This window comes from Plectrocnemia conspersa, unplaced genomic scaffold, assembly GCF_051122295.1.
Source record: "Plectrocnemia conspersa isolate PC_06_02 unplaced genomic scaffold, ASM5112229v1 ptg000002l, whole genome shotgun sequence".
In the NCBI taxonomy this organism is placed as follows: Eukaryota; Metazoa; Arthropoda; class Insecta; order Trichoptera; family Polycentropodidae; genus Plectrocnemia; species Plectrocnemia conspersa.
In genome coordinates this window covers 31,864,124-32,008,302 of record NW_028277166.1, presented here as the reverse complement: position 1 = coordinate 32,008,302, position 144,179 = coordinate 31,864,124, and positions in this window count along the sequence as shown.

The following is a 144,179-nucleotide window of genomic DNA, read 5'->3' as shown; positions in this document are numbered from 1 at the left end:
TAACTTTGCTAAATGAAATCCTACTGAAAAATGTCTAATGCAAAAAGTGTTTGGAATTTTAATTTGCATATAAAAGCAATTTTTAATTATTTTTTTTTAAATAAAAACTGAGTCTTACCATATATTGACCGAGACCTCGAACGAGCTTTTATGCGACTCTGCATACAGTTAACGCTCGTATGAGGTTTCTATTTAAGAAATCGACTTGAATTTTTTAAACAAAACAGAGCTTTTAACTATACTTACGATACTATAAAAAAAAATTAAAAATTAAAAAATAAAAGTATTTTTTTTTCAAAACACGTTTAGTGTGATGAGTCGATCGACCCACCATACATACGCTCATAAGATTTTCAATATAGTTAAGGTCAGTGTGAGCTTATTTATACATATTTGAATTTTAATTTTTGTGACAGTATAGAATTCTTAAGCATCCTGTGTATGTTTGTTAGCAAAATCCATTTTGTCAATTTTTTGCAAAATTGCGACAAGTATTAAAATTCAATCACTTATAACTCAGTAGTGTTGAATTTCGTCAAAAAAGTCTCTATACATGAAATGTTCAGAAGCCTAAAGTTCATCAGAATAAAATATAAAAAATATATATTTTTGCTTGAAAACAAGCGATGTATCAGTTCGATCGTACCCCCATACTAGCCATTTTGAGACTTTCGGAAGAGTTAACGCTCTTAACTGTTTGGTTTCGAAGATAAAAATTTAAATTTTGAGTATCGCATAGAACTAACGTGCAGCCCCTATACGTTATGTTTAAAAAAAATATATAAAATTTTTTTTCAAAATGGCGGCTAATGTAAAAATTCAAAGTGTCATAACTTTGCTAAATGAAATCCTACTGAAAAATGTCTAATGCAAAAAGTGTTTGGAATTTTAATTTGCATATAAAAGCAATTTTTAATTATTTTTTTTTTAATAAAAACCGAGTCTTACCATATATTGACCGAGACCTCGAACGAGCTTTTATGCGACTCTGCATACAGTTAACGCTCGTATGAGGTTTCTATTTAAGAAATCGACTTGAATTTTTTAAACAAAACAGAGCTTTCAACTATACTTACGATACTATAAAAAAAAATTAAAAATTAAAAAATAAAAGTATTTTTTTTTCAAAACACGTTTAGTGTGATGAGTCGATCGACCCACCATACATACGCTCATAAAATTTTCAATATAGTTAAGGTCAGTGTGAGCTTATTTATACATATTTGAATTTTAATTTTTGTGACAGTATAGAATTCTTAAGCATCCTGTGTATGTTTGTTAGCAAAATCCATTTTGTCAATTTTTTGCAAAATTGCGACAAGTATTAAAATTCAATCACTTATAACTCGGTAGTGTTGAATTTCGTCAAAAAAGTCTCTATACATGAAATGTTCAGAAGCCTAAAGTTCATCAGAATAAAATATAAAAAATATATATTTTTGCTTGAAAACAAGCGATGTATCAGTTCGATCGTACCCCCATACTAGCCATTTTGAGACTTTAGGAAGAGTTAACGCTCTTAACTGTTTGGTTTCGAAGATAAAAATTTAAATTTTGAGTATCGCATAGAACTAACGTGCAGCCCCTATACGTTATGTTTAAAAAAAATATATAAAATTTTTTTTCAAAATGGCGGCTAATGTAAAAATTCAAAGTGTCATAACTTTGCTAAATGTAATCCTACTGAAAAATGTCTAATGCAAAAAGTGTTTGGAATTTTAATTTGCATATAAAAGCAATTTTTAATTATTTTTTTTTTAATAAAAACCGAGTCTTACCATATATTGACCGAGACCTCGAACGAGCTTTTATGCGACTCTGCATACAGTTACCGCTCGTATGAGGTTTCTATTTAAGAAATTGACTTGAATTTTTTAAACAAAACAGAGCTTTCAACTATACTTACGATACTATAAAAAAAAATTAAAAATTAAAAAATAAAAGTATTTTTTTTTCAAAACACGTTTAGTGTGATGAGTCGATCGACCCACCATACATACGCTTATAAGATTTTCAATATAGTTAAGGTCAGTGTGAGCTTATTTATACATATTTGAATTTTAATTTTTGTGACAGTATAGAATTCTTAAGCATCCTGTGTATGTTTGTTAGCAAAATCCATTTTGTCAATTTTTTGCAAAATTGCGACAAGTATTAAAATTCAATCACTTATAACTCGGTAGTGTTGAATTTCGTCAAAAAAGTCTCTATACATGAAATGTTCAGAAGCCTAAAGTTCATCAGAATAAAATATAAAAAATATATATTTTTGCTTGAAAACAAGCGATGTATCAGTTCGATCGTACCCCCATACTAGCCATTTTGAGACTTTCGGAAGAGTTAACGCTCTTAACTGTTTGGTTTCGAAGATAAAAATTTAAATTTTGAGTATCGCATAGAACTAACGTGCAGCCCCTATACGTTATGTTTAAAAAAAATATATAAAATTTTTTTTCAAAATGGCGGCTAATGTAAAAATTCAAAGTGTCATAACTTTGCTAAATGAAATCCTACTAAAAAATGTCTAATGCAAAAAGTGTTTGGAATTTTAATTTGCATATAAAAGCAATTTTTAATTATTTTTTTTTAATAAAAACCGAGTCTTACCATATATTGACCGAGACCTCGAACGAGCTTTTATGCGACTCTGCATACAGTTAACGCTCGTATGAGGTTTCTATTTAAGAAATCGACTTGAATTTTTTAATCAAAACAGAGCTTTCAACTATACTTACGATACTATAAAAAAAAATTAAAAATTAAAAAATAAAAGTATTTTTTTTTCAAAACACGTTTAGTGTGATGAGTCGATCGACCCACCATACATACGCTCATAAGATTTTCAATATAGTTAAGGTCAGTGTGAGCTTATTTATACATATTTGAATTTTAATTTTTGTGACAGTATAGAATTCTTAAGCATCCTGTGTATGTTTGTTAGCAAAATCCATTTTGTCAATTTTTTGCAAAATTGCGACAAGTATTAAAATTCAATCACTTATAACTCAGTAGTGTTGAATTTCGTCAAAAAAGTCTCTCTACATGAAATGTTCAGAAGCCTAAAGTTCATCAGAATAAAATATAAAAAATATATATTTTTGCTTGAAAACAAGCGATGTATCAGTTCGATCGTACCCCCATACTAGCCATTTTGAGACTTTCGGAAGAGTTAACGCTCTTAACTGTTTGGTTTCGAAGATAAAAATTTAAATTTTGAGTATCGCATAGAACTAACGTGCAGCCCCTATACGTTATGTTTAAAAAAAATATATAAAATTTTTTTTCAAAATGGCGGCTAATGTAAAAATTCAAAGTGTCATAACTTTGCTAAATGAAATCCTACTGAAAAATGTCTAATGCAAAAAGTGTTTGGAATTTTAATTTGCATATAAAAGCAATTTTTAATTATTTTTTTTTTAATAAAAACCGAGTCTTACCATATATTGACCGAGACCTCGAACGAGCTTTTATGCGACTCTGCATACAGTTAACGCTCGTATGAGGTTGTTATTTAAGAAATCGACTTGAATTTTTTAAACAAAACAGAGCTTTCAACTATACTTACGATACTATAAAAAAAAATTAAAAATTAAAACATAAAAGTATTTTTTTTTCAAAACACGTTTAGTGTGATGAGTCGATCGACCCACCATACATACGCTCATAAGATTTTTAATATAGTTAAGGTCAGTGTGAGCTTATTTATACATATTTGAATTTTAATTTTTGTGACAGTATAGAATTCTTAAGCATCCTGTGTATGTTTGTTAGCAAAATCCATTTTGTCAATTTTTTGCAAAATTGCGACAAGTATTAAAATTCAATCACTTATAACTCAGTAGTGTTGAATTTCGTCAAAAAAGTCTCTATACATGAAATGTTCAAAAGCCTAAACTTCATCGGAATAAAATATAAAAAATATATATTTTTGCTTGAAAACTAGCGATGTATCAGTTCGATCGTACCCCCATACTAGCCATTTTGAGACTTTCGGAAGAGTTAACGCTCTTAACTGTTTGTTTTCGAAGATAAAAATTTAAATTTTGAGTATCGCATAGAACTAACGTGCAGCCCCTATACGTTATGTTTAAAAAAAATATATAAAATTTTTTTTCAAAATGGCGGCTAATGTAAAAATTCAAAGTGTCATAACTATGCTAAATGAAATCCTACTGAAAAATGTCTAATGCAAAAAGTGTTTGGAATTTTAATTTGCATATAAAAGCAATTTTTAATTATTTTTTTTTTAATAAAAACCGAGTCTTACCATATATTGACCGAGACCTCGAACGAGCTTTTATGCGACTCTGCATACAGTTAACGCTCGTATGAGGTTTCTATTTAAGAAATCGACTTGAATTTTTTAAACAAAACAGAGCTTTCAACTATACTTACGATACTATAAAACAAAATTAAAAATTAAAAAATAAAAGTATTTTTTTTTCAAAACACGTTTACTGTGATGAGTCGATCGACCCACTATACATACGCTCATAAGATTTTCAATATAGTTAAGGTCAGTGTGAGCTTATTTATACATATTTAAATTTTAATTTTTGTGACAGTATAGAATTCTTAAGCATCCTGTGTATGTTTGTTAGCAAAATCCATTTTGTCAATTTTTTGCAAAATTGCGACAAGTATTAAAATTCAATCACTTATAACTCAGTAGTGTTGAATTTCGTCAAAAAAGTCTCTATACATGAAATGTTCAGAAGCCTAAAGTTCATCAGAATAAAATATAAAAAATATATATTTTTGCTTGAAAACAAGCGATGTATCAGTTCGATCGTACCCCCATACTAGCCATTTTGAGACTTTCGGAAGAGTTAACGCTCTTAACTGTTTGGTTTCGAAGATAAAAATTTAAATTTTGAGTATCGCATAGAACTAACGTGCAGCCCCTATACGTTATGTTTAAAAAAAATATATAAAATTTTTTTTCAAAATGGCGGCTAATGTAAAAATTCAAAGTTTCATAACTTTGCTAAATAAAATCCTACTGAAAAATGTCTAATGCAAAAAGTGTTTGGAATTTTAATTTGCATATAAAAGCAATTTTTAATTATTTTTTTTTTAATAAAAACCGAGTCTTACCATATATTGACCGAGACCTCGAACGAGCTTTTATGCGACTCTGCATACAGTTAACGCTCGTATGAGGTTTCTATTTAAGAAATCGACTTGAATTTTTTAAACAAAACAGAGCTTTCAACTATACTTACGATACTATAAAAAAAAATTAAAAATTAAAAAATAAAAGTATTTTTTTTTCAAAACACGTTTAGTGTGATGAGTCGATCGACCCACCATACATACGCTCATAAGATTAATAATATAGTTAAGGTCAGTGTGAGCTTATTTATACATATTTGAATTTTAATTTTTGTGACAGTATAGAATTCTTAAGCATCCTGTGTATGTTTGTTAGCAAAATCCATTTTGTCAATTTTTTGCAAAATTGCGACAAGTATTAAAATTCAATCACTTATAACTCAGTAGTGTTAAATTTCGTCAAAAAAGTCTCTATACATGAAATGTTCAGAAGCCTAAAGTTCATCAGAATAAAATATTCAAAATATATATTTTTGCTTGAAAACAAGCGATGTATCAGTTCGATCGTACCCCCATACTAGCCATTTTGAGACTTTCGGAAGAGTTAACGCTCTTAACTGTTTGGTTTCGAAGATAAAAATTTAAATTTTGAGTATCGCATAGAACTAACGTGCAGCCCCTATACGTTATGTTTAAAAAAAATATATAAAATTTTTTTTCAAAATGGCGGCTAATGTAAAAATTCAAAGTGTCATAACTTTGCTAAATAAAATCCTACTGAAAAATGTCTAATGCAAAAAGTGTTTGGAATTTTTTTTTGCATATAAAAGCAATTTTTAATTATTTTTTTTTTAATAAAAACCGAGTCTTACCATATATTGACCGAGACCTCGAACGAGCTTTTATGCGACTCTGCATACAGTTAACGCTCGTATGAGGTTTCTATTTAAGAAATCGACTTGAATTTTTTAAACAAAACAGAGCTTTCAACTATACTTACGATACTATAAAAAAAAATTAAAAATTAAAAAATAAAAGTATTTTTTTTTCAAAACACGTTTAGTGTGATGAGTCGATTGACCTACCATACATACGCTCATAAGATTTTTAATATAGTAAAGGTCAGTGTGAGCTTATTTATACATATTTGAATTTTAATTTTTGTGACAGTATAGAATTCTTAAGCATCCTGTGTATGTTTGTTAGCAAAATCCATTTTGTCAAATTTTTGCAAAATTGCGACAAGTATTAAAATTCAATCACTTATAACTCAGTAGTGTTGAATTTCGTCAAAAAAGTCTCAATACATGAAATGTTCAGAAGCCTAAAGTTCATCAGAATAAAATATAAAAAATATATATTTTTGCTTGAAAACAAGCGATGTATCAGTTCGATCGTACCCCCATACTAGCCATTTTGAGACTTTCGGAAGAGTTAACGCTCTTAACTGTTTGGTTTCGAAGATAAAAATTTAAATTTTGAGTATCGCATAGAACTAACGTGCAGCCCCTATACGTTATGTTTAAAAAAAATATATAAAATTTTTTTTCAAAATGGCGGCTAATGTAAAAATTCAAAGTGTCATAACTTTGCTAAATGAAATCCTACTGAAAAATGTCTAATGCAAAAAGTGTTTGGAATTTTAATTTGCATATAAAAGCAATTTTTAATTATTTTTTTTTTAATAAAAACCGAGTCTTACCATATATTGACCGAGACCTCGAACGAGCTTTTATGCGACTCTGCATACAGTTAACGCTCGTATGAGGTTTCTATTTAAGAAATCGACTTGAATTTTTTAAACAAAACAGAGCTTTCAACTATACTTACGATACTATAAAAAAAAATTAAAAATTAAAAAATAAAAGTATTTTTTTTTCAAAACACGTTTAGTGTGATGAGTCGATCGACCCACCATACATACGCTCATAAGATTTTCAATATAGTTAAGGTCAGTGTGAGCTTATTTATACATATTTGAATTTTAATTTTTGTGACAGTATAGAATTCTTAAGCATCCTGTGTATGTTTGTTAGCAAAATCCATTTTGTCAATTTTTTGCAAAATTGCGACAAGTATTAAAATTCAATCACTTATAACTCGGTAGTGTTGAATTTCGTCAAAAAAGTCTCTATACATGAAATGTTTAGAAGCCTAAAGTTCATCAGAATAAAATATAAAAAATATATATTTTTGCTTGAAAACAAGCGATGTATCAGTTCGATCGTACCCCCATACTAGCCATTTTGAGACTTTCGGAAGAGTTAACGCTCTTAACTGTTTGGTTTCGAAGATAAAAATTTTCATTTTGAGTATCGCATAGAACTAACGTGCAGCCCCTATACGTTATGTTTAAAAAAAATATATAAAATTTTTTTTCAAAATGGCGGCTAATGTAAAAATTCAAAGTGTCATAACTTTGCTAAATGAAATCCTACTGAAAAATGTCTAATGCAAAAAGTGTTTGGAATTTTAATTTGCATATAAAAGCAATTTTTAATTATTTTTTTTTTAATAAAAACCGAGTCTTACCATATATTGACCGAGACCTCGAACGAGCTTTTATGCGACTCTGCATACAGTTAACGCTCGTATGAGGTTTCTATTTAAGAAATCGACTTGAATTTTTTAAACAAAACAGAGCTTTCAACTATACTTACGATACTATAAAAAAAAATTAAAAATTAAAAAATAAAAGTATTTTTTTTTCAAAACACGTTTAGTGTGATGAGTCGATCGACCCACCATACATACGCTCATAAGATTTTCAATATAGTTAAGGTCAGTGTGAGCTTATTTATACATATTTGAATTTTAATTTTTGTGACAGTATAGAATTCTTAAGCATCCTGTGTATGTTTGTTAGCAAAATCCATTTTGTCAATTTTTTGCAAAATTGCGACAAGTATTAAAATTCAATCACTTATAACTCAGTAGTGTTGAATTTCGTCAAAAAAGTCTCTATACATGAAATGTTCAGAAGCCTAAAGTTCATCAGAATAAAATATAAAAAATATATATTTTTGCTTGAAAACAAGCGATGTATCAGTTCGATCGTACCCCCATACTAGCCATTTTGAGACTTTCGGAAGAGTTAACGCTCTTAACTGTTTGGTTTCGAAGATAAAAATTTAAATTTTGAGTATCGCATAGAACTAACGTGCAGCCCCTATACGTTATGTTTAAAAAAAATATATAAATTTTTTTTTCAAAATGGCGGCTAATGTAAAAATTCAAAGTGTCATAACTTTGCTAAATGAAATCCTACTGAAAAATGTCTAATGCAAAAAGTGTTTGGAATTTTAATTTGCATATAAAAGCAATTTTTAATTATTTTTTTTTTAATAAAAACCGAGTCTTACCATATATTGACCGAGACCTCGAACGAGCTTTTATGCGACTCTGCATACAGTTAACGCTCGTATGAGGTTTCTATTTAAGAAATCGACTTGAATTTTTTAAACAAAACAGAGCTTTCAACTATACTTACGATACTATAAAAAAAAATTAAAAATTAAAAAATAAAAGTATTTTTTTTTCAAAACACGTTTAGTGTGATGAGTCGATCGACCCACCATACATACGCTCATAAGATTTTCAATATAGTTAAGGTCAGTGTGAGCTTATTTATACATATTTGAATTTTAATTTTTGTGACAGTATAGAATTCTTAAGCATCCTGTGTATGTTTGTTAGCAAAATCCATTTTGTCAATTTTTTGCAAAATTGCGACAAGTATTAAAATTCAATCACTTATAACTCAGTAGTGTTGAATTTCGTCAAAAAAGTCTCTCTACATGAAATGTTCAGAAGCCTAAAGTTCATCAGAATAAAATATAAAAAATATATATTTTTGCTTGAAAACAAGCGATGTATCAGTTCGATCGTACCCCCATACTAGCCATTTTGAGACTTTCGGAAGAGTTAACGCTCTTAACTGTTTGGTTTCGAAGATAAAAATTTAAATTTTGAGTATCGCATAGAACTAACGTGCAGCCCCTATACGTTATGTTTAAAAAAAATATATAAAATTTTTTTTCAAAATGGCGGCTAATGTAAAAATTCAAAGTGTCATAACTTTGCTAAATGAAATCCTACTGAAAAATGTCTAATGCAAAAAGTGTTTGGAATTTTAATTTGCATATAAAAGCAATTTTTAATTATTTTTTTTTTAATAAAAACCGAGTCTTACCATATATTGACCGAGACCTCGAACGAGCTTTTATGCGACTCTGCATACAGTTAACGCTCGTATGAGGTTGTTATTTAAGAAATCGACTTGAATTTTTTAAACAAAACAGAGCTTTCAACTATACTTACGATACTATAAAAAAAAATTAAAAATTAAAACATAAAAGTATTTTTTTTTCAAAACACGTTTAGTGTGATGAGTCGATCGACCCACCATACATACGCTCATAAGATTTTTAATATAGTTAAGGTCAGTGTGAGCTTATTTATACATATTTGAATTTTAATTTTTGTGACAGTATAGAATTCTTAAGCATCCTGTGTATGTTTGTTAGCAAAATCCATTTTGTCAATTTTTTGCAAAATTGCGACAAGTATTAAAATTCAATCACTTATAACTCAGTAGTGTTGAATTTCGTCAAAAAAGTCTCTATACATGAAATGTTCAAAAGCCTAAACTTCATCGGAATAAAATATAAAAAATATATATTTTTGCTTGAAAACTAGCGATGTATCAGTTCGATCGTACCCCCATACTAGCCATTTTGAGACTTTCGGAAGAGTTAACGCTCTTAACTGTTTGTTTTCGAAGATAAAAATTTAAATTTTGAGTATCGCATAGAACTAACGTGCAGCCCCTATACGTTATGTTTAAAAAAAATATATAAAATTTTTTTTCAAAATGGCGGCTAATGTAAAAATTCAAAGTGTCATAACTATGCTAAATGAAATCCTACTGAAAAATGTCTAATGCAAAAAGTGTTTGGAATTTTAATTTGCATATAAAAGCAATTTTTAATTATTTTTTTTTTAATAAAAACCGAGTCTTACCATATATTGACCGAGACCTCGAACGAGCTTTTATGCGACTCTGCATACAGTTAACGCTCGTATGAGGTTTCTATTTAAGAAATCGACTTGAATTTTTTAAACAAAACAGAGCTTTCAACTATACTTACGATACTATAAAAAAAAATTAAAAATTAAAAAATAAAAGTATTTTTTTTTCAAAACACGTTTAGTTTGATGAGTCGATCGACCCACCATACATACGCTCATAAGATTTTCAATATAGTTAAGGTCAGTGTGAGCTTATTTATACATATTTGAATTTTAATTTTTGTGGCAGTATAGAATTCTTAAGCATCCTGTGTATGTTTGTTAGCAAAATCTATTTTGTCAATTTTTTGCAAAATTGCGACAAGTATTAAAATTCAATCACTTATAACTCAGTAGTGTTGAATTTCGTCAAAAAAGTCTCTATACATGAAATGTTCAGAAGCCTAAAGTTCATCATAATAAAATATAAAAAATATATATTTTTGCTTGAAAACAAGCGATGTATCAGTTCGATCGTACCCCCATACTAGCCATTTTGAGACTTTCGGAAGAGTTAACGCTCTTAACTGTTTGGTTACGAAGATAAAAATTTAAATTTTGAGTATCGCATAGAACTAACGTGCAGCCCCTATACGTTATGTTTAAAAAAAATATATAAAAATTTTTTTCAAAATGGCGGCTAATGTAAAAATTCAAAGTGTCATAACTTTGCTAAATAAAATCCTACTGAAAAATGTCTAATGCAAAAAGTGTTTGGAATTTTAATTTGCATATAAAAGCAATTTTTAATTTTTTTTTTTTTAATAAAAACCGAGTCTTACCATATATTGACCGAGACCTCGAACGAGCTTTTATGCGACTCTGCATACAGTTAACGCTCGTATGAGGTTTCTATTTAAGAAATCGACTTGAATTTTTTAAACAAAACAGAGCTTTTAACTTTACTTACGATACTATAAAAAAAAATTAAAAATTAAAATATAAAAGTATTTTTTTTTCAAAACACGTTTAGTGTGATGAGTCGATCGACCCACCATACATACGCTCATAAGATTTTCAATATAGTTAAAGTCAGTGTGAGCTTATTTATACATATTTGAATTTTAATTTTTGTGACAGTATAGAATTCTTAAGCATCCTGTGTATGTTTGTTAGCAAAATCCATTTTGTCAATTTTTTGCAAAATTGCGACAAGTATTAAAATTCAATCACTTATAACTCAGTAGTGTTGAATTTCGTCAAAAAAGTCTCTATACATGAAATGTTCAGAAGCCTAAAGTTCATCAGAATAAAATATAAAAAATATATATTTTTGCTTGAAAACAAGCGATGTATCAGTTCGATCGTACCCCCATACTAGCCATTTTGAGACTTTCGGAAGAGTTAACGCTCTTAACTGTTTGGTTTCGAAGATAAAAATTTAAATTTTAAGTATCGCATAGAACTAACGTGCAGCCCCTATACGTTATGTTTAAAAAAAATATATAAATTTTTTTTTCAAAATGGCGGCTAATGTAAAAATTCAAAGTGTCATAACTTTGCTAAATAAAATCCTACTGAAAAATGTCTAATGCAAAAAGTGTTTGGAATTTTAATTTGCATATAAAAGCAATTTTTAATTATTTTTTTTTAATAAAAACCGAGTCTTACCATATATTGACCGAGACCTCGAACGAGCTTTTATGCGACTCTGCATACAGTTAACGCTCGTATGAGGTTTCTATTTAAGAAATCGACTTGAATTTTTTAAACAAAACAGAGCTTTCAACTATACTTACGATACTATAAAAAAAAATTAAAAATTAAAAAATAAAAGTATTTTTTTTTCAAAACACGTTTAGTGTGATGAGTCGATCGACCCACCATACATACGCTCATAAGATTTTCAATATAGTAAAGGTCAGTGTGAGCTTATTTATACATATTTGAATTTTAATTTTTGTGACAGTATAGAATTCTTAAGCATCCTGTGTATGTTTGTTAGCAAAATCCATTTTGTCAATTTTTTGCAAAATTGCGACAAGTATTAAAATTCAATCACTTATAACTCAGTAGTGTTAAATTTCGTCAAAAAAGTCTCTATACATGAAATGTTCAGAAGCCTAAAGTTCATCAGAATAAAATATAAAAAATATATATTTTTGCTTGAAAACAAGCGATGTATCAGTTCGATCGTACCCCCATACTAGCCATTTTGAGACTTTCGGAAGAGTTAACGCTCTTAACTGTTTGGTTTCGAAGATAAAAATTTAAATTTTGAGTATCGCATAGAACTAACGTGCAGCCCCTATACGTTATGTTTAAAAAAAATATATAATTTTTTTTTTCAAAATGGCGGCTAATGTAAAAATTCAAAGTGTCATAACTTTGCTAAATGAAATTCTACTATAAAATGTCTAATGCAAAAAGTGTTTGGAATTTTTTTTTGCATATAAAAGCAATTTTTAATTATTTTTTTTTTAATAAAAACCGAGTCTTACCATATATTGACCGAGACCTCGAACGAGCTTTTATGCGACTCTGCATACAGTTAACGCTCGTATGAGGTTTCTATTTAAGAAATCGACTTGAATTTTTTAAACAAAACAGAGCTTTCAACTATACTTACGATACTATAAAAAAAAATTAAAAATTAAAAAATAAAAGTATTTTTTTTTCAAAACACGTTTAGTGTGATGAGTCGATCGACCCACCATACATACGCTCATAAGATTTTCAATATAGTTAAGGTCAGTGTGAGCTTATTTATACATATTTGAATTTTAATTTTTGTGACAGTATAGAATTCTTAAGCATCCTGTGTATGTTTGTTAGCAAAATCCATTTTGTCAATTTTTTGCAAAATTGCGACAAGTATTAAAATTCAATCACTTATAACTCAGTAGTGTTGAATTTCGTCAAAAAAGTCTCTATACATGAAATGTTGAGAAGCCTAAAGTTCATCAGAATAAAATATAAAAAATATATATTTTTGCTTGAAAACAAGCGATGTATCAGTTCGATCGTACCCCCATACTAGCCATTTTGAGACTTTCGGAAGAGTTAACGCTCTTAACTGTTTGGTTTCGAAGATAAAAATTTAAATTTTGAGTATCGCATAGAACTAACGTGCAGCCCCTATACGTTATGTTTAAAAAAAATATATAAAATTTTTTTTCAAAATGGCGGCTAATGTAAAAATTTAAAGTGTCATAACTTTGCTAAATGAAATCCTACTGAAAAATGTCTAATGCAAAAAGTGTTTGGAATTTTAATTTGCATATAAAAGCAATTTTTAATTATTTTTTTTTTAATAAAAACCGAGTCTTACCATATATTGACCGAGACCTCGAACGAGCTTTTATGCGACTCTGCATACAGTTAACGCTCGTATGAGGTTTCTATTTAAGAAATCGACTTTAATTTTTTAAACAAAACAGAGCTTTCAACTATACTTACGATACTATAAAAAAAAATTAAAAATTAAAAAATAAAAGTATTTTTTTTTCAAAACACGTTTAGTGTGATGAGTCGATCGACCCACCATACATACGCTCATAAGATTTTCAATATAGTTAAGGTCAGTGTGAGCTTATTTATACATATTTGAATTTTAATTTTTGTGACAGTATAGAATTCTTAAGCATCCTGTGTATGTTTGTTAGCAAAATCCATTTTGTCAATTTTTTGCAAAATTGCGACAAGTATTAAAATTCAATCACTTATAACTCAGTAGTGTTGAATTTCGTCAAAAAAGTCTCTATACATGAAATGTTCAGAAGCCTAAAGTTCATCAGAATAAAATATAAAAAATATATATTTTTGCTTGAAAACAAGCGATGTATCAGTTCGATCGTACCCCCATACTAGCCATTTTGAGACTTTCGGAAGAGTTAACGCTCTTAACTGTTTGGTTTCGAAGATAAAACTTTAAATTTTGAGTATCGCATAGAACTAACGTGCAGCCCCTATACGTTATGTTTAAAAAAAATATATAAAATTTTTTTTCAAAATGGCGGCTAATGTAAAAATTCAAAGTGTCATAACTTTGCTAAATGAAATCCTACTGAAAAATGTCTAATGCAAAAAGTGTTTGGAATTTTAATTTGCATATAAAAGCAATTTTTAATTATTTTTTTTAATAAAAACCGAGTCTTACCATATATTGACCGAGACCTCGAACGAGCTTTTATGCGACTCTGCATACAGTTAACGCTCGTATGAGGTTTCTATTTAAGAAATCGACTTGAATTTTTTAAACAAAACAGAGCTTTCAACTATACTTACGATACTATAAAAAAAAATTAAAAATTAAAAAATAAAAGTATTTTTTTTTCAAAACACGTTTAGTGTGATGAGTCGATCGACCCACCATACATACGCTCATAAGATTTTCAATATAGTTAAGGTCAGTGTGAGCTTATTTATACATATTTGAATTTTAATTTTTGTGACAGTATAGAATTCTTAAGCATCCTGTGTATGTTTGTTAGCAAAATCCATTTTGTCAATTTTTTGCAAAATTGCGACAAGTATTAAAATTCAATCACTTATAACTCGGTAGTGTTGAATTTCGTCAAAAAAGTCTCTATACATGAAATGTTCAGAAGCCTAAAGTTCATCAGAATAAAATATAAAAAATATATATTTTTGCTTGAAAACAAGCGATGTATCAGTTCGATCGTACCCCCATACTAGCCATTTTGAGACTTTAGGAAGAGTTAACGCTCTTAACTGTTTGGTTTCGAAGATAAAAATTTAAATTTTGAGTATCGCATAGAACTAACGTGCAGCCCCTATACGTTATGTTTAAAAAAAATATATAAAATTTTTTTTCAAAATGGCGGCTAATGTAAAAATTCAAAGTGTCATAACTTTGCTAAATGTAATCCTACTGAAAAATGTCTAATGCAAAAAGTGTTTGGAATTTTAATTTGCATATAAAAGCAATTTTTAATTATTTTTTTTTTAATAAAAACCGAGTCTTACCATATATTGACCGAGACCTCGAACGAGCTTTTATGCGACTCTGCATACAGTTACCGCTCGTATGAGGTTTCTATTTAAGAAATCGACTTGAATTTTTTAAACAAAACAGAGCTTTCAACTATACTTACGATACTATAAAAAAAAATTAAAAATTAAAAAATAAAAGTATTTTTTTTTCAAAACACGTTTAGTGTGATGAGTCGATCGACCCACCATACATACGCTCATAAGATTTTCAATATAGTTAAGGTCAGTGTGAGCTTATTTAAACATATTTGAATTTTAATTTTTGTGACAGTATAGAATTCTTAAGCATCCTGTGTATGTTTGTTAGCAAAATCCATTTTGTCAATTTTTTGCAAAATTGCGACAAGTATTAAAATTCAATCACTTATAACTCGGTAGTGTTGAATTTCGTCAAAAAAGTCTCTATACATGAAATGTTCAGAAGCCTAAAGTTCATCAGAATAAAATATAAAAAATATATATTTTTGCTTAAAAACAAGCGATGTATCAGTTCGATCGTACCCCCATACTAGCCATTTTGAGACTTTCGGAAGAGTTAACGCTCTTAACTGTTTGGTTTCGAAGATAAAAATTTAAATTTTGAGTATCGCATAGAACTAACGTGCAGCCCCTATACGTTATGTTTAAAAAAAATATATAAAATTTTTTTTCAAAATGGCGGCTAATGTAAAAATTCAAAGTGTCATAACTTTGCTAAATGAAATCCTACTAAAAAATGTCTAATGCAAAAAGTGTTTGGAATTTTAATTTGCATATAAAAGCAATTTTTAATTATTTTTTTTTTAATAAAAACCGAGTCTTACCATATATTGACCGAGACCTCGAACGAGCTTTTATGCGACTCTGCATACAGTTAACGCTCGTATGAGGTTTCTATTTAAGAAATCGACTTGAATTTTTTAAACAAAACAGAGCTTTCAACTATACTTACGATACTATAAAAAAAAATTAAAAATTAAAACATAAAAGTATTTTTTTTTCAAAACACGTTTAGTGTGATGAGTCGATCAACCCACCATACATACGCTCATAAGATTTTCAATATAGTTAAGGTCAGTGTGAGCTTATTTATACATATTTGAATTTTAATTTTTGTGACAGTATAGAATTCTTAAGCATCCTGTGTATGTTTGTTAGCAAAATCCATTTTGTCAATTTTTTGCAAAATTGCGACAAGTATTAAAATTCAATCACTTATAACTCGGTAGTGTTGAATTTCGTCAAAAAAGTCTCTATACATGAAATGTTCAGAAGCCTAAAGTTCATCAGAATAAAATATAAAAAATATATATTTTTGCTTAAAAACAAGCGATGTATCAGTTCGATCGTACCCCCATACTAGCCATTTTGAGACTTTCGGAAGAGTTAACGCTCTTAACTGTTTGGTTTCGAAGATAAAAATTTAAATTTTGAGTATCGCATAGAACTAACGTGCAGCCCCTATACGTTATGTTTAAAAAAAATATATAAATTTTTTTTTCAAAATGGCGGCTAATGTAAAAATTCAAAGTGTCATAACTTTGCTAAATGAAATCCTACTGAAAAATGTCTAATGCAAAAAGTGTTTGGAATTTTAATTTGCATATAAAAGCAATTTTTAATTATTTTTTTTTTAATAAAAACCGAGTCTTACCATATATTGACCGAGACCTCGAACGAGCTTTTATGCGACTCTGCATACAGTTAACGCTCGTATGAGGTTTCTATTTAAGAAATCGACTTGAATTTTTTAAACAAAACAGAGCTTTCAACTATACTTACGATACTATAAAAAAAAATTAAAAATTAAAAAATAAAAGTATTTTTTTTTCAAAACACGTTTAGTGTGATGAGTCGATCGACCCACCATACATACGCTCATAAGATTTTCAATATAGTTAAGGTCAGTGTGAGCTTATTTATACATATTTGAATTTTAATTTTTGTGACAGTATAGAATTCTTAAGCATCCTGTGTATGTTTGTTAGCAAAATCCATTTTGTCAATTTTTTGCAAAATTGCGACAAGTATTAAAATTCAATCACTTATAACTCAGTAGTGTTGAATTTCGTCAAAAAAGTCTCTCTACATGAAATGTTCAGAAGCCTAAAGTTCATCAGAATAAAATATAAAAAATATATATTTTTGCTTGAAAACAAGCGATGTATCAGTTCGATCGTACCCCCATACTAGCCATTTTGAGACTTTCGGAAGAGTTAACGCTCTTAACTGTTTGGTTTCGAAGATAAAAATTTAAATTTTGAGTATCGCATAGAACTAACGTGCAGCCCCTATACGTTATGTTTAAAAAAAATATATAAATTTTATTTTCAAAATGGCGGCTAATGTAAAAATTCAAAGTGTCATAACTTTGCTAAATGAAATCCTACTGAAAAATGTCTAATGCAAAAAGTGTTTGGAATTTTAATTTGCATATAAAAGCAATTTTTAATTATTTTTTTTTTAATAAAAACCGAGTCTTACCATATATTGACCGAGACCTCGAACGAGCTTTTATGCGACTCTGCATACAGTTAACGCTCGTATGAGGTTTCTATTCAAGAAATCGACTTGAATTTTTTTAACAAAACAGAGCTTTCAACTATACTTACGATACTATAAAAAAAAATTAAAAATTAAAAAATAAAAGTATTTTTTTTTCAAAACACGTTTAGTGTGATGAGTCGATCGACCCACCATACATACGCTCATAAGATTTTCAATATAGTTAAGGTCAGTGTGAGCTTATTTATACATATTTGATTTTTAATTTTTGTGACAGTATAGAATTCTTAAGCATCATGTGTATGTTTGTTAGCAAAATCCATTTTGTCAATTTTTTGCAAAATTGCGACAAGTATTAAAATTCAATCACTTATAACTCAGTAGTGTTGAATTTCGTTAAAAAAGTCTCTATACATGAAATGTTCAGAAGCCTAAAGTTCATCAGAATAACATATAAAAAATATATATTTTTGCTTGAAAACAAGCGATGTATCAGTTCGATCGTACCCCCATACTAGCCATTTTGAGACTTTCGGAAGAGTTAACGCTCTTAACTGTTTGGTTTCGAAGATAAAAATTTAAATTTTGAGTATCGCATAGAACTAACGTGCAGCCCCTATACGTTATGTTTAAAAAAAATATATAAAATTTTTTTTCAAAATGGCGGCTAATGTAAAAATTCAAAGTGTCATAACTTTGCTAAATGAAATCCTACTGAAAAATGTCTAATGCAAAAAGTGTTTGGAATTTTAATTTGCATATAAAAGCAATTTTTAATTATTTTTTTTTTAATAAAAACCGAGTCTTACCATACATTGACCGAGACCTCGAACGAGCTTTTATGCGACTCTGCATACAGTTAACGCTCGTATAAGGTTTCTATTTAAGAAATCGACTTGAATTTTTTAAACAAAACAGAGCTTTCAACTATACTTACGATACTATAAAAAAAAATTAAAAATTAAAAAATAAAAGTATTTTTTTTTCAAAACACGTTTAGTGTGATGAGTCGATCGACCCACCATACATACGCTCATAAGATTTTCAATATAGTTAAGGTCAGTGTGAGCTTATTTATACATATTTGATTTTTAATTTTTGTGACAGTATAGAATTCTTAAGCATCCTGTGTATGTTTGTTAGCAAAATCCATTTTGTCAATTTTTTGCAAAATTGCGACAAGTATTAAAATTCAATCACTTATAACTCAGTAGTGTTGAATTTCGTCAAAAAAGTCTCTATACATGAAATGTTCAGAAGCCTAAAGTTCATCAGAATAAAATATAAAAAATATATATTTTTGCTTGAAAACAAGCGATGTATCAGTTCGATCGTACCCCCATACTAGCCATTTTGACTCTTTCGGAAGAGTTAACGCTCTTAACTGTTTGGTTTCGAAGATAAAAATTTAAATTTTGAGTATCGCATAGAACTAACGTGCAGCCCCTATACGTTATGTTTAAAAAAAATATATAAAATTTTTTTTCAAAATGGCGGCTAATGTAAAAATTCAAAGTGTCATAACTTTGCTAAATGAAATCCTACTAAAAAATGTCTAATGCAAAAAGTGTTTGGAATTTTAATTTGCATATAAAAGCAATTTTTAATTATTTTTTTTTTAATAAAAACCGAGTCTTACCATATATTGACCGAGACCTCGAACGAGCTTTTATGCGACTCTGCATACAGTTAACGCTCGTATGAGGTTTCTATTTAAGAAATCGACTTGAATTTTTTAAACAAAACAGAGCTTTCAACTATACTTACGATACTATAAAAAAAAATTAAAAATTAAAAAATAAAAGTATTTTTTTTTCAAAACACGTTTAGTGTGATGAGTCGATCGACCCACCATACATACGCTCATAAGATTTTCAATATAGTTAAGGTCAGTGTGAGCTTATTTATACATATTTGAATTTTAATTTTTGTGACAGTATAGAATTCTTAAGCATCCTGTGTATGTTTGTTAGCAAAATCCATTTTGTCAATTTTTTGCAAAATTGCGACAAGTATTAAAATTCAATCACTTATAACTCGGTAGTGTTGAATTTCGTCAAAAAAGTCTCTATACATGAAATGTTCAGAAGCCTAAAGTTCATCAGAATAAAATATAAAAAATATATATTTTTGCTTGAAAACAAGCGATGTATCAGTTCGATCGTACCCCCATACTAGCCATTTTGAGACTTTCGGAAGAGTTAACGCTCTTAACTGTTTGGTTTCGAAGATAAAAATTTAAATTTTGAGTATCGCATAGAACTAACGTGCAGCCCCTATACGTTATGTTTAAAAAAAATATATAAAATTTTTTTTCAAAATGGCGGCTAATGTAAAAATTCAAAGTGTCATAACTTTGCTAAATGAAATCCTACTGAAAAATGTCTAATGTAAAAAGTGTTTGGAATTTTAATTTGCATATAAAAGCAATTTTTAATTATTTTTTTTTTAATAAAAACCGAGTCTTACCATATATTGACCGAGACCTCGAACGAGCTTTTATGCGACTCTGCATACAGTTAACGCTCGTATGAGGTTTCTATTTAAGAAATCGACTTGAATTTTTTAAACAAAACAGAGCTTTCAACTATACTTACGATACTATAAAAAAAAATTAAAAATTAAAAAATAAAAGTATTTTTTTTTCAAAACACGTTTAGTGTGATGAGTCGATCGACCCACCATACATACGCTCATAAGATTTTCAATATAGTTAAGGTCAGTGTGAGCTTATTTATACATATTTGAATTTTAATTTTTGTGACAGTATAGAATTCTTAAGCATCCTGTGTATGTTTGTTAGCAAAATCCATTTTGTCAATTTTTTGCAAAATTGCGACAAGTATTAAAATTCAATCACTTATAACTCGGTAGTGTTGAATTTCGTCAAAAAAGTCTCTATACATGAAATGTTCAGAAGCCTAAATTACATCAGAATAAAATATAAAAAATATATATTTTTGCTTGAAAACAAGCGATGTATCAGTTCGATCGTACCCCCATACTAGCCATTTTGAGACTTTCGGAAGAGTTAACGCTCTTAACTGTTTGGTTTCGAAGATAAAAATTTAAATTTTGAGTATCGCATAGAACTAACGTGCAGCCCCTATACGTTATGTTTAAAAAAAATATATAAATTTTTTTTTCAAAATGGCGGCTAATGTAAAAATTCAAAGTGTCATAACTTTGCTAAATGAAATCCTACTGAAAAATGTCTAATGCAAAAAGTGTTTGGAATTTTAATTTGCATATAAAAGCAATTTTTAATTATTTTTTTTTTAATAAAAACCGAGTCTTACCATATATTGACCGAGACCTCGAACGAGCTTTTATGCGACTCTGCATACAGTTAACGCTCGTATGAGGTTTCTATTTAAGAAATCGACTTGAATTTTTTAAACAAAACAGAGCTTTCAACTATACTTACGATACTATAAAAAAAAATTAAAAATTAAAAAATAAAAGTATTTTTTTTTCAAAACACGTTTAGTGTGATGAGTCGATCGACCCACCATACATACGCTCATAAGATTTTCAATATAGTTAAGGTCAGTGTGAGCTTATTTATACATATTTGAATTTTAATTTTTGTGACAGTATAGAATTCTTAAGCATCCTGTGTATGTTTGTTAGCAAAATCCATTTTGTCAATTTTTTGCAAAATTGCGACAAGTATTAAAATTCAATCACTTATAACTCAGTAGTGTTGAATTTCGTCAAAAAAGTCTCTCTACATGAAATGTTCAGAAGCCTAAAGTTCATCAGAATAAAATATAAAAAATATATATTTTTGCTTGAAAACAAGCGATGTATCAGTTCGATCGTACCCCCATACTAGCCATTTTGAGACTTTCGGAAGAGTTAACGCTCTTAACTGTTTGGTTTCGAAGATAAAAATTTAAATTTTGAGTATCGCATAGAACTAACGTGCAGCCCCTATACGTTATGTTTAAAAAAAATATATAAATTTTATTTTCAAAATGGCGGCTAATGTAAAAATTCAAAGTGTCATAACTTTGCTAAATGAAATCCTACTGAAAAATGTCTAATGCAAAAAGTGTTTGGAATTTTAATTTGCATATAAAAGCAATTTTTAATTATTTTTTTTTTAATAAAAACCGAGTCTTACCATATATTGACCGAGACCTCGAACGAGCTTTTATGCGACTCTGCATACAGTTAACGCTCGTATGAGGTTTCTATTCAAGAAATCGACTTGAATTTTTTTAACAAAACAGAGCTTTCAACTATACTTACGATACTATAAAAAAAAATTAAAAATTAAAAAATAAAAGTATTTTTTTTTCAAAACACGTTTAGTGTGATGAGTCGATCGACCCACCATACATACGCTCATAAGATTTTCAATATAGTTAAGGTCAGTGTGAGCTTATTTATACATATTTGATTTTTAATTTTTGTGACAGTATAGAATTCTTAAGCATCATGTGTATGTTTGTTAGCAAAATCCATTTTGTCAATTTTTTGCAAAATTGCGACAAGTATTAAAATTCAATCACTTATAACTCAGTAGTGTTGAATTTCGTTAAAAAAGTCTCTATACATGAAATGTTCAGAAGCCTAAAGTTCATCAGAATAACATATAAAAAATATATATTTTTGCTTGAAAACAAGCGATGTATCAGTTCGATCGTACCCCCATACTAGCCATTTTGAGACTTTCGGAAGAGTTAACGCTCTTAACTGTTTGGTTTCGAAGATAAAAATTTAAATTTTGAGTATCGCATAGAACTAACGTGCAGCCCCTATACGTTATGTTTAAAAAAAATATATAAAATTTTTTTTCAAAATGGCGGCTAATGTAAAAATTCAAAGTGTCATAACTTTGCTAAATGAAATCCTACTGAAAAATGTCTAATGCAAAAAGTGTTTGGAATTTTAATTTGCATATAAAAGCAATTTTTAATTATTTTTTTTTTAATAAAAACCGAGTCTTACCATACATTGACCGAGACCTCGAACGAGCTTTTATGCGACTCTGCATACAGTTAACGCTCGTATAAGGTTTCTATTTAAGAAATCGACTTGAATTTTTTAAACAAAACAGAGCTTTCAACTATACTTACGATACTATAAAAAAAAATTAAAAATTAAAAAATAAAAGTATTTTTTTTTCAAAACACGTTTAGTGTGATGAGTCGATCGACCCACCATACATACGCTCATAAGATTTTCAATATAGTTAAGGTCAGTGTGAGCTTATTTATACATATTTGAATTTTAATTTTTGTGACAGTATAGAATTCTTAAGCATCCTGTGTATGTTTGTTAGCAAAATCCATTTTGTCAATTTTTTGCAAAATTGCGACAAGTATTAAAATTCAATCACTTATAACTCAGTAGTGTTGAATTTCGTCAAAAAAGTCTCTATACATGAAATGTTCAGAAGCCTAAAGTTCATCAGAATAAAATATAAAAAATATATATTTTTGCTTGAAAACAAGCGATGTATCAGTTCGATCGTACCCCCATACTAGCCATTTTGACTCTTTCGGAAGAGTTAACGCTCTTAACTGTTTGGTTTCGAAGATAAAAATTTAAATTTTGAGTATCGCATAGAACTAACGTGCAGCCCCTATACGTTATGTTTAAAAAAAATATATAAATTTTTTTTTCAAAATGGCGGCTAATGTAAAAATTCAAAGTGTCATAACTTTGCTAAATGAAATCCTACTGAAAAATGTCTAATGCAAAAAGTGTTTGGAATTTTAATTTGCATATAAAAGCAATTTTTAATTATTTTTTTTTTAATAAAAACCGAGTCTTACCATATATTGACCGAGACCTCGAACGAGCTTTTATGCGACTCTGCATACAGTTAACGCTCGTATGAGGTTTCTATTTAAGAAATCGACTTGAATTTTTTAAACAAAACAGAGCTTTCAACTATACTTACGATACTATAAAAAAAAATTAAAAATTAAAAAATAAAAGTATTTTTTTTTCAAAACACGTTTAGTGTGATGAGTCGATCGACCCACCATACATACGCTCATAAGATTTTCAATATAGTTAAGGTCAGTGTGAGCTTATTTATACATATTTGAATTTTAATTTTTGTGACAGTATAGAATTCTTAAGCATCCTGTGTATGTTTGTTAGCAAAATCCATTTTGTCAATTTTTTGCAAAATTGCGACAAGTATTAAAATTTAATCACTTATAACTCAGTAGTGTTGAATTTCGTCAAAAAAGTCTCTATACATGAAATGTTCAGAAGCCTAAAGTTTATCAGAATAAAATATAAAAAATATATATTTTTGCTTGAAAACAAGCGATGTATCAGTTCGATCGTACCCCCATACTAGCCATTTTGAGACTTTCGGAAGAGTTAACGCTCTTAACTGTTTGGTTTCGAAGATAAAAATTTAAATTTTGAGTATCGCATAGAACTAACGTGCAGCCCCTATACGTTATGTTTAAAAAAAATATATAAATTTTATTTTCAAAATGGCGGCTAATGTAAAAATTCAAAGTGTCATAACTTTGCTAAATGAAATCCTACTGAAAAATGTCTAATGCAAAAAGTGTTTGGAATTTTAATTTGCATATAAAAGCAATTTTTAATTTTTTTTTTTTTAATAAAAACCGAGTCTTACCATATATTGACCGAGACCTCGAACGAGCTTTTATGCGACTCTGCATACAGTTAACGCTCGTATGAGGTTTCTATTTAAGAAATCGACTTGAATTTTTTAAACAAAACAGAGCTTTCAACTATACTTACGATACTATAAAAAAAAATTAAAAATTAAAAAATAAAAGTATTTTTTTTTCAAAACACGTTTAGTGTGATGAGTCGATCGACCCACCATACATACGCTCATAAGATTTTCAATATAGTTAAGGTCAGTGTGAGCTTATTTATACATATTTGAATTTTAATTTTTGTGACAGTATAGAATTCTTAAGCATCCTGTGTATGTTTGTTAGCAAAATCCATTTTGTCAATTTTTTGCAAAATTGCGACAAGTATTAAAATTCAATCACTTATAACTCGGTAGTGTTGAATTTCGTCAAAAAAGTCTCTATACATGAAATGTTCAGAAGCCTAAAGTTCATCAGAATAAAATATAAAAAATATATATTTTTGCTTGAAAACAAGAGATGTGTCAGTTCGATCGTACCCCCATACTAGCCATTTTGAGACTTTCGAAAGAGTTAACGCTCTTAACTGCTTGGTTTCGAAGATTAAAATTTAAATTTTGAGTATCGCATAGAACTAACGTGCAGCCCCTATACGTTATGTTTAAAAAAAATATATAAATTTTTTTTTCAAAATGGCGGCTAATGTAAAAATTCAAAGTGTCATTACTTTGCTAAATGAAATCCTACTAAAAAATGTCTAATGCAAAAAGTGTTTGGAATTTTAATTTGCATATAAAAGCAATTTTTAATTATTTTTTTTTTAATAAAAACCGAGTCTTACCATATATTGACCGAGACCTCGAACGAGCTTTTATGCGACTCTGCATACAGTTAACGCTCGTATGAGGTTTCTATTTAAGAAATCGACTTGAATTTTTTAAACAAAACAGAGCTTTCAACTATACTTACGATACTATAAAATAAAATTAAAAATTAAAAAGTAAAAGTATTTTTTTTCAAAACACGTTTAGTGTGATGAGTCGATCGACCCACCATACATACGCTCATAAGATTTTCAATATAGTTAAGGTCAGTGTGAGCTTATTTATACATATTTGAATTTTAATTTTTGTGACAGTATAGAATTCTTAAGCATCCTGTGTATGTTTGTTAGCAAAATCCATTTTGTCAATTTTTTGCAAAATTGCGACAAGTATTAAAATTCAATCACTTATAACTCAGTAGTGTTGAATTTCGTCAAAAAAGTCTCTATACATGAAATGTTCAGAAGCCTAAAGTTCATCAGAATAAAATATAAAAAATATATATTTTTGCTTGAAAACAAGCGATGTATCAGTTCGATCGTACCCCCATACTAGCCATTTTGAGACTTTCGGAAGAGTTAACGCTCTTAACTGTTTGGTTTCGAAGATAAAAATTTAAATTTTGAGTATCGCATAGAACTAACGTGCAGCCCCTATACGTTATGTTTAAAAAAAATATATAAAATTTTTTTTCAAAATGGCGGCTAATGTAAAAATTCAAAGTGTCATAACTTTGCTAAATGAAATCCTACTGAAAAATGTCTAATGCAAAAAGTGTTTGGAATTTTAATTTGCATATAAAAGCAATTTTTAATTATTTTTTTTTTAATAAAAACCGAGTCTTACCATATATTGACCGAGACCTCGAACGAGCTTTTATGCGACTCTGCATACAGTTAACGCTCGTATGAGGTTTCTATTTAAGAAATCGACTTGAATTTTTTAAACAAAACAGAGCTTTCAACTATACTTACGATACTATAAAAATAATTAAAAATTAAAAAATAAAAGTATTTTTTTTTCAAAACACGTTTAGTGTGATGAGTCGATCGACCCACCATACATACGCTCATAAGATTTTCAATATAGTTAAGGTCAGTGTGAGCTTATTTATACATATTTGAATTTTAATTTTTGTGACAGTATAGAATTCTTAAGCATCCTGTGTATGTTTGTTAGCAAAATCCATTTTGTCAATTTTTTGCAAAATTGCGACAAGTATTAAAATTCAATCACTTATAACTCAGTAGTGTTGAATTTCGTCAAAAAAGTCTCTATACATGAAATGTTCAGAAGCCTAAAGTTCATCAGAATAAAATATAAAAAATATATATTTTTGCTTGAAAACAAGCGATGTATCAGTTCGATCGTACCCCCATACTAGCCATTTTGAGACTTTCGGAAGAGTTAACGCTCTTAACTGTTTGGTTTCGAAGATAAAAATTTAAATTTTGAGTATCGCATAGAACTAACGTGCAGCCCCTATACGTTATGTTTAAAAAAAATATATAAATTTTTTTTTCAAAATGGCGGCTAATGTAAAAATTCAAAGTGTCATAACTTTGCTAAATGAAATCCTACTGAAAAATGTCTAATGCAAAAAGTGTTTGGAATTTTAATTTGCATATAAAAGCAATTTTTAATTATTTTTTTTTTAATAAAAACCGAGTCTTACCATATATTGACCGAGACCTCGAACGAGCTTTTATGCGACTCTGCATACAGTTAACGCTCGTATGAGGTTTCTATTTAAGAAATCGACTTGAATTTTTAAACAAAACAGAGCTTTCAACTATACTTACGATACTATAAAAAAAAATTAAAAATTAAAAAATAAAAGTATTTTTTTTTCAAAACACGTTTAGTGTGATGAGTCGATCGACCCACCATACATACGCTCATAAGATTTTCAATATAGTTAAGGTCAGTGTGAGCTTATTTATACATATTTGAATTTTAATTTTTGTGACAGTATAGAATTCTTAAGCATCCTGTGTATGTTTGTTAGCAAAATCCATTTTGTCAATTTTTTGCAAAATTGCGACAAGTATTAAAATTCAATCACTTATAACTCGGTAGTGTTAAATTTCGTCAAAAAAGTCTCTATACATGAAATGTTCAGAAGCCTAAAGTTCATCAGAATAAAATATAAAAAATATATATTTTTGCTTGAAAACAAGCGATGTATCAGTTCGATCGTACCCCCATACTAGCCATTTTGAGACTTTCGGAAGAGTTAACGCTCTTAACTGTTTGGTTTCGAAGATAAAAATTTAAATTTTGAGTATCGCATAGAACTAACGTGCAGCCCCTATACGTTATGTTTAAAAAAAATATATAAAATTTTTTTTCAAAATGGCGGCTAATGTAAAAATTCAAAGTGTCATAACTTTGCTAAATGAAATCCTACTGAAAAATGTCTAATGCAAAAAGTGTTTGGAATTTTAATTTGCATATAAAAGCAATTTTTAATTATTTTTTTTTTAATAAAAACCGAGTCTTACCATATATTGACCGAGACCTCGAACGAGCTTTTATGCGACTCTGCATACAGTTAACGCTCGTATGAGGTTTATATTAAAGAAATCGACTTGAATTTTTAAACAAAACAGAGCTTTCAACTATACTTACGATACTATAAAAAAAAATTAAAAATTAAAAAATAAAAGTATTTTTTTTTCAAAACACGTTTAGTGTGATGAGTCGATCGACCCACCATACATACGCTCATAAGATTTTCAATATAGTTAAGGTCAGTGTGAGCTTATTTATACATATTTGAATTTTAATTTTTGTGACAGTATAGAATTCTTAAGCATCCTGTGTATGTTTGTTAGCAAAATCCATTTTGTCAATTTTTTGCAAAATTGCGACAAGTATTAAAATTCAATCACTTATAACTCGGTAGTGTTGAATTTCGTCAAAAAAGTCTCTATACATGAAATGTTCAGAAGCCTAAAGTTCATCAGAATAAAATATAAAAAATATATATTTTTGCTTGAAAACAAGAGATGTGTCAGTTCGATCGTACCCCCATACTAGCCATTTTGAGACTTTCGAAAGAGTTAACGCTCTTAACTGCTTGGTTTCGAAGATTAAAATTTAAATTTTGAGTATCGCATAGAACTAACGTGCAGCCCCTATACGTTATGTTTAAAAAAAATATATAAATTTTTTTTTCAAAATGGCGGCTAATGTAAAAATTCAAAGTGTCATTACTTTGCTAAATGAAATCCTACTAAAAAATGTCTAATGCAAAAAGTGTTTGGAATTTTAATTTGCATATAAAAGCAATTTTTAATTATTTTTTTTTTAATAAAAACCGAGTCTTACCATATATTGACCGAGACCTCGAACGAGCTTTTATGCGACTCTGCATACAGTTAACGCTCGTATGAGGTTTCTATTTAAGAAATCGACTTGAATTTTTTAAACAAAACAGAGCTTTCAACTATACTTACGATACTATAAAATAAAATTAAAAATTAAAAAGTAAAAGTATTTTTTTTCAAAACACGTTTAGTGTGATGAGTCGATCGACCCACCATACATACGCTCATAAGATTTTCAATATAGTTAAGGTCAGTGTGAGCTTATTTATACATATTTGAATTTTAATTTTTGTGACAGTATAGAATTCTTAAGCATCCTGTGTATGTTTGTTAGCAAAATCCATTTTGTCAATTTTTTGCAAAATTGCGACAAGTATTAAAATTCAATCACTTATAACTCAGTAGTGTTGAATTTCGTCAAAAAAGTCTCTATACATGAAATGTTCAGAAGCCTAAAGTTCATAAGAATAAAATATAAAAAATATATATTTTTGCTTGAAAACAAGCGATGTATCAGTTCGATCGTACCCCCATACTAGCCATTTTGAGACTTTCGGAAGAGTTAACGCTCTTAACTGTTTGGTTTCGAAGATAAAAATTTAAATTTTGAGTATCGCATAGAACTAACGTGCAGCCCCTATACGTTATGTTTAAAAAAAATATATAAAATTTTTTTTCAAAATGGCGGCTAATGTAAAAATTCAAAGTGTCATAACTTTGCTAAATGAAATCCTACTGAAAAATGTCTAATGCAAAAAGTGTTTGGAATTTTAATTTGCATATAAAAGCAATTTTTAATTATTTTTTTTTTAATAAAAACCGAGTCTTACCATATATTGACCGAGACCTCGAACGAGCTTTTATGCGACTCTGCATACAGTTAACGCTCGTATGAGGTTTCTATTTAAGAAATCGACTTGAATTTTTTAAACAAAACAGAGCTTTCAACTATACTTACGATACTATAAAAATAATTAAAAATTAAAAAATAAAAGTATTTTTTTTTCAAAACACGTTTAGTGTGATGAGTCGATCGACCCACCATACATACGCTCATAAGATTTTCAATATAGTTAAGGTCAGTGTGAGCTTATTTATACATATTTGAATTTTAATTTTTGTGACAGTATAGAATTCTTAAGCATCCTGTGTATGTTTGTTAGCAAAATCCATTTTGTCAATTTTTTGCAAAATTGCGACAAGTATTAAAATTCAATCACTTATAACTCAGTAGTGTTGAATTTCGTCAAAAAAGTCTCTATACATGAAATGTTCAGAAGCCTAAAGTTCATCAGAATAAAATATAAAAAATATATATTTTTGCTTGAAAACAAGCGATGTATCAGTTCGATCGTACCCCCATACTAGCCATTTTGAGACTTTCGGAAGAGTTAACGCTCTTAACTGTTTGGTTTCGAAGATAAAAATTTCAATTTTGAGTATCGCATAGAACTAACGTGCAGCCCCTATACGTTATGTTTAAAAAAAAATATATAAAATTTTTTTTCAAAATGGCGGCTAATGTAAAAATTCAAAGTGTCATAACTTTGCTAAATGAAATCCTACTGAAAAATGTCTAATGCAAAAAGTGTTTGGAATTTTAATTTGCATATAAAAGCAATTTTTAATTATTTTTTTTTTAATAAAAACCGAGTCTTACCATATATTGACCGAGACCTCGAACGAGCTTTTATGCGACTCTGCATACAGTTAACGCTCGTATGAGGTTTCTATTTAAGAAATCGACTTGAATTTTTTTAACAAAACAGAGCTTTCAACTATACTTACGATACTATAAAAAAAAATTAAAAATTAAAAAATAAAAGTATTTTTTTTTCAAAACACGTTTAGTGTGATGAGTCGATCGACCCACCATACATACGCTCATAAGATTTTCAATATAGTTAAGGTCAGTGTGAGCTTATTTATACATATTTGATTTTTAATTTTTGTGACAGTATAGAATTCTTAAGCATCCTGTGTATGTTTGTTAGCAAAATCCATTTTGTCAATTTTTTGCAAAATTGCGACAAGTATTAAAATTCAATCACTTATAACTCGGTAGTGTTGAATTTCGTCAAAAAAGTCTCTATACATGAAATGTTCAGAAGCCTAAAGTTCATCAGAATAAAATATAAAAAATATATATTTTTGCTTGAAAACAAGCGATGTATCAGTTCGATCGTACCCCCATACTAGCCATTTTGAGACTTTCGGAAGAGTTAACGCTCTTAACTGTTTGGTTTCGAAGATAAAAATTTAAATTTTGAGTATCGCATAGAACTAACGTGCAGCCCCTATACGTTATGTTTAAAAAAAATATATAAAATTTTTTTTCAAAATGGCGGCTAATGTAAAAATTCAAAGTGTCATAACTTTGCTAAATGAAATCCTACTGAAAAATGTCTAATGCAAAAAGTGTTTGGAATTTTAATTTGCATATAAAAGCAATTTTTAATTATTTTTTTTTTAATAAAAACCGAGTCTTACCATATATTGACCGAGACCTCGAACGAGCTTTTATGCGACTCTGCATACAGTTAACGCTCGTATGAGGTTTATATTAAAGAAATCGACTTGAATTTTTAAACAAAACAGAGCTTTCAACTATACTTACGATACTATAAAAAAAAATTAAAAATTAAAAAATAAAAGTATTTTTTTTTCAAAACACGTTTAGTGTGATGAGTCGATCGACCCACCATACATACGCTCATAAGATTTTCAATATAGTTAAGGTCAGTGTGAGCTTATTTATACATATTTGAATTTTAATTTTTGTGACAGTATAGAATTCTTAAGCATCCTGTGTATGTTTGTTAGCAAAATCCATTTTGTCAATTTTTTGCAAAATTGCGACAAGTATTAAAATTCAATCACTTATAACTCGGTAGTGTTGAATTTCGTCAAAAAAGTCTCTATACATGAAATGTTCAGAAGCCTAAAGTTCATCAGAATAAAATATAAAAAATATATATTTTTGCTTGAAAACAAGCGATGTATCAGTTCGATCGTACCCCCATACTAGCCATTTTGAGACTTTCGGAAGAGTTAACGCTCTTAACTGTTTGGTTTCGAAGATAAAAATTTAAATTTTGAGTATCGCATAGAACTAACGTGCAGCCCCTATACGTTATGTTTAAAAAAAATATATAAAATTTTTTTTCAAAATGGCGGCTAATGTAAAAATTCAAAGTGTCATAACTTTGCTAAATGAAATCCTACTGAAAAATGTCTAATGCAAAAAGTGTTTGGAATTTTAATTTGCATATAAAAGCAATTTTTAATTATTTTTTTTTTAATAAAAACCGAGTCTTACCATATATTGACCGAGACCTCGAACGAGCTTTTATGCGACTCTGCATACAGTTAACGCTCGTATGAGGTTTCTATTTAAGAAATCGACTTGAATTTTTTAAACAAAACAGAGCTTTCAACTATACTTACGATACTATAAAAAAAAATTAAAAATTAAAAAATAAAAGTATTTTTTTTTCAAAACACGTTTAGTGTGATGAGTCGATCGACCCACCATACATACGCTTATAAGATTTTCAATATTGTTAAGGTCAGTGTGAGCTTATTTATACATATTTGAATTTTAATTTTTGTGACAGTATAGAATTCTTAAGCATCCTGTGTATGTTTGTTAGCAAAATCCATTTTGTCAATTTTTTGCAAAATTGCGACAAGTATTAAAATTCAATCACTTATAACTCAGTAGTGTTGAATTTCGTCAAAAAAGTCTCTATACATGAAATGTTCAGAAGCCTAAAGTTCATCAGAATAAAATATAAAAAATATATATTTTTGCTTGAAAACAAGCGATGTATCAGTTCGATCGTACCCCCATACTAGCCATTTTGAGACTTTCGGAAGAGTTAACGCTCTTAACTGTTTGGTTTCGAAGATAAAAATTTAAATTTTGAGTATCGCATAGAACTAACGTGCAGCCCCTATACGTTATGTTTAAAAAAAATATATAAATTTTTTTTTCAAAATGGCATCTAATGTAAAAATTCAAAGTGTCATAACTTTGCTAAATGAAATCCTACTGAAAAATGTCTAATGCAAAAAGTGTTTGGAATTTTAATTTGCATATAAAAGCAATTTTTAATTATTTTTTTTTTAATAAAAACTGAGTCTTACCATATATTGACCGAGACCTCGAACGAGCTTTTATGCGACTCTGCATACAGTTAACGCTCGTATGAGGTTTCTATTTAAGAAATCGACTTGAATTTTTTTAACAAAACAGAGCTTTCAACTATACTTACGATACTATAAAAAAAAATTAAAAATTAAAAAATAAAATTATTTTTTTTTCAAAACACGTTTAGTGTGATGAGTCGATCGACCCACCATACATACGCTCATAAGATTTTCAATATAGTTAAGGTCAGTGTGAGCTTATTTATACATATTTGAATTTTAATTTTTGTGACAGTATAGAATTCTTAAGCATCCTGTGTATGTTTGTTAGCAAAATCCATTTTGTCAATTTTTTGCAAAATTGCGACAAGTATTAAAATTCAATCACTTATAACTCAGTAGTGTTGAATTTCGTCAAAAAAGTCTCTATACATGAAATGTTAAGAAGCCTAAAGTTCATCAGAATAAAATATAAAAAATATATATTTTTGCTTGAAAACAAGCGATGTATCAGTTCGATCGTACCCCCATACTAGCCATTTTGAGACTTTCGGAAGAGTTAACGCTCTTAACTGTTTGGTTTCGAAGATAAAAATTTAAATTTTGAGTATCGCATAGAACTAACGTGCAGCCCCTATACGTTATGTTTAAAAAAAATATATAAAATTTTTTTTCAAAATGGCGGCTAATGTAAAAATTCAAAGTGTCATAACTTTGCTAAATGAAATCCTACTAAAAAATGTCTAATGCAAAAAGTGTTTGGAATTTTAATTTGCATATAAAAGCAATTTTTAATTATTTTTTTTTTTAATAAAAACCGAGTCTTACCATATATTGACCGAGACCTCGAACGAGCTTTTATGCGACTCTGCATACAGTTAACGCTCGTATGAGGTTTCTATTTAAGAAATCGACTTGAATTTTTAAACAAAACAGAGCTTTCAACTATACTTACGATACTATAAAAAAAAATTAAAAATTAAAAAATAAAAGTATTTTTTTTTCAAAACACGTTTAGTGTGATGAGTCGATCGACCCACCATACATACGCTCATAAGATTTTCAATATAGTTAAGGTCAGTGTGAGCTTATTTATACATATTTGAATTTTAATTTTTGTGACAGTATAGAATTCTTAAGCATCCTGTGTATGTTTGTTAGCAAAATCCATTTTGTCAATTTTTTGCAAAATTGCGACAAGTATTAAAATTTAATCACTTATAACTCGGTAGTGTTGAATTTCGTCAAAAAAGTCTCTATACATGAAATGTTCAGAAGCCTAAAGTTCATCAGAATAAAATATAAAAAATATATATTTTTGCTTGAAAACAAGCGATGTATCAGTTCGATCGTACCCCCATACTAGCCATTTTGAGACTTTCGGAAGAGTTAACGCTCTTAACTGTTTGGTTTCGAAGATAAAAATTAAAATTTTGAGTATCGAATAGAACTAACGTGCAGCCCCTATACGTTATGTTTAAAAAAAATATATAAAATTTTTTTTCAAAATGGCGGCTAATGTAAAAATTCAAAGTGTCATAACTTTGCTAAATGAAATCCTACTGAAAAATGTCTAATGCAAAAAGTGTTTGGAATTTTAATTTGCATATAAAAGCAATTTTTAATTATTTTTTTTTTAATAAAAACCGAGTCTTACCATATATTGACCGAGACCTCGAACGAGCTTTTATGCGACTCTGCATACAGTTAACGCTCGTATGAGGTTTCTATTTAAGAAATCGACTTGAATTTTTTAAACAAAACAGAGCTTTCAACTATACTTACGATACTATAAAAAAAAATTAAAAATTAAAAAATAAAAGTATTTTTTTTTCAAAACACGTTTAGTGTGATGAGTCGATCGACCCACCATACATACGCTTATAAGATTTTCAATATTGTTAAGGTCAGTGTGAGCTTATTTATACATATTTGAATTTTAATTTTTGTGACAGTATAGAATTCTTAAGCATCCTGTGTATGTTTGTTAGCAAAATCCATTTTGTCAATTTTTTGCAAAATTGCGACAAGTATTAAAATTCAATCACTTATAACTCAGTAGTGTTGAATTTCGTCAAAAAAGTCTCTATACATGAAATGTTCAGAAGCCTAAAGTTCATCAGAATAAAATATAAAAAATATATATTTTTGCTTGAAAACAAGCGATGTATCAGTTCGATCGTACCCCCATACTAGCCATTTTGAGACTTTCGGAAGAGTTAACGCTCTTAACTGTTTGGTTTCGAAGATAAAAATTTAAATTTTGAGTATCGCATAGAACTAACGTGCAGCCCCTATACGTTATGTTTAAAAAAAATATATAAATTTTTTTTTCAAAATGGCATCTAATGTAAAAATTCAAAGTGTCATAACTTTGCTAAATAAAATCCTACTGAAAAATGTCTAATGCAAAAAGTGTTTGGAATTTTAATTTGCATATAAAAGCAATTTTTAATTATTTTTTTTTTAATAAAAACTGAGTCTTACCATATATTGACCGAGACCTCGAACGAGCTTTTATGCGACTCTGCATACAGTTAACGCTCGTATGAGGTTTCTATTTAAGAAATCGACTTGAATTTTTTTAACAAAACAGAGCTTTCAACTATACTTACGATATCATAAAAAAAAATTAAAAATTAAAAAATAAAATTATTTTTTTTTCAAAACACGTTTAGTGTGATGAGTCGATCGACCCACCATACATACGCTCATAAGATTTTCAATATAGTTAAGGTCAGTGTGAGCTTATTTATACATATTTGAATTTTAATTTTTGTGACAGTATAGAATTCTTAAGCATCCTGTGTATGTTTGTTAGCAAAATCCATTTTGTCAATTTTTTGCAAAATTGCGACAAGTATTAAAATTCAATCACTTATAACTCAGTAGTGTTGAATTTCGTCAAAAAAGTCTCTATACATGAAATGTTAAGAAGCCTAAAGTTCATCAGAATAAAATATAAAAAATATATATTTTTGCTTGAAAACAAGCGATGTATCAGTTCGATCGTACCCCCATACTAGCCATTTTGAGACTTTCGGAAGAGTTAACGCTCTTAACTGTTTGGTTTCGAAGATAAAAATTTAAATTTTGAGTATCGCATAGAACTAACGTGCAGCCCCTATACGTTATGTTTAAAAAAAATATATAAAATTTTTTTTCAAAATGGCGGCTAATGTAAAAATTCAAAGTGTCATTACTTTGCTAAATGAAATCCTACTGAAAAATGTCTAATGCAAAAAGTGTTTGGAATTTTAATTTGCATATAAAAGCAATTTTTAATTATTTTTTTTTTAATAAAAACCGAGTCTTACCATATATTGACCGAGACCTCGAACGAGCTTTTATGCGACTCTGCATACAGTTAACGCTCGTATGAGGTTTCTATTTAAGAAATCGACTTGAATTTTTTAAACAAAACAGAGCTTTCAACTATACTTACGATACTATAAAAAAAAATTAAAAATTAAAAAATAAAAGTATTTTTTTTTCAAAACACGTTTAGTGTGATGAGTCGATCGACCCACCATACATACGCTCATAAGATTTTCAATATAGTTAAGGTCAGTGTAAGCTTATTTATACATATTTGAATTTTAATTTTTGTGACAGTATAGAATTCTTAAGCATCCTGTGTATGTTTGTTAGCAAAATCCATTTTGTCAATTTTTTGCAAAATTGCGACAAGTATTAAAATTCAATCACTTATAACTCAGTAGTGTTGAATTTCGTCAAAAAAGTCTCTATACATGAAATGTTCAGAAGCCTAAAGTTCATCAGAATAAAATATAAAAAATATATATTTTTGCTTGAAAACAAGCGATGTATCAGTTCGATCGTACCCCCATACTAGCCATTTTGAGACTTTCGGAAGAGTTAACGCTCTTAACTGTTTGGTTTCGAAGATAAAAAGTTAAATTTTGAGTATCGCATAGAACTAACGTGCAGCCCCTATACGTTATGTTTAAAAAAAATATATAAAATTTTTTTTTAAAATGGCGGCTAATGTAAAAATTCAAAGTGTCATAACTTTGCTAAATGAAATCCTACTGAAAAATGTCTAATGCAAAAAGTGTTTGGAATTTTAATTTGCATATAAAAGCAATTTTTAATTATTTTTTTTTTAATAAAAACCGAGTCTTACCATATATTGACCGAGACCTCGAACGAGCTTTTATGCGACTCTGCATACAGTTAACGCTCGTATGAGGTTTCTATTTAAGAAATCGACTTGAATTTTTTAAACAAAACAGAGCTTTCAACTATACTTACGATACTATAAAAAAAAATTAAAAATTAAAAAATAAAAGTATTTTTTTTTCAAAACACGTTTAGTGTGATGAGTCGATCGACCCACCATACATACGCTCATAAGATTTTCAATATAGTTAAGGTCAGTGTGAGCTTATTTATACATATTTGAATTTTAATTTTTGTGACAGTATAGAATTCTTAAGCATCCTGTGTATGTTTGTTAGCAAAATCCATTTTGTCAATTTTTTGCAAAATTGCGACAAGTATTAAAATTCAATCACTTATAACTCGGTAGTGTTGAATTTCGTCAAAAAAGTCTCTATACATGAAATGTTCAGAAGCCTAAAGTTCATCAGAATAAAATATAAAAAATATATATTTTTGCTTGAAAACAAGCGATGTATCAGTTCGATCGTACCCCCATACTAGCCATTTTGAGACTTTCGGAAGAGTTAACGCTCTTAACTGTTTGGTTTCGAAGATAAAAATTTAAATTTTGAGTATCGCATAGAACTAACGTGCAGCCCCTATACGTTATGTTTAAAAAAAATATATAAATTTTTTTTTCAAAATGGCGGCTAATGTAAAAATTCAAAGTGTCATAACTTTGCTAAATAAAATCCTACTGAAAAATGTCTAATGCAAAAAGTGTTTGGAATTTTAATTTGCATATAAAAGCAATTTTTAATTATTTTTTTTTTAATAAAAACCGATTCTTACCATATATTGACCGAGACCTCGAACGAGCTTTTATGCGACTCTGCATACAGTTAACGCTCGTATGAGGTTTCTATTTAAGAAATCGACTTGAATTTTTTAAACAAAACAGAGCTTTCAACTATACTTACGATACTATAAAAAAAAATTAAAAATTAAAAAATAAAAGTATTTTTTTTTCAAAACACGTTTAGTGTGATGAGTCGATCGACCCACCATACATACGCTCATAAGATTTTCAATATAGTTAAGGTCAGTGTGAGCTTATTTATACATATTTGAATTTTAATTTTTGTGACAGTATAGAATTCTTAAGCATCCTGTGTATGTTTGTTAGCAAAATCCATTTTGTCAATTTTTTGCAAAATTGCGACAAGTATTAAAATTCAATCACTTATAACTCAGTAGTGTTGAATTTCGTCAAAAAAGTCTCTATACATGAAATGTTCAGAAGCCTAAAGTTCATCAGAATAAAATATAAAAAATATATATTTTTGCTTGAAAACAAGCGATGTATCAGTTCGATCGTACCCCCATACTAGCCATTTTGAGACTTTCGGAAGAGTTAACGCTCTTAACTGTTTGGTTTCAAAGATAAAAATTTAAATTTTGAGTATCGCATAGAACTAACGTGCAGCCCCTATACGTTATGTTTAAAAAAAATATATAAAATTTTTTTTCAAAATGGCGGCTAATGTAAAAATTCAAAGTGTCATAACTTTGCTAAATGAAATCCTACTGAAAAATGTCTAATGCAAAAAGTGTTTGGAATTTTAATTTGCATATAAAAGCAATTTTTAATTATTTTTTTTTTAATAAAAACCGAGTCTTACCATATATTGACCGAGACCTCGAACGAGCTTTTATGCGACTCTGCATACAGTTAACGCTCGTATGAGGTTTCTATTTAAGAAATCGACTTGAATTTTTTAAACAAAACAGAGCTTTCAACTATACTTACGATACTATAAAAAAAAATTAAAAATTAAAAAATAAAAGTATTTTTTTTTCAAAACACGTTTAGTGTGATGAGTCGATCGACCCACCATACATACGCTCATAAGATTTTCAATATAGTTAAGGTCAGTGTGAGCTTATTTATACATATTTGATTTTTAATTTTTGTGACAGTATAGAATTCTTAAGCATCCTGTGTATGTTTGTTAGCAAAATCCATTTTGTCAATTTTTTGCAAAATTGCGACAAGTATTAAAATTCAATCACTTATAACTCGGTAGTGTTAAATTTCGTCAAAAAAGTCTCTATACATAATATGTTCAGAAGCCTAAAGTTCATCAGAATAAAATATAAAAAATATATATTTTTGCTTGAAAACAAGCGATGTATCAGTTCGATCGTACCCCCATACTAGCCATTTTGAGACTTTCGGAAGAGTTAACGCTCTTAACTGTTTGGTTTCGAAGATAAAAATTTAAATTTTGAGTATCGCATAGAACTAACGTGCAGCCCCTATACGTTATGTTTAAAAAAAATATATAAATTTTTTTTTCAAAATGGCGGCTAATGTAAAAATTCAAAGTGTCATAACTTTGCTAAATGAAATCCTACTGAAAAATGTCTAATGCAAAAAGTGTTTGGAATTTTTTTTTGCATATAAAAGCAATTTTTAATTATTTTTTTTTTAATAAAAACCGAGTCTTACCATATATTGACCGAGACCTCGAACGAGCTTTTATGCGACTCTGCATACAGTTAACGCTCGTATGAGGTTTCTATTTAAGAAATCGACTTGAATTTTTTTAACAAAACAGAGCTTTCAACTATACTTACGATACTATAAAAAAAAATTAAAAATTAAAAAATAAAAGTATTTTTTTTTCAAAACACGTTTAGTGTGATGAGTCGATCGACCCACCATACATACGCTCATAAGATTTTCAATATAGTTAAGGTCAGTGTGAGCTTATTTATACATATTTGATTTTTAATTTTTGTGACAGTATAGAATTCTTAAGCATCCTGTGTATGTTTGTTAGCAAAATCCATTTTGTCAATTTTTTGCAAAATTGCGACAAGTATTAAAATTCAATCACTTATAACTCGGTAGTGTTGAATTTCGTCAAAAAAGTCTCTATACATGAAATGTTCAGAAGCCTAAAGTTCATCAGAATAAAATATAAAAAATATATATTTTTGCTTGAAAACAAGCGATGTATCAGTTCGATCGTACCCCCATACTAGCCATTTTGAGACTTTCGGAAGAGTTAACGCTCTTAACTGTTTGGTTTCGAAGATAAAAATTTAAATTTTGAGTATCGCATAGAACTAACGTGCAGCCCCTATACGTTATGTTTAAAAAAAATATATAAAATTTTTTTTCAAAATGGCGGCTAATGTAAAAATTCAAAGTGTCATAACTTTGCTAAATGAAATCCTACTGAAAAATGTCTAATGCAAAAAGTGTTTGGAATTTTTTTTTGCATATAAAAGCAATTTTTAATTATTTTTTTTTTAATAAAAACCGAGTCTTACCATATATTGACCGAGACCTCGAACGAGCTTTTATGCGACTCTGCATACAGTTAACGCTCGTATGAGGTTTCTATTTAAGAAATCGACTTGAATTTTTTTAACAAAACAGAGCTTTCAACTATACTTACGATACTATAAAAAAAAATTAAAAATTAAAAAATAAAAGTATTTTTTTTTCAAAACACGTTTAGTGTGATGAGTCGATCGACCCACCATACATACGCTCATAAGATTTTCAATATAGTTAAGGTCAGTGTGAGCTTATTTATACATATTTGAATTTTAATTTTTGTGACAGTATAGAATTCTTAAGCATCCTGTGTATGTTTGTTAGCAAAATCCATTTTGTCAATTTTTTGCAAAATTGCGACAAGTATTAAAATTCAATCACTTATAACTCAGTAGTGTTGAATTTCGTCAAAAAAGTCTCTATACATGAAATGTTCAGAAGCCTAAAGTTCATCAGAATAAAATATAAAAAATATATATTTTTGCTTGAAAACAAGCGATGTATCAGTTCGATCGTACCCCCATACTAGCCATTTTGAGACTTTCGGAAGAGTTAACGCTCTTAACTGTTTGGTTTCGAAGATAAAAATTTAAATTTTGAGTATCGCATAGAACTAACGTGCAGCCCCTATACGTTATGTTTAAAAAAAATATATAAAATTTTTTTTCAAAATGGCGGCTAATGTAAAAATTCAAAGTGTCATAACTTTGCTAAATGAAATCCTACTGAAAAATGTCTAATGCAAAAAGTGTTTGGAATTTTAATTTGCATATAAAAGCAATTTTTAATTATTTTTTTTTTTAAAAAAACCGAGTCTTACCATATATTGACCGAGACCTCGAACGAGCTTTTATGCGACTCTGCATACAGTTAACGCTCGTATGAGGTTTCTATTTAAGAAATCGACTTGAATTTTTAAACAAAACAGAGCTTTCAACTATACTTACGATACTATAAAAAAAAATTAAAAATTAAAAAATAAAAGTATTTTTTTTTCAAAACACGTTTAGTGTGATGAGTCGATCGACCCACCATACATACGCTCATAAGATTTTCAATATAGTTAAGGTCAGTGTGAGCTTATTTATACATATTTGAATTTTAATTTTTGTGACAGTATAGAATTCTTAAGCATCCTGTGTATGTTTGTTAGCAAAATCCATTTTGTCAATTTTTTGCAAAATTGCGACAAGTATTAAAATTCAATCACTTATAACTCGGTAGTGTTGAATTTCGTCAAAAAAGTCTCTATACATGAAATGTTCAGAAGCCTAAAGTTCATCAGAATAAAATATAAAAAATATATATTTTTGCTTGAAAACAAGCGATGTATCAGTTCGATCGTACCCCCATACTAGCCATTTTGAGACTTTCGGAAGAGTTAACGCTCTTAACTGTTTGGTTTCGAAGATAAAAATTTAAATTTTGAGTATCGCATAGAACTAACGTGCAGCCCCTATACGTTATGTTTAAAAAAAATATATAAAATTTTTTTTCAAAATGGCGGCTAATGTAAAAATTCAAAGTGTCATAACTTTGCTAAATGAAATCCTACTGAAAAATGTCTAATGCAAAAAGTGTTTGGAATTTTTTTTTGCATATAAAAGCAATTTTTAATTATTTTTTTTTTAATAAAAACCGAGTCTTACCATATATTGACCGAGACCTCGAACGAGCTTTTATGCGACTCTGCATACAGTTAACGCTCGTATGTGGTTTCTATTTAAGAAATCGACTTGAATTTTTTTAACAAAACAGAGCTTTCAACTATACTTACGATACTATAAAAAAAAATTAAAAATTAAAAAATAAAAGTATTTTTTTTTCAAAACACGTTTAGTGTGATGAGTCGATCGACCCACCATACATACGCTCATAAGATTTTCAATATAGTTAAGGTCAGTGTGAGCTTATTTATACATATTTGAATTTTAATTTTTGTGACAGTATAGAATTCTTAAGCATCCTGTGTATGTTTGTTAGCAAAATCCATTTTGTCAATTTTTTGCAAAATTGCGACAAGTATTAAAATTCAATCACTTATAACTCAGTAGTGTTGAATTTCGTCAAAAAAGTCTCTATACATGAAATGTTCAGAAGCCTAAAGTTCATCAGAATAAAATATAAAAAATATATATTTTTGCTTGAAAACAAGCGATGTATCAGTTCGATCGTACCCCCATACTAGCCATTTTGAGACTTTCGGAAGAGTTAACGCTCTTAACTGTTTGGTTTCGAAGATAAAAATTTAAATTTTGAGTATCGCATAGAACTAACGTGCAGCCCCTATACGTTATGTTTAAAAAAAATATATAAAATTTTTTTTCAAAATGGCGGCTAATGTAAAAATTCAAAGTGTCATAACTTTGCTAAATGAAATCCTACTGAAAAATGTCTAATGCAAAAAGTGTTTGGAATTTTAATTTGCATATAAAAGCAATTTTTAATTATTTTTTTTTTAATAAAAACCGAGTCTTACCATATATTGACCGAGACCTCGAACGAGCTTTTATGCGACTCTGCATACAGTTAACGCTCGTATGAGGTTTCTATTTAAGAAATCGACTTGAATTTTTTAAACAAAACAGAGCTTTCAACTATACTTACGATACTATAAAAAAAAATTAAAAATTAAAAAATAAAAGTATTTTTTTTTCAAAACACGTTTAGTGTGATGAGTCGATCGACCCACCATACATACGCTCATAAGATTTTCAATATAGTTAAGGTCAGTGTGAGCTTATTTATACATATTTGATTTTTAATTTTTGTGACAGTATAGAATTCTTAAGCATCCTGTGTATGTTTGTTAGCAAAATCCATTTTGTCAATTTTTTGCAAAATTGCGACAAGTATTAAAATTCAATCACTTATAACTCGGTAGTGTTAAATTTCGTCAAAAAAGTCTCTATACATAATATGTTCAGAAGCCTAAAGTTCATCAGAATAAAATATAAAAAATATATATTTTTGCTTGAAAACAAGCGATGTATCAGTTCGATCGTACCCCCATACTAGCCATTTTGAGACTTTCGGAAGAGTTAACGCTCTTAACTGTTTGGTTTCGAAGATAAAAATTTAAATTTTGAGTATCGCATAGAACTAACGTGCAGCCCCTATACGTTATGTTTAAAAAAAATATATAAAATTTTTTTTCAAAATGGCGGCTAATGTAAAAATTCAAAGTGTCATAACTTTGCTAAATGAAATCCTACTGAAAAATGTCTAATGCAAAAAGTGTTTGGAATTTTTTTTTGCATATAAAAGCAATTTTTAATTATTTTTTTTTTAATAAAAACCGAGTCTTACCATATATTGACCGAGACCTCGAACGAGCTTTTATGCGACTCTGCATACAGTTAACGCTCGTATGAGGTTTCTATTTAAGAAATCGACTTGAATTTTTTTAACAAAACAGAGCTTTCAACTATACTTACGATACTATAAAAAAAAATTAAAAATTAAAAAATAAAAGTATTTTTTTTTCAAAACACGTTTAGTGTGATGAGTCGATCGACCCACCATACATACGCTCATAAGATTTTCAATATAGTTAAGGTCAGTGTGAGCTTATTTATACATATTTGATTTTTAATTTTTGTGACAGTATAGAATTCTTAAGCATCCTGTGTATGTTTGTTAGCAAAATCCATTTTGTCAATTTTTTGCAAAATTGCGACAAGTATTAAAATTCAATCACTTATAACTCGGTAGTGTTGAATTTCGTCAAAAAAGTCTCTATACATGAAATGTTCAGAAGCCTAAAGTTCATCAGAATAAAATATAAAAAATATATATTTTTGCTTGAAAACAAGCGATGTATCAGTTCGATCGTACCCCCATACTAGCCATTTTGAGACTTTCGGAAGAGTTAACGCTCTTAACTGTTTGGTTTCGAAGATAAAAATTAAAATTTTGAGTATCGCATAGAACTAACGTGCAGCCCCTATACGTTATGTTTAAAAAAAATATATAAAATTTTTTTTCAAAATGGCGGCTAATGTAAAAATTCAAAGTGTCATAACTTTGCTAAATGAAATCCTACTGAAAAATGTCTAATGCAAAAAGTGTTTGGAATTTTTTTTTGCATATAAAAGCAATTTTTAATTATTTTTTTTTTAATAAAAACCGAGTCTTACCATATATTGACCGAGACCTCGAACGAGCTTTTATGCGACTCTGCATACAGTTAACGCTCGAATGAGGTTTCTATTTAAGAAATCGACTTGAATTTTTTTAACAAAACAGAGCTTTCAACTATACTTACGATACTATAAAAAAAAATTAAAAATTAAAAAATAAAAGTATTTTTTTTTCAAAACACGTTTAGTGTGATGAGTCGATCGACCCACCATACATACGCTCATAAGATTTTCAATATAGTTAAGGTCAGTGTGAGCTTATTTATACATATTTGAATTTTAATTTTTGTGACAGTATAGAATTCTTAAGCATCCTGTGTATGTTTGTTAGCAAAATCCATTTTGTCAATTTTTTGCAAAATTGCGACAAGTATTAAAATTCAATCACTTATAACTCAGTAGTGTTGAATTTCGTCAAAAAAGTCTCTATACATGAAATGTTCAGAAGCCTAAAGTTCATCAGAATAAAATATAAAAAATATATATTTTTGCTTGAAAACAAGCGATGTATCAGTTCGATCGTACCCCCATACTAGCCATTTTGAGACTTTCGGAAGAGTTAACGCTCTTAACTGTTTGGTTTCGAAGATAAAAATTTAAATTTTGAGTATCGCATAGAACTAACGTGCAGCCCCTATACGTTATGTTTAAAAAAAATATATAAAATTTTTTTTCAAAATGGCGGCTAATGTAAAAATTCAAAGTGTCATAACTTTGCTAAATGAAATCCTACTGAAAAATGTCTAATGCAAAAAGTGTTTGGAATTTTAATTTGCATATAAAAGCAATTTTTAATTATTTTTTTTTTTAAAAAAACCGAGTCTTACCATATATTGACCGAGACCTCGAACGAGCTTTTATGCGACTCTGCATACAGTTAACGCTCGTATGAGGTTTCTATTTAAGAAATCGACTTGAATTTTTAAACAAAACAGAGCTTTCAACTATACTTACGATACTATAAAAAAAAATTAAAAATTAAAAAATAAAAGTATTTTTTTTTCAAAACACGTTTAGTGTGATGAGTCGATCGACCCACCATACATACGCTCATAAGATTTTCAATATAGTTAAGGTCAGTGTGAGCTTATTTATACATATTTGAATTTTAATTTTTGTGACAGTATAGAATTCTTAAGCATCCTGTGTATGTTTGTTAGCAAAATCCATTTTGTCAATTTTTTGCAAAATTGCGACAAGTATTAAAATTCAATCACTTATAACTCGGTAGTGTTGAATTTCGTCAAAAAAGTCTCTATACATGAAATGTTCAGAAGCCTAAAGTTCATCAGAATAAAATATAAAAAATATATATTTTTGCTTGAAAACAAGCGATGTATCAGTTCGATCGTACCCCCATACTAGCCATTTTGAGACTTTCGGAAGAGTTAACGCTCTTAACTGTTTGGTTTCGAAGATAAAAATTTAAATTTTGAGTATCGCATAGAACTAACGTGCAGCCCCTATACGTTATGTTTAAAAAAAATATATAAAATTTTTTTTCAAAATGGCGGCTAATGTAAAAATTCAAAGTGTCATAACTTTGCTAAATGAAATCCTACTGAAAAATGTCTAATGCAAAAAGTGTTTGGAATTTTTTTTTGCATATAAAAGCAATTTTTAATTATTTTTTTTTTAATAAAAACCGAGTCTTACCATATATTGACCGAGACCTCGAACGAGCTTTTATGCGACTCTGCATACAGTTAACGCTCGTATGTGGTTTCTATTTAAGAAATCGACTTGAATTTTTTTAACAAAACAGAGCTTTCAACTATACTTACGATACTATAAAAAAAAATTAAAAATTAAAAAATAAAAGTATTTTTTTTTCAAAACACGTTTAGTGTGATGAGTCGATCGACCCACCATACATACGCTCATAAGATTTTCAATATAGTTAAGGTCAGTGTGAGCTTATTTATACATATTTGAATTTTAATTTTTGTGACAGTATAGAATTCTTAAGCATCCTGTGTATGTTTGTTAGCAAAATCCATTTTGTCAATTTTTTGCAAAATTGCGACAAGTATTAAAATTCAATCACTTATAACTCAGTAGTGTTGAATTTCGTCAAAAAAGTCTCTATACATGAAATGTTCAGAAGCCTAAAGTTCATCAGAATAAAATATAAAAAATATATATTTTTGCTTGAAAACAAGCGATGTATCAGTTCGATCGTACCCCCATACTAGCCATTTTGAGACTTTCGGAAGAGTTAACGCTCTTAACTGTTTGGTTTCGAAGATAAAAATTTAAATTTTGAGTATCGCATAGAACTAACGTGCAGCCCCTATACGTTATGTTTAAAAAAAATATATAAAATTTTTTTTCAAAATGGCGGCTAATGTAAAAATTCAAAGTGTCATAACTTTGCTAAATGAAATCCTACTGAAAAATGTCTAATGCAAAAAGTGTTTGGAATTTTAATTTGCATATAAAAGCAATTTTTAATTATTTTTTTTTTAATAAAAACCGAGTCTTACCATATATTGACCGAGACCTCGAACGAGCTTTTATGCGACTCTGCATACAGTTAACGCTCGTATGAGGTTTCTATTTAAGAAATCGACTTGAATTTTTAAACAAAACAGAGCTTTCAACTATACTTACGATACTATAAAAAAAAATTAAAAATTAAAAAATAAAAGTATTTTTTTTTCAAAACACGTTTAGTGTGATGAGTCGATCGACCCACCATACATACGCTCATAAGATTTTCAATATAGTTAAGGTCAGTGTGAGCTTATTTATACATATTTGAATTTTAATTTTTGTGACAGTATAGAATTCTTAAGCATCCTGTGTATGTTTGTTAGCAAAATCCATTTTGTCAATTTTTTGCAAAATTGCGACAAGTATTAAAATTCAATCACTTATAACTCGGTAGTGTTGAATTTCGTCAAAAAAGTCTCTATACATGAAATGTTCAGAAGCCTAAAGTTCATCAGAATAAAATATAAAAAATATATATTTTTGCTTGAAAACAAGCGATGTATCAGTTCGATCGTACCCCCATACTAGCCATTTTGAGACTTTCGGAAGAGTTAACGCTCTTAACTGTTTGGTTTCGAAGATAAAAATTTCAATTTTGAGTATCGCATAGAACTAACGTGCAGCCCCTATACGTTATGTTTAAAAAAAAATATATAAAATTTTTTTTCAAAATGGCGGCTAATGTAAAAATTCAAAGTGTCATAACTTTGCTAAATGAAATCCTACTGAAAAATGTCTAATGCAAAAAGTGTTTGGAATTTTAATTTGCATATAAAAGCAATTTTTAATTATTTTTTTTTTAATAAAAACCGAGTCTTACCATATATTGACCGAGACCTCGAACGAGCTTTTATGCGACTCTGCATACAGTTAACGCTCGTATGAGGTTTCTATTTAAGAAATCGACTTGAATTTTTTAAACAAAACAGAGCTTTCAACTATACTTACGATACTATAAAAAAAAATTAAAAATTAATAAATAAAAGTATTTTTTTTTCAAAACACGTTTAGTGTGATGAGTCGATCGACCCACCATACATACGCTTATAAGATTTCCAATATTGTTAAGGTCAGTGTGAGCTTATTTATACATATTTGAATTTTAATTTTTGTGACAGTATAGAATTCTTAAGCATCCTGTGTATGTTTGTTAGCAAAATATATTTTGTCAATTTTTTGCAAAATTGCGACAAGTATTAAAATTCAATCACTTATAACTCAGTAGTGTTGAATTTCGTCAAAAAAGTCTCTATACATGAAATGTTCAGAAGCCTAAAGTTCATCAGAATAAAATATAAAAAATATATATTTTTGCTTGAAAACAAGCGATGTATCAGTTCGATCGTACCCCCATACTAGCCATTTTGAGACTTTCGGAAGAGTTAACGCTCTTAACTGTTTGGTTTCGAAGATAAAAATTTAAATTTTAAGTATCGCATAGAACTAACGTGCAGCCCCTATACGTTATGTTTAAAAAAAATATATAAAATTTTTTTTCAAAATGGCGGCTAATGTAAAAATTCAAAGTGTCATAACTTTGCTAAATGAAATCCTACTGAAAAATGTCTAATGCAAAAAGTGTTTGGAATTTTAATTTGCATATAAAAGCAATTTTTAATTATTTTTTTTTTAATAAAAACCGAGTCTTACCATATATTGACCGAGACCTCGAACGAGCTTTTATGCGACTCTGCATACAGTTAACGCTCGTATGAGGTTTCTATTTAAGAAATCGACTTGAATTTTTAAACAAAACAGAGCTTTCAACTATACTTACGATACTATAAAAAAAAATTAAAAATTAAAAAATAAAAGTATTTTTTTTTCAAAACACGTTTAGTGTGATGAGTCGATCGACCCACCATACATACGCTCATAAGATTTTCAATATAGTTAAGGTCAGTGTGAGCTTATTTATACATATTTGAATTTTAATTTTTGTGACAGTATAGAATTCTTAAGCATCCTGTGTATGTTTGTTAGCAAAATCCATTTTGTCAATTTTTTGCAAAATTGCGACAAGTATTAAAATTCAATCACTTATAACTCGGTAGTGTTGAATTTCGTCAAAAAAGTCTCTATACATGAAATGTTCAGAAGCCTAAAGTTCATCAGAATAAAATATAAAAAATATATATTTTTGCTTGAAAACAAGCGATGTATCAGTTCGATCGTACCCCCATACTAGCCATTTTGAGACTTTCGGAAGAGTTAACGCTCTTAACTGTTTGGTTTCGAAGATAAAAATTTCAATTTTGAGTATCGCATAGAACTAACGTGCAGCCCCTATACGTTATGTTTAAAAAAAAATATATAAAATTTTTTTTCAAAATGGCGGCTAATGTAAAAATTCAAAGTGTCATAACTTTGCTAAATGAAATCCTACTGAAAAATGTCTAATGCAAAAAGTGTTTGGAATTTTAATTTGCATATAAAAGCAATTTTTAATTATTTTTTTTTTAATAAAAACCGAGTCTTACCATATATTGACCGAGACCTCGAACGAGCTTTTATGCGACTCTGCATACAGTTAACGCTCGTATGAGGTTTCTATTTAAGAAATCGACTTGAATTTTTTAAACAAAACAGAGCTTTCAACTATACTTACGATACTATAAAAAAAAATTAAAAATTAATAAATAAAAGTATTTTTTTTTCAAAACACGTTTAGTGTGATGAGTCGATCGACCCACCATACATACGCTTATAAGATTTCCAATATTGTTAAGGTCAGTGTGAGCTTATTTATACATATTTGAATTTTAATTTTTGTGACAGTATAGAATTCTTAAGCATCCTGTGTATGTTTGTTAGCAAAATATATTTTGTCAATTTTTTGCAAAATTGCGACAAGTATTAAAATTCAATCACTTATAACTCAGTAGTGTTGAATTTCGTCAAAAAAGTCTCTATACATGAAATGTTCAGAAGCCTAAAGTTCATCAGAATAAAATATAAAAAATATATATTTTTGCTTGAAAACAAGCGATGTATCAGTTCGATCGTACCCCCATACTAGCCATTTTGAGACTTTCGGAAGAGTTAACGCTCTTAACTGTTTGGTTTCGAAGATAAAAATTTAAATTTTAAGTATCGCATAGAACTAACGTGCAGCCCCTATACGTTATGTTTAAAAAAAATATATAAAAATTTTTTTCAAAATGGCGGCTAATGTAAAAATTCAAAGTGTCATAACTTTGCTAAATGAAATCCTACTGAAAAATGTCTAATGCAAAAAGTGTTTGGAATTTTAATTTGCATATAAAAGCAATTTTTAATTATTTTTTTTTTAATAAAAACCGAGTCTTACCATATATTGACCGAGACCTCGAACGAGCTTTTATGCGACTCTGCATACAGTTAACGCTCGTATGAGGTTTCTATTTAAGAAATCGACTTGAATTTTTTAAACAAAACAGAGCTTTCAACTATACTTACGATACTATAAAAAAAAATTAAAAATTAAAAAATAAAAGTATTTTTTTTTCAAAACACGTTTAGTGTGATGAGTCGATCGACCCACCATACATACGCTCATAAGATTTTCAATATAGTTAAGGTCAGTGTGAGCTTATTTATACATATTTGAATTTTAATTTTTGTGACAGTATAGAATTCTTAAGCATCCTGTGTATGTTTGTTAGCAAAATCCATTTTGTCAATTTTTTGCAAAATTGCGACAAGTATTAAAATTCAATCACTTATAACTCGGTAGTGTTGAATTTCGTCAAAAAAGTCTCTATACATGAAATGTTCAGAAGCCTAAAGTTCATCAGAATAAAATATAAAAAATATATATTTTTGCTTGAAAACAAGCGATGTATCAGTTCGATCGTACCCCCATACTAGCCATTTTGAGACTTTCGGAAGAGTTAACGCTCTTAACTGTTTGGTTTCGAAGATAAAAATTTAAATTTTGAGTATCGCATAGAACTAACGTGCAGCCCCTATACGTTATGTTTAAAAAAAATATATAAAATTTTTTTTCAAAATGGCGGCTAATGTAAAAATTCAAAGTGTCATAACTTTGCTAAATGAAATCCTACTGAAAAATGTCTAATGCAAAAAGTGTTTGGAATTTTTTTTTGCATATAAAAGCAATTTTTAATTATTTTTTTTTTAATAAAAACCGAGTCTTACCATATATTGACCGAGACCTCGAACGAGCTTTTATGCGACTCTGCATACAGTTAACCCTCGTATGTGGTTTCTATTTAAGAAATCGACTTGAATTTTTTTAACAAAACAGAGCTTTCAACTATACTTACGATACTATAAAAAAAAATTAAAAATTAAAAAATAAAAGTATTTTTTTTTCAAAACACGTTTAGTGTGATGAGTCGATCGACCCACCATACATACGCTCATAAGATTTTCAATATAGTTAAGGTCAGTGTGAGCTTATTTATACATATTTGAATTTTAATTTTTGTGACAGTATAGAATTCTTAAGCATCCTGTGTATGTTTGTTAGCAAAATCCATTTTGTCAATTTTTTGCAAAATTGCGACAAGTATTAAAATTCAATCACTTATAACTCAGTAGTGTTGAATTTCGTCAAAAAAGTCTCTATACATGAAATGTTCAGAAGCCTAAAGTTCATCAGAATAAAATATAAAAAATATATATTTTTGCTTGAAAACAAGCGATGTATCAGTTCGATCGTACCCCCATACTAGCCATTTTGAGACTTTCGGAAGAGTTAACGCTCTTAACTGTTTGGTTTCGAAGATAAAAATTTAAATTTTGAGTATCGCATAGAACTAACGTGCAGCCCCTATACGTTATGTTTAAAAAAAATATATAAAATTTTTTTTCAAAATGGCGGCTAATGTAAAAATTCAAAGTGTCATAACTTTGCTAAATGAAATCCTACTGAAAAATGTCTAATGCAAAAAGTGTTTGGAATTTTTTTTTGCATATAAAAGCAATTTTTAATTATTTTTTTTTTAATAAAAACCGAGTCTTACCATATATTGACCGAGACCTCGAACGAGCTTTTATGCGACTCTGCATACAGTTAACGCTCGTATGTGGTTTCTATTTAAGAAATCGACTTGAATTTTTTTAACAAAACAGAGCTTTCAACTATACTTACGATACTATAAAAAAAAATTAAAAATTAAAAAATAAAAGTATTTTTTTTTCAAAACACGTTTAGTGTGATGAGTCGATCGACCCACCATACATACGCTCATAAGATTTTCAATATAGTTAAGGTCAGTGTGAGCTTATTTATACATATTTGAATTTTAATTTTTGTGACAGTATAGAATTCTTAAGCATCCTGTGTATGTTTGTTAGCAAAATCCATTTTGTCAATTTTTTGCAAAATTGCGACAAGTATTAAAATTCAATCACTTATAACTCAGTAGTGTTGAATTTCGTCAAAAAAGTCTCTATACATGAAATGTTCAGAAGCCTAAAGTTCATCAGAATAAAATATAAAAAATATATATTTTTGCTTGAAAACAAGCGATGTATCAGTTCGATCGTACCCCCATACTAGCCATTTTGAGACTTTCGGAAGAGTTAACGCTCTTAACTGTTTGGTTTCGAAGATAAAAATTTAAATTTTGAGTATCGCATAGAACTAACGTGCAGCCCCTATACGTTATGTTTAAAAAAAATATATAAAATTTTTTTTCAAAATGGCGGCTAATGTAAAAATTCAAAGTGTCATAACTTTGCTAAATGAAATCCTACTGAAAAATGTCTAATGCAAAAAGTGTTTGGAATTTTAATTTGCATATAAAAGCAATTTTTAATTATTTTTTTTTTAATAAAAACCGAGTCTTACCATATATTGACCGAGACCTCGAACGAGCTTTTATGCGACTCTGCATACAGTTAACGCTCGTATGAGGTTTCTATTTAAGAAATCGACTTGAATTTTTAAACAAAACAGAGCTTTCAACTATACTTACGATACTATAAAAAAAAATTAAAAATTAAAAAATAAAAGTATTTTTTTTTCAAAACACGTTTAGTGTGATGAGTCGATCGACCCACCATACATACGCTCATAAGATTTTCAATATAGTTAAGGTCAGTGTGAGCTTATTTATACATATTTGAATTTTAATTTTTGTGACAGTATAGAATTCTTAAGCATCCTGTGTATGTTTGTTAGCAAAATCCATTTTGTCAATTTTTTGCAAAATTGCGACAAGTATTAAAATTCAATCACTTATAACTCGGTAGTGTTGAATTTCGTCAAAAAAGTCTCTATACATGAAATGTTCAGAAGCCTAAAGTTCATCAGAATAAAATATAAAAAATATATATTTTTGCTTGAAAACAAGCGATGTATCAGTTCGATCGTACCCCCATACTAGCCATTTTGAGACTTTCGGAAGAGTTAACGCTCTTAACTGTTTGGTTTCGAAGATAAAAATTTCAATTTTGAGTATCGCATAGAACTAACGTGCAGCCCCTATACGTTATGTTTAAAAAAAAATATATAAAATTTTTTTTCAAAATGGCGGCTAATGTAAAAATTCAAAGTGTCATAACTTTGCTAAATGAAATCCTACTGAAAAATGTCTAATGCAAAAAGTGTTTGGAATTTTAATTTGCATATAAAAGCAATTTTTAATTATTTTTTTTTTAATAAAAACCGAGTCTTACCATATATTGACCGAGACCTCGAACGAGCTTTTATGCGACTCTGCATACAGTTAACGCTCGTATGAGGTTTCTATTTAAGAAATCGACTTGAATTTTTTAAACAAAACAGAGCTTTCAACTATACTTACGATACTATAAAAAAAAATTAAAAATTAATAAATAAAAGTATTTTTTTTTCAAAACACGTTTAGTGTGATGAGTCGATCGACCCACCATACATACGCTTATAAGATTTCCAATATTGTTAAGGTCAGTGTGAGCTTATTTATACATATTTGAATTTTAATTTTTGTGACAGTATAGAATTCTTAAGCATCCTGTGTATGTTTGTTAGCAAAATATATTTTGTCAATTTTTTGCAAAATTGCGACAAGTATTAAAATTCAATCACTTATAACTCAGTAGTGTTGAATTTCGTCAAAAAAGTCTCTATACATGAAATGTTCAGAAGCCTAAAGTTCATCAGAATAAAATATAAAAAATATATATTTTTGCTTGAAAACAAGCGATGTATCAGTTCGATCGTACCCCCATACTAGCCATTTTGAGACTTTCGGAAGAGTTAACGCTCTTAACTGTTTGGTTTCGAAGATAAAAATTTAAATTTTAAGTATCGCATAGAACTAACGTGCAGCCCCTATACGTTATGTTTAAAAAAAATATATAAAAATTTTTTTCAAAATGGCGGCTAATGTAAAAATTCAAAGTGTCATAACTTTGCTAAATGAAATCCTACTGAAAAATGTCTAATGCAAAAAGTGTTTGGAATTTTTTTTTGCATATAAAAGCAATTTTTAATTATTTTTTTTTTAATAAAAACCGAGTCTTACCATATATTGACCGAGACCTCGAACGAGCTTTTATGCGACTCTGCATACAGTTAACGCTCGTATGTGGTTTCTATTTAAGAAATCGACTTGAATTTTTTTAACAAAACAGAGCTTTCAACTATACTTACGATACTATAAAAAAAAATTAAAAATTAAAAAATAAAAGTATTTTTTTTTCAAAACACGTTTAGTGTGATGAGTCGATCGACCCACCATACATACGCTCATAAGATTTTCAATATAGTTAAGGTCAGTGTGAGCTTATTTATACATATTTGAATTTTAATTTTTGTGACAGTATAGAATTCTTAAGCATCCTGTGTATGTTTGTTAGCAAAATCCATTTTGTCAATTTTTTGCAAAATTGCGACAAGTATTAAAATTCAATCACTTATAACTCAGTAGTGTTGAATTTCGTCAAAAAAGTCTCTATACATAAAATGTTCAGAAGCCTAAAGTTCATCAGAATAAAATATAAAAAATATATATTTTTGCTTGAAAACAAGCGATGTATCAGTTCGATCGTACCCCCATACTAGCCATTTTGAGACTTTCGGAAGAGTTAACGCTCTTAACTGTTTGGTTTCGAAGATAAAAATTTAAATTTTGAGTATCGCATAGAACTAACGTGCAGCCCCTATACGTTATGTTTAAAAAAAATATATAAAATTTTTTTTCAAAATGGCGGCTAATGTAAAAATTCAAAGTGTCATAACTTTGCTAAATGAAATCCTACTGAAAAATGTCTAATGCAAAAAGTGTTTGGAATTTTAATTTGCATATAAAAGCAATTTTTAATTATTTTTTTTTTAATAAAAACCGAGTCTTACCATATATTGACCGAGACCTCGAACGAGCTTTTATGCGACTCTGCATACAGTTAACGCTCGTATGAGGTTTCTATTTAAGAAATCGACTTGAATTTTTAAACAAAACAGAGCTTTCAACTATACTTACGATACTATAAAAAAAAATTAAAAATTAAAAAATAAAAGTATTTTTTTTTCAAAACACGTTTAGTGTGATGAGTCGATCGACCCACCATACATACGCTCATAAGATTTTCAATATAGTTAAGGTCAGTGTGAGCTTATTTATACATATTTGAATTTTAATTTTTGTGACAGTATAGAATTCTTAAGCATCCTGTGTATGTTTGTTAGCAAAATCCATTTTGTCAATTTTTTGCAAAATTGCGACAAGTATTAAAATTCAATCACTTATAACTCGGTAGTGTTGAATTTCGTCAAAAAAGTCTCTATACATGAAATGTTCAGAAGCCTAAAGTTCATCAGAATAAAATATAAAAAATATATATTTTTGCTTGAAAACAAGCGATGTATCAGTTCGATCGTACCCCCATACTAGCCATTTTGAGACTTTCGGAAGAGTTAACGCTCTTAACTGTTTGGTTTCGAAGATAAAAATTTCAATTTTGAGTATCGCATAGAACTAACGTGCAGCCCCTATACGTTATGTTTAAAAAAAAATATATAAAATTTTTTTTCAAAATGGCGGCTAATGTAAAAATTCAAAGTGTCATAACTTTGCTAAATGAAATCCTACTGAAAAATGTCTAATGCAAAAAGTGTTTGGAATTTTAATTTGCATATAAAAGCAATTTTTAATTATTTTTTTTTTAATAAAAACCGAGTCTTACCATATATTGACCGAGACCTCGAACGAGCTTTTATGCGACTCTGCATACAGTTAACGCTCGTATGAGGTTTCTATTTAAGAAATCGACTTGAATTTTTTTAACAAAACAGAGCTTTCAACTATACTTACGATACTATAAAAAAAAATTAAAAATTAATAAATAAAAGTATTTTTTTTTCAAAACACGTTTAGTGTGATGAGTCGATCGACCCACCATACATACGCTTATAAGATTTCCAATATTGTTAAGGTCAGTGTGAGCTTATTTATACATATTTGAATTTTAATTTTTGTGACAGTATAGAATTCTTAAGCATCCTGTGTATGTTTGTTAGCAAAATATATTTTGTCAATTTTTTGCAAAATTGCGACAAGTATTAAAATTCAATCACTTATAACTCAGTAGTGTTGAATTTCGTCAAAAAAGTCTCTATACATGAAATGTTCAGAAGCCTAAAGTTCATCAGAATAAAATATAAAAAATATATATTTTTGCTTGAAAACAAGCGATGTATCAGTTCGATCGTACCCCCATACTAGCCATTTTGAGACTTTCGGAAGAGTTAACGCTCTTAACTGTTTGGTTTCGAAGATAAAAATTTAAATTTTAAGTATCGCATAGAACTAACGTGCAGCCCCTATACGTTATGTTTAAAAAAAATATATAAAAATTTTTTTCAAAATGGCGGCTAATGTAAAAATTCAAAGTGTCATAACTTTGCTAAATGAAATCCTACTGAAAAATGTCTAATGCAAAAAGTGTTTGGAATTTTAATTTGCATATAAAAGCAATTTTTAATTATTTTTTTTTTAATAAAAACCGAGTCTTACCATATATTGACCGAGACCTCGAACGAGCTTTTATGCGACTCTGCATACAGTTAACGCTCGTATGAGGTTTCTATTTAAGAAATCGACTTGAATTTTTAAACAAAACAGAGCTTTCAACTATACTTACGATACTATAAAAAAAAATTAAAAATTAAAAAATAAAAGTATTTTTTTTTCAAAACACGTTTAGTGTGATGAGTCGATCGACCCACCATACATACGCTCATAAGATTTTCAATATAGTTAAGGTCAGTGTGAGCTTATTTATACATATTTGAATTTTAATTTTTGTGACAGTATAGAATTCTTAAGCATCCTGTGTATGTTTGTTAGCAAAATCCATTTTGTCAATTTTTTGCAAAATTGCGACAAGTATTAAAATTCAATCACTTATAACTCGGTAGTGTTGAATTTCGTCAAAAAAGTCTCTATACATGAAATGTTCAGAAGCCTAAAGTTCATCAGAATAAAATATAAAAAATATATATTTTTGCTTGAAAACAAGCGATGTATCAGTTCGATCGTACCCCCATACTAGCCATTTTGAGACTTTCGGAAGAGTTAACGCTCTTAACTGTTTGGTTTCGAAGATAAAAATTTCAATTTTGAGTATCGCATAGAACTAACGTGCAGCCCCTATACGTTATGTTTAAAAAAAAATATATAAAATTTTTTTTCAAAATGGCGGCTAATGTAAAAATTCAAAGTGTCATAACTTTGCTAAATGAAATCCTACTGAAAAATGTCTAATGCAAAAAGTGTTTGGAATTTTAATTTGCATATAAAAGCAATTTTTAATTATTTTTTTTTAATAAAAACCGAGTCTTACCATATATTGACCGAGACCTCGAACGAGCTTTTATGCGACTCTGCATACAGTTAACGCTCGTATGAGGTTTCTATTTAAGAAATCGACTTGAATTTTTTTAACAAAACAGAGCTTTCAACTATACTTACGATACTATAAAAAAAAATTAAAAATTAATAAATAAAAGTATTTTTTTTTCAAAACACGTTTAGTGTGATGAGTCGATCGACCCACCATACATACGCTTATAAGATTTCCAATATTGTTAAGGTCAGTGTGAGCTTATTTATACATATTTGAATTTTAATTTTTGTGACAGTATAGAATTCTTAAGCATCCTGTGTATGTTTGTTAGCAAAATATATTTTGTCAATTTTTTGCAAAATTGCGACAAGTATTAAAATTCAATCACTTATAACTCAGTAGTGTTGAATTTCGTCAAAAAAGTCTCTATACATGAAATGTTCAGAAGCCTAAAGTTCATCAGAATAAAATATAAAAAATATATATTTTTGCTTGAAAACAAGCGATGTATCAGTTCGATCGTACCCCCATACTAGCCATTTTGAGACTTTCGGAAGAGTTAACGCTCTTAACTGTTTGGTTTCGAAGATAAAAATTTAAATTTTAAGTATCGCATAGAACTAACGTGCAGCCCCTATACGTTATGTTTAAAAAAAATATATAAAAATTTTTTTCAAAATGGCGGCTAATGTAAAAATTCAAAGTGTCATAACTTTGCTAAATGAAATCCTACTGAAAAATGTCTAATGCAAAAAGTGTTTGGAATTTTAATTTGCATATAAAAGCAATTTTTAATTATTTTTTTTTTAATAAAAACCGAGTCTTACCATATATTGACCGAGACCTCGAACGAGCTTTTATGCGACTCTGCATACAGTTAACGCTCGTATGAGGTTTCTATTTAAGAAATCGACTTGAATTTTTTAAACAAAACAGAGCTTTCAACTATACTTACGATACTATAAAAAAAAATTAAAAATTAAAAAATAAAAGTATTTTTTTTTCAAAACACGTTTAGTGTGATGAGTCGATCGACCCACCATACATACGCTCATAAGATTTTCAATATAGTTAAGGTCAGTGTGAGCTTATTTATACATATTTGAATTTTAATTTTTGTGACAGTATAGAATTCTTAAGCATCCTGTGTATGTTTGTTAGCAAAATCCATTTTGTCAATTTTTTGCAAAATTGCGACAAGTATTAAAATTCAATCACTTATAACTCAGTAGTGTTGAATTTCGTCAAAAAAGTCTCTATACATGAAATGTTCAGAAGCCTAAAGTTCATCAGAATAAAATATAAAAAATATATATTTTTGCTTGAAAACAAGCGATGTATCAGTTCGATCGTACCCCCATACTAGCCATTTTGAGACTTTCGGAAGAGTTAACGCTCTTAACTGTTTGGTTTCGAAGATAAAAATTTAAATTTTGAGTATCGCATAGAACTAACGTGCAGCCCCTATACGTTATGTTTAAAAAAAATATATAAAATTTTTTTTCAAAATGGCGGCTAATGTAAAAATTCAAAGTGTCATAACTTTGCTAAATGAAATCCTACTGAAAAATGTCTAATGCAAAAAGTGTTTGGAATTTTAATTTGCATATAAAAGCAATTTTTAATTATTTTTTTTTTAATAAAAACCGAGTCTTACCATATATTGACCGAGACCTCGAACGAGCTTTTATGCGACTCTGCATACAGTTAACGCTCGTATGAGGTTTATATTAAAGAAATCGACTTGAATTTTTAAACAAAACAGAGCTTTCAACTATACTTACGATACTATAAAAAAAAATTAAAAATTAAAAAATAGAAGTATTTTTTTTTCAAAACACGTTTAGTGTGATGAGTCGATCGACCCACCATACATACGCTCATAAGATTTTCAATATAGTTAAGGTCAGTGTGAGCTTATTTATACATATTTGAATTTTAATTTTTGTGACAGTATAGAATTCTTAAGCATCCTGTGTATGTTTGTTAGCAAAATCCATTTTGTCAATTTTTTGCAAAATTGCGACAAGTATTAAAATTCAATCACTTATAACTCGGTAGTGTTGAATTTCGTCAAAAAAGTCTCTATACATGAAATGTTCAGAAGCCTAAAGTTCATCAGAATAAAATATAAAAAATATATATTTTTGCTTGAAAACAAGCGATGTATCAGTTCGATCGTACCCCCATACTAGCCATTTTGAGACTTTCGGAAGAGTTAACGCTCTTAACTGTTTGGTTTCGAAGATAAAAATTTAAATTTTGAGTATCGCATAGAACTAACGTGCAGCCCCTATACGTTATGTTTAAAAAAAATATATAAATTTTTTTTTCAAAATGGCGGCTAATGTAAAAATTCAAAGTGTCATAACTTTGCTAAATGAAATCCTACTGAAAAATGTCTAATGCAAAAAGTGTTTGGAATTTTAATTTGCATATAAAAGCAATTTTTAATTATTTTTTTTTTAATAAAAACCGAGTCTTACCATATATTGACCGAGACCTCGAACGAGCTTTTATGCGACTCTGCATACAGTTAACGCTCGTATGAGGTTTCTATTTAAGAAACCGACTTGAATTTTTTAAACAAAACAGAGCTTTCAACTATACTTACGATACTATAAAAAAAAATTAAAAATTAAAAAATAAAAGTATTTTTTTTTCAAAACACGTTTAGTGTGATGAGTCGATCGACCCACCATACATACGCTCATAAGATTTTCAATATAGTTAAGGTCAGTGTGAGCTTATTTATACATATTTGAATTTTAATTTTTGTGACAGTATAGAATTCTTAAGCATCCTGTGTATGTTTGTTAGCAAAATCCATTTTGTCAATTTTTTGCAAAATTGCGACAAGTATTAAAATTCAATCACTTATAACTCGGTAGTGTTGAATTTCGTCAAAAAAGTCTCTATACATGAAATGTTCAGAAGCCTAAAGTTCATCAGAATAAAATATAAAAAATATATATTTTTGCTTGAAAACAAGCGATGTATCAGTTCGATCGTACCCCCATACTAGCCATTTTGAGACTTTCGGAAGAGTTAACGCTCTTAACTGTTTGGTTTCGAAGATAAAAATTTCAATTTTGAGTATCGCATAGAACTAACGTGCAGCCCCTATACGTTATGTTTAAAAAAAAATATATAAAATTTTTTTTCAAAATGGCGGCTAATGTAAAAATTCAAAGTGTCATAACTTTGCTAAATGAAATCCTACTGAAAAATGTCTAATGCAAAAAGTGTTTGGAATTTTAATTTGCATATAAAAGCAATTTTTAATTATTTTTTTTTTAATAAAAACCGAGTCTTACCATATATTGACCGAGACCTCGAACGAGCTTTTATGCGACTCTGCATACAGTTAACGCTCGTATGAGGTTTCTATTTAAGAAATCGACTTGAATTTTTTAAACAAAACAGAGCTTTCAACTATACTTACGATACTATAAAAAAAAATTAAAAATTAATAAATAAAAGTATTTTTTTTTCAAAACACGTTTAGTGTGATGAGTCGATCGACCCACCATACATACGCTTATAAGATTTCCAATATTGTTAAGGTCAGTGTGAGCTTATTTATACATATTTGAATTTTAATTTTTGTGACAGTATAGAATTCTTAAGCATCCTGTGTATGTTTGTTAGCAAAATATATTTTGTCAATTTTTTGCAAAATTGCGACAAGTATTAAAATTCAATCACTTATAACTCAGTAGTGTTGAATTTCGTCAAAAAAGTCTCTATACATGAAATGTTCAGAAGCCTAAAGTTCATCAGAATAAAATATAAAAAATATATATTTTTGCTTGAAAACAAGCGATGTATCAGTTCGATCGTACCCCCATACTAGCCATTTTGAGACTTTCGGAAGAGTTAACGCTCTTAACTGTTTGGTTTCGAAGATAAAAATTTAAATTTTAAGTATCGCATAGAACTAACGTGCAGCCCCTATACGTTATGTTTAAAAAAAATATATAAAAATTTTTTTCAAAATGGCGGCTAATGTAAAAATTCAAAGTGTCATAACTTTGCTAAATGAAATCCTACTGAAAAATGTCTAATGCAAAAAGTGTTTGGAATTTTAATTTGCATATAAAAGCAATTTTTAATTATTTTTTTTTTAATAAAAACCGAGTCTTACCATATATTGACCGAGACCTCGAACGAGCTTTTATGCGACTCTGCATACAGTTAACGCTCGTATGAGGTTTCTATTTAAGAAATCGACTTGAATTTTTTAAACAAAACAGAGCTTTCAACTATACTTACGATACTATAAAAAAAAATTAAAAATTAAAAAATAAAAGTATTTTTTTTTCAAAACACGTTTAGTGTGATGAGTCGATCGACCCACCATACATACGCTAATAAGATTTTCAATATAGTTAAGGTCAGTGTGAGCTTATTTATACATATTTGAATTTTAATTTTTGTGACAGTATAGAATTCTTAAGCATCCTGTGTATGTTTGTTAGCAAAATCCATTTTGTCAATTTTTTGCAAAATTGCGACAAGTATTAAAATTCAATCACTTATAACTCAGTAGTGTTGAATTTCGTCAAAAAAGTCTCTATACATGAAATGTTCAGAAGCCTAAAGTTCATCAGAATAAAATATAAAAAATATATATTTTTGCTTGAAAACAAGCGATGTATCAGTTCGATCGTACCCCCATACTAGCCATTTTGAGACTTTCGGAAGAGTTAACGCTCTTAACTGTTTGGTTTCGAAGATAAAAATTTAAATTTTGAGTATCGCATAGAACTAACGTGCAGCCCCTATACGTTATGTTTAAAAAAAATATATAAAATTTTTTTTCAAAATGGCGGCTAATGTAAAAATTCAAAGTGTCATAACTTTGCTAAATGAAATCCTACTGAAAAATGTCTAATGCAAAAAGTGTTTGGAATTTTAATTTGCATATAAAAGCAATTTTTAATTATTTTTTTTTTAATAAAAACCGAGTCTTACCATATATTGACCGAGACCTCGAACGAGCTTTTATGCGACTCTGCATACAGTTAACGCTCGTATGAGGTTTCTATTTAAGAAATCGACTTGAATTTTTTAAACAAAACAGAGCTTTCAACTATACTTACGATACTATAAAAAAAAATTAAAAATTAAAAAATAAAAGTATTTTTTTTTCAAAACACGTTTAGTGTGATGAGTCGATCGACCCACCATACATACGCTCATAAGATTTTCAATATAGTTAAGGTCAGTGTGAGCTTATTTATACATATTTGAATTTTAATTTTTGTGACAGTATAGAATTCTTAAGCATCCTGTGTATGTTTGTTAGCAAAATCCATTTTGTCAATTTTTTGCAAAATTGCGACAAGTATTAAAATTCAATCACTTATAACTCGGTAGTGTTGAATTTCGTCAAAAAAGTCTCTATACATGAAATGTTCAGAAGCCTAAAGTTCATCAGAATAAAATATAAAAAATATATATTTTTGCTTGAAAACAAGCGATGTATCAGTTCGATCGTACCCCCATACTAGCCATTTTGAGACTTTCGGAAGAGTTAACGCTCTTAACTGTTTGGTTTCGAAGATAAAAATTTAAATTTTGAGTATCGCATAGAACTAACGTGCAGCCCCTATACGTTATGTTTAAAAAAAATATATAAAATTTTTTTTCAAAATGGCGGCTAATGTAAAAATTCAAAGTGTCATAACTTTGCTAAATGAAATCCTACTGAAAAATGTCTAATGCAAAAAGTGTTTGGAATTTTAATTTGCATATAAAAGCAATTTTTAATTATTTTTTTTTTAATAAAAACCGAGTCTTACCATATATTGACCGAGACCTCGAACGAGCTTTTATGCGACTCTGCATACAGTTAACGCTCGTATGAGGTTTCTATTTAAGAAATCGACTTGAATTTTTTAAACAAAACAGAGCTTTCAACTATACTTACGATACTATAAAAAAAAATTAAAAATTAATAAATAAAAGTATTTTTTTTTCAAAACACGTTTAGTGTGATGAGTCGATCGACCCACCATACATACGCTTATAAGATTTCCAATATTGTTAAGGTCAGTGTGAGCTTATTTATACATATTTGAATTTTAATTTTTGTGACAGTATAGAATTCTTAAGCATCCTGTGTATGTTTGTTAGCAAAATATATTTTGTCAATTTTTTGCAAAATTGCGACAAGTATTAAAATTCAATCACTTATAACTCAGTAGTGTTGAATTTCGTCAAAAAAGTCTCTATACATGAAATGTTCAGAAGCCTAAAGTTCATCAGAATAAAATATAAAAAATATATATTTTTGCTTGAAAACAAGCGATGTATCAGTTCGATCGTACCCCCATACTAGCCATTTTGAGACTTTCGGAAGAGTTAACGCTCTTAACTGTTTGGTTTCGAAGATAAAAATTTAAATTTTGAGTATCGCATAGAACTAACGTGCAGCCCCTATACGTTATGTTTAAAAAAAATATATAAAATTTTTTTTCAAAATGGCGGCTAATGTAAAAATTCAAAGTGTCATAACTTTGCTAAATGAAATCCTACTGAAAAATGTCTAATGCAAATAGTGTTTGGAATTTTAATTTGCATATAAAAGCAATTTTTAATTATTTTTTTTTTAATAAAAACCGAGTCTTACCATATATTGACCGAGACCTCGAACGAGCTTTTATGCGACTCTGCATACAGTTAACGCTCGTATGAGGTTTCTATTTAAGAAATCGACTTGAATTTTTTTAACAAAACAGAGCTTTCAACTATACTTACGATACTATAAAAAAAAATTAAAAATTAAAAAATAAAAGTATTTTTTTTTCAAAACACGTTTAGTGTGATGAGTCGATCGACCCACCATACATACGCTAATAAGATTTTCAATATAGTTAAGGTCAGTGTGAGCTTATTTATACATATTTGAATTTTAATTTTTGTGACAGTATAGAATTCTTAAGCATCCTGTGTATGTTTGTTAGCAAAATCCATTTTGTCAATTTTTTGCAAAATTGCGACAAGTATTAAAATTCAATCACTTATAACTCAGTAGTGTTGAATTTCGTCAAAAAAGTCTCTATACATGAAATGTTCAGAAGCCTAAAGTTCATCAGAATAAAATATAAAAAATATATATTTTTGCTTGAAAACAAGCGATGTATCAGTTCGATCGTACCCCCATACTAGCCATTTTGAGACTTTCGGAAGAGTTAACGCTCTTAACTGTTTGGTTTCGAAGATAAAAATTTAAATTTTGAGTATCGCATAGAACTAACGTGCAGCCCCTATACGTTATGTTTAAAAAAAATATATAAAATTTTTTTTCAAAATGGCGGCTAATGTAAAAATTCAAAGTGTCATAACTTTGCTAAATGAAATCCTACTGAAAAATGTCTAATGCAAAAAGTGTTTGGAATTTTAATTTGCATATAAAAGCAATTTTTAATTATTTTTTTTTTAATAAAAACCGAGTCTTACCATATATTGACCGAGACCTCGAACGAGCTTTTATGCGACTCTGCATACAGTTAACGCTCGTATGAGGTTTCTATTTAAGAAATCGACTTGAATTTTTTAAACAAAACAGAGCTTTCAACTATACTTACGATACTATAAAAAAAAATTAAAAATTAAAAAATAAAAGTATTTTTTTTTCAAAACACGTTTAGTGTGATGAGTCGATCGACCCACCATACATACGCTCATAAGATTTTCAATATAGTTAAGGTCAGTGTGAGCTTATTTATACATATTTGAATTTTAATTTTTGTGACAGTATAGAATTCTTAAGCATCCTGTGTATGTTTGTTAGCAAAATCCATTTTGTCAATTTTTTGCAAAATTGCGACAAGTATTAAAATTCAATCACTTATAACTCGGTAGTGTTGAATTTCGTCAAAAAAGTCTCTATACATGAAATGTTCAGAAGCCTAAAGTTCATCAGAATAAAATATAAAAAATATATATTTTTGCTTGAAAACAAGCGATGTATCAGTTCGATCGTACCCCCATACTAGCCATTTTGAGACTTTCGGAAGAGTTAACGCTCTTAACTGTTTGGTTTCGAAGATAAAAATTTAAATTTTGAGTATCGCATAGAACTAACGTGCAGCCCCTATACGTTATGTTTAAAAAAAATATATAAAATTTTTTTTCAAAATGGCATCTAATGTAAAAATTCAAAGTGTCATAACTTTGCTAAATGAAATCCTACTGAAAAATGTCTAATGCAAAAAGTGTTTGGAATTTTAATTTGCATATAAAAGCAATTTTTAATTATTTTTTTTTTAATAAAAACCGAGTCTTACCATATATTGACCGAGACCTCGAACGAGCTTTTATGCGACTCTGCATACAGTTAACGCTCGTATGAGGTTTCTATTTAAGAAATCGACTTGAATTTTTTAAACAAAACAGAGCTTTCAACTATACTTACGATACTATAAAAAAAAATTAAAAATTAAAAAATAAAAGTATTTTTTTTTCAAAACACGTTTAGTGTGATGAGTCGATCGACCCACCATACATACGCTTATAAGATTTTCAATATTGTTAAGGTCAGTGTGAGCTTATTTATACATATTTGAATTTTAATTTTTGTGACAGTATAGAATTCTTAAGCATCCTGTGTATGTTTGTTAGCAAAATCCATTTTGTCAATTTTTTGCAAAATTGCGACAAGTATTAAAATTCAATCACTTATAACTCAGTAGTGTTGAATTTCGTCAAAAAAGTCTCTATACATGAAATGTTCAGAAGCCTAAAGTTCATCAGAATAAAATATAAAAAATATATATTTTTGCTTGAAAACAAGCGATGTATCAGTTCGATCGTACCCCCATACTAGCCATTTTGAGACTTTCGGAAGAGTTAACGCTCTTAACTGTTTGGTTTCGAAGATAAAAATTTAAATTTTGAGTATCGCATAGAACTAACGTGCAGCCCCTATACGTTATGTTTAAAAAAAATATATAAAATTTTTTTTCAAAATGGCGGCTAATGTAAAAATTCAAAGTGTCATAACTTTGCTAAATGAAATCCTACTGAAAAATGTCTAATGCAAAAAGTGTTTGGAATTTTAATTTGCATATAAAAGCAATTTTTAATTATTTTTTTTTTAATAAAAACTGAGTCTTACCATATATTGACCGAGACCTCGAACGAGCTTTTATGCGACTCTGCATACAGTTAACGCTCGTATGAGGTTTCTATTTAAGAAATCGACTTGAATTTTTTAAACAAAACAGAGCTTTCAACTATACTTACGATACTATAAAAAAAAATTAAAAATTAAAAAATAAAAGTATTTTTTTTTCAAAACACGTTTAGTGTGATGAGTCGATCGACCCACCATACATACGCTCATAAGATTTTCAATATAGTTAAGGTCAGTGTGAGCTTATTTATACATATTTGAATTTTAATTTTTGTGACAGTATAGAATTCTTAAGCATCCTGTGTATGTTTGTTAGCAAAATCCATTTTGTCAATTTTTTGCAAAATTGCGACAAGTATTAAAATTCAATCACTTATAACTCGGTAGTGTTGAATTTCGTCAAAAAAGTCTCTATACATGAAATGTTCAGAAGCCTAAAGTTCATCAGAATAAAATATAATAAATATATATTTTTGCTTGAAAACAAGCGATGTATCAGTTCGATCGTACCCCCATACTAGCCATTTTGAGACTTTCGGAAGAGTTAACGCTCTTAACTGTTTGGTTTCGAAGATAAAAATTTAAATTTTAAGTATCGCATAGAACTAACGTGCAGCCCCTATACGTTATGTTTAAAAAAAATATATAAAAATTTTTTTCAAAATGGCGGCTAATGTAAAAATTCAAAGTGTCATAACTTTGCTAAATGAAATCCTACTGAAAAATGTCTAATGCAAAAAGTGTTTGGAATTTTAATTTGCATATAAAAGCAATTTTTAATTATTTTTTTTTTAATAAAAACCGAGTCTTACCATATATTGACCGAGACCTCGAACGAGCTTTTATGCGACTCTGCATACAGTTAACGCTCGTATGAGGTTTCTATTTAAGAAATCGACTTGAATTTTTAAACAAAACAGAGCTTTCAACTATACTTACGATACTATAAAAAAAAATTAAAAATTAAAAAATAAAAGTATTTTTTTTTCAAAACACGTTTAGTGTGATGAGTCGATCGACCCACCATACATACGCTCATAAGATTTTCAATATAGTTAAGGTCAGTGTGAGCTTATTTATACATATTTGAATTTTAATTTTTGTGACAGTATAGAATTCTTAAGCATCCTGTGTATGTTTGTTAGCAAAATCCATTTTGTCAATTTTTTGCAAAATTGCGACAAGTATTAAAATTCAATCACTTATAACTCGGTAGTGTTAAATTTCGTCAAAAAAGTCTCTATACATGAAATGTTCAGAAGCCTAAAGTTCATCAGAATAAAATATAAAAAATATATATTTTTGCTTGAAAACAAGCGATGTATCAGTTCGATCGTACCCCCATACTAGCCATTTTGAGACTTTCGGAAGAGTTAACGCTCTTAACTGTTTGGTTTCGAAGATAAAAATTTCAATTTTGAGTATCGCATAGAACTAACGTGCAGCCCCTATACGTTATGTTTAAAAAAAAATATATAAAATTTTTTTTCAAAATGGCGGCTAATGTAAAAATTCAAAGTGTCATAACTTTGCTAAATGAAATCCTACTGAAAAATGTCTAATGCAAAAAGTGTTTGGAATTTTAATTTGCATATAAAAGCAATTTTTAATTATTTTTTTTTTAATAAAAACCGAGTCTTACCATATATTGACCGAGACCTCGAACGAGCTTTTATGCGACTCTGCATACAGTTAACGCTCGTATGAGGTTTCTATTTAAGAAATCGACTTGAATTTTTTAAACAAAACAGAGCTTTCAACTATACTTACGATACTATAAAAAAAAATTAAAAATTAATAAATAAAAGTATTTTTTTTTCAAAACACGTTTAGTGTGATGAGTCGATCGACCCACCATACATACGCTTATAAGATTCCCAATATTGTTAAGGTCAGTGTGAGCTTATTTATACATATTTGAATTTTAATTTTTGTGACAGTATAGAATTCTTAAGCATCCTGTGTATGTTTGTTAGCAAAATATATTTTGTCAATTTTTTGCAAAATTGCGACAAGTATTAAAATTCAATCACTTATAACTCAGTAGTGTTGAATTTCGTCAAAAAAGTCTCTATACATGAAATGTTCAGAAGCCTAAAGTTCATCAGAATAAAATATAAAAAATATATATTTTTGCTTGAAAACAAGCGATGTATCAGTTCGATCGTACCCCCATACTAGCCATTTTGAGACTTTCGGAAGAGTTAACGCTCTTAACTGTTTGGTTTCGAAGATAAAAATTTAAATTTTAAGTATCGCATAGAACTAACGTGCAGCCCCTATACGTTATGTTTAAAAAAACTATATAAAAATTTTTTTCAAAATGGCGGCTAATGTAAAAATTCAAAGTGTCATAACTTTGCTAAATGAAATCCTACTGAAAAATGTCTAATGCAAAAAGTGTTTGGAATTTTAATTTGCATATAAAAGCAATTTTTAATTATTTTTTTTTTAATAAAAACCGAGTCTTACCATATATTGACCGAGACCTCGAACGAGCTTTTATGCGACTCTGCATACAGTTAACGCTCGTATGAGGTTTCTATTTAAGAAATCGACTTGAATTTTTTAAACAAAACAGAGCTTTCAACTATACTTACGATACTATAAAAAAAAATTAAAAATTAAAAAATAAAAGTATTTTTTTTTCAAAACACGTTTAGTGTGATGAGTCGATCGACCCACCATACATACGCTCATAAGATTTTCAATATAGTTAAGGTCAGTGTGAGCTTATTTATACATATTTGAATTTTAATTTTTGTGACAGTATAGAATTCTTAAGCATCCTGTGTATGTTTGTTAGCAAAATCCATTTTGTCAATTTTTTGCAAAATTGCGACAAGTATTAAAATTCAATCACTTATAACTCAGTAGTGTTGAATTTCGTCAAAAAAGTCTCTATACATGAAATGTTCAGAAGCCTAAAGTTCATCAGAATAAAATATAAAAAATATATATTTTTGCTTGAAAACAAGCGATGTATCAGTTCGATCGTACCCCCATACTAGCCATTTTGAGACTTTCGGAAGAGTTAACGCTCTTAACTGTTTGGTTTCGAAGATAAAAATTTAAATTTTGAGTATCGCATAGAACTAACGTGCAGCCCCTATACGTTATGTTTAAAAAAAATATATAAAATTTTTTTTCAAAATGGCATCTAATGTAAAAATTCAAAGTGTCATAACTTTGCTAAATGAAATCCTACTGAAAAATGTCTAATGCAAAAAGTGTTTGGAATTTTAATTTGCATATAAAAGCAATTTTTAATTATTTTTTTTTTAATAAAAACCGAGTCTTACCATATATTGACCGAGACCTCGAACGAGCTTTTATGCGACTCTGCATACAGTTAACGCTCGTATGAGGTTTCTATTTAAGAAATCGACTTGAATTTTTTAAACAAAACAGAGCTTTCAACTATACTTACGATACTATAAAAAAAAATTAAAAATTAAAAAATAAAAGTATTTTTTTTTCAAAACACGTTTAGTGTGATGAGTCGATCGACCCACCATACATACGCTTATAAGATTTTCAATATTGTTAAGGTCAGTGTGAGCTTATTTATACATATTTGAATTTTAATTTTTGTGACAGTATAGAATTCTTAAGCATCCTGTGTATGTTTGTTAGCAAAATCCATTTTGTCAATTTTTTGCAAAATTGCGACAAGTATTAAAATTCAATCACTTATAACTCAGTAGTGTTGAATTTCGTCAAAAAAGTCTCTATACATGAAATGTTCAGAAGCCTAAAGTTCATCAGAATAAAATATAAAAAATATATATTTTTGCTTGAAAACAAGCGATGTATCAGTTCGATCGTACCCCCATACTAGCCATTTTGAGACTTTCGGAAGAGTTAACGCTCTTAACTGTTTGGTTTCGAAGATAAAAATTTAAATTTTGAGTATCGCATAGAACTAACGTGCAGCCCCTATACGTTATGTTTAAAAAAAATATATAAAATTTTTTTTCAAAATGGCGGCTAATGTAAAAATTCAAAGTGTCATAACTTTGCTAAATGAAATCCTACTGAAAAATGTCTAATGCAAAAAGTGTTTGGAATTTTAATTTGCATATAAAAGCAATTTTTAATTATTTTTTTTTTAATAAAAACTGAGTCTTACCATATATTGACCGAGACCTCGAACGAGCTTTTATGCGACTCTGCATACAGTTAACGCTCGTATGAGGTTTCTATTTAAGAAATCGACTTGAATTTTTTAAACAAAACAGAGCTTTCAACTATACTTACGATACTATAAAAAAAAATTAAAAATTAAAAAATAAAAGTATTTTTTTTTCAAAACACGTTTAGTGTGATGAGTCGATCGACCCACCATACATACGCTCATAAGATTTTCAATATAGTTAAGGTCAGTGTGAGCTTATTTATACATATTTGAATTTTAATTTTTGTGACAGTATAGAATTCTTAAGCATCCTGTGTATGTTTGTTAGCAAAATCCATTTTGTCAATTTTTTGCAAAATTGCGACAAGTATTAAAATTCAATCACTTATAACTCGGTAGTGTTGAATTTCGTCAAAAAAGTCTCTATACATGAAATGTTCAGAAGCCTAAAGTTCATCAGAATAAAATATAAAAAATATATATTTTTGCTTGAAAACAAGCGATGTATCAGTTCGATCGTACCCCCATACTAGCCATTTTGAGACTTTCGGAAGAGTTAACGCTCTTAACTGTTTGGTTTCGAAGATAAAAATTTAAATTTTAAGTATCGCATAGAACTAACGTGCAGCCCCTATACGTTATGTTTAAAAAAAATATATAAAAATTTTTTTCAAAATGGCGGCTAATGTAAAAATTCAAAGTGTCATAACTTTGCTAAATGAAATCCTACTGAAAAATGTCTAATGCAAAAAGTGTTTGGAATTTTAATTTGCATATAAAAGCAATTTTTAATTATTTTTTTTTTAATAAAAACCGAGTCTTACCATATATTGACCGAGACCTCGAACGAGCTTTTATGCGACTCTGCATACAGTTAACGCTCGTATGAGGTTTCTATTTAAGAAATCGACTTGAATTTTTAAACAAAACAGAGCTTTCAACTATACTTACGATACTATAAAAAAAAATTAAAAATTAAAAAATAAAAGTATTTTTTTTTCAAAACACGTTTAGTGTGATGAGTCGATCGACCCACCATACATACGCTCATAAGATTTTCAATATAGTTAAGGTCAGTGTGAGCTTATTTATACATATTTGAATTTTAATTTTTGTGACAGTATAGAATTCTTAAGCATCCTGTGTATGTTTGTTAGCAAAATCCATTTTGTCAATTTTTTGCAAAATTGCGACAAGTATTAAAATTCAATCACTTATAACTCGGTAGTGTTAAATTTCGTCAAAAAAGTCTCTATACATGAAATGTTCAGAAGCCTAAAGTTCATCAGAATAAAATATAAAAAATATATATTTTTGCTTGAAAACAAGCGATGTATCAGTTCGATCGTACCCCCATACTAGCCATTTTGAGACTTTCGGAAGAGTTAACGCTCTTAACTGTTTGGTTTCGAAGATAAAAATTTCAATTTTGAGTATCGCATAGAACTAACGTGCAGCCCCTATACGTTATGTTTAAAAAAAAATATATAAAATTTTTTTTCAAAATGGCGGCTAATGTAAAAATTCAAAGTGTCATAACTTTGCTAAATGAAATCCTACTGAAAAATGTCTAATGCAAAAAGTGTTTGGAATTTTAATTTGCATATAAAAGCAATTTTTAATTATTTTTTTTTTAATAAAAACCGAGTCTTACCATATATTGACCGAGACCTCGAACGAGCTTTTATGCGACTCTGCATACAGTTAACGCTCGTATGAGGTTTCTATTTAAGAAATCGACTTGAATTTTTTAAACAAAACAGAGCTTTCAACTATACTTACGATACTATAAAAAAAAATTAAAAATTAATAAATAAAAGTATTTTTTTTTCAAAACACGTTTAGTGTGATGAGTCGATCGACCCACCATACATACGCTTATAAGATTCCCAATATTGTTAAGGTCAGTGTGAGCTTATTTATACATATTTGAATTTTAATTTTTGTGACAGTATAGAATTCTTAAGCATCCTGTGTATGTTTGTTAGCAAAATATATTTTGTCAATTTTTTGCAAAATTGCGACAAGTATTAAAATTCAATCACTTATAACTCAGTAGTGTTGAATTTCGTCAAAAAAGTCTCTATACATGAAATGTTCAGAAGCCTAAAGTTCATCAGAATAAAATATAAAAAATATATATTTTTGCTTGAAAACAAGCGATGTATCAGTTCGATCGTACCCCCATACTAGCCATTTTGAGACTTTCGGAAGAGTTAACGCTCTTAACTGTTTGGTTTCGAAGATAAAAATTTAAATTTTAAGTATCGCATAGAACTAACGTGCAGCCCCTATACGTTATGTTTAAAAAAACTATATAAAAATTTTTTTCAAAATGGCGGCTAATGTAAAAATTCAAAGTGTCATAACTTTGCTAAATGAAATCCTACTGAAAAATGTCTAATGCAAAAAGTGTTTGGAATTTTAATTTGCATATAAAAGCAATTTTTAATTATTTTTTTTTTAATAAAAACCGAGTCTTACCATATATTGACCGAGACCTCGAACGAGCTTTTATGCGACTCTGCATACAGTTAACGCTCGTATGAGGTTTCTATTTAAGAAATCGACTTGAATTTTTTAAACAAAACAGAGCTTTCAACTATACTTACGATACTATAAAAAAAAATTAAAAATTAAAAAATAAAAGTATTTTTTTTTCAAAACACGTTTAGTGTGATGAGTCGATCGACCCACCATACATACGCTCATAAGATTTTCAATATAGTTAAGGTCAGTGTGAGCTTATTTATACATATTTGAATTTTAATTTTTGTGACAGTATAGAATTCTTAAGCATCCTGTGTATGTTTGTTAGCAAAATCCATTTTGTCAATTTTTTGCAAAATTGCGACAAGTATTAAAATTCAATCACTTATAACTCAGTAGTGTTGAATTTCGTCAAAAAAGTCTCTATACATGAAATGTTCAGAAGCCTAAAGTTCATCAGAATAAAATATAAAAAATATATATTTTTGCTTGAAAACAAGCGATGTATCAGTTCGATCGTACCCCCATACTAGCCATTTTGAGACTTTCGGAAGAGTTAACGCTCTTAACTGTTTGGTTTCGAAGATAAAAATTTAAATTTTGAGTATCGCATAGAACTAACGTGCAGCCCCTATACGTTATGTTTAAAAAAAATATATAAAATTTTTTTTCAAAATGGCGGCTAATGTAAAAATTCAAAGTGTCATAACTTTGCTAAATGAAATCCTACTGAAAAATGTCTAATGCAAAAAGTGTTTGGAATTTTAATTTGCATATAAAAGCAATTTTTAATTATTTTTTTTTTAATAAAAACCGAGTCTTACCATATATTGACCGAGACCTCGAACGAGCTTTTATGCGACTCTGCATACAGTTAACGCTCGTATGAGGTTTATATTAAAGAAATCGACTTGAATTTTTAAACAAAACAGAGCTTTCAACTATACTTACGATACTATAAAAAAAAATTAAAAATTAAAAAATAAAAGTATTTTTTTTTCAAAACACGTTTAGTGTGATGAGTCGATCGACCCACCATACATACGCTCATAAGATTTTCAATATAGTTAAGGTCAGTGTGAGCTTATTTATACATATTTGAATTTTAATTTTTGTGACAGTATAGAATTCTTAAGCATCCTGTGTATGTTTGTTAGCAAAATCCATTTTGTCAATTTTTTGCAAAATTGCGACAAGTATTAAAATTCAATCACTTATAACTCGGTAGTGTTGAATTTCGTCAAAAAAGTCTCTATACATGAAATGTTCAGAAGCCTAAAGTTCATCAGAATAAAATATAAAAAATATATATTTTTGCTTGAAAACAAGCGATGTATCAGTTCGATCGTACCCCCATACTAGCCATTTTGAGACTTTCGGAAGAGTTAACGCTCTTAACTGTTTGGTTTCGAAGATAAAAATTTAAATTTTGAGTATCGCATAGAACTAACGTGCAGCCCCTATACGTTATGTTTAAAAAAAATATATAAAATTTTTTTTCAAAATGGCGGCTAATGTAAAAATTCAAAGTGTCATAACTTTGCTAAATGAAATCCTACTGAAAAATGTCTAATGCAAAAAGTGTTTGGAATTTTAATTTGCATATAAAAGCAATTTTTAATTATTTTTTTTTTAATAAAAACCGAGTCTTACCATATATTGACCGAGACCTCGAACGAGCTTTTATGCGACTCTGCATACAGTTAACGCTCGTATGAGGTTTCTATTTAAGAAATCGACTTGAATTTTTTAAACAAAACAGAGCTTTCAACTATACTTACGATACTATAAAACAAAATTAAAAATTAAAAAATAAAAGTATTTTTTTTTCAAAACACGTTTAGTGTGATGAGTCGATCGACCCACCATACATACGCTCATAAGATTTTCAATATAGTTAAGGTCAGTGTGAGCTTATTTATACATATTTGAATTTTAATTTTTGTGACAGTATAGAATTCTTAAGCATCCTGTGTATGTTTGTTAGCAAAATCCATTTTGTCAATTTTTTGCAAAATTGCGACAAGTATTAAAATTCAATCACATATAACTCAGTAGTGTTGAATTTCGTCAAAAAAGTCTCTATACATGAAATGTTCAGAAGCCTAAAGTTCATCAGAATAAAATATAAAAAATATATATTTTTGCTTGAAAACAAGCGATGTATCAGTTCGATCGTACCCCCATACTAGCCATTTTGAGACTTTCGGAAGAGTTAACGCTCTTAACTGTTTGGTTTCGAAGATAAAAATTTAAATTTTGAGTATCGCATATAACTAACGTGCAGCCCCTATACGTTATGTTTAAAAAAAATATATAAAATTTTTTTTCAAAATGGCGGCTAATGTAAAAATTCAAAGTGTCATAACTTTGCTAAATGAAATCCTGTTGAAAAATGTCTAATGCAAAAAGTGTTTGGAATTTTAATTTGCATATAAAAGCAATTTTTAATTATTTTTTTTTTAATAAAAACCGAGTCTTACCATATATTGACCGAGACCTCGAACGAGCTTTTATGCGACTCTGCATACAGTTAACGCTCGTATGAGGTTTCTATTAAAGAAATCGACTTGAATTTTTTTAACAAAACAGAGCTTTCAACTATACTTACGATACTATAAAAAAAAATTAAAAATTAAAAAATAAAAGTATTTTTTTTTCAAAACACGTTTAGTGTGATGAGTCGATCGACCCACCATACATACGCTCATAAGATTTTCAATATAGTTAAGGTCAGTGTGAGCTTATTTATACATATTTGAATTTTAATTTTTGTGACAGTATAGAATTCTTAAGCATCCTGTGTATGTTTGTTAGCAAAATCCATTTTGTCAATTTTTTGCAAAATTGCGACAAGTATTAAAATTCAATCACTTATAACTCAGTAGTGTTGAATTTCGTCAAAGAAGTCTCTATACATGAAATGTTCAGAAGCCTAAAGTTCATCAGAATAAAATATAAAAAATATATATTTTTGCTTGAAAACAAGCGATGTATCAGTTCGATCGTACCCCCATACTAGCCATTTTGAGACTTTCGGAAGAGTTAACGCTCTTAACTGTTTGGTTTCGAAGATAAAAATTTAAATTTTGAGTATCGCATAGAACTAACGTGCAGCCCCTATACGTTATGTTTAAAAAAAATATATAAAATTTTTTTTCAAAATGGCGGCTAATGTAAAAATTCAAAGTGTCATAACTTTGCTAAATGAAATCCTACTAAAAAATGTCTAATGCAAAAAGTGTTTGGAATTTTAATTTGCATATAAAAGCAATTTTTAATTATTTTTTTTTTAATAAAAACCGAGTCTTACCATATATTGACCGAGACCTCGAACGAGCTTTTATGCGACTCTGCATACAGTTAACGCTCGTATGAGGTTTCTATTTAAGAAATCGACTTGAATTTTTAAACAAAACAGAGCTTTCAACTATACTTACGATACTATAAAAAAAAATTAAAAATTAAAAAATAAAAGTATTTTTTTTTCAAAACACGTTTAGTGTGATGAGTCGATCGACCCACCATACATACGCTCATAAGATTTTCAATATAGTTAAGGTCAGTGTGAGCTTATTTATACATATTTGAATTTTAATTTTTGTGACAGTATAGAATTCTTAAGCATCCTGTGTATGTTTGTTAGCAAAATCCATTTTGTCAATTTTTTGCAAAATTGCGACAAGTATTAAAATTTAATCACTTATAACTCGGTAGTGTTGAATTTCGTCAAAAAAGTCTCTATACATGAAATGTTCAGAAGCCTAAAGTTCATCAGAATAAAATATAAAAAATATATATTTTTGCTTGAAAACAAGCGATGTATCAGTTCGATCGTACCCCCATACTAGCCATTTTGAGACTTTCGGAAGAGTTAACGCTCTTAACTGTTTGGTTTCGAAGATAAAAATTAAAATTTTGAGTATCGAATAGAACTAACGTGCAGCCCCTATACGTTATGTTTAAAAAAAATATATAAAATTTTTTTTCAAAATGGCGGCTAATGTAAAAATTCAAAGTGTCATAACTTTGCTAAATGAAATCCTACTGAAAAATGTCTAATGCAAAAAGTGTTTGGAATTTTAATTTGCATATAAAAGCAATTTTTAATTATTTTTTTTTTAATAAAAACCGAGTCTTACCATATATTGACCGAGACCTCGAACGAGCTTTTATGCGACTCTGCATACAGTTAACGCTCGTATGAGGTTTCTATTTAAGAAATCGACTTGAATTTTTTAAACAAAACAGAGCTTTCAACTATACTTACGATACTATAAAAAAAAATTAAAAATTAAAAAATAAAAGTATTTTTTTTTCAAAACACGTTTAGTGTGATGAGTCGATCGACCCACCATACATACGCTTATAAGATTTTCAATATTGTTAAGGTCAGTGTGAGCTTATTTATACATATTTGAATTTTAATTTTTGTGACAGTATAGAATTCTTAAGCATCCTGTGTATGTTTGTTAGCAAAATCCATTTTGTCAATTTTTTGCAAAATTGCGACAAGTATTAAAATTCAATCACTTATAACTCAGTAGTGTTGAATTTCGTCAAAAAAGTCTCTATACATGAAATGTTCAGAAGCCTAAAGTTCACCAGAATAAAATATAAAAAATATATATTTTTGCTTGAAAACAAGCGATGTATCAGTTCGATCGTACCCCCATACTAGCCATTTTGAGACTTTCGGAAGAGTTAACGCTCTTAACTGTTTGGTTTCGAAGATAAAAATTTAAATTTTGAGTATCGCATAGAACTAACGTGCAGCCCCTATACGTTATGTTTAAAAAAAATATATAAATTTTTTTTTCAAAATGGCATCTAATGTAAAAATTCAAAGTGTCATAACTTTGCTAAATGAAATCCTACTGAAAAATGTCTAATGCAAAAAGTGTTTGGAATTTTAATTTGCATATAAAAGCAATTTTTAATTATTTTTTTTTTAATAAAAACTGAGTCTTACCATATATTGACCGAGACCTCGAACGAGCTTTTATGCGACTCTGCATACAGTTAACGCTCGTATGAGGTTTCTATTTAAGAAATCGACTTGAATTTTTTTAACAAAACAGAGCTTTCAACTATACTTACGATACTATAAAAAAAAATTAAAAATTAAAAAATAAAATTATTTTTTTTTCAAAACACGTTTAGTGTGATGAGTCGATCGACCCACCATACATACGCTCATAAGATTTTCAATATAGTTAAGGTCAGTGTGAGCTTATTTATACATATTTGAATTTTAATTTTTGTGACAGTATAGAATTCTTAAGCATCCTGTGTATGTTTGTTAGCAAAATCCATTTTGTCAATTTTTTGCAAAATTGCGACAAGTATTAAAATTCAATCACTTATAACTCAGTAGTGTTGAATTTCGTCAAAAAAGTCTCTATACATGAAATGTTCAGAAGCCTAAAGTTCATCAGAATAAAATATAAAAAATATATATTTTTGCTTGAAAACAAGCGATGTATCAGTTCGATCGTACCCCCATACTAGCCATTTTGAGACTTTCGGAAGAGTTAACGCTCTTAACTGTTTGGTTTCGAAGATAAAAATTTAAATTTTGAGTATCGCATAGAACTAACGTGCAGCCCCTATACGTTATGTTTAAAAAAAATATATAAAATTTTTTTTCAAAATGGCGGCTAATGTAAAAATTCAAAGTGTCATAACTTTGCTAAATGAAATCCTACTGAAAAATGTCTAATGCAAAAAGTGTTTGGAATTTTAATTTGCATATAAAAGCAATTTTTAATTATTTTTTTTTTAATAAAAACCGAGTCTTACCATATATTGACCGAGACCTCGAACGAGCTTTTATGCGACTCTGCATACAGTTAACGCTCGTATGAGGTTTCTATTTAAGAAATCGACTTGAATTTTTTAAACAAAACAGAGCTTTCAACTATACTTACGATACTATAAAAAAAAATTAAAAATTAAAAAATAAAAGTATTTTTTTTTCAAAACACGTTTAGTGTGATGAGTCGATCGACCCACCATACATACGCTCATAAGATTTTCAATATAGTTAAGGTCAGTGTGAGCTTATTTATACATATTTGAATTTTAATTTTTGTGACAGTATAGAATTCTTAAGCATCCTGTGTATGTTTGTTAGCAAAATCCATTTTGTCAATTTTTTGCAAAATTGCGACAAGTATTAAAATTCAATCACTTATAACTCAGTAGTGTTGAATTTCGTCAAAAAAGTCTCTATACATGAAATGTTCAGAAGCCTAAAGTTCATCAGAATAAAATATAAAAAATATATATTTTTGCTTGAAAACAAGCGATGTATCAGTACGATCGTACCCCCATACTAGCCATTTTGAGACTTTCGGAAGAGTTAACGCTCTTAACTGTTTGGTTTCGAAGATAAAAATTTAAATTTTGAGTATCGCATAGAACTAACGTGCAGCCCCTATACGTTATGTTTAAAAAAAATATATAAAAATTTTTTTCAAAATGGCGGCTAATGTAAAAATTCAAAGTGTCATAACTTTGCTAAATATAATCCTACTGAAAAATGTCTAATGCAAAAAGTGTTTGGAATTTTAATTTGCATATAAAAGCAATTTTTAATTTTTTTTTTTTTAATAAAAACCGAGTCTTACCATATATTGACCGAGACCTCGAACGAGCTTTTATGCGACTCTGCATACAGTTAACGCTCGTATGAGGTTTCTATTTAAGAAATCGACTAGAATTTTTTAAACAAAACAGAGCTTTCAACTATACTTACGATACTATAAAAAAAAATTAAAAATTAAAAAATAAAAGTATTTTTTTTTCAAAACACGTTTAGTGTGATGAGTCGATCGACCCACCATACATACGCTCATAAGATTTTCAATATAGTTAAGGTCAGTGTGAGCTTATTTATACATATTTGAATTTTAATTTTTGTGACAGTATAGAATTCTTAAGCATCCTGTGTATGTTTGTTAGCAAAATCCATTTTGTCAATTTTTTGCAAAATTGCGACAAGTATTAAAATTCAATCACTTATAACTCAGTAGTGTTGAATTTCGTCAAAAAAGTCTCTATACATGAAATGTTCAGAAGCCTAAAGTTCATCAGAATAAAATATAAAAAATATATATTTTTGCTTGAAAACAAGCGATGTATCAGTTCGATCGTACCCCCATACTAGCCATTTTGAGACTTTCGGAAGAGTTAACGCTCTTAACTGTTTGGTTTCGAAGATAAAAATTTAAATTTTGAGTATCGCATAGAACTAACGTGCAGCCCCTATACGTTATGTTTAAAAAAAATATATAAAATTTTTTTTCAAAATGGCGGCTAATGTAAAAATTCAAAGTGTCATAACTTTGCTAAATGAAATCCTACTGAAAAATGTCTAATGCAAAAAGTGTTTGGAATTTTAATTTGCATATAAAAGCAATTTTTAATTTTTTTTTTTTTAATAAAAACCGAGTCTTACCATATATTGACCGAGACCTCGAACGAGCTTTTATGCGACTCTGCATACAGTTAACGCTCGTATGAGGTTTCTATTTAAGAAATCGACTTGAATTTTTTTAACAAAACAGAGCTTTCAACTATACTTACGATACTATAAAAAAAAATTAAAAATTAAAAAATAAAATTATTTTTTTTTCAAAACACGTTTAGTGTGATGAGTCGATCGACCCACCATACATACGCTCATAAGATTTTCAATATAGTTAAGGTCAGTGTGAGCTTATTTATACATATTTGAATTTTAATTTTTGTGACAGTATAGAATTCTTAAGCATCCTGTGTATGTTTGTTAGCAAAATCCATTTTGTCAATTTTTTGCAAAATTGCGACAAGTATTAAAATTCAATCACTTATAACTCAGTAGTGTTGAATTTCGTCAAAAAAGTCTCTATACATGAAATGTTCAGAAGCCTAAAGTTCATCAGAATAAAATATAAAAAATATATATTTTTGCTTGAAAACAAGCGATGTATCAGTTCGATCGTACCCCCATACTAGCCATTTTGAGACTTTCGGAAGAGTTAACGCTCTTAACTGTTTGGTTTCGAAGATAAAAATTTAAATTTTGAGTATCGCATAGAACTAACGTGCAGCCCCTATACGTTATGTTTAAAAAAAATATATAAATTTTTTTTTCAAAATGGCGGCTAATGTAAAAATTCAAAGTGTCATAACTTTGCTAAATGAAATCCTACTGAAAAATGTCTAATGCAAAAAGTGTTTGGAATTTTAATTTGCATATAAAAGCAATTTTTAATTATTTTTTTTTTAATAAAAACCGAGTCTTACCATATATTGACCGAGACCTCGAACGAGCTTTTATGCGACTCTGCATACAGTTAACGCTCGTATGAGGTTTCTATTTAAGAAATCGACTTGAATTTTTTAAACAAAACAGAGCTTTCAACTATACTTACGATACTATAAAAAAAAATTAAAAATTAAAAAATAAAAGTATTTTTTTTTCAAAACACGTTTAGTGTGATGAGTCGATCGACCCACCATACATACGCTCATAAGATTTTCAATATAGTTAAGGTCAGTGTGAGCTTATTTATACATATTTGAATTTTAATTTTTGTGACAGTATAGAATTCTTAAGCATCCTGTGTATGTTTGTTAGCAAAATCCATTTTGTCAATTTTTTGCAAAATTGCGACAAGTATTAAAATTCAATCACTTATAACTCAGTAGTGTTGAATTTCGTCAAAAAAGTCTCTATACATGAAATGTTCAGAAGCCTAAAGTTCATCAGAATAAAATATAAAAAATATATATTTTTGCTTGAAAACAAGCGATGTATCAGTACGATCGTACCCCCATACTAGCCATTTTGAGACTTTCGGAAGAGTTAACGCTCTTAACTGTTTGGTTTCGAAGATAAAAATTTAAATTTTGAGTATCGCATAGAACTAACGTGCAGCCCCTATACGTTATGTTTAAAAAAAATATATAAAAATTTTTTTCAAAATGGCGGCTAATGTAAAAATTCAAAGTGTCATAACTTTGCTAAATATAATCCTACTGAAAAATGTCTAATGCAAAAAGTGTTTGGAATTTTAATTTGCATATAAAAGCAATTTTTAATTTTTTTTTTTTTAATAAAAACCGAGTCTTACCATATATTGACCGAGACCTCGAACGAGCTTTTATGCGACTCTGCATACAGTTAACGCTCGTATGAGGTTTCTATTTAAGAAATCGACTAGAATTTTTTAAACAAAACAGAGCTTTCAACTATACTTACGATACTATAAAAAAAAATTAAAAATTAAAAAATAAAAGTATTTTTTTTTCAAAACACGTTTAGTGTGATGAGTCGATCGACCCACCATACATACGCTCATAAGATTTTCAATATAGTTAAGGTCAGTGTGAGCTTATTTATACATATTTGAATTTTAATTTTTGTGACAGTATAGAATTCTTAAGCATCCTGTGTATGTTTGTTAGCAAAATCCATTTTGTCAATTTTTTGCAAAATTGCGACAAGTATTAAAATTTAATCACTTATAACTCGGTAGTGTTGAATTTCGTCAAAAAAGTCTCTATACATGAAATGTTCAGAAGCCTAAAGTTCATCAGAATAAAATATAAAAAATATATATTTTTGCTTGAAAACAAGCGATGTATCAGTTCGATCGTACCCCCATACTAGCCATTTTGAGACTTTCGGAAGAGTTAACGCTCTTAACTGTTTGGTTTCGAAGATAAAAATTAAAATTTTGAGTATCGAATAGAACTAACGTGCAGCCCCTATACGTTATGTTTAAAAAAAATATATAAATTTTTTTTTCAAAATGGCATCTAATGTAAAAATTCAAAGTGTCATAACTTTGCTAAATGAAATCCTACTGAAAAATGTCTAATGCAAAAAGTGTTTGGAATTTTAATTTGCATATAAAAGCAATTTTTAATTATTTTTTTTTTAATAAAAACTGAGTCTTACCATATATTGACCGAGACCTCGAACGAGCTTTTATGCGACTCTGCATACAGTTAACGCTCGTATGAGGTTTCTATTTAAGAAATCGACTTGAATTTTTTTAACAAAACAGAGCTTTCAACTATACTTACGATACTATAAAAAAAAATTAAAAATTAAAAAATAAAATTATTTTTTTTTCAAAACACGTTTAGTGTGATGAGTCGATCGACCCACCATACATACGCTCATAAGATTTTCAATATAGTTAAGGTCAGTGTGAGCTTATTTATACATATTTGAATTTTAATTTTTGTGACAGTATAGAATTCTTAAGCATCCTGTGTATGTTTGTTAGCAAAATCCATTTTGTCAATTTTTTGCAAAATTGCGACAAGTATTAAAATTCAATCACTTATAACTCAGTAGTGTTGAATTTCGTCAAAAAAGTCTCTATACATGAAATGTTCAGAAGCCTAAAGTTCATCAGAATAAAATATAAAAAATATATATTTTTGCTTGAAAACAAGCGATGTATCAGTTCGATCGTACCCCCATACTAGCCATTTTGAGACTTTCGGAAGAGTTAACGCTCTTAACTGTTTGGTTTCGAAGATAAAAATTTAAATTTTGAGTATCGCATAGAACTAACGTGCAGCCCCTATACGTTATGTTTAAAAAAAATATATAAAATTTTTTTTCAAAATGGCGGCTAATGTAAAAATTCAAAGTGTCATAACTTTGCTAAATGAAATCCTACTGAAAAATGTCTAATGCAAAAAGTGTTTGGAATTTTAATTTGCATATAAAAGCAATTTTTAATTATTTTTTTTTTAATAAAAACCGAGTCTTACCATATATTGACCGAGACCTCGAACGAGCTTTTATGCGACTCTGCATACAGTTAACGCTCGTATGAGGTTTCTATTTAAGAAATCGACTTGAATTTTTTAAACAAAACAGAGCTTTCAACTATACTTACGATACTATAAAAAAAAATTAAAAATTAAAAAATAAAAGTATTTTTTTTTCAAAACACGTTTAGTGTGATGAGTCGATCGACCCACCATACATACGCTCATAAGATTTTCAATATAGTTAAGGTCAGTGTGAGCTTATTTATACATATTTGAATTTTAATTTTTGTGACAGTATAGAATTCTTAAGCATCCTGTGTATGTTTGTTAGCAAAATCCATTTTGTCAATTTTTTGCAAAATTGCGACAAGTATTAAAATTCAATCACTTATAACTCAGTAGTGTTGAATTTCGTCAAAAAAGTCTCTATACATGAAATGTTCAGAAGCCTAAAGTTCATCAGAATAAAATATAAAAAATATATATTTTTGCTTGAAAACAAGCGATGTATCAGTACGATCGTACCCCCATACTAGCCATTTTGAGACTTTCGGAAGAGTTAACGCTCTTAACTGTTTGGTTTCGAAGATAAAAATTTAAATTTTGAGTATCGCATAGAACTAACGTGCAGCCCCTATACGTTATGTTTAAAAAAAATATATAAAAATTTTTTTCAAAATGGCGGCTAATGTAAAAATTCAAAGTGTCATAACTTTGCTAAATATAATCCTACTGAAAAATGTCTAATGCAAAAAGTGTTTGGAATTTTAATTTGCATATAAAAGCAATTTTTAATTTTTTTTTTTTTAATAAAAACCGAGTCTTACCATATATTGACCGAGACCTCGAACGAGCTTTTATGCGACTCTGCATACAGTTAACGCTCGTATGAGGTTTCTATTTAAGAAATCGACTAGAATTTTTTAAACAAAACAGAGCTTTCAACTATACTTACGATACTATAAAAAAAAATTAAAAATTAAAAAATAAAAGTATTTTTTTTTCAAAACACGTTTAGTGTGATGAGTCGATCGACCCACCATACATACGCTCATAAGATTTTCAATATAGTTAAGGTCAGTGTGAGCTTATTTATACATATTTGAATTTTAATTTTTGTGACAGTATAGAATTCTTAAGCATCCTGTGTATGTTTGTTAGCAAAATCCATTTTGTCAATTTTTTGCAAAATTGCGACAAGTATTAAAATTCAATCACTTATAACTCAGTAGTGTTGAATTTCGTCAAAAAAGTCTCTATACATGAAATGTTCAGAAGCCTAAAGTTCATCAGAATAAAATATAAAAAATATATATTTTTGCTTGAAAACAAGCGATGTATCAGTTCGATCGTACCCCCATACTAGCCATTTTGAGACTTTCGGAAGAGTTAACGCTCTTAACTGTTTGGTTTCGAAGATAAAAATTTAAATTTTGAGTATCGCATAGAACTAACGTGCAGCCCCTATACGTTATGTTTAAAAAAAATATATAAAATTTTTTTTCAAAATGGCGGCTAATGTAAAAATTCAAAGTGTCATAACTTTGCTAAATGAAATCCTACTGAAAAATGTCTAATGCAAAAAGTGTTTGGAATTTTAATTTGCATATAAAAGCAATTTTTAATTTTTTTTTTTTTAATAAAAACCGAGTCTTACCATATATTGACCGAGACCTCGAACGAGCTTTTATGCGACTCTGCATACAGTTAACGCTCGTATGAGGTTTCTATTTAAGAAATCGACTTGAATTTTTTAAACAAAACAGAGCTTTCAACTATACTTACGATACTATAAAAAAAAATTAAAAATTAAAAAATAAAAGTATTTTTTTTTCAAAACACGTTTAGTGTGATGAGTCGATCGACCCACCATACATACGCTCATAAGATTTTCAATATAGTTAAGGTCAGTGTGAGCTTATTTATACATATTTGAATTTTAATTTTTGTGACAGTATAGAATTCTTAAGCATCCTGTGTATGTTTGTTAGCAAAATCCATTTTGTCAATTTTTTGCAAAATTGCGACAAGTATTAAAATTCAATCACTTATAACTCAGTAGTGTTGAATTTCGTCAAAAAAGTCTCTATACATGAAATGTTCAGAAGCCTAAAGTTCATCAGAATAAAATATAAAAAATATATATTTTTGCTTGAAAACAAGCGATGTATCAGTACGATCGTACCCCCATACTAGCCATTTTGAGACTTTCGGAAGAGTTAACGCTCTTAACTGTTTGGTTTCGAAGATAAAAATTTAAATTTTGAGTATCGCATAGAACTAACGTGCAGCCCCTATACGTTATGTTTAAAAAAAATATATAAAAATTTTTTTCAAAATGGCGGCTAATGTAAAAATTCAAAGTGTCATAACTTTGCTAAATATAATCCTACTGAAAAATGTCTAATGCAAAAAGTGTTTGGAATTTTAATTTGCATATAAAAGCAATTTTTAATTTTTTTTTTTTTAATAAAAACCGAGTCTTACCATATATTGACCGAGACCTCGAACGAGCTTTTATGCGACTCTGCATACAGTTAACGCTCGTATGAGGTTTCTATTTAAGAAATCGACTAGAATTTTTTAAACAAAACAGAGCTTTCAACTATACTTACGATACTATAAAAAAAAATTAAAAATTAAAAAATAAAAGTATTTTTTTTTCAAAACACGTTTAGTGTGATGAGTCGATCGACCCACCATACATACGCTCATAAGATTTTCAATATAGTTAAGGTCAGTGTGAGCTTATTTATACATATTTGAATTTTAATTTTTGTGACAGTATAGAATTCTTAAGCATCCTGTGTATGTTTGTTAGCAAAATCCATTTTGTCAATTTTTTGCAAAATTGCGACAAGTATTAAAATTTAATCACTTATAACTCGGTAGTGTTGAATTTCGTCAAAAAAGTCTCTATACATGAAATGTTCAGAAGCCTAAAGTTCATCAGAATAAAATATAAAAAATATATATTTTTGCTTGAAAACAAGCGATGTATCAGTTCGATCGTACCCCCATACTAGCCATTTTGAGACTTTCGGAAGAGTTAACGCTCTTAACTGTTTGGTTTCGAAGATAAAAATTAAAATTTTGAGTATCGAATAGAACTAACGTGCAGCCCCTATACGTTATGTTTAAAAAAAATATATAAAATTTTTTTTCAAAATGGCGGCTAATGTAAAAATTCAAAGTGTCATAACTTTGCTAAATGAAATCCTACTGAAAAATGTCTAATGCAAAAAGTGTTTGGAATTTTAATTTGCATATAAAAGCAATTTTTAATTATTTTTTTTTTAATAAAAACCGAGTCTTACCATATATTGACCGAGACCTCGAACGAGCTTTTATGCGACTCTGCATACAGTTAACGCTCGTATGAGGTTTCTATTTAAGAAATCGACTTGAATTTTTTAAACAAAACAGAGCTTTCAACTATACTTACGATACTATAAAAAAAAATTAAAAATTAAAAAATAAAAGTATTTTTTTTTCAAAACACGTTTAGTGTGATGAGTCGATCGACCCACCATACATACGCTTATAAGATTTTCAATATTGTTAAGGTCAGTGTGAGCTTATTTATACATATTTGAATTTTAATTTTTGTGACAGTATAGAATTCTTAAGCATCCTGTGTATGTTTGTTAGCAAAATCCATTTTGTCAATTTTTTGCAAAATTGCGACAAGTATTAAAATTCAATCACTTATAACTCAGTAGTGTTGAATTTCGTCAAAAAAGTCTCTATACATGAAATGTTCAGAAGCCTAAAGTTCACCAGAATAAAATATAAAAAATATATATTTTTGCTTGAAAACAAGCGATGTATCAGTTCGATCGTACCCCCATACTAGCCATTTTGAGACTTTCGGAAGAGTTAACGCTCTTAACTGTTTGGTTTCGAAGATAAAAATTTAAATTTTGAGTATCGCATAGAACTAACGTGCAGCCCCTATACGTTATGTTTAAAAAAAATATATAAATTTTTTTTTCAAAATGGCATCTAATGTAAAAATTCAAAGTGTCATAACTTTGCTAAATGAAATCCTACTGAAAAATGTCTAATGCAAAAAGTGTTTGGAATTTTAATTTGCATATAAAAGCAATTTTTAATTATTTTTTTTTTAATAAAAACTGAGTCTTACCATATATTGACCGAGACCTCGAACGAGCTTTTATGCGACTCTGCATACAGTTAACGCTCGTATGAGGTTTCTATTTAAGAAATCGACTTGAATTTTTTTAACAAAACAGAGCTTTCAACTATACTTACGATACTATAAAAAAAAATTAAAAATTAAAAAATAAAATTATTTTTTTTTCAAAACACGTTTAGTGTGATGAGTCGATCGACCCACCATACATACGCTCATAAGATTTTCAATATAGTTAAGGTCAGTGTGAGCTTATTTATACATATTTGAATTTTAATTTTTGTGACAGTATAGAATTCTTAAGCATCCTGTGTATGTTTGTTAGCAAAATCCATTTTGTCAATTTTTTGCAAAATTGCGACAAGTATTAAAATTCAATCACTTATAACTCAGTAGTGTTGAATTTCGTCAAAAAAGTCTCTATACATGAAATGTTCAGAAGCCTAAAGTTCATCAGAATAAAATATAAAAAATATATATTTTTGCTTGAAAACAAGCGATGTATCAGTTCGATCGTACCCCCATACTAGCCATTTTGAGACTTTCGGAAGAGTTAACGCTCTTAACTGTTTGGTTTCGAAGATAAAAATTTAAATTTTGAGTATCGCATAGAACTAACGTGCAGCCCCTATACGTTATGTTTAAAAAAAATATATAAAATTTTTTTTCAAAATGGCGGCTAATGTAAAAATTCAAAGTGTCATAACTTTGCTAAATGAAATCCTACTGAAAAATGTCTAATGCAAAAAGTGTTTGGAATTTTAATTTGCATATAAAAGCAATTTTTAATTTTTTTTTTTTTAATAAAAACCGAGTCTTACCATATATTGACCGAGACCTCGAACGAGCTTTTATGCGACTCTGCATACAGTTAACGCTCGTATGAGGTTTCTATTTAAGAAATCGACTTGAATTTTTTAAACAAAACAGAGCTTTCAACTATACTTACGATACTATAAAAAAAAATTAAAAATTAAAAAATAAAAGTATTTTTTTTTCAAAACACGTTTAGTGTGATGAGTCGATCGACCCACCATACATACGCTCATAAGATTTTCAATATAGTTAAGGTCAGTGTGAGCTTATTTATACATATTTGAATTTTAATTTTTGTGACAGTATAGAATTCTTAAGCATCCTGTGTATGTTTGTTAGCAAAATCCATTTTGTCAATTTTTTGCAAAATTGCGACAAGTATTAAAATTCAATCACTTATAACTCAGTAGTGTTGAATTTCGTCAAAAAAGTCTCTATACATGAAATGTTCAGAAGCCTAAAGTTCATCAGAATAAAATATAAAAAATATATATTTTTGCTTGAAAACAAGCGATGTATCAGTTCGATCGTACCCCCATACTAGCCATTTTGAGACTTTCGGAAGAGTTAACGCTCTTAACTGTTTGGTTTCGAAGATAAAAATTTAAATTTTGAGTATCGCATAGAACTAACGTGCAGCCCCTATACGTTATGTTTAAAAAAAATATATAAAATTTTTTTTCAAAATGGCGGCTAATGTAAAAATTCAAAGTGTCATAACTTTGCTAAATTAAATCCTACTGAAAAATGTCTAATGCAAAAAGTGTTTGGAATTTTAATTTGCATATAAAAACAATTTTTAATTATTTTTTTTTTAATAAAAACCGAGTTTTACCATATATTGACCGAGACCTCGAACGAGCTTTTATGCGACTCTGCATACAGTTAACGCTCGTATGAGGTTTCTATTTAAGAAATCGACTTGATTTTTTTAAACAAAACAGAGCTTTCAACTATACTTACGATACTATAAAAAAAAATTAAAAATTAAAAAATAAAAGTATTTTTTTTTCAAAACACGTTTAGTGTGATGAGTCGATCGACCCACCATACATACGCTCATAAGATTTTCAATATAGTTAAGGTCAGTGTGAGCTTATTTATACATATTTGAATTTTAATTTTTGTGACAGTATAGAATTCTTAAGCATCCTGTGTATGTTTGTTAGCAAAATCCATTTTGTCAATTTTTTGCAAAATTGCGACAAGTATTAAAATTCAATCACTTATAACTCAGTAGTGTTGAATTTCGTCAAAAAAGTCTCTATACATGAAATGTTCAGAAGCCTAAAGTTCATCAGAATAAAATATAAAAAATATATATTTTTGCTTGAAAACAAGCGATGTATCAGTTCGATCGTACCCCCATACTAGCCATTTTGAGACTTTCGGAAGAGTTAACGCTCTTAACTGTTTGGTTTCGAAGATAAAAATTTAAATTTTGAGTATCGCATAGAACTAACGTGCAGCCCCTATACGTTATGTTTAAAAAAAATATATAAAATTTTTTTTCAAAATGGCGGCTAATGTAAAAATTCAAAGTGTCATAACTTTGCTAAATGAAATCCTACTGAAAAATGTCTAATGCAAAAAGTGTTTGGAATTTTAATTTGCATATAAAAGCAATTTTTAATTTTTTTTTTTTTAATAAAAACCGAGTCTTACCATATATTGACCGAGACCTCGAACGAGCTTTTATGCGACTCTGCATACAGTTAACGCTCGTATGAGGTTTCTATTTAAGAAATCGACTTGAATTTTTTAAACAAAACAGAGCTTTCAACTATACTTACGATACTATAAAAAAAAATTAAAAATTAAAAAATAAAAGTATTTTTTTTTCAAAACACGTTTAGTGTGATGAGTCGATCGACCCACCATACATACGCTCATAAGATTTTCAATATAGTTAAGGTCAGTGTGAGCTTATTTATACATATTTGAATTTTAATTTTTGTGACAGTATAGAATTCTTAAGCATCCTGTGTATGTTTGTTAGCAAAATCCATTTTGTCAATTTTTTGCAAAATTGCGACAAGTATTAAAATTCAATCACTTATAACTCAGTAGTGTTGAATTTCGTCAAAAAAGTCTCTATACATGAAATGTTCAGAAGCCTAAAGTTCATCAGAATAAAATATAAAAAATATATATTTTTGCTTGAAAACAAGCGATGTATCAGTTCGATCGTACCCCCATACTAGCCATTTTGAGACTTTCGGAAGAGTTAACGCTCTTAACTGTTTGGTTTCGAAGATAAAAATTTAAATTTTGAGTATCGCATAGAACTAACGTGCAGCCCCTATACGTTATGTTTAAAAAAAATATATAAAATTTTTTTTCAAAATGGCGGCTAATGTAAAAATTCAAAGTGTCATAACTTTGCTAAATTAAATCCTACTGAAAAATGTCTAATGCAAAAAGTGTTTGGAATTTTAATTTGCATATAAAAACAATTTTTAATTATTTTTTTTTTAATAAAAACCGAGTTTTACCATATATTGACCGAGACCTCGAACGAGCTTTTATGCGACTCTGCATACAGTTAACGCTCGTATGAGGTTTCTATTTAAGAAATCGACTTGATTTTTTTAAACAAAACAGAGCTTTCAACTATACTTACGATACTATAAAAAAAAATTAAAAATTAAAAAATAAAAGTATTTTTTTTTCAAAACACGTTTAGTGTGATGAGTCGATCGACCCACCATACATACGCTCATAAGATTTTCAATATAGTTAAGGTCAGTGTGAGCTTATTTATACATATTTGAATTTTAATTTTTGTGACAGTATAGAATTCTTAAGCATCCTGTGTATGTTTGTTAGCAAAATCCATTTTGTCAATTTTTTGCAAAATTGCGACAAGTATTAAAATTCAATCACTTATAACTCAGTAGTGTTGAATTTCGTCAAAAAAGTCTCTATACATGAAATGTTCAGAAGCCTAAAGTTCATCAGAATAAAATATAAAAAATATATATTTTTGCTTGAAAACAAGCGATGTATCAGTTCGATCGTACCCCCATACTAGCCATTTTGAGACTTTCGGAAGAGTTAACGCTCTTAACTGTTTGGTTTCGAAGATAAAAATTTAAATTTTGAGTATCGCATAGAACTAACGTGCAGCCCCTATACGTTATGTTTAAAAAAAATATATAAATTTTATTTTCAAAATGGCGGCTAATGTAAAAATTCAAAGTGTCATAACTTTGCTAAATGAAATCCTACTGAAAAATGTCTAATGCAAAAAGTGTTTGGAATTTTAATTTGCATATAAAAGCAATTTTTAATTTTTTTTTTTTTAATAAAAACCGAGTCTTACCATATATTGACCGAGACCTCGAACGAGCTTTTATGCGACTCTGCATACAGTTAACGCTCGTATGAGGTTTCTATTTAAGAAATCGACTTGAATTTTTTAAACAAAACAGAGCTTTCAACTATACTTACGATACTATAAAAAAAAATTAAAAATTAAAAAATAAAAGTATTTTTTTTTCAAAACACGTTTAGTGTGATGAGTCGATCGACCCACCATACATACGCTTATAAGATTTCCAATATTGTTAAGGTCAGTGTGAGCTTATTTATACATATTTGAATTTTAATTTTTGTGACAGTATAGAATTCTTAAGCATCCTGTGTATGTTTGTTAGCAAAATATATTTTGTCAATTTTTTGCAAAATTGCGACAAGTATTAAAATTCAATCACTTATAACTCAGTAGTGTTGAATTTCGTCAAAAAAGTCTCTATACATGAAATGTTCAGAAGCCTAAAGTTCATCAGAATAAAATATAAAAAATATATATTTTTGCTTGAAAACAAGCGATGTATCAGTTCGATCGTACCCCCATACTAGCCATTTTGAGACTTTCGGAAGAGTTAACGCTCTTAACTGTTTGGTTTCGAAGATAAAAATTTAAATTTTAAGTATCGCATAGAACTAACGTGCAGCCCCTATACGTTATGTTTAAAAAAAATATATAAAATTTTTTTTCAAAATGGCGGCTAATGTAAAAATTCAAAGTGTCATAACTTTGCTAAATGAAATCCTACTGAAAAATGTCTAATGCAAAAAGTGTTTGGAATTTTAATTTGCATATAAAAGCAATTTTTAATTATTTTTTTTTTAATAAAAACCGAGTCTTACCATATATTGACCGAGACCTCGAACGAGCTTTTATGCGACTCTGCATACAGTTAACGCTCGTATGAGGTTTCTATTTAAGAAATCGACTTGAATTTTTTAAACAAAACAGAGCTTTCAACTATACTTACGATACTATAAAAAAAAATTAAAAATTAAAAAATAAAAGTATTTTTTTTTCAAAACACGTTTAGTGTGATGAGTCGATCGACCCACCATACATACGCTCATAAGATTTTCAATATAGTTAAGGTCAGTGTGAGCTTATTTATACATATTTGAATTTTAATTTTTGTGACAGTATAGAATTCTTAAGCATCCTGTGTATGTTTGTTAGCAAAATCCATTTTGTCAATTTTTTGCAAAATTGCGACAAGTATTAAAATTCAATCACTTATAACTCAGTAGTGTTGAAATTCGTCAAAAAAGTCTCTATACATGAAATGTTCAGAAGCCTAAAGTTCATCAGAATAAAATATAAAAAATATATATTTTTGCTTGAAAACAAGCGATGTATCAGTTCGATCGTACCCCCATACTAGCCATTTTGAGACTTTCGGAAGAGTTAACGCTCTTAACTGTTTGGTTTCGAAGATAAAAATTTAAATTTTGAGTATCGCATAGAACTAACGTGCAGCCCCTATACGTTATGTTTAAAAAAAATATATAAAATTTTTTTTCAAAATGGCGGCTAATGTAAAAATTCAAAGTGTCATAACTTTGCTAAATGAAATCCTACTGAAAAATGTCTAATGCAAAAAGTGTTTGGAATTTTAATTTGCATATAAAAGCAATTTTTAATTATTTTTTTTTTAATAAAAACCGAGTCTTACCATATATTGACCGAGACCTCGAACGAGCTTTTATGCGACTCTGCATACAGTTAACGCTCGTATGAGGTTTCTATTTAAGAAATCGACTTGAATTTTTAAACAAAACAGAGCTTTCAACTATACTTACGATACTATAAAAAAAAATTAAAAATTAAAAAATAAAAGTATTTTTTTTTCAAAACACGTTTAGTGTGATGAGTCGATCGACCCACCATACATACGCTCATAAGATTTTCAATATAGTTAAGGTCAGTGTGAGCTTATTTATACATATTTGAATTTTAATTTTTGTGACAGTATAGAATTCTTAAGCATCCTGTGTATGTTTGTTAGCAAAATCCATTTTGTCAATTTTTTGCAAAATTGCGACAAGTATTAAAATTCAATCACTTATAACTCGGTAGTGTTGAATTTCGTCAAAAAAGTCTCTATACATGAAATGTTCAGAAGCCTAAAGTTCATCAGAATAAAATATAAAAAATATATATTTTTGCTTGAAAACAAGCGATGTATCAGTTCGATCGTACCCCCATACTAGCCATTTTGAGACTTTCGGAAGAGTTAACGCTCTTAACTGTTTGGTTTCGAAGATAAAAATTTAAATTTTGAGTATCGCATAGAACTAACGTGCAGCCCCTATACGTTATGTTTAAAAAAAATATATAAAATTTTTTTTCAAAATGGCGGCTAATGTAAAAATTCAAAGTGTCATAACTTTGCTAAATGAAATCCTACTGAAAAATGTCTAATGCAAAAAGTGTTTGGAATTTTAATTTGCATATAAAAGCAATTTTTAATTATTTTTTTTTTAATAAAAACCGAGTCTTACCATATATTGACCGAGACCTCGAACGAGCTTTTATGCGACTCTGCATACAGTTAACGCTCGTATGAGGTTTCTATTTAAGAAATCGACTTGAATTTTTTAAACAAAACAGAGCTTTCAACTATACTTACGATACTATAAAAAAAAATTAAAAATTAAAAAATAAAAGTATTTTTTTTTCAAAACACGTTTAGTGTGATGAGTCGATCGACCCACCATACATACGCTTATAAGATTTTCAATATTGTTAAGGTCAGTGTGAGCTTATTTATACATATTTGAATTTTAATTTTTGTGACAGTATAGAATTCTTAAGCATCCTGTGTATGTTTGTTAGCAAAATCCATTTTGTCAATTTTTTGCAAAATTGCGACAAGTATTAAAATTCAATCACTTATAACTCAGTAGTGTTGAATTTCGTCAAAAAAGTCTCTATACATGAAATGTTCAGAAGCCTAAAGTTCATCAGAATAAAATATAAAAAATATATATTTTTGCTTGAAAACAAGCGATGTATCAGTTCGATCGTACCCCCATACTAGCCATTTTGAGACTTTCGGAAGAGTTAACGCTCTTAACTGTTTGGTTTCGAAGATAAAAATTTAAATTTTGAGTATCGCATAGAACTAACGTGCAGCCCCTATACGTTATGTTTAAAAAAAATATATAAAATTTTTTTTCAAAATGGCGGCTAATGTAAAAATTCAAAGTGTCATAACTTTGCTAAATGAAATCCTACTGAAAAATGTCTAATGCAAAAAGTGTTTGGAATTTTAATTTGCATATAAAAGCAATTTTTAATTATTTTTTTTTTAATAAAAACCGAGTCTTACCATATATTGACCGAGACCTCGAACGAGCTTTTATGCGACTCTGCATACAGTTAACGCTCGTATGAGGTTTCTATTTAAGAAATCGACTTGAATTTTTTAAACAAAACAGAGCTTTCAACTATACTTACGATACTATAAAAAAAAATTAAAAATTAAAAAATAAAAGTATTTTTTTTTCAAAACACGTTTAGTGTGATGAGTCGATCGACCCACCATACATACGCTCATAAGATTTTCAATATAGTTAAGGTCAGTGTGAGCTTATTTATACATATTTGAATTTTAATTTTTGTGACAGTATAGAATTCTTAAGCATCCTGTGTATGTTTGTTAGCAAAATCCATTTTGTCAATTTTTTGCAAAATTGCGACAAGTATTAAAATTCAATCACTTATAACTCGGTAGTGTTGAATTTCGTCAAAAAAGTCTCTATACATGAAATGTTCAGAAGCCTAAAGTTCATCAGAATAAAATATAAAAAATATATATTTTTGCTTGAAAACAAGCGATGTATCAGTTCGATCGTACCCCCATACTAGCCATTTTGAGACTTTCGGAAGAGTTAACGCTCTTAACTGTTTGGTTTCGAAGATAAAAATTTAAATTTTGAGTATCGCATAGAACTAACGTGCAGCCCCTATACGTTATGTTTAAAAAAAATATATAAAATTTTTTTTCAAAATGGCGGCTAATGTAAAAATTCAAAGTGTCATAACTTTGCTAAATGAAATCCTACTGAAAAATGTCTAATGCAAAAAGTGTTTGGAATTTTAATTTGCATATAAAAGCAATTTTTAATTATTTTTTTTTTAATAAAAACCGAGTCTTACCATATATTGACCGAGACCTCGAACGAGCTTTTATGCGACTCTGCATACAGTTAACGCTCGTATGAGGTTTCTATTTAAGAAATCGACTTGAATTTTTTAAACAAAACAGAGCTTTCAACTATACTTACGATACTATAAAAAAAAATTAAAAATTAAAAAATAAAAGTATTTTTTTTTCAAAACACGTTTAGTGTGATGAGTCGATCGACCCACCATACATACGCTTATAAGATTTTCAATATTGTTAAGGTCAGTGTGAGCTTATTTATACATATTTGAATTTTAATTTTTGTGACAGTATAGAATTCTTAAGCATCCTGTGTATGTTTGTTAGCAAAATCCATTTTGTCAATTTTTTGCAAAATTGCGACAAGTATTAAAATTCAATCACTTATAACTCAGTAGTGTTGAATTTCGTCAAAAAAGTCTCTATACATGAAATGTTCAGAAGCCTAAAGTTCATCAGAATAAAATATAAAAAATATATATTTTTGCTTGAAAACAAGCGATGTATCAGTTCGATCGTACCCCCATACTAGCCATTTTGAGACTTTCGGAAGAGTTAACGCTCTTAACTGTTTGGTTTCGAAGATAAAAATTTAAATTTTGAGTATCGCATAGAACTAACGTGCAGCCCCTATACGTTATGTTTAAAAAAAATATATAAAATTTTTTTTCAAAATGGCGGCTAATGTAAAAATTCAAAGTGTCATAACTTTGCTAAATGAAATCCTACTGAAAAATGTCTAATGCAAAAAGTGTTTGGAATTTTAATTTGCATATAAAAGCAATTTTTAATTATTTTTTTTTTAATAAAAACCGAGTCTTACCATATATTGACCGAGACCTCGAACGAGCTTTTATGCGACTCTGCATACAGTTAACGCTCGTATGAGGTTTCTATTTAAGAAATCGACTTGAATTTTTTAAACAAAACAGAGCTTTCAACTATACTTACGATACTATAAAAAAAAATTAAAAATTAAAAAATAAAAGTATTTTTTTTTCAAAACACGTTTAGTGTGATGAGTCGATCGACCCACCATACATACGCTCATAAGATTTTCAATATAGTTAAGGTCAGTGTGAGCTTATTTATACATATTTGAATTTTAATTTTTGTGACAGTATAGAATTCTTAAGCATCCTGTGTATGTTTGTTAGCAAAATCCATTTTGTCAATTTTTTGCAAAATTGCGACAAGTATTAAAATTCAATCACTTATAACTCAGTAGTGTTGAATTTCGTCAAAAAAGTCTCTATACATGAAATGTTCAGAAGCCTAAAGTTCATCAGAATAAAATATAAAAAATATATATTTTTGCTTGAAAACAAGCGATGTATCAGTTCGATCGTACCCCCATACTAGCCATTTTGAGACTTTCGGAAGAGTTAACGCTCTTAACTGTTTGGTTTCGAAGATAAAAATTTAAATTTTGAGTATCGCATAGAACTAACGTGCAGCCCCTATACGTTATGTTTAAAAAAAATATATAAATTTTATTTTCAAAATGGCGGCTAATGTAAAAATTCAAAGTGTCATAACTTTGCTAAATGAAATCCTACTGAAAAATGTCTAATGCAAAAAGTGTTTGGAATTTTAATTTGCATATAAAAGCAATTTTTAATTTTTTTTTTTTTAATAAAAACCGAGTCTTACCATATATTGACCGAGACCTCGAACGAGCTTTTATGCGACTCTGCATACAGTTAACGCTCGTATGAGGTTTCTATTTAAGAAATCGACTTGAATTTTTTAAACAAAACAGAGCTTTCAACTATACTTACGATACTATAAAAAAAAATTAAAAATTAAAAAATAAAAGTATTTTTTTTTCAAAACACGTTTAGTGTGATGAGTCGATCGACCCACCATACATACGCTTATAAGATTTCCAATATTGTTAAGGTCAGTGTGAGCTTATTTATACATATTTGAATTTTAATTTTTGTGACAGTATAGAATTCTTAAGCATCCTGTGTATGTTTGTTAGCAAAATATATTTTGTCAATTTTTTGCAAAATTGCGACAAGTATTAAAATTCAATCACTTATAACTCAGTAGTGTTGAATTTCGTCAAAAAAGTCTCTATACATGAAATGTTCAGAAGCCTAAAGTTCATCAGAATAAAATATAAAAAATATATATTTTTGCTTGAAAACAAGCGATGTATCAGTTCGATCGTACCCCCATACTAGCCATTTTGAGACTTTCGGAAGAGTTAACGCTCTTAACTGTTTGGTTTCGAAGATAAAAATTTAAATTTTAAGTATCGCATAGAACTAACGTGCAGCCCCTATACGTTATGTTTAAAAAAAATATATAAAAATTTTTTTCAAAATGGCGGCTAATGTAAAAATTCAAAGTGTCATAACTTTGCTAAATGAAATCCTACTGAAAAATGTCTAATGCAAAAAGTGTTTGGAATTTTAATTTGCATATAAAAGCAATTTTTAATTATTTTTTTTTTAATAAAAACCGAGTCTTACCATATATTGACCGAGACCTCGAACGAGCTTTTATGCGACTCTGCATACAGTTAACGCTCGTATGAGGTTTCTATTTAAGAAATCGACTTGAATTTTTTAAACAAAACAGAGCTTTCAACTATACTTACGATACTATAAAAAAAAATTAAAAATTAAAAAATAAAAGTATTTTTTTTTCAAAACACGTTTAGTGTGATGAGTCGATCGACCCACCATACATACGCTTATAAGATTTTCAATATTGTTAAGGTCAGTGTGAGCTTATTTATACATATTTGAATTTTAATTTTTGTGACAGTATAGAATTCTTAAGCATCCTGTGTATGTTTGTTAGCAAAATCCATTTTGTCAATTTTTTGCAAAATTGCGACAAGTATTAAAATTCAATCACTTATAACTCAGTAGTGTTGAATTTCGTCAAAAAAGTCTCTATACATGAAATGTTCAGAAGCCTAAAGTTCATCAGAATAAAATATAAAAAATATATATTTTTGCTTGAAAACAAGCGATGTATCAGTTCGATCGTACCCCCATACTAGCCATTTTGAGACTTTCGGAAGAGTTAACGCTCTTAACTGTTTGGTTTCGAAGATAAAAATTTAAATTTTGAGTATCGCATAGAACTAACGTGCAGCCCCTATACGTTATGTTTAAAAAAAATATATAAAATTTTTTTTCAAAATGGCGGCTAATGTAAAAATTCAAAGTGTCATAACTTTGCTAAATGAAATCCTACTGAAAAATGTCTAATGCAAAAAGTGTTTGGAATTTTAATTTGCATATAAAAGCAATTTTTAATTATTTTTTTTTTAATAAAAACCGAGTCTTACCATATATTGACCGAGACCTCGAACGAGCTTTTATGCGACTCTGCATACAGTTAACGCTCGTATGAGGTTTCTATTTAAGAAATCGACTTGAATTTTTTAAACAAAACAGAGCTTTCAACTATACTTACGATACTATAAAAAAAAATTAAAAATTAAAAAATAAAAGTATTTTTTTTTCAAAACACGTTTAGTGTGATGAGTCGATCGACCCACCATACATACGCTCATAAGATTTTCAATATAGTTAAGGTCAGTGTGAGCTTATTTATACATATTTGAATTTTAATTTTTGTGACAGTATAGAATTCTTAAGCATCCTGTGTATGTTTGTTAGCAAAATCCATTTTGTCAATTTTTTGCAAAATTGCGACAAGTATTAAAATTCAATCACTTATAACTCAGTAGTGTTGAATTTCGTCAAAAAAGTCTCTATACATGAAATGTTCAGAAGCCTAAAGTTCATCAGAATAAAATATAAAAAATATATATTTTTGCTTGAAAACAAGCGATGTATCAGTTCGATCGTACCCCCATACTAGCCATTTTGAGACTTTCGGAAGAGTTAACGCTCTTAACTGTTTGGTTTCGAAGATAAAAATTTAAATTTTGAGTATCGCATAGAACTAACGTGCAGCCCCTATACGTTATGTTTAAAAAAAATATATAAATTTTATTTTCAAAATGGCGGCTAATGTAAAAATTCAAAGTGTCATAACTTTGCTAAATGAAATCCTACTGAAAAATGTCTAATGCAAAAAGTGTTTGGAATTTTAATTTGCATATAAAAGCAATTTTTAATTTTTTTTTTTTTAATAAAAACCGAGTCTTACCATATATTGACCGAGACCTCGAACGAGCTTTTATGCGACTCTGCATACAGTTAACGCTCGTATGAGGTTTCTATTTAAGAAATCGACTTGAATTTTTTAAACAAAACAGAGCTTTCAACTATACTTACGATACTATAAAAAAAAATTAAAAATTAAAAAATAAAAGTATTTTTTTTTCAAAACACGTTTAGTGTGATGAGTCGATCGACCCACCATACATACGCTTATAAGATTTCCAATATTGTTAAGGTCAGTGTGAGCTTATTTATACATATTTAAATTTTAATTTTTGTGACAGTATAGAATTCTTAAGCATCCTGTGTATGTTTGTTAGCAAAATATATTTTGTCAATTTTTTGCAAAATTGCGACAAGTATTAAAATTCAATCACTTATAACTCAGTAGTGTTGAATTTCGTCAAAAAAGTCTCTATACATGAAATGTTCAGAAGCCTAAAGTTCATCAGAATAAAATATAAAAAATATATATTTTTGCTTGAAAACAAGCGATGTATCAGTTCGATCGTACCCCCATACTAGCCATTTTGAGACTTTCGGAAGAGTTAACGCTCTTAACTGTTTGGTTTCGAAGATAAAAATTTAAATTTTAAGTATCGCATAGAACTAACGTGCAGCCGCTATACGTTATGTTTAAAAAAAATATATAAAAATTTTTTTCAAAATGGCGGCTAATGTAAAAATTCAAAGTGTCATAACTTTGCTAAATGAAATCCTACTGAAAAATGTCTAATGCAAAAAGTGTTTGGAATTTTAATTTGCATATAAAAGCAATTTTTAATTATTTTTTTTTTAATAAAAACCGAGTCTTACCATATATTGACCGAGACCTCGAACGAGCTTTTATGCGACTCTGCATACAGTTAACGCTCGTATGAGGTTTCTATTTAAGAAATCGACTTGAATTTTTTAAACAAAACAGAGCTTTCAACTATACTTACGATACTATAAAAAAAAATTAAAAATTAAAAAATAAAAGTATTTTTTTTTCAAAACACGTTTAGTGTGATGAGTCGATCGACCCACCATACATACGCTCATAAGATTTTCAGTATAGTTAAGGTCAGTGTGAGCTTATTTATACATATTTGAATTTTAATTTTTGTGACAGTATAGAATTCTTAAGCATCCTGTGTATGTTTGTTAGCAAAATCCATTTTGTCAATTTTTTGCAAAATTGCGACAAGTATTAAAATTCAATCACTTATAACTCAGTAGTGTTGAATTTCGTCAAAAAAGTCTCTATACATGAAATGTTCAGAAGCCTAAAGTTCATCAGAATAAAATATAAAAAATATATATTTTTGCTTGAAAACAAGCGATGTATCAGTTCGATCGTACCCCCATACTAGCCATTTTGAGACTTTCGGAAGAGTTAACGCTCTTAACTGTTTGGTTTCGAAGATAAAAATTTAAATTTTAAGTATCGCATAGAACTAACGTGCAGCCCCTATACGTTATGTTTAAAAAAAATATATAAAATTTTTTTTCAAAATGGCGGCTAATGTAAAAATTCAAAGTGTCATAACTTTGCTAAATGAAATCCTACTGAATAATGTCTAATGCAAAAAGTGTTTGGAATTTTAATTTGCATATAAAAGCAATTTTTAATTATTTTTTTTTTAATAAAAACCGAGTCTTACCATATATTGACCGAGACCTCGAACGAGCTTTTATGCGACTCTGCATACAGTTAACGCTCGTATGAGGTTTCTATTTAAGAAATCGACTTGAATTTTTAAACAAAACAGAGCTTTCAACTATACTTACGATACTATAAAAAAAAATTAAAAATTAAAAAATAAAAGTATTTTTTTTTCAAAACACGTTTAGTGTGATGAGTCGATCGACCCACCATACATACGCTCATAAGATTTTCAATATAGTTAAGGTCAGTGTGAGCTTATTTATACATATTTGAATTTTAATTTTTGTGACAGTATAGAATTCTTAAGCATCCTGTGTATGTTTGTTAGCAAAATCCATTTTGTCAATTTTTTGCAAAATTGCGACAAGTATTAAAATTCAATCACTTATAACTCGGTAGTGTTGAATTTCGTCAAAAAAGTCTCTATACATGAAATGTTCAGAAGCCTAAAGTTCATCAGAATAAAATATAAAAAATATATATTTTTGCTTGAAAACAAGCGATGTATCAGTTCGATCGTACCCCCATACTAGCCATTTTGAGACTTTCGGAAGAGTTAACGCTCTTAACTGTTTGGTTTCGAAGATAAAAATTTAAATTTTGAGTATCGCATAGAACTAACGTGCAGCCCCTATACGTTATGTTTAAAAAAAATATATAAAATTTTTTTTCAAAATGGCGGCTAATGTAAAAATTCAAAGTGTCATAACTTTGCTAAATGAAATCCTACTGAAAAATGTCTAATGCAAAAAGTGTTTGGAATTTTAATTTGCATATAAAAGCAATTTTTAATTTTTTTTTTTTTAATAAAAACCGAGTCTTACCATATATTGACCGAGACCTCGAACGAGCTTTTATGCGACTCTGCATACAGTTAACGCTCGTATGAGGTTTCTATTTAAGAAATCGACTTGAATTTTTTAAACAAAACAGAGCTTTCAACTATACTTACGATACTATAAAAAAAAATTAAAAATTAAAAAATAAAAGTATTTTTTTTTCAAAACACGTTTAGTGTGATGAGTCGATCGACCCACCATACATACGCTTATAAGATTTCCAATATTGTTAAGGTCAGTGTGAGCTTATTTATACATATTTAAATTTTAATTTTTGTGACAGTATAGAATTCTTAAGCATCCTGTGTATGTTTGTTAGCAAAATATATTTTGTCAATTTTTTGCAAAATTGCGACAAGTATTAAAATTCAATCACTTATAACTCAGTAGTGTTGAATTTCGTCAAAAAAGTCTCTATACATGAAATGTTCAGAAGCCTAAAGTTCATCAGAATAAAATATAAAAAATATATATTTTTGCTTGAAAACAAGCGATGTATCAGTTCGATCGTACCCCCATACTAGCCATTTTGAGACTTTCGGAAGAGTTAACGCTCTTAACTGTTTGGTTTCGAAGATAAAAATTTAAATTTTAAGTATCGCATAGAACTAACGTGCAGCCGCTATACGTTATGTTTAAAAAAAATATATAAAAATTTTTTTCAAAATGGCGGCTAATGTAAAAATTCAAAGTGTCATAACTTTGCTAAATGAAATCCTACTGAAAAATGTCTAATGCAAAAAGTGTTTGGAATTTTAATTTGCATATAAAAGCAATTTTTAATTATTTTTTTTTTAATAAAAACCGAGTCTTACCATATATTGACCGAGACCTCGAACGAGCTTTTATGCGACTCTGCATACAGTTAACGCTCGTATGAGGTTTCTATTTAAGAAATCGACTTGAATTTTTTAAACAAAACAGAGCTTTCAACTATACTTACGATACTATAAAAAAAAATTAAAAATTAAAAAATAAAAGTATTTTTTTTTCAAAACACGTTTAGTGTGATGAGTCGATCGACCCACCATACATACGCTCATAAGATTTTCAGTATAGTTAAGGTCAGTGTGAGCTTATTTATACATATTTGAATTTTAATTTTTGTGACAGTATAGAATTCTTAAGCATCCTGTGTATGTTTGTTAGCAAAATCCATTTTGTCAATTTTTTGCAAAATTGCGACAAGTATTAAAATTCAATCACTTATAACTCAGTAGTGTTGAATTTCGTCAAAAAAGTCTCTATACATGAAATGTTCAGAAGCCTAAAGTTCATCAGAATAAAATATAAAAAATATATATTTTTGCTTGAAAACAAGCGATGTATCAGTTCGATCGTACCCCCATACTAGCCATTTTGAGACTTTCGGAAGAGTTAACGCTCTTAACTGTTTGGTTTCGAAGATAAAAATTTAAATTTTAAGTATCGCATAGAACTAACGTGCAGCCCCTATACGTTATGTTTAAAAAAAATATATAAAATTTTTTTTCAAAATGGCGGCTAATGTAAAAATTCAAAGTGTCATAACTTTGCTAAATGAAATCCTACTGAATAATGTCTAATGCAAAAAGTGTTTGGAATTTTAATTTGCATATAAAAGCAATTTTTAATTATTTTTTTTTTAATAAAAACCGAGTCTTACCATATATTGACCGAGACCTCGAACGAGCTTTTATGCGACTCTGCATACAGTTAACGCTCGTATGAGGTTTCTATTTAAGAAATCGACTTGAATTTTTAAACAAAACAGAGCTTTCAACTATACTTACGATACTATAAAAAAAAATTAAAAATTAAAAAATAAAAGTATTTTTTTTTCAAAACACGTTTAGTGTGATGAGTCGATCGACCCACCATACATACGCTCATAAGATTTTCAATATAGTTAAGGTCAGTGTGAGCTTATTTATACATATTTGAATTTTAATTTTTGTGACAGTATAGAATTCTTAAGCATCCTGTGTATGTTTGTTAGCAAAATCCATTTTGTCAATTTTTTGCAAAATTGCGACAAGTATTAAAATTCAATCACTTATAACTCGGTAGTGTTGAATTTCGTCAAAAAAGTCTCTATACATGAAATGTTCAGAAGCCTAAAGTTCATCAGAATAAAATATAAAAAATATATATTTTTGCTTGAAAACAAGCGATGTATCAGTTCGATCGTACCCCCATACTAGCCATTTTGAGACTTTCGGAAGAGTTAACGCTCTTAACTGTTTGGTTTCGAAGATAAAAATTTAAATTTTGAGTATCGCATAGAACTAACGTGCAGCCCCTATACGTTATGTTTAAAAAAAATATATAAAATTTTTTTTCAAAATGGCGGCTAATGTAAAAATTCAAAGTGTCATAACTTTGCTAAATGAAATCCTACTGAAAAATGTCTAATGCAAAAAGTGTTTGGAATTTTAATTTGCATATAAAAGCAATTTTAAATTTTTTTTTTTTTAATAAAAACCGAGTCTTACCATATATTGACCGAGACCTCGAACGAGCTTTTATGCGACTCTGCATACAGTTAACGCTCGTATGAGGTTTCTATTTAAGAAATCGACTTGAATTTTTTAAACAAAACAGAGCTTTCAACTATACTTACGATACTATAAAAAAAAATTAAAAATTAAAAAATAAAAGTATTTTTTTTTCAAAACACGTTTAGTGTGATGAGTCGATCGACCCACCATACATACGCTTATAAGATTTTCAATATTGTTAAGGTCAGTGTGAGCTTATTTATACATATTTGAATTTTAATTTTTGTGACAGTATAGAATTCTTAAGCATCCTGTGTATGTTTGTTAGCAAAATCCATTTTGTCAATTTTTTGCAAAATTGCGACAAGTATTAAAATTCAATCACTTATAACTCAGTAGTGTTGAATTTCGTCAAAAAAGTCTCTATACATGAAATGTTCAGAAGCCTAAAGTTCATCAGAATAAAATATAAAAAATATATATTTTTGCTTGAAAACAAGCGATGTATCAGTTCGATCGTACCCCCATACTAGCCATTTTGAGACTTTCGGAAGAGTTAACGCTCTTAACTGTTTGGTTTCGAAGATAAAAATTTAAATTTTAAGTATCGCATAGAACTAACGTGCAGCCCCTATACGTTATGTTTAAAAAAAATATATAAAAATTTTTTTCAAAATGGCGGCTAATGTAAAAATTCAAAGTGTCATAACTTTGCTAAATGAAATCCTACTGAAAAATGTCTAATGCAAAAAGTGTTTGGAATTTTAATTTGCATATAAAAGCAATTTTTAATTATTTTTTTTTTAATAAAAACCGAGTCTTACCATATATTGACCGAGACCTCGAACGAGCTTTTATGCGACTCTGCATACAGTTAACGCTCGTATGAGGTTTCTATTTAAGAAATCGACTTGAATTTTTTAAACAAAACAGAGCTTTCAACTATACTTACGATACTATAAAAAAAAATTAAAAATTAAAAAATAAAAGTATTTTTTTTTCAAAACACGTTTAGTGTGATGAGTCGATCGACCCACCATACATACGCTCATAAGATTTTCAGTATAGTTAAGGTCAGTGTGAGCTTATTTATACATATTTGAATTTTAATTTTTGTGACAGTATAGAATTCTTAAGCATCCTGTGTATGTTTGTTAGCAAAATCCATTTTGTCAATTTTTTGCAAAATTGCGACAAGTATTAAAATTCAATCACTTATAACTCAGTAGTGTTGAATTTCGTCAAAAAAGTCTCTATACATGAAATGTTCAGAAGCCTAAAGTTCATCAGAATAAAATATAAAAAATATATATTTTTGCTTGAAAACAAGCGATGTATCAGTTCGATCGTACCCCCATACTAGCCATTTTGAGACTTTCGGAAGAGTTAACGCTCTTAACTGTTTGGTTTCGAAGATAAAAATTTAAATTTTAAGTATCGCATAGAACTAACGTGCAGCCCCTATACGTTATGTTTAAAAAAAATATATAAAATTTTTTTTCAAAATGGCGGCTAATGTAAAAATTCAAAGTGTCATAACTTTGCTAAATGAAATCCTACTGAATAATGTCTAATGCAAAAAGTGTTTGGAATTTTAATTTGCATATAAAAGCAATTTTTAATTATTTTTTTTTTAATAAAAACCGAGTCTTACCATATATTGACCGAGACCTCGAACGAGCTTTTATGCGACTCTGCATACAGTTAACGCTCGTATGAGGTTTCTATTTAAGAAATCGACTTGAATTTTTAAACAAAACAGAGCTTTCAACTATACTTACGATACTATAAAAAAAAATTAAAAATTAAAAAATAAAAGTATTTTTTTTTCAAAACACGTTTAGTGTGATGAGTCGATCGACCCACCATACATACGCTCATAAGATTTTCAATATAGTTAAGGTCAGTGTGAGCTTATTTATACATATTTGAATTTTAATTTTTGTGACAGTATAGAATTCTTAAGCATCCTGTGTATGTTTGTTAGCAAAATCCATTTTGTCAATTTTTTGCAAAATTGCGACAAGTATTAAAATTCAATCACTTATAACTCGGTAGTGTTGAATTTCGTCAAAAAAGTCTCTATACATGAAATGTTCAGAAGCCTAAAGTTCATCAGAATAAAATATAAAAAATATATATTTTTGCTTGAAAACAAGCGATGTATCAGTTCGATCGTACCCCCATACTAGCCATTTTGAGACTTTCGGAAGAGTTAACGCTCTTAACTGTTTGGTTTCGAAGATAAAAATTTAAATTTTGAGTATCGCATAGAACTAACGTGCAGCCCCTATACGTTATGTTTAAAAAAAATATATAAAATTTTTTTTCAAAATGGCGGCTAATGTAAAAATTCAAAGTGTCATAACTTTGCTAAATGAAATCCTACTGAAAAATGTCTAATGCAAAAAGTGTTTGGAATTTTAATTTGCATATAAAAGCAATTTTAAATTTTTTTTTTTTTAATAAAAACCGAGTCTTACCATATATTGACCGAGACCTCGAACGAGCTTTTATGCGACTCTGCATACAGTTAACGCTCGTATGAGGTTTCTATTTAAGAAATCGACTTGAATTTTTTAAACAAAACAGAGCTTTCAACTATACTTACGATACTATAAAAAAAAATTAAAAATTAAAAAATAAAAGTATTTTTTTTTCAAAACACGTTTAGTGTGATGAGTCGATCGACCCACCATACATACGCTTATAAGATTTTCAATATTGTTAAGGTCAGTGTGAGCTTATTTATACATATTTGAATTTTAATTTTTGTGACAGTATAGAATTCTTAAGCATCCTGTGTATGTTTGTTAGCAAAATCCATTTTGTCAATTTTTTGCAAAATTGCGACAAGTATTAAAATTCAATCACTTATAACTCAGTAGTGTTGAATTTCGTCAAAAAAGTCTCTATACATGAAATGTTCAGAAGCCTAAAGTTCATCAGAATAAAATATAAAAAATATATATTTTTGCTTGAAAACAAGCGATGTATCAGTTCGATCGTACCCCCATACTAGCCATTTTGAGACTTTCGGAAGAGTTAACGCTCTTAACTGTTTGGTTTCGAAGATAAAAATTTAAATTTTGAGTATCGCATAGAACTAACGTGCAGCCCCTATACGTTATGTTTAAAAAAAATATATAAAATTTTTTTTCAAAATGGCGGCTAATGTAAAAATTCAAAGTGTCATAACTTTGCTAAATGAAATCCTACTGAAAAATGTCTAATGCAAAAAGTGTTTGGAATTTTAATTTGCATATAAAAGCAATTTTTAATTATTTTTTTTTTAATAAAAACCGAGTCTTACCATATATTGACCGAGACCTCGAACGAGCTTTTATGCGACTCTGCATACAGTTAACGCTCGTATGAGGTTTCTATTTAAGAAATCGACTTGAATTTTTTAAACAAAACAGAGCTTTCAACTATACTTACGATACTATAAAAAAAAATTAAAAATTAAAAAATAAAAGTATTTTTTTTTCAAAACACGTTTAGTGTGATGAGTCGATCGACCCACCATACATACGCTCATAAGATTTTCAATATAGTTAAGGTCAGTGTGAGCTTATTTATACATATTTGAATTTTAATTTTTGTGACAGTATAGAATTCTTAAGCATCCTGTGTATGTTTGTTAGCAAAATCCATTTTGTCAATTTTTTGCAAAATTGCGACAAGTATTAAAATTCAATCACTTATAACTCAGTAGTGTTGAATTTCGTCAAAAAAGTCTCTATACATGAAATGTTCAGAAGCCTAAAGTTCATCAGAATAAAATATAAAAAATATATATTTTTGCTTGAAAACAAGCGATGTATCAGTTCGATCGTACCCCCATACTAGCCATTTTGAGACTTTCGGAAGAGTTAACGCTCTTAACTGTTTGGTTTCGAAGATAAAAATTTAAATTTTGAGTATCGCATAGAACTAACGTGCAGCCCCTATACGTTATGTTTAAAAAAAATATATAAAATTTTTTTTCAAAATGGCGGCTAATGTAAAAATTCAAAGTGTCATAACTTTGCTAAATAAAATCCTACTAAAAAATGTCTAATGCAAAAAGTGTTTGGAATTTTAATTTGCATATAAAAGCAATTTTTAATTATTTTTTTTTTAATAAAAACCGAGTCTTACCATATATTGACCGAGACCTCGAACGAGCTTTTATGCGACTCTGCATACAGTTAACGCTCGTATGAGGTTTCTATTTAAGAAATCGACTTGAATTTTTTAAACAAAACAGAGCTTTCAACTATACTTACGATACTATAAAAAAAAATTAAAAATTAAAAAATAAAAGTATTTTTTTTTCAAAACACGTTTAGTGTGATGAGTCGATCGACCCACCATACATACGCTCATAAGATTTTCAATATAGTTAAGGTCAGTGTGAGCTTATTTATACATATTTGAATTTTAATTTTTGTGACAGTATAGAATTCTTAAGCATCCTGTGTATGTTTGTTAGCAAAATCCATTTTGTCAATTTTTTGCAAAATTGCGACAAGTATTAAAATTCAATCACTTATAACTCAGTAGTGTTGAATTTCGTCAAAAAAGTCTCTATACATGAAATGTTCAGAAGCCTAAAGTTCATCAGAATAAAATATAAAAAATATATATTTTTGCTTGAAAACAAGCGATGTATCAGTTCGATCGTACCCCCATACTAGCCATTTTGAGACTTTCGGAAGAGTTAACGCTCTTAACTGTTTGGTTTCGAAGATAAAAATTTAAATTTTGAGTATCGCATAGAACTAACGTGCAGCCCCTATACGTTATGTTTAAAAAAAATATATAAAATTTTTTTTCAAAATGGCGGCTAATGTAAAAATTCAAAGTGTCATAACTTTGCTAAATTAAATCCTACTGAAAAATGTCTAATGCAAAAAGTGTTTGGAATTTTAATTTGCATATAAAAACAATTTTTAATTATTTTTTTTTTAATAAAAACCGAGTTTTACCATATATTGACCGAGACCTCGAACGAGCTTTTATGCGACTCTGCATACAGTTAACGCTCGTATGAGGTTTCTATTTAAGAAATCGACTTGATTTTTTTAAACAAAACAGAGCTTTCAACTATACTTACGATACTATAAAAAAAAATTAAAAATTAAAAAATAAAAGTATTTTTTTTTCAAAACACGTTTAGTGTGATGAGTCGATCGACCCACCATACATACGCTCATAAGATTTTCAATATAGTTAAGGTCAGTGTGAGCTTATTTATACATATTTGAATTTTAATTTTTGTGACAGTATAGAATTCTTAAGCATCCTGTGTATGTTTGTTAGCAAAATCCATTTTGTCAATTTTTTGCAAAATTGCGACAAGTATTAAAATTCAATCACTTATAACTCAGTAGTGTTGAATTTCGTCAAAAAAGTCTCTATACATGAAATGTTCAGAAGCCTAAAGTTCATCAGAATAAAATATAAAAAATATATATTTTTGCTTGAAAACAAGCGATGTATCAGTTCGATCGTACCCCCATACTAGCCATTTTGAGACTTTCGGAAGAGTTAACGCTCTTAACTGTTTGGTTTCGAAGATAAAAATTTAAATTTTGAGTATCGCATAGAACTAACGTGCAGCCCCTATACGTTATGTTTAAAAAAAATATATAAATTTTATTTTCAAAATGGCGGCTAATGTAAAAATTCAAAGTGTCATAACTTTGCTAAATGAAATCCTACTGAAAAATGTCTAATGCAAAAAGTGTTTGGAATTTTAATTTGCATATAAAAGCAATTTTTAATTTTTTTTTTTTTAATAAAAACCGAGTCTTACCATATATTGACCGAGACCTCGAACGAGCTTTTATGCGACTCTGCATACAGTTAACGCTCGTATGAGGTTTCTATTTAAGAAATCGACTTGAATTTTTTAAACAAAACAGAGCTTTCAACTATACTTACGATACTATAAAAAAAAATTAAAAATTAAAAAATAAAAGTATTTTTTTTTCAAAACACGTTTAGTGTGATGAGTCGATCGACCCACCATACATACGCTTATAAGATTTCCAATATTGTTAAGGTCAGTGTGAGCTTATTTATACATATTTGAATTTTAATTTTTGTGACAGTATAGAATTCTTAAGCATCCTGTGTATGTTTGTTAGCAAAATATATTTTGTCAATTTTTTGCAAAATTGCGACAAGTATTAAAATTCAATCACTTATAACTCAGTAGTGTTGAATTTCGTCAAAAAAGTCTCTATACATGAAATGTTCAGAAGCCTAAAGTTCATCAGAATAAAATATAAAAAATATATATTTTTGCTTGAAAACAAGCGATGTATCAGTTCGATCGTACCCCCATACTAGCCATTTTGAGACTTTCGGAAGAGTTAACGCTCTTAACTGTTTGGTTTCGAAGATAAAAATTTAAATTTTAAGTATCGCATAGAACTAACGTGCAGCCCCTATACGTTATGTTTAAAAAAAATATATAAAATTTTTTTTCAAAATGGCGGCTAATGTAAAAATTCAAAGTGTCATAACTTTGCTAAATGAAATCCTACTGAAAAATGTCTAATGCAAAAAGTGTTTGGAATTTTAATTTGCATATAAAAGCAATTTTTAATTATTTTTTTTTTAATAAAAACCGAGTCTTACCATATATTGACCGAGACCTCGAACGAGCTTTTATGCGACTCTGCATACAGTTAACGCTCGTATGAGGTTTCTATTTAAGAAATCGACTTGAATTTTTTAAACAAAACAGAGCTTTCAACTATACTTACGATACTATAAAAAAAAATTAAAAATTAAAAAATAAAAGTATTTTTTTTTCAAAACACGTTTAGTGTGATGAGTCGATCGACCCACCATACATACGCTCATAAGATTTTCAATATAGTTAAGGTCAGTGTGAGCTTATTTATACATATTTGAATTTTAATTTTTGTGACAGTATAGAATTCTTAAGCATCCTGTGTATGTTTGTTAGCAAAATCCATTTTGTCAATTTTTTGCAAAATTGCGACAAGTATTAAAATTCAATCACTTATAACTCAGTAGTGTTGAATTTCGTCAAAAAAGTCACTATACATGAAATGTTCAGAAGCCTAAAGTTCATCAGAATAAAATATAAAAAATATATATTTTTGCTTGAAAACAAGCGATGTATCAGTTCGATCGTACCCCCATACTAGCCATTTTGAGACTTTCGGAAGAGTTAACGCTCTTAACTGTTTGGTTTCGAAGATAAAAATTTAAATTTTGAGTATCGCATAGAACTAACGTGCAGCCCCTATACGTTATGTTTAAAAAAAATATATAAAATTTTTTTTCAAAATGGCGGCTAATGTAAAAATTCAAAGTGTCATAACTTTGCTAAATGAAATCCTACTGAAAAATGTCTAATGCAAAAAGTGTTTGGAATTTTAATTTGCATATAAAAGCAATTTTTAATTATTTTTTTTTTAATAAAAACCGAGTCTTACCATATATTGACCGAGACCTCGAACGAGCTTTTATGCGACTCTGCATACAGTTAACGCTCGTATGAGGTTTCTATTTAAGAAATCGACTTGAATTTTTAAACAAAACAGAGCTTTCAACTATACTTACGATACTATAAAAAAAAATTAAAAATTAAAAAATAAAAGTATTTTTTTTTCAAAACACGTTTAGTGTGATGAGTCGATCGACCCACCATACATACGCTCATAAGATTTTCAATATAGTTAAGGTCAGTGTGAGCTTATTTATACATATTTGAATTTTAATTTTTGTGACAGTATAGAATTCTTAAGCATCCTGTGTATGTTTGTTAGCAAAATCCATTTTGTCAATTTTTTGCAAAATTGCGACAAGTATTAAAATTCAATCACTTATAACTCGGTAGTGTTGAATTTCGTCAAAAAAGTCTCTATACATGAAATGTTCAGAAGCCTAAAGTTCATCAGAATAAAATATAAAAAATATATATTTTTGCTTGAAAACAAGCGATGTATCAGTTCGATCGTACCCCCATACTAGCCATTTTGAGACTTTCGGAAGAGTTAACGCTCTTAACTGTTTGGTTTCGAAGATAAAAATTTAAATTTTGAGTATCGCATAGAACTAACGTGCAGCCCCTATACGTTATGTTTAAAAAAAATATATAAAATTTTTTTTCAAAATGGCGGCTAATGTAAAAATTCAAAGTGTCATAACTTTGCTAAATGAAATCCTACTGAAAAATGTCTAATGCAAAAAGTGTTTGGAATTTTAATTTGCATATAAAAGCAATTTTTAATTATTTTTTTTTTAATAAAAACCGAGTCTTACCATATATTGACCGAGACCTCGAACGAGCTTTTATGCGACTCTGCATACAGTTAACGCTCGTATGAGGTTTCTATTTAAGAAATCGACTTGAATTTTTTAAACAAAACAGAGCTTTCAACTATACTTACGATACTATAAAAAAAAATTAAAAATTAAAAAATAAAAGTATTTTTTTTTCAAAACACGTTTAGTGTGATGAGTCGATCGACCCACCATACATACGCTTATAAGATTTTCAATATTGTTAAGGTCAGTGTGAGCTTATTTATACATATTTGAATTTTAATTTTTGTGACAGTATAGAATTCTTAAGCATCCTGTGTATGTTTGTTAGCAAAATCCATTTTGTCAATTTTTTGCAAAATTGCGACAAGTATTAAAATTCAATCACTTATAACTCAGTAGTGTTGAATTTCGTCAAAAAAGTCTCTATACATGAAATGTTCAGAAGCCTAAAGTTCATCAGAATAAAATATAAAAAATATATATTTTTGCTTGAAAACAAGCGATGTATCAGTTCGATCGTACCCCCATACTAGCCATTTTGAGACTTTCGGAAGAGTTAACGCTCTTAACTGTTTGGTTTCGAAGATAAAAATTTAAATTTTGAGTATCGCATAGAACTAACGTGCAGCCCCTATACGTTATGTTTAAAAAAAATATATAAAATTTTTTTTCAAAATGGCGGCTAATGTAAAAATTCAAAGTGTCATAACTTTGCTAAATGAAATCCTACTGAAAAATGTCTAATGCAAAAAGTGTTTGGAATTTTAATTTGCATATAAAAGCAATTTTTAATTATTTTTTTTTTAATAAAAACCGAGTCTTACCATATATTGACCGAGACCTCGAACGAGCTTTTATGCGACTCTGCATACAGTTAACGCTCGTATGAGGTTTCTATTTAAGAAATCGACTTGAATTTTTTAAACAAAACAGAGCTTTCTACTATACTTACGATACTATAAAAAAAAATTAAAAATTAAAAAATAAAAGTATTTTTTTTTCAAAACACGTTTAGTGTGATGAGTCGATCGACCCACCATACATACGCTCATAAGATTTTCAATATAGTTAAGGTCAGTGTGAGCTTATTTATACATATTTGAATTTTAATTTTTGTGACAGTATAGAATTCTTAAGCATCCTGTGTATGTTTGTTAGCAAAATCCATTTTGTCAATTTTTTGCAAAATTGCGACAAGTATTAAAATTCAATCACTTATAACTCAGTAGTGTTGAATTTCGTCAAAAAAGTCTCTATACATGAAATGTTCAGAAGCCTAAAGTTCATCAGAATAAAATATAAAAAATATATATTTTTGCTTGAAAACAAGCGATGTATCAGTTCGATCGTACCCCCATACTAGCCATTTTGAGACTTTCGGAAGAGTTAACGCTCTTAACTGTTTGGTTTCGAAGATAAAAATTTAAATTTTGAGTATCGCATAGAACTAACGTGCAGCCCCTATACGTTATGTTTAAAAAAAATATATAAATTTTATTTTCAAAATGGCGGCTAATGTAAAAATTCAAAGTGTCATAACTTTGCTAAATAAAATCCTACTGAAAAATGTCTAATGCAAAAAGTGTTTGGAATTTTAATTTGCATATAAAAGCAATTTTTAATTTTTTTTTTTTTAATAAAAACCGAGTCTTACCATATATTGACCGAGACCTCGAACGAGCTTTTATGCGACTCTGCATACAGTTAACGCTCGTATGAGGTTTCTATTTAAGAAATCGACTTGAATTTTTTAAACAAAACAGAGCTTTCAACTATACTTACGATACTATAAAAAAAAATTAAAAATTAAAAAATAAAAGTATTTTTTTTTCAAAACACGTTTAGTGTGATGAGTCGATCGACCCACCATACATACGCTTATAAGATTTCCAATATTGTTAAGGTCAGTGTGAGCTTATTTATATATATTTGAATTTTAATTTTTGTGACAGTATAGAATTCTTAAGCATCCTGTGTATGTTTGTTAGCAAAATATATTTTGTCAATTTTTTGCAAAATTGCGACAAGTATTAAAATTCAATCACTTATAACTCAGTAGTGTTGAATTTCGTCAAAAAAGTCTCTATACATGAAATGTTCAGAAGCCTAAAGTTCATCAGAATAAAATATAAAAAATATATATTTTTGCTTGAAAACAAGCGATGTATCAGTTCGATCGTACCCCCATACTAGCCATTTTGAGACTTTCGGAAGAGTTAACGCTCTTAACTGTTTGGTTTCGAAGATAAAAATTTAAATTTTAAGTATCGCATAGAACTAACGTGCAGCCCCTATACGTTATGTTTAAAAAAAATATATAAAAATTTTTTTCAAAATGGCGGCTAATGTAAAAATTTAAAGTGTCATAACTTTGCTAAATGAAATCCTACTGAAAAATGTCTAATGCAAAAAGTGTTTGGAATTTTAATTTGCATATAAAAGCAATTTTTAATTATTTTTTTTTTAATAAAAACCGAGTCTTACCATATATTGACCGAGACCTCGAACGAGCTTTTATGCGACTCTGCATACAGTTAACGCTCGTATGAGGTTTCTATTTAAGAAATCGACTTGAATTTTTTAAACAAAACAGAGCTTTCAACTATACTTACGATACTATAAAAAAAAATTAAAAATTAAAAAATAAAAGTATTTTTTTTTCAAAACACGTTTAGTGTGATGAGTCGATCGACCCACCATACATACGCTCATAAGATTTTCAGTATAGTTAAGGTCAGTGTGAGCTTATTTATACATATTTGAATTTTAATTTTTGTGACAGTATAGAATTCTTAAGCATCCTGTGTATGTTTGTTAGCAAAATCCATTTTGTCAATTTTTTGCAAAATTGCGACAAGTATTAAAATTCAATCACTTATAACTCAGTAGTGTTGAATTTCGTCAAAAAAGTCTCTATACATGAAATGTTCAGAAGCCTAAAGTTCATCAGAATAAAATATAAAAAATATATATTTTTGCTTGAAAACAAGCGATGTATCAGTTCGATCGTACCCCCATACTAGCCATTTTGAGACTTTCGGAAGAGTTAACGCTCTTAACTGTTTGGTTTCGAAGATAAAAATTTAAATTTTGAGTATCGCATAGAACTAACGTGCAGCCCCTATACGTTATGTTTAAAAAAAATATATAAAATTTTTTTTCAAAATGGCGGCTAATGTAAAAATTCAAAGTGTCATAACTTTGCTAAATGAAATCCTACTGAAAAATGTCTAATGCAAAAAGTGTTTGGAATTTTAATTTGCATATAAAAGCAATTTTTAATTTTTTTTTTTTTAATAAAAACCGAGTCTTACCATATATTGACCGAGACCTCGAACGAGCTTTTATGCGACTCTGCATACAGTTAACGCTCGTATGAGGTTTCTATTTAAGAAATCGACTTGAATTTTTTAAACAAAACAGAGCTTTCAACTATACTTACGATACTATAAAAAAAAATTAAAAATTAAAAAATAAAAGTATTTTTTTTTCAAAACACGTTTAGTGTGATGAGTCGATCGACCCACCATACATACGCTTATAAGATTTTCAATATTGTTAAGGTCAGTGTGAGCTTATTTATACATATTTGAATTTTAATTTTTGTGACAGTATAGAATTCTTAAGCATCCTGTGTATGTTTGTTAGCAAAATCCATTTTGTCAATTTTTTGCAAAATTGCGACAAGTATTAAAATTCAATCACTTATAACTCAGTAGTGTTGAATTTCGTCAAAAAAGTCTCTATACATGAAATGTTCAGAAGCCTAAAGTTCATCAGAATAAAATATAAAAAATATATATTTTTGCTTGAAAACAAGCGATGTATCAGTTCGATCGTACCCCCATACTAGCCATTTTGAGACTTTCGGAAGAGTTAACGCTCTTAACTGTTTGGTTTCGAAGATAAAAATTTAAATTTTGAGTATCGCATAGAACTAACGTGCAGCCCCTATACGTTATGTTTAAAAAAAATATATAAAATTTTTTTTCAAAATGGCGGCTAATGTAAAAATTCAAAGTGTCATAACTTTGCTAAATGAAATCCTACTGAAAAATGTCTAATGCAAAAAGTGTTTGGAATTTTAATTTGCATATAAAAGCAATTTTTAATTATTTTTTTTTTAATAAAAACTGAGTCTTACCATATATTGACCGAGACCTCGAACGAGCTTTTATGCGACTCTGCATACAGTTAACGCTCGTATGAGGTTTCTATTTAAGAAATCGACTTGAATTTTTTAAACAAAACAGAGCTTTCAACTATACTTACGATACTATAAAAAAAAATTAAAAATTAAAAAATAAAAGTATTTTTTTTTCAAAACACGTTTAGTGTGATGAGTCGATCGACCCACCATACATACGCTCATAAGATTTTCAATATAGTTAAGGTCAGTGTGAGCTTATTTATACATATTTGAATTTTAATTTTTGTGACAGTATAGAATTCTTAAGCATCCTGTGTATGTTTGTTAGCAAAATCCATTTTGTCAATTTTTTGCAAAATTGCGACAAGTATTAAAATTCAATCACTTATAACTCAGTAGTGTTGAATTTCGTCAAAAAAGTCTCTATACATGAAATGTTCAGAAGCCTAAAGTTCATCAGAATAAAATATAAAAAATATATATTTTTGCTTGAAAACAAGCGATGTATCAGTTCGATCGTACCCCCATACTAGCCATTTTGAGACTTTCGGAAGAGTTAACGCTCTTAACTGTTTGGTTTTAAAGATAAAAATTTAAATTTTGAGTATCGCATAGAACTAACGTGCAGCCCCTATACGTTATGTTTAAAAAAAATATATAAAATTTTTTTTCAAAATGGCGGCTAATGTAAAAATTCAAAGTGTCATAACTTTGCTAAATATAATCCTACTGAAAAATGTCTAATGCAAAAAGTGTTTGGAATTTTAATTTGCATATAAAAGCAATTTTTAATTATTTTTTTTTAATAAAAACCGAGTCTTACCATATATTGACCGAGACCTCGAACGAGCTTTTATGCGACTCTGCATACAGTTAACGCTCGTATGAGGTTTCTATTTAAGAAATCGACTTGAATTTTTTAAACAAAACAGAGCTTTCAACTATACTTACGATACTATAAAAAAAAATTAAAAATTAAAAAATAAAAGTATTTTTTTTTCAAAACACGTTTAGTGTGATGAGTCGATCGACCCACCATACATACGCTCATAAGATTTTCAATATAGTTAAGGTCAGTGTGAGCTTATTTATACATATTTGAATTTTAATTTTTGTGACAGTATAGAATTCTTAAGCATCCTGTGTATGTTTGTTAGCAAAATCCATTTTGTCAATTTTTTGCAAAATTGCGACAAGTATTAAAATTCAATCACTTATAACTCAGTAGTGTTTAATTTCGTCAAAAAAGTCTCTATACATGAAATGTTCAGAAGCCTAAAGTTCATCAGAATAAAATATAAAAAATATATATTTTTGCTTGAAAACAAGCGATGTATCAGTTCGATCGTACCCCCATACTAGCCATTTTGAGACTTTCGGAAGAGTTAACGCTCTTAACTGTTTGGTTTCGAAGATAAAAATTTAAATTTTGAGTATCGCATAGAACTAACGTGCAGCCCCTATACGTTATGTTTAAAAAAAATATATAAAATTTTTTTTCAAAATGGCGGCTAATGTAAAAATTCAAAGTGTCATAACTTTGCTAAATGAAATCCTACTGAAAAATGTCTAATGCAAAAAGTGTTTGGAATTTTAATTTGCATATAAAAGCAATTTTTAATTATTTTTTTTTTAATAAAAACCGAGTCTTACCATATATTGACCGAGACCTCGAACGAGCTTTTATGCGACTCTGCATACAGTTAACGCTCGTATGAGGTTTCTATTTAAGAAATCGACTTGAATTTTTAAACAAAACAGAGCTTTCAACTATACTTACGATACTATAAAAAAAAATTAAAAATTAAAAAATAAAAGTATTATTTTTTTCAAAACACGTTTAGTGTGATGAGTCGATCGACCCACCATACATACGCTCATAAGATTTTCAATATAGTTAAGGTCAGTGTGAGCTTATTTATACATATTTGAATTTTAATTTTTGTGACAGTATAGAATTCTTAAGCATCCTGTGTATGTTTGTTAGCAAAATCCATTTTGTCAATTTTTTGCAAAATTGCGACAAGTATTAAAATTTAATCACTTATAACTCGGTAGTGTTGAATTTCGTCAAAAAAGTCTCTATACATGAAATGTTCAGAAGCCTAAAGTTCATCAGAATAAAATATAAAAAATATATATTTTTGCTTGAAAACAAGCGATGTATCAGTTCGATCGTACCCCCATACTAGCCATTTTGAGACTTTCGGAAGAGTTAACGCTCTTAACTGTTTGGTTTCGAAGATAAAAATTTAAATTTTGAGTATCGCATAGAACTAACGTGCAGCCCCTATACGTTATGTTTAAAAAAAATATATAAAATTTTTTTTCAAAATGGCGGCTAATGTAAAAATTCAAAGTGTCATAACTTTGCTAAATAAAATCCTACTGAAAAATGTCTAATGCAAAAAGTGTTTGGAGTTTTAATTTGCATATAAAAGCAATTTTTAATTATTTTTTTTTTAATAAAAACCGAGTCTTACCATATATTGACCGAGACCTCGAACGAGCTTTTATGCGACTCTGCATACAGTTAACGCTCGTATGAGGTTTCTATTTAAGAAATCGACTTGAATTTTTAAACAAAACAGAGCTTTCAACTATACTTACGATACTATAAAAAAAAATTAAAAATTAAAAAATAAAAGTATTTTTTTTTCAAAACACGTTTAGTGTGATGAGTCGATCGACCCACCATACATACGCTCATAAGATTTTCAATATAGTTAAGGTCAGTGTGAGCTTATTTATACATATTTGAATTTTAATTTTTGTGACAGTATAGAATTCTTAAGCATCCTGTGTATGTTTGTTAGCAAAATCCATTTTGTCAATTTTTTGCAAAATTGCGACAAGTATTAAAATTTAATCACTTATAACTCGGTAGTGTTGAATTTCGTCAAAAAAGTCTCTATACATGAAATGTTCAGAAGCCTAAAGTTCATCAGAATAAAATATAAAAAATATATATTTTTGCTTGAAAACAAGCGATGTATCAGTTCGATCGTACCCCCATACTAGCCATTTTGAGACTTTCGGAAGAGTTAACGCTCTTAACTGTTTGGTTTCGAAGATAAAAATTTAAATTTTGAGTATCGCATAGAACTAACGTGCAGCCCCTATACGTTATGTTTAAAAAAAATATATAAAATTTTTTTTCAAAATGGCGGCTAATGTAAAAATTCAAAGTGTCATAACTTTGCTAAATGAAATCCTACTGAAAAATGTCTAATGCAAAAAGTGTTTGGAATTTTAATTTGCATATAAAAGCAATTTTTAATTATTTTTTTTTTAATAAAAACCGAGTCTTACCATATATTGACCGAGACCTCGAACGAGCTTTTATGCGACTCTGCATACAGTTAACGCTCGTATGAGGTTTCTATTTAAGAAATCGACTTGAATTTTTTAAACAAAACAGAGCTTTCAACTATACTTACGATACTATAAAAAAAAATTAAAAATTAAAAAATAAAAGTATTTTTTTTTCAAAACACGTTTAGTGTGATGAGTCGATCGACCCACCATACATACGCTTATAAGATTTTCAATATTGTTAAGGTCAGTGTGAGCTTATTTATACATATTTGAATTTTAATTTTTGTGACAGTATAGAATTCTTAAGCATCCTGTGTATGTTTGTTAGCAAAATCCATTTTGTCAATTTTTTGCAAAATTGCGACAAGTATTAAAATTCAATCACTTATAACTCAGTAGTGTTGAATTTCGTCAAAAAAGTCTCTATACATGAAATGTTCAGAAGCCTAAAGTTCATCAGAATAAAATATAAAAAATATATATTTTTGCTTGAAAACAAGCGATGTATCAGTTCGATCGTACCCCCATACTAGCCATTTTGAGACTTTCGGAAGAGTTAACGCTCTTAACTGTTTGGTTTCGAAGATAAAAATTTAAATTTTGAGTATCGCATAGAACTAACGTGCAGCCCCTATACGTTATGTTTAAAAAAAATATATAAAATTTTTTTTCAAAATGGCGGCTAATGTAAAAATTCAAAGTGTCATAACTTTGCTAAATGAAATCCTACTGAAAAATGTCTAATGCAAAAAGTGTTTGGAATTTTAATTTGCATATAAAAGCAATTTTTAATTATTTTTTTTTTAATAAAAACTGAGTCTTACCATATATTGACCGAGACCTCGAACGAGCTTTTATGCGACTCTGCATACAGTTAACGCTCGTATGAGGTTTCTATTTAAGAAATCGACTTGAATTTTTTAAACAAAACAGAGCTTTCAACTATACTTACGATACTATAAAAAAAAATTAAAAATTAAAAAATAAAAGTATTTTTTTTTCAAAACACGTTTAGTGTGATGAGTCGATCGACCCACCATACATACGCTCATAAGATTTTCAATATAGTTAAGGTCAGTGTGAGCTTATTTATACATATTTGAATTTTAATTTTTGTGACAGTATAGAATTCTTAAGCATCCTGTGTATGTTTGTTAGCAAAATCCATTTTGTCAATTTTTTGCAAAATTGCGACAAGTATTAAAATTCAATCACTTATAACTCAGTAGTGTTAAATTTCGTCAAAAAAGTCTCTATACATGAAATGTTCAGAAGCCTAAAGTTCATCAGAATAAAATATAAAAAATATATATTTTTGCTTGAAAACAAGCGATGTATCAGTTCGATCGTACCCCCATACTAGCCATTTTGAGACTTTCGGAAGAGTTAACGCTCTTAACTGTTTGGTTTCAAAGATAAAAATTTAAATTTTGAGTATCGCATAGAACTAACGTGCAGCCCCTATACGTTATGTTTAAAAAAAATATATAAAATTTTTTTTCAAAATGGCGGCTAATGTAAAAATTCAAAGTGTCATAACTTTGCTAAATATAATCCTACTGAAAAATGTCTAATGCAAAAAGTGTTTGGAATTTTAATTTGCATATAAAAGCAATTTTTAATTATTTTTTTTTTAAAAAAACCGAGTCTTACCATATATTGACCGAGACCTCGAACGAGCTTTTATGCGACTCTGCATACAGTTAACGCTCGTATGAGGTTTCTATTTAAGAAATCGACTTGAATTTTTTAAACAAAACAGAGCTTTCAACTATACTTACGATACTATAAAAAAAAATTAAAAATTAAAAAATAAAAGTATTTTTTTTTCAAAACACGTTTAGTGTGATGAGTCGATCGACCCACCATACATACGCTCATAAGATTTTCAATATAGTTAAGGTCAGTGTGAGCTTATTTATACATATTTGAATTTTAATTTTTGTGACAGTATAGAATTCTTAAGCATCCTGTGTATGTTTGTTAGCAAAATCCATTTTGTCAATTTTTTGCAAAATTGCGACAAGTATTAAAATTCAATCACTTATAACTCAGTAGTGTTGAATTTCGTCAAAAAAGTCTCTATACATGAAATGTTCAGAAGCCTAAAGTTCATCAGAATAAAATATAAAAAATATATATTTTTGCTTGAAAACAAGCGATGTATCAGTTCGATCGTACCCCCATACTAGCCATTTTGAGACTTTCGGAAGAGTTAACGCTCTTAACTGTTTGGTTTCGAAGATAAAAATTTAAATTTTGAGTATCGCATAGAACTAACGTGCAGCCCCTATACGTTATGTTTAAAAAAAATATATAAAATTTTTTTTCAAAATGGCGGCTAATGTAAAAATTCAAAGTGTCATAACTTTGCTAAATGAAATCCTACTGAAAAATGTCTAATGCAAAAAGTGTTTGGAATTTTAATTTGCATATAAAAGCAATTTTTAATTATTTTTTTTTAATAAAAACCGAGTCTTACCATATATTGACCGAGACCTCGAACGAGCTTTTATGCGACTCTGCATACAGTTAACGCTCGTATGAGGTTTCTATTTAAGAAATCGACTTGAATTTTTAAACAAAACAGAGCTTTCAACTATACTTACGATACTATAAAAAAAAATTAAAAATTAAAAAATAAAAGTATTATTTTTTTCAAAACACGTTTAGTGTGATGAGTCGATCGACCCACCATACATACGCTCATAAGATTTTCAATATAGTTAAGGTCAGTGTGAGCTTATTTATACATATTTGAATTTTAATTTTTGTGACAGTATAGAATTCTTAAGCATCCTGTGTATGTTTGTTAGCAAAATCCATTTTGTCAATTTTTTGCAAAATTGCGACAAGTATTAAAATTTAATCACTTATAACTCGGTAGTGTTGAATTTCGTCAAAAAAGTCTCTATACATGAAATGTTCAGAAGCCTAAAGTTCATCAGAATAAAATATAAAAAATATATATTTTTGCTTGAAAACAAGCGATGTATCAGTTCGATCGTACCCCCATACTAGCCATTTTGAGACTTTCGGAAGAGTTAACGCTCTTAACTGTTTGGTTTCGAAGATAAAAATTTAAATTTTGAGTATCGCATAGAACTAACGTGCAGCCCCTATACGTTATGTTTAAAAAAAATATATAAAATTTTTTTTCAAAATGGCGGCTAATGTAAAAATTCAAAGTGTCATAACTTTGCTAAATAAAATCCTACTGAAAAATGTCTAATGCAAAAAGTGTTTGGAATTTTAATTTGCATATAAAAGCAATTTTTAATTATTTTTTTTTTAATAAAAACCGAGTCTCACCATATATTGACCGAGACCTCGAACGAGCTTTTATGCGACTCTGCATACAGTTAACGCTCGTATGAGGTTTCTATTTAGGAAATCGACTTGAATTTTTAAACAAAACAGAGCTTTCAACTATACTTACGATACTATAAAAAAAAATTAAAAATTAAAAAATAAAAGTATTTTTTTTTCAAAACACGTTTAGTGTGATGAGTCGATCGACCCACCATACATACGCTCATAAGATTTTCAATATAGTTAAGGTCAGTGTGAGCTTATTTATACATATTTGAATTTTAATTTTTGTGACAGTATAGAATTCTTAAGCATCCTGTGTATGTTTGTTAGCAAAATCCATTTTGTCAATTTTTTGCAAAATTGCGACAAGTATTAAAATTTAATCACTTATAACTCGGTAGTGTTGAATTTCGTCAAAAAAGTCTCTATACATGAAATGTTCAGAAGCCTAAAGTTCATCAGAATAAAATATAAAAAATATATATTTTTGCTTGAAAACAAGCGATGTATCAGTTCGATCGTACCCCCATACTAGCCATTTTGAGACTTTCGGAAGAGTTAACGCTCTTAACTGTTTGGTTTCGAAGATAAAAATTTAAATTTTGAGTATCGCATAGAACTAACGTGCAGCCCCTATACGTTATGTTTAAAAAAAATATATAAAATTTTTTTTCAAAATGGCGGCTAATGTAAAAATTCAAAGTGTCATAACTTTGCTAAATGAAATCCTACTGAAAAATGTCTAATGCAAAAAGTGTTTGGAATTTTAATTTGCATATAAAAGCAATTTTTAATTATTTTTTCTTTAATAAAAACCGAGTCTTACCATATATTGACCGAGACCTCGAACGAGCTTTTATGCGACTCTGCATACAGTTAACGCTCGTATGAGGTTTCTATTTAAGAAATCGACTTGAATTTTTTAAACAAAACAGAGCTTTCAACTATACTTACGATACTATAAAAAAAAATTAAAAATTAAAAAATAAAAGTATTTTTTTTTCAAAACACGTTTAGTGTGATGAGTCGATCGACCCACCATACATACGCTTATAAGATTTTCAATATTGTTAAGGTCAGTGTGAGCTTATTTATACATATTTGAATTTTAATTTTTGTGACAGTATAGAATTCTTAAGCATCCTGTGTATGTTTGTTAGCAAAATCCATTTTGTCAATTTTTTGCAAAATTGCGACAAGTATTAAAATTCAATCACTTATAACTCAGTAGTGTTGAATTTCGTCAAAAAAGTCTCTATACATGAAATGTTCAGAAGCCTAAAGTTCATCAGAATAAAATATAAAAAATATATATTTTTGCTTGAAAACAAGCGATGTATCAGTTCGATCGTACCCCCATACTAGCCATTTTGAGACTTTCGGAAGAGTTAACGCTCTTAACTGTTTGGTTTCGAAGATAAAAATTTAAATTTTGAGTATCGCATAGAACTAACGTGCAGCCCCTATACGTTATGTTTAAAAAAAATATATAAATTTTTTTTTCAAAATGGCATCTAATGTAAAAATTCAAAGTGTCATAACTTTGCTAAATGAAATCCTACTGAAAAATGTCTAATGCAAAAAGTGTTTGGAATTTTAATTTGCATATAAAAGCAATTTTTAATTATTTTTTTTTTAATAAAAACTGAGTCTTACCATATATTGACCGAGACCTCGAACGAGCTTTTATGCGACTCTGCATACAGTTAACGCTCGTATGAGGTTTCTATTTAAGAAATCGACTTGAATTTTTTTAACAAAACAGAGCTTTCAACTATACTTACGATACTATAAAAAAAAATTAAAAATTAAAAAATAAAAGTATTTTTTTTTCAAAACACGTTTAGTGTGATGAGTCGATCGACCCACCATACATACGCTCATAAGATTTTCAATATAGTTAAGGTCAGTGTGAGCTTATTTATACATATTTGAATTTTAATTTTTGTGACAGTATAGAATTCTTAAGCATCCTGTGTATGTTTGTTAGCAAAATCCATTTTGTCAATTTTTTGCAAAATTGCGACAAGTATTAAAATTCAATCACTTATAACTCAGTAGTGTTGAATTTCGTCAAAAAAGTCTCTATACATGAAATGTTCAGAAGCCTAAAGTTCATCAGAATAAAATATAAAAAATATATATTTTTGCTTGAAAACAAGCGATGTATCAGTTCGATCGTACCCCCATACTAGCCATTTTGAGACTTTCGGAAGAGTTAACGCTCTTAACTGTTTGGTTTCGAAGATAAAAATTTAAATTTTGAGTATCGCATAGAACTAACGTGCAGCCCCTATACGTTATGTTTAAAAAAAATATATAAAAATTTTTTTCAAAATGGCGGCTAATGTAAAAATTCAAAGTGTCATAACTTTGCTAAATATAATATTACTGAAAAATGTCTAATGCAAAAAGTGTTTGGAATTTTAATTTGCATATAAAAGCAATTTTTAATTTTTTTTTTTTTAATAAAAACCGAGTCTTACCATATATTGACCGAGACCTCGAACGAGCTTTTATGCGACTCTGCATACAGTTAACGCTCGTATGAGGTTTCTATTTAAGAAATCGACTTGAATTTTTTAAACAAAACAGAGCTTTCAACTATACTTACGATACTATAAAAAAAAATTAAAAATTAAAAAATAAAAGTATTTTTTTTTCAAAACACGTTTAGTGTGATGAGTCGATCGACCCACCATACATACGCTCATAAGATTTTCAATATAGTTAAGGTCAGTGTGAGCTTATTTATACATATTTGAATTTTAATTTTTGTGACAGTATAGAATTCTTAAGCATCCTGTGTATGTTTGTTAGCAAAATCCATTTTGTCAATTTTTTGCAAAATTGCGACAAGTATTAAAATTCAATCACTTATAACTCAGTAGTGTTGAATTTCGTCAAAAAAGTCTCTATACATGAAATGTTCAGAAGCCTAAAGTTCATCAGAATAAAATATAAAAAATATATATTTTTGCTTGAAAACAAGCGATGTATCAGTTCGATCGTACCCCCATACTAGCCATTTTGAGACTTTCGGAAGAGTTAACGCTCTTAACTGTTTGGTTTCGAAGATAAAAATTTAAATTTTGAGTATCGCATAGAACTAACGTGCAGCCCCTATACGTTATGTTTAAAAAAAATATATAAAATTGTTTTTCAAAATGGCGGCTAATGTAAAAATTCAAAGTGTCATAACTTTGCTAAATGAAATCCTACTGAAAAATGTCTAATGCAAAAAGTGTTTGGAATTTTAATTTGCATATAAAAGCAATTTTTAATTTTTTTTTTTTTAATAAAAACCGAGTCTTACCATATATTGACCGAGACCTCGAACGAGCTTTTATGCGACTCTGCATACAGTTAACGCTCGTATGAGGTTTCTATTTAAGAAATCGACTTGAATTTTTTAAACAAAACAGAGCTTTCAACTATACTTACGATACTATAAAAAAAAATTAAAAATTAAAAAATAAAAGTATTTTTTTTTCAAAACACGTTTAGTGTGATGAGTCGATCGACCCACCATACATACGCTCATAAGATTTTCAATATAGTTAAGGTCAGTGTGAGCTTATTTATACATATTTGAATTTTAATTTTTGTGACAGTATAGAATTCTTAAGCATCCTGTGTATGTTTGTTAGCAAAATCCATTTTGTCAATTTTTTGCAAAATTGCGACAAGTATTAAAATTCAATCACTTATAACTCAGTAGTGTTGAATTTCGTCAAAAAAGTCTCTATACATGAAATGTTCAGAAGCCTAAAGTTCATCAGAATAAAATATAAAAAATATATATTTTTGCTTGAAAACAAGCGATGTATCAGTTCGATCGTACCCCCATACTAGCCATTTTGAGACTTTCAGAAGAGTTAACGCTCTTAACTGTTTGGTTTCGAAGATAAAAATTTAAATTTTGAGTATCGCATAGAACTAACGTGCAGCCCCTATACGTTATGTTTAAAAAAAATATATAAAATTTTTTTTCAAAATGGCGGCTAATGTAAAAATTCAAAGTGTCATAACTTTGCTAAATGAAATCCTACTGAAAAATGTCTAATGCAAAAAGTGTTTGGAATTTTAATTTGCATATAAAAGCAATTTTTAATTATTTTTTTTTTAATAAAAACCGAGTCTTACCATATATTGACCGAGACCTCGAACGAGCTTTTATGCGACTCTGCATACAGTTAACGCTCGTATGAGGTTTCTATTTAAGAAATCGACTTGAATTTTTTAAACAAAACAGAGCTTTCAACTATACTTACGATACTATAAAAAAAAATTAAAAATTAAAAAATAAAAGTATTTTTTTTTCAAAACACGTTTAGTGTGATGAGTCGATCGACCCACCATACATACGCTCATAAGATTTTCAATATAGTTAAGGTCAGTGTGAGCTTATTTATACATATTTGAATTTTAATTTTTGTGACAGTATAGAATTCTTAAGCATCCTGTGTATGTTTGTTAGCAAAATCCATTTTGTCAATTTTTTGCAAAATTGCGACAAGTATTAAAATTCAATCACTTATAACTCAGTAGTGTTGAATTTCGTCAAAAAAGTCTCTATACATGAAATGTTCAGAAGCCTAAAGTTCATCAGAATAAAATATAAAAAATATATATTTTTGCTTGAAAACAAGCGATGTATCAGTTCGATCGTACCCCCATACTAGCCATTTTGAGACTTTCGGAAGAGTTAACGCTCTTAACTGTTTGGTTTCAAAGATAAAAATTTAAATTTTGAGTATCGCATAGAACTAACGTGCAGCCCCTATACGTTATGTTTAAAAAAAATATATAAAATTTTTTTTCAAAATGGCGGCTAATGTAAAAATTCAAAGTGTCATAACTTTGCTAAATGAAATCCTACTGAAAAATGTCTAATGCAAAAAGTGTTTGGAATTTTAATTTGCATATAAAAGCAATTTTTAATTATTTTTTTTTTAATAAAAACCGAGTCTTACCATATATTGACCGAGACCTCGAACGAGCTTTTATGCGACTCTGCATACAGTTAACGCTCGTATGAGGTTTCTATTTAAGAAATCGACTTGAATTTTTTAAACAAAACAGAGCTTTCAACTATACTTACGATACTATAAAAAAAAATTAAAAATTAAAAAATAAAAGTATTTTTTTTTCAAAACACGTTTAGTGTGATGAGTCGATCGACCCACCATACATACGCTCATAAGATTTTCAATATAGTTAAGGTCAGTGTGAGCTTATTTATACATATTTGAATTTTAATTTTTGTGACAGTATAGAATTCTTAAGCATCCTGTGTATGTTTGTTAGCAAAATCCATTTTGTCAATTTTTTGCAAAATTGCGACAAGTATTAAAATTCAATCACTTATAACTCAGTAGTGTTGAATTTCGTCAAAAAAGTCTCTATACATGAAATGTTCAGAAGCCTAAAGTTCATCAGAATAAAATATAAAAAATATATATTTTTGCTTGAAAACAAGCGATGTATCAGTTCGATCGTACCCCCATACTAGCCATTTTGAGACTTTCGGAAGAGTTAACGCTCTTAACTGTTTGGTTTCGAAGATAAAAATTTAAATTTTGAGTATCGCATAGAACTAACGTGCAGCCCCTATACTTTATGTTTAAAAAAAATATATAAAATTGTTTTTCAAAATGGCGGCTAATGTAAAAATTCAAAGTGTCATAACTTTGCTAAATGAAATCCTACTGAAAAATGTCTAATGCAAAAAGTGTTTGGAATTTTAATTTGCATATAAAAGCAATTTTTAATTTTTTTTCTTTTAATAAAAACCGAGTCTTACCATATATTGACCGAGACCTCGAACGAGCTTTTATGCGACTCTGCATACAGTTAACGCTCGTATGAGGTTTCTATTTAAGAAATCGACTTGAATTTTTTAAACAAAACAGAGCTTTCAACTATACTTACGATACTATAAAACAAAATTAAAAATTAAAAAATAAAAGTATTTTTTTTTCAAAACACGTTTAGTGTGATGAGTCGATCGACCCACCATACATACGCTCATAAGATTTTCAATATAGTTAAGGTCAGTGTGAGCTTATTTATACATATTTGAATTTTAATTTTTGTGACAGTATAGAATTCTTAAGCATCCTGTGTATGTTTGTTAGCAAAATCCATTTTGTCAATTTTTTGCAAAATTGCGACAAGTATTAAAATTCAATCACTTATAACTCAGTAGTGTTGAATTTCGTCAAAAAAGTCTCTATACATGAAATGTTTAAAAGCCTAAAGTTCATCAGAATAAAATATAAAAAATATATATTTTTGCTTGAAAACAAGCGATGTATCAGTTCGATCGTACCCCCATACTAGCCATTTTGAGACTTTCGGAAGAGTTAACGCTCTTAACTGTTTGGTTTCGAAGATAAAAATTTAAATTTTGAGTATCGCATATAACTAACGTGCAGCCCCTATACGTTATGTTTAAAAAAAATATATAAAATTTTTTTTCAAAATGGCGGCTAATGTAAAAATTCAAAGTGTCATAACTTTGCTAAATGAAATCCTACTGAAAAATGTCTAATGCAAAAAGTGTTTGGAATTTTAATTTGCATATAAAAGCAATTTTTAATTATTTTTTTTTTAATAAAAACCGAGTCTTACCATATATTGACCGAGACCTCGAACGAGCTTTTATGCGACTCTGCATACAGTTAACGCTCGTATGAGGTTTCTATTAAAGAAATCGACTTGAATTTTTTTAACAAAACAGAGCTTTCAACTATACTTACGATACTATAAAAAAAAATTAAAAATTAAAAAATAAAAGTATTTTTTTTTCAAAACACGTTTAGTGTGATGAGTCGATCGACCCACCATACATACGCTCATAAGATTTTCAATATAGTTAAGGTCAGTGTGAGCTTATTTATACATATTTGAATTTTAATTTTTGTGACAGTATAGAATTCTTAAGCATCCTGTGTATGTTTGTTAGCAAAATCCATTTTGTCAATTTTTTGCAAAATTGCGACAAGTATTAAAATTCAATCACTTATAACTCAGTAGTGTTGAATTTCGTCAAAAAAGTCTCTATACATGAAATGTTCAGAAGCCTAAAGTTCATCAGAATAAAATATAAAAAATATATATTTTTGCTTGAAAACAAGCGATGTATCAGTTCGATCGTACCCCCATACTAGCCATTTTGAGACTTTCGGAAGAGTTAACGCTCTTAACTGTTTGGTTTCGAAGATAAAAAGTTAAATTTTGAGTATCGCATAGAACTAACGTGCAGCCCCTATACGTTATGTTTAAAAAAAATATATAAAATTTTTTTTTAAAATGGCGGCTAATGTAAAAATTCAAAGTGTCATAACTTTGCTAAATAAAATCCTACTGAAAAATGTCTAATGCAAAAAGTGTTTGGAATTTTAATTTGCATATAAAAGCAATTTTTAATTATTTTTTTTTTAATAAAAACCGAGTCTTACCATATATTGACCGAGACCTCGAACGAGCTTTTATGCGACTCTGCATACAGTTAACGCTCGTATGAGGTTTCTATTTAAGAAATCGACTTGAATTTTTTAAACAAAACAGAGCTTTCAACTATACTTACGATACTATAAAAAAAAATTAAAAATTAAAAAATAAAAGTATTTTTTTTTCAAAACACGTTTAGTGTGATGAGTCGATCGACCCACCATACATACGCTCATAAGATTTTCAATATAGTTAAGGTCAGTGTGAGCTTATTTATACATATTTGAATTTTAATTTTTGTGACAGTATAGAATTCTTAAGCATCCTGTGTATGTTTGTTAGCAAAATCCATTTTGTCAATTTTTTGCAAAATTGCGACAAGTAATAAAATTCAATCACTTATAACTCAGTAGTGTTGAATTTCGTCAAATAAGTCTCTATACATGAAATGTTCAGAAGCCTAAAGTTCATCAGAATAAAATATAAAAAATATATATTTTTGCTTGAAAACAAGCGATGTATCAGTTCGATCGTACCCCCATACTAGCCATTTTGAGACTTTCGGAAGAGTTAACGCTCTTAACTGTTTGGTTTCGAAGATAAAAATTTAAATTTTGAGTATCGCATAGAACTAACGTGCAGCCCCTATACGTTATGTTTAAAAAAAATATATAAAATTTTTTTTCAAAATGGCGGCTAATGTAAAAATTCAAAGTGTTATAACTTTGCTAAATGAAATCCTACTGAAAAATGTCTAATGCAAAAAGTGTTTGGAATTTTAATTTGCATATAAAAGCAATTTTTAATTTTTTTTTTTTAATAAAAACCGAGTCTTACCATATATTGACCGAGACCTCGAACGAGCTTTTATGCGACTCTGCATACAGTTAACGCTCGTATGAGGTTTCTATTTAAGAAATCGACTTTAATTTTTTAAACAAAACAGAGCTTTCAACTATACTTACGATACTATAAAAAAAAATTAAAAATTAAAAAATAAAAGTATTTTTTTTTCAAAACACGTTTAGTGTGATGAGTCGATCGACCCACCATACATACGCTCATAAGATTTTCAATATAGTTAAGGTCAGTGTGAGCTTATTTATACATATTTGAATTTTAATTTTTGTGACAGTATAGAATTCTTAAGCATCCTGTGTTTGTTTGTTAGCAAAATCCATTTTGTCAATTTTTTGCAAAATTGCGACAAGTAATAAAATTCAATCACTTATAACTCAGTAGTGTTGAATTTCGTCAAAAAAGTCTCTATACATGAAATGTTCAGAAGCCTAAAGTTCATCAGAATAAAATATAAAAAATATATATTTTTGCTTGAAAACAAGCGATGTATCAGTTCGATCGTACCCCCATACTAGCCATTTTGAGACTTTCGGAAGAGTTAACGCTCTTAACTGTTTGGTTTCGAAGATAAAAATTTAAATTTTGAGTATCGCATAGAACTAACGTGCAGCCCCTATACGTTATGTTTAAAAAAAATATATAAAATTTTTTTTCAAAATGGCGGCTAATGTAAAAATTCAAAGTGTTATAACTTTGCTAAATGAAATCCTACTGAAAAATGTCTAATGCAAAAAGTGTTTGGAATTTTAATTTGCATATAAAAGCAATTTTTAATTATTTTTTTTTTAATAAAAACCGAGTCTTACCATATATTGACCGAGACCTCGAACGAGCTTTTATGCGACTCTGCATACAGTTAACGCTCGTATGAGGTTTCTATTTAAGAAATCGACTTGAATTTTTTAAACAAAACAGAGCTTTCAACTATACTTACGATACTATAAAAAAAAATTAAAAATTAAAAAATAAAAGTATTTTTTTTTCAAAACACGTTTAGTGTGATGAGTCGATCGACCCACCATACATACGCTCATAAGATTTTCAATATAGTTAAGGTCAGTGTGAGCTTATTTATACATATTTGAATTTTAATTTTTGTGACAGTATAGAATTCTTAAGCATCCTGTGTATGTTTGTTAGCAAAATCCATTTTGTCAATTTTTTGCAAAATTGCGACAAGTATTAAAATTCAATCACTTATAACTCAGTAGTGTTGAATTTCGTCAAAAAAGTCTCTATACATGAAATGTTCAGAAGCCTAAAGTTCATCAGAATAAAATATAAAAAATATATATTTTTGCTTGAAAACAAGCGATGTATCAGTTCGATCGTACCCCCATACTAGCCATTTTGAGACTTTCGGAAGAGTTAACGCTCTTAACTGTTTGGTTTCGAAGATAAAAATTTAAATTTTGAGTATCGCATAGAACTAACGTGCAGCCCCTATACGTTATGTTTAAAAAAAATATATAAAATTTTTTTTCAAAATGGCGGCTAATGTAAAAATTCAAAGTGTCATAACTTTGCTAAATGAAATCCTACTGAAAAATGTCTAATGCAAATAGTGTTTGGAATTTTAATTTGCATATAAAAGCAATTTTTAATTATTTTTTTTTTAATAAAAACCGAGTCTTACCATATATTGACCGAGACCTCGAACGAGCTTTTATGCGACTCTGCATACAGTTAACGCTCGTATGAGGTTTCTATTTAAGAAATCGACTTGAATTTTTTTAACAAAACAGAGCTTTCAACTATACTTACGATACTATAAAAAAAAATTAAAAATTAAAAAATAAAAGTATTTTTTTTTCAAAACACGTTTAGTGTGATGAGTCGATCGACCCACCATACATACGCTCATAAGATTTTCAATATAGTTAAGGTCAGTGTGAGCTTATTTATACATATTTGAATTTTAATTTTTGTGACAGTATAGAATTCTTAAGCATCCTGTGTATGTTTGTTAGCAAAATCCATTTTGTCAATTTTTTGCAAAATTGCGACAAGTAATAAAATTCAATCACTTATAACTCAGTAGTGTTGAATTTCGTCAAAAAAGTCTCTATACATGAAATGTTCAGAAGCCTAAAGTTCATCAGAATAAAATATAAAAAATATATATTTTTGCTTGAAAACAAGCGATGTATCAGTTCGATCGTACCCCCATACTAGCCATTTTGAGACTTTCGGAAGAGTTAACGCTCTTAACTGTTTGGTTTCGAAGATAAAAATTTAAATTTTGAGTATCGCATAGAACTAACGTGCAGCCCCTATACGTTATGTTTAAAAAAAATATATAAAATTTTTTTTCAAAATGGCGGCTAATGTAAAAATTCAAAGTGTTATAACTTTGCTAAATGAAATCCTACTGAAAAATGTCTAATGCAAAAAGTGTTTTGAATTTTAATTTGCATATAAAAGCAATTTTTAATTATTTTTTTTTTAATAAAAACCGAGTCTTACCATATATTGACCGAGACCTCGAACGAGCTTTTATGCGACTCTGCATACAGTTAACGCTCGTATGAGGTTTCTATTTAAGAAATCGACTTGAATTTTTTAAACAAAACAGAGCTTTCAACTATACTTACAATACTATAAAAAAAAATTAAAAATTAAAAAATAAAAGTATTTTTTTTTCAAAACACGTTTAGTGTGATGAGTCGATCGACCCACCATACATACGCTCATAAAATTTTCAATATAGTTAAGGTCAGTGTGAGCTTATTTATACATATTTGAATTTTAATTTTTGTGACAGTATAGAATTCTTAAGCATCCTGTGTATGTTTGTTAGCAAAATCCATTTTGTCAATTTTTTGCAAAATTGCGACAAGTATTAAAATTCAATCACTTATAACTCAGTAGTGTTAAATTTTGTCAAAAAAGTCTCTATACATGAAATGTTTAGAAGCCTAAAGTTCATCAGAATAAAATATAAAAAATATATATTTTTGCTTGAAAACAAGCGATGTATCAGTTCGATCGTACCCCCATACTAGCCATTTTGAGACTTTCGGAAGAGTTAACGCTCTTAACTGTTTGGTTTCGAAGATAAAAATTTAAATTTTGAGTATCGCATAGAACTAACGTGCAGCCCCTATACGTTATGTTTAAAAAAAATATATAAAATTTTTTTTCAAAATGGCGGCTAATGTAAAAATTCAAAGTGTCATAACTTTGCTAAATGAAATCCTACTGAAAAATGTCTAATGCAAAAAGTGTTTGGAATTTTAATTTGCATATAAAAGCAATTTTTAATTATTTTTTTTTTAATAAAAACCGAGTCTTAATATATATTGACCGAGACCTCGAACGAGCTTTTATGCGACTCTGCATACAGTTAACGCTCGTATGAGGTTTCTATTTAAGAAATCGACTTGAATTTTTTAAACAAAACAGAGCTTTCAACTATACTTACGATACTATAAAACAAAATTAAAAATTAAAAAATAAAAGTATTTTTTTTTCAAAACACGTTTAGTGTGATGAGTCGATCGACCCACCATACATACGCTCATAAGATTTTCAATATAGTTAAGGTCAGTGTGAGCTTATTTATACATATTTGAATTTTAATTTTTGTGACAGTATAGAATTCTTAAGCATCCTGTGTATGTTTGTTAGCAAAATCCATTTTGTCAATTTTTTGCAAAATTGCGACAAGTATTAAAATTCAATCACTTATAACTCAGTAGTGTTGAATTTCGTCAAAAAAGTCTCTATACATGAAATGTTTAGAAGCCTAAAGTTCATCAGAATAAAATATAAAAAATATATATTTTTGCTTGAAAACAAGCGATGTATCAGTTCGATCGTACCCCCATACTAGCCATTTTGAGACTTTCGGAAGAGTTAACGCTCTTAACTGTTTGGTTTCGAAGATAAAAATTTAAATTTTGAGTATCGCATAGAACTAACGTGCAGCCCCTATACGTTATGTTTAAAAAAAATATATAAAATTTTTTTTCAAAATGGCGGCTAATGTAAAAATTCAAAGTGTTATAACTTTGCTAAATGAAATCCTACTGAAAAATGTCTAATGCAAAAAGTGTTTGGAATTTTAATTTGCATATAAAAGCAATTTTTAATTATTTTTTTTTTAATAAAAACCGAGTCTTACCATATATTGACCGAGACCTCGAACGAGATTTTATGCGACTCTGCATACAGTTAACGCTCGTATGAGGTTTCTATTTAAGAAATCGACTTGAATTTTTTAAACAAAACAGAGCTTTCAACTATACTTACGATACTATAAAAAAAAATTAAAAATTAAAAAATAAAAGTATTTTGTTTTCAAAACACGTTTAGTGTGATGAGTCGATCGACCCACCATACATACGCTCATAAGATTTTCAATATAGTTAAGGTCAGTGTGAGCTTATTTATACATATTTGAATTTTAATTTTTGTGACAGTATAGAATTCTTAAGCATCCTGTGTATGTTTGTTAGCAAAATCCATTTTGTCAATTTTTTGCAAAATTGCGACAAGTATTAAAATTCAATCACTTATAACTCAGTAGTGTTAAATTTCGTCAAAAAAGTCTCTATACATGAAATGTTTAGAAGCCTAAAGTTCATCAGAATAAAATATAAAAAATATATATTTTTGCTTGAAAACAAGCGATGTATCAGTTCGATCGTACCCCCATACTAGCCATTTTGAGACTTTCGGAAGAGTTAACGCTCTTAACTGTTTGGTTTCGAAGACAAAAATTTAAATTTTGAGTATCGCATAGAACTAACGTGCAGCCCCTATACGTTATGTTTAAAAAAAATATATAAAATTTTTTTTCAAAATGGCGGCTAATGTAAAAATTCAAAGTGTCATAACTTTGCTAAATGAAATCCTACTGAAAAATGTCTAATGCAAAAAGTGTTTGGAATTTTAATTTGCATATAAAAGCAATTTTTAATTATTTTTTTTTAATAAAAACCGAGTCTTACCATATATTGACCGAGACCTCGAACGAGCTTTTATGCGACTCTGCATACAGTTAACGCTCGTATAAGGTTTCTATTTAAGAAATCGACTTGAATTTTTTAAACAAAACAGAGCTTTCAACTATACTTACGATACTATAAAAAAAAATTAAAAATTAAAAAATAAAAGTATTTTTTTTTCAAAACACGTTTAGTGTGATGAGTCGATCGACCCACCATACATACGCTCATAAGATTTTCAATATAGTTAAGGTCAGTGTGAGCTTATTTATACATATTTGAATTTTAATTTTTGTGACAGTATAGAATTCTTAAGCATCCTGTGTATGTTTGTTAGCAAAATCCATTTTGTCAATTTTTTGCAAAATTGCGACAAGTATTAAAATTCAATCACTTATAACTCGGTAGTGTTGAATTTCGTTAAATAAGTCTCTATACATGAAATGTTCAGAAGCCTAAAGTTCATCAGAATAAAATATAAAAAATATATATTTTTGCTTGAAAACAAGCGATGTATCAGTTCGATCGTACCCCCATACTAGCCATTTTGAGACTTTCGGAAGAGTTAACGCTCTTAACTGTTTGGTTTCGAAGATAAAAATTTAAATTTTGAGTATCGCATAGAACTAACGTGCAGCCCCTATACGTTATGTTTAAAAAAAATATATAAATTTTTTTTATAAAATGGCGGCTAATGTAAAAATTCAAAGTGTTATAACTTTGCTAAATGAAATCCTGCTGAAAAATGTCTAATGCAAAAAGTGTTTGGAATTTTAATTTGCATATAAAAGCAATTTTTAATTATTTTTTTTTTAATAAAAACCGAGTCTTACCATATATTGACCGAGACCTCGAACGAGCTTTTATGCGACTCTGCATACAGTTAACGCTCGTATGAGGTTTCTATTTAAGAAATCGACTTGAATTTTTTAAACAAAACAGAGCTTTCAACTATACTTACGATACTATAAAAAAAAATTAAAAATTAAAAAATAAAAGTATTTTTTTTTCAAAACACGTTTAGTGTGATGAGTCGATCGACCCACCATACATACGCTCATAAGATTTTCAATATAGTTAAGGTCAGTGTGAGCTTATTTATACATATTTGAATTTTAATTTTTGTGACAGTATAGAATTCTTAAGCATCCTGTGTATGTTTGTTAGCAAAATCCATTTTGTCAATTTTTTGCAAAATTGCGACAAGTATTAAAATTCAATCACTTATAACTCAGTAGTGTTGAATTTCGTCTAAAAAGTCTCTATACATAAAATGTTCAGAAGCCTAAAGTTCATCAGAATAAAATATAAAAAATATATATTTTTGCTTGAAAACAAGCGATGTATCAGTTCGATCGTACCCCCATACTAGCCATTTTGAGACTTTCGGAAGAGTTAACGCTCTTAACTGTTTGGTTTCGAAGATAAAAATTTAAATTTTGAGTATCGCATAGAACTAACGTGCAGCCCCTATAAGTTATGTTTAAAAAAAATATATAAATTTTTTTTAGAAAATGGCGGCTAATGTAAAAATTCAAAGTGTCATAACTTTGCTAAATGAAATCCTACTGAAAAATGTCTAATGCAAAAAGTGTTTGGAATTTTAATTTGCATATAAAAGCAATTTTTAATTATTTTTTTTTTAATAAAAACCGAGTCTTACCATATATTGACCGAGACCTCGAACGAGCTTTTATGCGACTCTGCATACAGTTAACGCTCGTATGAGGTTTCTATTTAAGAAATCGACTTGAATTTTTTAAACAAAACAGAGCTTTCAACTATACTTACGATACTATAAAAAAAAATTAAAAATTAAAAAATAAAAGTATTTTTTTTTCAAAACACGTTTAGTGTGATGAGTCGATCGACCCACCATACATACGCTCATAAGATTTTCAATATAGTTAAGGTCAGTGTGAGCTTATTTATACATATTTGAATTTTAATTTTTGTGACAGTATAGAATTCTTAAGCATCCTGTGTATGTTTGTTAGCAAAATCCATTTTGTCAATTTTTTGCAAAATTGCGACAAGTATTAAAATTCAATCACTTATAACTCAGTAGTGTTGAATTTCGTCAAAAAAGTCTCTATACATGAAATGTTCAGAAGCCTAAAGTTCATCAGAATAAAATATAAAAAATATATATTTTTGCTTGAAAACAAGCGATGTATCAGTTCGATCGTACCCCCATACTAGCCATTTTGAGACTTTCGGAAGAGTTAACGCTCTTAACTGTTTGGTTTCGAAGATAAAAATTGAAATTTTGAGTATCACATAGAACTAACGTGCAGCCCCTATACGTTATGTTTAAAAAAAATATATAAAATTTTTTTTCAAAATGGCGGCTAATGTAAAAATTCAAAGTGTCATAACTTTGCTAAATAAAATCCAACTGAAAAATGTCTAATGCAAAAAGTGTTTGGAATTTTAATTTGCATATAAAAGCAATTTTTAATTATTTTTTTTTTAATAAAAACCGAGTCTTACCATATATTGACCGAGACCTCGAACGAGCTTTTATGCGACTCTGCATACATTTAACGCTCGTATGAGGTTTCTATTTAAGAAATCGACTTGAATTTTTTAAACAAAACAGAGCTTTCAACTATACTTACGATACTATAAAAAAAAATTAAAAATTAAAAAATAAAAGTATTTTGTTTTCAAAACACGTTTAGTGTGATGAGTCGATCGACCCACCATACATACGCTCATAAGATTTTCAATATAGTTAAGGTCAGTGTGAGCTTATTTATACATATTTGAATTTTAATTTTTGTGACAGTATAGAATTCTTAAGCATCCTGTGTATGTTTGTTAGCAAAATCCATTTTGTCAATTTTTGCAAAATTGCGACAAGTATTAAAATTCAATCACTTATAACTCAGTAGTGTTAAATTTCGTCAAAAAAGTCTCTATACATGAAATGTTTAGAAGCCTAAAGTTCATCAGAATAAAATATAAAAAATATATATTTTTGCTTGAAAACAAGCGATGTATCAGTTCGATCGTACCCCCATACTAGCCATTTTGAGACTTTCGGAAGAGTTAACGCTCTTAACTGTTTGGTTTCGAAGATAAAAATTTAAATTTTGAGTATCGCATAGAACTAACGTGCAGCCCCTATACGTTATGTTTAAAAAAAATATATAAAATTTTTTTTCAAAATGGCGGCTAATGTAAAAATTCAAAGTGTCATAACTTTGCTAAATGAAATCCTACTGAAAAATGTCTAATGCAAAAAGTGTTTGGAATTTTAATTTGCATATAAAAGCAATTTTTAATTATTTTTTTTTTAATAAAAACCGAGTCTTACCATATATTGACCGAGACCTCGAACGAGCTTTTATGCGACTCTGCATACAGTTAACGCTCGTATGAGGTTTCTATTTAAGAAATCGACTTGAATTTTTTAAACAAAACAGAGCTTTCAACTATACTTACGATACTATAAAAAAAAATTAAAAATTAAAAAATAAAAGTATTTTTTTTTCAAAACACGTTTAGTGTGATGAGTCGATCGACCCACCATACATACGCTCATAAGATTTTCAATATAGTTAAGGTCAGTGTGAGCTTATTTATACATATTTGAATTTTAATTTTTGTGACAGTATAGAATTCTTAAGCATCCTGTGTATGTTTGTTAGCAAAATCCATTTTGTCAATTTTTTGCAAAATTGCGACAAGTATTAAAATTCAATCACTTATAACTCAGTAGTGTTGAATTTCGTCAAAAAAGTCTCTATACATGAAATGTTCAGAAGCCTAAAGTTCATCAGAATAAAATATAAAAAATATATATTTTTGCTTGAAAACAAGCGATGTATCAGTTCGATCGTACCCCCATACTAGCCATTTTGAGACTTTCGGAAGAGTTAACGCTCTTAACTGTTTGGTTTCGAAGATAAAAATTTAAATTTTGAGTATCGCATAGAACTAACGTGCAGCCCCTATACGTTATGTTTAAAAAAAATATATAAAATTTTTTTTCAAAATGGCGGCTAATGTAAAAATTCAAAGTGTCATAACTTTGCTAAATGAAATCCTACTGAAAAATGTCTAATGCAAATAGTGTTTGGAATTTTAATTTGCATATAAAAGCAATTTTTAATTATTTTTTTTTTAATAAAAACCGAGTCTTACCATATATTGACCGAGACCTCGAACGAGCTTTTATGCGACTCTGCATACAGTTAACGCTCGTATGAGGTTTCTATTTAAGAAATCGACTTGAATTTTTTTAACAAAACAGAGCTTTCAACTATACTTACGATACTATAAAAAAAAATTAAAAATTAAAAAATAAAAGTATTTTTTTTTCAAAACACGTTTAGTGTGATGAGTCGATCGACCCACCATACATACGCTCATAAGATTTTCAATATAGTTAAGGTCAGTGTGAGCTTATTTATACATATTTGAATTTTAATTTTTGTGACAGTATAGAATTCTTAAGCATCCTGTGTATGTTTGTTAGCAAAATCCATTTTGTCAATTTTTTGCAAAATTGCGACAAGTAATAAAATTCAATCACTTATAACTCAGTAGTGTTGAATTTCGTCAAAAAAGTCTCTATACATGAAATGTTCAGAAGCCTAAAGTTCATCAGAATAAAATATAAAAAATATATATTTTTGCTTGAAAACAAGCGATGTATCAGTTCGATCGTACCCCCATACTAGCCATTTTGAGACTTTCGGAAGAGTTAACGCTCTTAACTGTTTGGTTTCGAAGATAAAAATTTAAATTTTGAGTATCGCATAGAACTAACGTGCAGCCCCTATACGTTATGTTTAAAAAAAATATATAAAATTTTTTTTCAAAATGGCGGCTAATGTAAAAATTCAAAGTGTTATAACTTTGCTAAATGAAATCCTACTGAAAAATGTCTAATGCAAAAAGTGTTTGGAATTTTAATTTGCATATAAAAGCAATTTTTAATTATTTTTTTTTTAATAAAAACCGAGTCTTACCATATATTGACCGAGACCTCGAACGAGCTTTTATGCGACTCTGCATACAGTTAACGCTCGTATGAGGTTTCTATTTAAGAAATCGACTTGAATTTTTTAAACAAAACAGAGCTTTCAACTATACTTACAATACTATAAAAAAAAATTAAAAATTAAAAAATAAAAGTATTTTTTTTTCAAAACACGTTTAGTGTGATGAGTCGATCGACCCACCATACATACGCTCATAAAATTTTCAATATAGTTAAGGTCAGTGTGAGCTTATTTATACATATTTGAATTTTAATTTTTGTGACAGTATAGAATTCTTAAGCATCCTGTGTATGTTTGTTAGCAAAATCCATTTTGTCAATTTTTTGCAAAATTGCGACAAGTATTAAAATTCAATCACTTATAACTCAGTAGTGTTAAATTTTGTCAAAAAAGTCTCTATACATGAAATGTTTAGAAGCCTAAAGTTCATCAGAATAAAATATAAAAAATATATATTTTTGCTTGAAAACAAGCGATGTATCAGTTCGATCGTACCCCCATACTAGCCATTTTGAGACTTTCGGAAGAGTTAACGCTCTTAACTGTTTGGTTTCGAAGATAAAAATTTAAATTTTGAGTATCGCATAGAACTAACGTGCAGCCCCTATACGTTATGTTTAAAAAAAATATATAAAATTTTTTTTCAAAATGGCGGCTAATGTAAAAATTCAAAGTGTCATAACTTTGCTAAATGCAATCCTACTGAAAAATGTCTAATGCAAAAAGTGTTTGGAATTTTAATTTGCATATAAAAGCAATTTTTAATTATTTTTTTTTTAATAAAAACCGAGTCTTAATATATATTGACCGAGACCTCGAACGAGCTTTTATGCGACTCTGCATACAGTTAACGCTCGTATGAGGTTTCTATTTAAGAAATCGACTTGAATTTTTTAAACAAAACAGAGCTTTCAACTATACTTACGATACTATAAAACAAAATTAAAAATTAAAAAATAAAAGTATTTTTTTTTCAAAACACGTTTAGTGTGATGAGTCGATCGACCCACCATACATACGCTCATAAGATTTTCAATATAGTTAAGGTCAGTGTGAGCTTATTTATACATATTTGAATTTTAATTTTTGTGACAGTATAGAATTCTTAAGCATCCTGTGTATGTTTGTTAGCAAAATCCATTTTGTCAATTTTTTGCAAAATTGCGACAAGTATTAAAATTCAATCACTTATAACTCAGTAGTGTTGAATTTCGTCAAAAAAGTCTCTATACATGAAATGTTTAGAAGCCTAAAGTTCATCAGAATAAAATATAAAAAATATATATTTTTGCTTGA